Source organism: Miniopterus natalensis, chromosome 1 (genome assembly GCF_054644295.1).
Source record: "Miniopterus natalensis isolate mMinNat1 chromosome 1, mMinNat1.hap1, whole genome shotgun sequence".
NCBI classification, from domain to species: domain Eukaryota; kingdom Metazoa; phylum Chordata; class Mammalia; order Chiroptera; family Miniopteridae; genus Miniopterus; species Miniopterus natalensis.
Genome location: NC_142081.1, coordinates 2,801,082 through 2,913,083, shown reverse-complemented (window position 1 = coordinate 2,913,083; position 112,002 = coordinate 2,801,082). Strand labels below are relative to the sequence as shown.

At 51.9% G+C, this 112,002-nt stretch overlaps 4 protein-coding genes and 1 non-coding gene across 5 annotated transcripts; 3 read left to right on the top strand and 2 right to left on the bottom strand.

Annotated features, from left to right (window-relative positions):
• The first annotated feature begins 15,101 nt into the window (after nt 1-15,101).
• On the top strand, nt 15,102-15,175 carry TRNAI-AAU (transfer RNA isoleucine (anticodon AAU)). The gene has a single exon. It is a non-coding gene; the product is annotated as a tRNA-Ile (tRNA).
• A 4,314-nt stretch (nt 15,176-19,489) lies between these two features.
• Nucleotides 19,490-28,350, top strand: ZNF839 (zinc finger protein 839). The gene is made up of 8 exons (XM_016212237.2): nt 19,490-19,594; nt 20,381-21,265; nt 21,649-21,834; nt 24,122-24,214; nt 24,826-24,975; nt 26,182-26,322; nt 26,474-26,603; nt 27,317-28,350. The coding sequence occupies exons 2-8, from the start codon at nt 20,441-20,443 to the stop codon at nt 28,213-28,215; spliced, it is 2,424 nt and encodes an 807-aa protein (XP_016067723.2). The 5' UTR covers nt 19,490-19,594; nt 20,381-20,440; the 3' UTR covers nt 28,216-28,350.
• A 2,531-nt stretch (nt 28,351-30,881) lies between these two features.
• On the bottom strand, nt 30,882-41,357 carry CINP (cyclin dependent kinase 2 interacting protein). The gene is made up of 5 exons (XM_087818119.1): nt 41,315-41,357; nt 37,859-38,027; nt 35,981-36,110; nt 33,445-33,574; nt 30,882-32,687 (listed from the first exon to the last, which is right to left on the bottom strand). The coding sequence occupies exons 1-5, from the start codon at nt 41,319-41,321 to the stop codon at nt 32,485-32,487; spliced, it is 639 nt and encodes a 212-aa protein (XP_087674245.1). The 5' UTR covers nt 41,322-41,357; the 3' UTR covers nt 30,882-32,484.
• A 921-nt stretch (nt 41,358-42,278) lies between these two features.
• TECPR2 (tectonin beta-propeller repeat containing 2) lies at nt 42,279-107,014 on the top strand. The gene is made up of 21 exons (XM_016212231.2): nt 42,279-42,365; nt 43,555-43,709; nt 44,204-44,494; nt 53,003-53,131; nt 53,920-54,051; nt 57,076-57,233; nt 60,839-61,151; nt 61,982-62,114; nt 64,286-64,588; nt 66,017-67,014; nt 68,912-69,095; nt 70,851-71,024; nt 74,274-74,454; nt 75,820-75,961; nt 78,026-78,266; nt 79,141-79,230; nt 80,728-80,961; nt 85,570-85,718; nt 102,206-102,347; nt 102,831-102,980; nt 103,344-107,014. The coding sequence occupies exons 3-21, from the start codon at nt 44,276-44,278 to the stop codon at nt 103,493-103,495; spliced, it is 4,224 nt and encodes a 1,407-aa protein (XP_016067717.2). The 5' UTR covers nt 42,279-42,365; nt 43,555-43,709; nt 44,204-44,275; the 3' UTR covers nt 103,496-107,014.
• Nucleotides 107,015-110,484: 3,470 nt separating this feature from the next.
• ANKRD9 (ankyrin repeat domain 9) lies at nt 110,485-111,572 on the bottom strand. The gene has a single exon (XM_087813740.1). The coding sequence runs from the start codon at nt 111,526-111,528 to the stop codon at nt 110,581-110,583; it is 948 nt and encodes a 315-aa protein (XP_087669866.1). The 5' UTR covers nt 111,529-111,572; the 3' UTR covers nt 110,485-110,580.
• Between the last annotated feature and the right edge of the window lie 430 nt (nt 111,573-112,002).

Below are 112,002 nucleotides of genomic sequence, written 5' to 3'. Positions count from 1 at the left end.
ATATTATGGACAGTTCAAAATTAAAATGGATAAGGCTACTCAGGATCTCAGGCAGCTACCCGAAGGAGGTGGCTGCGGGGGGCTGGGGAGGGAGGAGCATGGCATTGCTGTTAAATGGCTATAAAGTTTCACTTCTGCAAGATAAACAATTTCTAGAGATCTGCGGTACAACATAGTGCCTGTAGTCAACAATACCATATTGTGTACCCAAAAATAAGTTGAGTGTAGATCTCATGTTGAGTGTTCTTACCACAAAGAAAGGGGGGCCTGAGGAAACTTTTGGAGGTGATGGATGAGTGTTCGAGCTTGATTGCGGTGATGGTGTCACGGTGTATGCATGTGTCCAAACTCATCAGTTTGTATGTGTTAAATATATGCAATTTCATATGTCAATTGTACTTCAATAGAGCCTTTAAAACAACAAAATTAATAAGATGACTATAAATACACTTATTTCAAGTTATTTAAAAAAAAAATTTAATTTATTGATTTCAGAGAGACAGAGGAAGGGGGGAAGAGAGAGAAAGGCCAATCTTTTTCAAATGCAGTTCGATTTAGGCCACTGCCCCCCCCCCACTCTTACCCACTTGTTCACCTAAAACACTTCACAGGTTCCTAGTGCTCCCAGAATGAACACAAAACATAGCATGAGGTGCCAGACGTTTTACACCTGGCCCTGCCCGTCTCCTGCATGCACAGACAAAGGAACACACACTCATGCACGCATGTATACACACTGGTACTCTGGCGCTACCACTTGCCCTGTTGCACACAGATCAGCCCCTGCCATTACTGACTGTTTTATGTTTGCAACCAGCCCTTTCAAAAGGACCAGAGAAACAGAACTTCCTGTCTATCAACTGCCCTGAATGTCTGGGGAGGGGCCCTGGGAAAGGGTGGTGACGTTCATTTATTGAGCAGCTACTGTGTGCCAGACCTCTTCTAAGCACTTTGTGGGAATAAATGGATTTAATTCATTTGTTTCCTGTTAAATGGGGTGGCAGAAAGGGTGACTGACTCCCTCTTCCCGATTAGCACCAGAGAAGCCATTGAATGAGAGAGAGGCATGGGCACCAGGTGTAATGACAGAAGGAAGACCCTGTAGAGACTCGGGTGGGGGGAGGCGAGGGTGCTGAGTATATGCAGCACTGGAGGAGGTGGAGACAGACAGAAGACAAACTTTGTCACACCTGTTCTTGCCTCTCCTTTGCACAGCTCTGCATACTGTTCGCCCAGGCCCCCTTGGCAGAAATCAGCCATGGCACCACCAGTCAGGGCACAGGATGGGAGGTACCCAGGGAAGCCAGGATAGGTCAGTGCCCCAGGCACCCCCTCCTCCTACTCCTCGCCCCCAGACTGGGGGCTGCAGATGGGAGTCCCTTCCTCTCCTGTTGCTTCTCGCCAGAAGCTTAGGAGACCGTGGTCCGGGCAGGCGGCGGTCGACCAGAGCTCTCCACACTGAAGCCTGTTGATCCTGCAGGGCTCCCACCGCAGCCTGTGAAACACTCATACCCAGAAATCAAGGCACCTGGGGCAGGGTTGGTTCCTTCTGTTGCTGCAAGAGAAAATCGGCCCCGGCCTCTCCCAGCCTGAGTGGAAACACAAGTCTCAGACCAGCAAGCTGAGTATGAAATTCCGCGTAAATACTAGTAAATATACGCAGACACACCACCACACATTTTCCCAGGGGTACATTCGCACCCAGGTAAATGCACCCACGTGTGAAAAGATTCACGCCCTGCAGACGAGCACTGTTCTTCCTGTGGCAGGTCGTGAAGAGGCCTCTTTACCACAATCTGCAGGGTTTTCATGTATTAAGTGAGCACATGCTTCTGCATGCACTCACCACCAGGTCCGCGTACAACGCGCTCTGAGAGCACACACGGCGCGGTTCCCTGCGCCGCCGCCCTCCGGCCAGCAGGGGACGCCGCCCCGCCCCGCGCAGAGGGCCGCTCTCCGTCCGGAAGCCCCGCCCCTCCCGGAAGCCAGCCTCTGTGCATCCGGAAGATGGCGGCGCCCACGGGCGCGAGAGAGTCGTGTAGGGGTTGCGAGCGGCCCGTCGGCCGCGGGAGGCGCGGAGGTGGGCGAGCGCCTGGCGGCAGCGGGGCGAAGACCCTGAAGCTGCTAAAGCCAGAGGTGGAGGACTGCTGGCGGCCGACCTAGAGGGCCAGCCCCCCGCGGCGCCGAGAGGCCCTGGGCGGAGCGGCTCGCGCCTCCAGGCGGGAGGAAGAGCCGCACGGAGCTGAGGAAGGAGAAGCCACCGCTGAGGACGGCGCGCTGGCTGCAGAGGACAGTAGACCTCGCGCGGAGCCAGGGCGGCGGAGCCGGAGCAAGGAGCGGGCCCGGGCGGAGGGCGCCGAGGGGCGGGCGGGCCGTAAGGCCACCCCAGGCCCCGCCGCCTACCCCGGCCCCGGCCGCCCGGGGAGCGCCCGGCCCTCCACCACCCCGGACGCCGCCCGAAACGGGCGCTCGTGGAGGCTAACGCGGAGGGGGACCGGGAGATCCGCAGGCTGGAGCGCTGCCTGGGCCTGAACAAGCGCGGGAGGAAAGGAGACGCCAGCTCCGTGCCGCTCAGCTTCCCCCGCGACAGGCTCGATGACTCCGTCCTGGGAGCCCTGGGGTGCGGGGATCGGCGTGGCTGTGGGACAGCAGCAGCGAGGAGGAGGAGGACAGCCCGCCCGCCAAAGCGACGTGGGAAGTGACGCCAAGGACGCAAGCGGGGAGCAGGACGCCCACGAGGATGAGCAGGGGCCGGGGCCGGGGCCGGAGGCCGGAGCCGGAGGCCGGAGCGCAGAGCGAACAGGAGCAGGACGTGCATGAGGAAAAGTGGAGACAAGCGCAAGAAGAGGGGAGGGCGAGGGAGAAACGGGGGGAAAGAGAGTCCGTTTGCAGAGGTTGAAGAAAGGGACAATTTCCCAGAGGATGTTGCCGCAGCACAACAGGTATCGAGTGAACAGCCTCAGCTCTCTGGGACTCCCCTCGGCATAATTATGGGATGGGGTGGGCCACAGGAGCCACACTTGATGTATTTGTGCTTGAGCTGAGTGGTAAATCGGCTGTTCTGTCTACTTTCATTTTTTTAATTCCCGTAATAAAGAGTTAAGGGGGAAACCTCTCCAGAGGCTTTTCATCCCAGGGATGGAGATGTCCCCTTAGGACCACCAGTGGGAATGGCCATTTAGTCCCTCCAAAAACTGGTGCTACATTTGATGTTTTTGTGCCGCTGTGCCATACCCCCGGAAGTTAAAGCTGGGCAAAGTGTAGAACGTAGGGCTCTGTCGCCAGATCCTGGAGGGACACAGCCAGGTCAGAGAACTACAGAGGGGAAAACAGGATGGGAAAACATACTGCTATCAACGCAAATGGTGAGCCCACAGATGCCGAGAGGAGCGCTTATCCAGGCTGTTGTAGGCACTCAGCAAGTGCCTGATGTTTGTTGAGCCACCGTGGTCAGTGGTTACACCTCTGCCAGTTCCTGGGGATTTAACATCTACCAGTGCACATAGCACAAGGGAAAGTGGGATTTGTTCAGTGTAGATTTTTGTAATTTATTTCTGTTCTTTCTAGCAGAGTCTTGGTGTAAAGTAAATCCCCTTCATGTGCAGGGCCACATGGGGGGACAGTGGATGCCAGAAAAGAGGAAAAGAGAGAGAGGCTAAAGAAGCATGTCCAAGGCCTAATTAACAGGTAACCTGGAAACTCAGTTACGTTGTCACTTAAAGAAATTGTCTGTTTTCTAAAAATACAGAAACTATCCCAAGAATTAAAACATAGTGAGGGGGTGGGGCTGCGGCCACTGATTGACTCCTTTCTGTTCCCATCTTGATGTAGCCCAACCCAGACCTGGACGAGCAGGGTGCCCACCTTTTCTCTTTGATACATGGAGCCCTTCAGAGCTTGAAAGCAATGCAGGTGCCCACGTGGTTATTCTGAGAATTCCCAGAGGCAGAGGCAGCAGGACTGGCCCTCCTCCCTGCAGAGGCCCCAGATGGCCCTCCAGTCAGGAGCGTGGTCCTCCATCCCCTGGCTCATTCCCCCGTCTACCTGTGTGCAGCTCTGCAGCGTCACCCATGGCCAAGACAGAACCAGCCCAGCACCTCGGAGCTCTCCTGCTACCCCTTGTAGCAGTCACAACCCCCATTGCTTTTTAAAATTTTTTCTTATTAATGAAAACAGAACTCTGTCCCCACCCCACTCCTCTTCTTTATCCTGCTTAATATATCTGCATTACTGTTTAGATCTTTATTACATTGGGATGAGTCATATGACACAGTTGGTCATTTTTAAAACTCCAGGGTTTTTTTGTGGGCTTTTTTTGGTGTGCATGTGTGGGTTTTTTTGTTTGTTTGGTGTTTTTTTTTGGTTAATTCTCACCTGAGGATACTTTTTTCCATTGGTTTTTCAGAGAAAGTGGAAGGGATGGGGCGGGGGGCATCGATGTGAGAGAGACACATTAATTGCTTGCCCCGCTGAGCCCTGACGGGCCAGGGATCAAGCCTGCAACCCAGGTGTGTGCTTCCGACCAGAAGTCGAATCTGTGACCCCTCAGTCCTCGGGCCGATGCTCTAACCACTTAACCACACCATCCAGGGCTCCTTCAGTTTTTAAAATTAACTTTTAGGCTGATACATAAAATTAGCTCTTTTTAAGATTCTACAAACGAGAAACAGCTGTTTTCAAGGGAAAACCTTTTGTTAAGACAGTTTCCTCCTCATCACTAAGCACTACTAACAGTACCTCACCAGAGGGTGAGGTAGGAAGGATGTTTTCCTCTTTTGATTCCCTCTTCCCGCTTAGTGTTTGGCCTTCCTTCCCCCTCCAAGTGTTCTAGTGTTTTCCCAGTCTTGCCTATCTGGAAATAAAGTCATCTGTAGTAAAGCGTTAGACAGTTGATGGTATCCCACTTGGACTGTTTGCTTTTTTTTTTTTTTTTAAATCTATCTTTATTGACTTCAGAGAGGGGGAGAGAGAGAGAGAGAGAGAGAGAAACATCAATGAGGAGAGAGTCATCATTGATCAGCTGCCTCTTGCACTCCCCGATTGGGAATTGAGCCCGCAATACGGGCATGTGCCCTGACCAGGAATGGAACCTCGGTCCCCTGGATCCGAGGTTGATGCTCAACCACTGAGCTACGCCCCGCCGGGCCTATTTGCGTTCTTACTGAAAAGAATGGCTAAGTCTACAAACAGAAAAGAAGAGGAATGAATGAGTGGCTCTTGAGCGATGGGTGGCCACAGGGTGGATGAAGGATGGTAGGTTCCAGGCCCAGGACATCTGTACTTACCCAGGACTCAGACTGTGCAAGTGATGGCCTGACCTGGTAAGAAGAGGGTCTGTCTAGTAAACTCTGCCTCCACGTTCCTGTGCTGCACATAGTAATTCATCTCAACCATTCACATGTAGTAGGAACTTTCTCCTGTCACTTGTCAGACCAGCTTGAGATCGACTCCCTCTTTTTTTTTAAATTAAGTCTTAATCGCTTCTTTCTTTTTAAATACATCTTTATTGATTTCAGAGGGAGGGAGAGAGAGAGAAACATCAGTGATGAGTTACTGATCGGCTGCCTCCTGTATGCCCCCCACTGGGGATCGAGCCTTAAACCCAGGTGTGTGTCCTGACTGGGAATCAAACCGAGATCTCTTGGATCATAGGTTGATGCTTAATCACTGAACAATGCCGGCCAGGCCCAAACCCCTTTTTGTTTGATTAAGGCTGAAAGAGTATATTTGTTTCATGGCACTATTGAATACTTGGCACCAGATATTGTAGGAGGGGAGATTTAGGACACTATTTTTGGCACTTTATGTATTTCTACAAAATGTATAACAACTTAGGTATAATTAAAGTACAATTCAGGTACAGGCTCTTCAACAGAGTCCTCTTTCCTGTTGTCTTTATTTTCTTACCCCCTTTCTTTATGTACATGAACGTGTGACAATATGTAGTGCTTTGGAGGGAAAAGATAATAAGAAGGTTAGGGCGTTCTAGATTTCCCTTTTTTCAGGTTTTATTGGTGAGGATAATTTTTTGTTTTATAAAGTAACAGTCTTTGTTAAAGGAAATTTCAAAAGCAACTAATTCTTCATACAGTAATTTATGTTATTTACATTACAAGAGCAAAGCACCAGTTGTAACTTTAAAACAGAAATCATTCATTTTTCTGTTGCATGGGACCTGCTCTTTTAGGGCACAGCTGAGCCACAATACAGTACAGAGGTGTCACTGAGTGCACCCACTGTCCATTGTTCCTGTCTGAGTCGTGCTGGATGATTTTAGATAGTGCCTACTGACATTACTGGTTTTTAGAAAAATATGAGACATACAGTTGGCTGTTTCACCTTAGGTTGATATTTGCTTTCTAAGACATCACTGAAAAGGGAATCTCTCCTATTTTCTTATTCCCCATTTCTGCTTTTAACTTTGTAGAGTTGCTGGAGGCTTTCTTGATTATCCCTTTAACAGACATAATCATCATAACAATCCTTGGAGAAAGAAAATAGTCCAAGATAGTCTGAGTTTGTTTTCCTAAGCCCTCTTAAGAGCTCAGTTTTTCCTCCCCACTTTCCTTTGTATGTGCAAAATGAAGGTCGTGAAGAGGCTTCCTAAGTAGTCATGTTATAAAACCTAAGTCACATATATATATGTATATATTTAAAATATGTCTTGATTGATTTCAGAGACAGGAAGGGGGAGAGAGAGAAACATCAACAATGAGAGTCATTGTTGCCTCCTGTATGCTCCCTACTGGGGATCAAGCCCACAGCCTGGGCATGTGTGCCGGGCAGGATTTGAACTGTGACCTACTGGATTATAGTTTGACGCTCAAACTCTGGCCAGGCAAACCAGCAGGTTTGAGGCACAGGGCATTGTAGTCCTCAGGGAAAGAGCAGTGACTGGTGGCCCATGGGTTCCGGACTCTTTCCAGTTAGGAGCTGCTGGTGCAGGGCTCAGTCTCTAGGGACCCAGCATCCTCTCTCAGGTGGTGGTTTCTTTCTTTCTGTTTCCTCCAGCCACCTGAAGAGAACAGGGCCCCGAGGGAGCATTGCTTTCACAGCCCTCTGATTTAATGCAGCTCCTTTTCCTGCATTATCCTTAGGCCAGACACTGCTTCCATTTGGAGTCCCAGCCATTGCACAGGCTGAAGTCTGGTTTGAAGTTAAGTCAAATAGAAGTCTGGAGAGAGAGGCTGTCCCAGCAGGAGAAATGGGGGGAGGGAAAGTACAGGCAGGTCCTAAGGGCATGGTTCACATGTTCCTCCTTCCTCCAGGCACTGGACACGACCACCGCTTAGGTGCTGGACAAGAGTCAGAGGTGGCCATCTGGCAGAAGGCTCCAGTTTCCCCATGGGTGTCCCAGGTCCCCTGACTCTCAGCCTTATTTTCATCTTAGGCTAGAATTCAGATGACAGCCTCTCAGTGGTCCCTGGAGCTCGAGTTCAGCAGTTGCAGGCAGCACAGTGAGTGGTTGGTGTGTGTGCCCTTTTGCCTGGATTCTCAGACCTGTTTTCATCAACAGCACTTTTCCCTCAAGCTAAGTCCTGTGTGGAAGTCCTCACACAAAATAGGTGCAAGTGGAATTGTGATGCTGAAGTGGGAATGGGGGACCCACAGTTCATCCACACTCCTTCTCAGCCCTCCTAAGGGCCTAAGCATGCAGCTTCTGCTTACATACCTCCAGTGATGGGGAAGTCACTACCTATCAAGTGCCATACTTCTGGAGGCTCTGGCTGCTCTTGCTTGAAGGAAGGTCTCATGACCCGTGCAGAGAGCACCAATTGCAGGAAGGTCTCGCTGTTCTCACCTGGAGTTTAGTTGCCCAGAGCAGCTCCAATTTGTAAATTTCATCTTAAAAATTGTTAGAAACACTTGCCATCTGATATAGGCATATTGCAAATTTCTGCAGAAGGGAAATGGTGAATTATACCAGTCTTCTCAAAAATTAAAACTTGCTTTGGGTTTTTGTAATTTTTGTAAAACAAACTCCTAGAAGGGTGGGAAGCTAAATTTTTACTTAAAGACTTAGTTCACATTGGACTGAGCTTCTGAAGTGATCAACAGTAAGTGTAGGTGCGAGTGTCATCTCCTGTCCTCTCCATTGCCTGAAATGATGAATGGTCCTGGCACTGACCCACACAGACATAGACACTTAGAACTTATGGGTAAAGACAGACTAGGCTCTGTGGTGAAACAGCTGGATACCACGGAGCCCGTCCTCCTCGCCCTGGGTGGGAGATAACAGGGCAGGAGGAGTCGGCCTCCCTCTCGTGAGCTTCACCGAGCTGCCAGATTCATGCTTCATCAGCTGAGGAAAGGATTTTCTTCCTGAGTTCTGATTCCTTGAAGGGGTTTGCAGTGAGGGCTCGAGGAAACAGGCATTTTCGGAGCTGTTGATTTGTACCGCAGTTGCCTTTTAGTGACACATCCTTTTCAAAGAGAAAGGTGGATTTTTTAGTTCAGATTTTCCCTTCTCAAAGAGGGAGGCTTGTTCTGCTTCTATGCTCTGTATGAAAACCAAGTATTTTTGGCTCACCCCCACATGCTGTTGATAACAGGTGTTTTCCAGATGCCTGCTATTTGCAGAGCCCACCAGCACTTGGGACCTGGGTGCCCTGTAGACCCAGTCAATCCAGAACAGACTGCTTGGCAGGGTGGGAAGCAGAGCATCTCCTGCTGTGTCCCCAGTTCTCAGTGCAGCTCAGCTCCACACCAGCTGTGAGCAGGGATGATGAAACGTGTCCCTGCCCCAGCTGTCCATGTGCAGCGGGGCAGACACTGATGATACCTGGGGCAGGGCCCTGATACTGCATGTGCGGGAGGAGGGGGCCAGAGCGGAGGTCTGCAGGCCGGAAGGGGCAGTGCCGCCTCCCTGCAGCTGGTGCTCACCCTCTGACCCGAGGGCTGCTGTAGACACGCTCAGGCAGGTACACAGCAGCTGGGATGGCTGGTTCCCAACACTGGTCACTGTGAAGGTTGATTTTTTCCCCTTTGGGGCAGACTGTGTCTCTGTCAATTTGAACAGCCTTGAGTTTCCCTTGGTGGCTCGTCTCACCCGTTCCCACCACCCCCTTTCTCAGATCAAGAGAAAGGTCTAGGTGGCGGTGACGGCTTTGAGTGCCATCAATCTGGCTTTTCAGGAGCTGCTGGCCTCATTTCTCTTCCTTGTGGCCTAAGATGAAGCCCTCGCCAGGTGTCTGAGCAAGTGGCCTGAGAAGGAACAAAGGACAGTCCTACTAGTGAGCTCTCTGCCTTCCTCTGTGCTTGGTGGGAATGAGGAGCAGATGGAAACCGATGACTGTCCTCTCCGCAGACCCTTGTAGCCCTTGCTCACGCCTCTCAGTTCTTCCTCTCTTCTCTGTAGGACACTCCCAACTGCAGGGCTGACCTACTATGTGACGTCTTCAGAAAGGCCAATGATCTCCCAACCATCGGGACTACCTGCCAGGAGAGAAGGGGCCAGATGCCCACCAGCTCTGTGGCCCCGTCATCAGGATGGCTGTCAGCACCTCCGAGGGGAAGCTGCTAGAGCAGTGTGTGAAGCCCAACCTGAGACCTACTGAGACCGATGCCCCACCCAGTGTCCCCTGAGGCAGGCGCAGCATCCCCAGAGCCTATCCCTGGGCAGACCCCAGCAGGCCACGATGCCCCCAACATCCTGCACACCTGCCAGCCAGAGCTCATCCCTGAGCTGGGTGGGACTAGCAGACCGCGTGGTTGCGAGTATGGAGTATGGCTGTGGGTGACTGTCTACTGGACCAGCAGCTTCTGGGCCTAAAACCCACCGACGCCTCCTGACGACACCGGCCTTCTCTCTGTCTGCCTGTGGTGGTGTTGAGGAAGGGGTTCCCCTGCATTTCTCACCTTTGTTCTGTTAGTGAAGATACCGCCAGGCCCTCAAGGGTGACAGTCCCAGGTGTGGAACACCTGCAGCCTCCAGGACTGTTTGTTTAGAACAGACCCACTGTGGCCTGGGGATGCTCATAATGCAAGGACAAAACTGGGTCCCTAAAGCAGACACTGTTTGAGTGTGCCCCTGCAGAGCACTTGTTTGCAACTTGTTGACCTCCGTTAATGCATGCGTGTGCATGCGTGTACCAATAAGTGCACACTCACATGGCTGAGCCCCCATGGGTCTGGAAACTGCTCCCTCTCCCAGGAGCTATAGGATCCTAGGAGAAGCCCAGACCAGACAAACAACAAAGATTTTGAGGCCCTGGGTGGACCCTAGAGTCAGGCTCACTGTTAACCAAAAGGGTTGCCGAGCCACTCCTAGGCTCCCATGTACATCCCTTAACCCAGGGCCAAGGTGGCCTCAGGCCTTTGCCACTCTCCTGCTGGCTCTTGGGGCCACACGAGGACCTGCCTGCCCTGGCTCAATTTTTACAAACTGGATCTGCAGGGCCCCGGCGGTGGGGCAGAGAGAAGTCCTGCCTAGCCCCCTCCCAGCAAGTGTACATAGTGTGTAGAGGGGAGTGTGTGCGAGGTGAGATGCACGCCTGATTAGTAATGTGGCTGCAGTGCCACAATGTCCCCATCCCAGGAGAGATGTTGACTTATTATTCCTGAATAGCTCCTTACAATAGAAACCAAATTTCTTTTAATATATGAGATGTATGTACATACTCATGAAATACGTGAACTTTGAGGGTGATCTAGAGGGTGTCCCCTAAAAATGTACACACACTTGAACAGCTTATAACTCAGTTTTCACTCCTTTTCAGATTTAACAGATTTGAAATAATGAGTGAAGCCAGCCTGTGCTTTGGACAAAGAAAAATCCACTAGATTTTCTTATGAAGATACATAAAAAAAGTTTACGGCACAAAACCGGCAAAGTCAACGAATCAAGGGCAGTGTTGAAAGAGAAGGCACACGAGCACCGAACCAAACGATTCCCAACGTTTGCGATTCCTTCACATTATCGGCAGTTCCTGGACCAGAACTGACACGAAGCAAAGGAATTTCAGGAATCACTCCATTCGGCTTGGGGTGTGCCTTCTCTTTCAACAGCTGCCCTTGATTCCTCAACTGTTGCCAGTTTGGGGCTATATAAACTTTATCTTTTGTGTATCCCCATAAAGCATCTAGTGGGTAAGTTTTCTCTGTTCAAAGCTTAGTCTGGCTTCACCCATTACTTCAGATTCGTTAAACCTGAAAAGGAGTGAAAATAAATGAGTTAGCAACTGTAAAAGTGTGCACATTTATGTTCCATCAGAGTCACCTCTGTGAACCTTTTGGGGGACACCCTGTATGTATGCTTTATTGGGAGTCTCACCTGTGCATACAGTTTTTGGGGAAACCTTATCTTTGTTCCATCAGGAGTGTCATCTGTGTGTACCTTTTTGGGGATACCCTATATATTCCATCAGGCATCTCACCTATTGTGTACCTTTTTGGGACACCGTATATTCATGTCCCATTGGGAGTCATTCTTTGCTATCAGGAGTCTCACCTGCTGCTGTGTGTATTTGGCCAGGTTCCTGACACATTTTGTTTCCTGTTTACTAAAGGTGCTCCTCCTGGATGTACTTAACCTGGTGATTTTGATTTTATAAAGATTTTTTTCCTTTTGAGTTAATATACTGAGAAGGAAATGGGCATGGTAACGTGGTCAATTTTATAAGTGCTTTTGATGTGTATTAAATAGCCACTGATTCTGGACACAAGAATGGGATTGTAATAAAATGAGAGAATAGAATTGAGTCCTAGTTTTCCTCACCGCTCGTCGCTGGCAGTGTTGACGGGACGCCAGGCTCTCGGGGCCTCCTGTGTCAGGCCCCCAGTCTCCGGGCCCCTGGAATCTACAGCTCCCTTTGACTCGAGGTCAGAGAATGTGAAAACCAGGTTTTCCTGTTTACCGTGCAGCAGCTTTTTACCAGACCTGCGTTTAAGTTTGTGTAAGTTGAATCCCATTTTAATGTGGGATTTGTATCACAACAGGAGCTCAGCCTAAAGTGATCCTTTGGATTTTCCCAAGGCTACTCCACCAGGGAGAGCCAGAGCTGGAGTTTAGACCTTGGAGGCCTCAGACTAGATGCTTGAAGATGAGGGAGGGAGGGAGGCATGTAAATGTCCCCAGCTGACCCAGTCTTCTAATGGTTTTCTGTCCAGCTGCTGCCTCCTTATCCCCTTCCTTCCTCACTGAACCTCTTTTGCACAGGTGTCTCCTTGTGGCACGTCTCCCCTTCTTTCCCGAGGTTCTGCAGTCTGTCCTAGCCAACCACTCAGCAGGAGCTGCCATCAGCAATGCTTTGAGCCAAACTGAGCAGTGGCACCCGCCGGCTGCGTCCCCCGCGCCTTTGGCTTGGAGCTCTCAGCCTCTGTCTCATGGTTCTCTTCCCTCTGGGACAGCTCTCCAGTGCTCACGCTTGCCAGGCCCAGTCATTCACTCCTTCCTCGCACAAACATTCATTGAAAGCTTCCTGTGTGCTCACTCCTGGGCTCCACCTTCGAGGCATCTCCCTCCATGCCCCCTCTTCAGGGCTGACCCCACCCTGCTCCCCTAGCACTGACCACTCCTGAGCTTTGGGCCTGAAGTCAGCTGCTTTTAGACCCCTTGTCTGGACTGCAGGCTTCCTTGACTCTCCCCGGCTCCTCTGGGCTCCCTACTTAATCCAAGGAAACCAGCAGGGCCTGTGGTACAGGCTTGACCCCTTCTCTCTCCACATCCCACATTTTATAGGTCCCCTGAATCTGAGGAAGGGTCAGGGATCTGCCTGCCTCCATCTTAGCTGTTTTCATCCTGGGTCACACACAACCCCCTGACCCTGAAGGGTCTCGGCAGGGGCTTGTCGACTGGTCTGCCTTCCTCACAACTTCTCAGCCCCATGGCACCTCTCAGGCATTGTCCTCCCTCAGTCTCCACACTAGCTACATCCATCCCTTTGGGGTCTAGGTTCTCTATGTGGCTCACCTTAGGGTGCACCCAACCCTCTATCACCCCATCCTCTAGCTCCGGACAAGCTCATACACACCCACAGCATTTTTTAAAAATATGTCTTTTATTGATTTCAGAGAGAGGGAGGGAGAGAGAGAAACATCAATGATGAGAGTCATTGATCGGCTGCCTCCTGCACGCCCCCTACTGGGCATGTGTTCTCACTGGGAATTGAACAGTGACCTCCTGGTTCACAGGTGGATGCTCAACCACTGAGCTCACACCAGCTGGGCTCACACCCACAGCTTTATTTGCAATCTTCCCAGAAGGCCCCAAACACCTTTGGCCCAGCCTCTCCGTGGAACTTCCAGGTCTGTTTCCAGCTTGGATGTCCCGAGTGCACCTCCAACTCAAAATGCTCCACAGACAGTTCACCATCCCCCCCGCCCAAGCTGCTCTGTTCCTCCTCTCATCACATCTGGCCCCTCACACCCAAACCATGTTTGGATGCCCAGTTAAAGCTGAATTTCAGATAAACAACTAATACCAGTTTAGTATAAGTATGTCCCAAATATTATATAACACATAAGAAATTATTTACTAAATCTGGCAATCCTATCAGGACAGGGCCAGAGGGGAGACTTTGAACAAAGAAATGACTTTGTTTTAAAGTGTAAGATGATTTTTAAATTAGCTCATTCATCCATCTGATGCTTATTATTAAACACAGACTATTCTAGACAGTGTGCTAGGCTCTGGGCACTGGGTGTAAGCAAGTGGACAGGATGCCTGCCATCACTGGCATTCCCTCTGCCCTGAGGGCACTACCCCCTTTGGCCTACACTTACCCATGCTTGCCCTTCAGAACACGGTCAAGTATCAAGTGTCCCAGTCTCAGGAGCCTGCCCAGCCCTCCATGACCAGCAGGCCTTGCTTGCCCTCACCACCCCTGAGCCTCTCCTCGCTCACGCCACCTGCTAGACTGGGTGCTCCCAGGGGACAGCATTAGGCCTCTCTTACTCACAGCTGGTTCCCTGGGGTTAGGGCACTGTCAAGCTTAATGACTTTTTCACTGTGTGGCTCTTTGTCTGAACCTGGGTCTCCAGACTTCCTGGGGGTGGGGTGCACTACCTAACAGCCTTTCAACTAAATCTGTTCTGTTATTAGCAAGACTTGGCTTTTTTTGTACTTGCGACAGGGAACCCTGATGATACACTGGCTTGGGAGCAGTTTTTTGGAGCATTCAGACCAGGGGAGTGGACAGTGTGGAAAGCGGGTTGTTCCCTTCTCCTGGAGCACCTGCCACGGCAGCGCAAGTAGCCTCTCAGAGACGGTGGCTCCCGGGACATACAGGCTGGGGAAGCGAAACGTTTTGAGTTTTGTCTACCAACATTTATTTTTTTCTTTATTTTATTGCACACAGGCCCTATCCCTTCGGAGTAAATACTGCCAGTTGCCCACCCAGCAGCTAGTTCATGATTTATTCCCGTGCTAAACGAGAGAGCAAAATGAAGGCATTTTCCAGACAGTAAAAAAGGGGGAGGAGACATGAAGGAACCATTTAAAATGACATTTGCCATTATTTAGGAATAGGCTTATGATAGAAATATTACGTACAAAAAGGAAGATTAAAAATTGTATCTCTTAAGCAAGATTACATTGAAATATGTATACACACACACACACACATATAAATACAGGGTATCCCCAAAAATGTACACACTTTGAATAATTACATATTTCAATGGGCTAAATCTGAAAAGCAAGAACCATCATTTGAGCTGTCAGCTGTTAAAGTGTGTGTACATTTTTGGGGACATCCTTTACACGCCTGTACAGTGAAAAAAAGAAAAAGGCAGGAAGGATGCCAAGGCCCCAGCGACGGCTGGGAAAGTCGGTGGCTCTTTTGTCATTTTTCGGGTTTGCTGTTCTTTTCTAAGCTTCATTTAGCCACCAAAAGCTCTGGATACACGAAGTTCCAAGCTGCAGAGATCCTCGGAGGTAACAACGGCCTTGAGTTGCAATATTTGAAAACTTTTCTCGCGAGCTGAGGCTCCAAAGTGCAACGTGATTTGCCCCGTGGAAGGCTCCGCGGGCTCTGGGGCCGCCTCCGCTCTCCCGGGAAGCGCCGGGGTCTCGGGTGTTTCCTCGGCCGAGGGGCGGGGCGGCGGGCGCGGCGCAGGCGCAAGATCCTCATAGCAGCAGAGGCGCCGCTCTGCCCCCGGCCGGCCGGTTAGCTCAGTTGGTTAGAGCGTGGTGCTAATAACGCCAAGGTCGCGGGTTCGATCCCCGTACGGGCCAAGGTTGCTCTTTTTAAAAGTTTCCTATTATTAGTAATTTTTACGATTATCTAAAAATAAGATTTTGGGGAGCTGTAAGCCCCGGGCGACCAGGAGAGAGAGACGGAATCGTTCCGTACTCCACCCCAAGTGGTCGCGGGCGGCCGGTGGGGAGACACGGCGGGACCCCGCGCCCGCACGGCCCGGTGACTGGTTACCCACGAATTCGCGCAGCACCCCGCAGGCGCCCTTCGGGCCGACTTACGACGCTCTCGGAGGCTACCGCCAGGTGCTCCCCAATGCAGAGCTGCGGGGGGCCCTCGGTGGGGACCCCGGGGTCCTTAGAATTGAAGCCCAGGCTTGGGAGTCATTCCTGGAGTCGTTTCCTCCCGCAATGTGTATGGACAGAGCCTAAGGAGCCCGGGGCGCGCCCGCGCCGTCTACGTCGGAGCCGCAGTGAGGGAAAGACACAAATGCCAACCCGTCGGGCTGTGGAAGCCCCTGGTAAGCCCTCTCTTGCTACCCCCCCCCCCCACAATATTTTATTGATTGATTTTTAGCCTGTATGTGCCCGACTGGGGAATCGAACCTGCCATCTTAGCGTATGGGGGACGATGCTCCCGCCGACGGCTGCCCGGCCAGGGCCTCTTGCTACATTTTAGCTTTTCAGAGAAATCTCAGGCTTCCCTTCTCCCTCCTGGTCGTGCAGTTTGCAGCCAGGCGACAGCTGGATTAATGTCTCACTCACGGCTCGAGTCTGCAGGTGTGTTTAGTTTAACAAAAGCAGCCTTTTAAAGGTCAGTGTGTTTTCTGTCGGGGTCCAGCCAGGTCTCTAGCCGTCTCTGAAAAGCCTTCAGAGCCGGGGACTGAGTGTGAATCCGGGTGGGGGCTCCCCTCGCTGCCCCGCTCACGCACTCCCTCCCATGCCCCGCCCAGCGCTCAGCCCCCGAGCGTGCGCCGGGCACCGAGAGAGTCGCTGTCACCTCCACCCTCACGGGGCACGCAGTCCGGGCGAGTGGGCGGGGGGGGCCGCCCTGGGGACATTTTGGGGGCTGGAGGCACACTATTAAATATGCTCATTTGGAATCCCCTCCCAGATCTATTAGCTCAGAAGGTCTGGAGGGGGGACCAGGAACCTACAAGTCCTGCCACGACCCTCAGGTGACCGATGCACGCGCTGCTGATAACATTTGGGTGGTGTGACGACAGGCCTGGGGCTCTGGAACCCCGGCAACGGACGCGCGGGAGACCTTGGACAGCTCCCGCCGGAGGCGACCCCGGAAGGCTAACCAAGCCTTGCCGGCCGGTCCTCTCTTGTGACGCACAGGGGGCGGGGCCACCTAGGCTCCGCCCACCGACGCACACTCCGCGGTCGCCTTCCTGAGCCCCTTGGCCCCGCGGGCCCCCGTAGCCGCCCCTTTCCGCGGTGACGCACTTCCGGCGCGCCCGGCTCCGCGGCCGCGGTTCGAGTCCCCACCTCGGCCGGCATGGCGGGCGCGGAGCCGGAGGCCGGGGGCGGCGGCGGGGACGGCGCCCCGGCTCCCCGCGGCCCGAGCGGCGGCGCCGTGCGCGTGGCCCCGCTGGGCCCCGAGCAGCTGCGGCGGGTCCTGGAGCAGGTGGCCCGGGCGCAGCCGCCCGCCGAGCCGCCGCCGCCCTCGGTGCTGCAGGACGCGGTGCGGCGGCTGCGCGATGCGGCCCAGCAGGCCGCCCTGCGGCAGGGCCCCGGCGCCGAGCCCCCGCGCCTGCTGCCGCCCCAGGTGAGGCGCCGGGAGGGACGTGGGAGGCAGGCCGGGGGCCGAGTCCGCCCGCGGTGCGGCTGTCCCCGCGCCCAGCCCCCGGGGGCCGCCGGCGCCCCTCGCCACGCACCCCCTTGCTCACGGGGCGCTTGCTGTGCGCACCGCGGCCGCGAAGGACACAGGCAGGTTCTGGGAGTGACGGGGCGCTGCGGCCTGACGACCCCGAGCTGAGACCCGCGTGGGGTCAGAGGGACCGGCGTGGAGGCCTTTCCAGGCGGCAGGTGCTGCGACTCGGGCCGGAACCCGGGGCGCTCGGGCTCTGGGCGCAGGGACGGAACCCGGGGCGCTCGGGCGCTGGGCGCAGGGACGGAACCCGGGGCGCTCGGGCGCTGGGCGCAGGGCCGCCCCGGGAGCGGTGCCGGGGTTTGCGGCTGGGCGCCCCGCCCCGAGCCCGCCGTGCGCTTCACTCGGCGTCCGACAGGGCCCGTCCGGGGCGTTCTTCCCGGGCTACTAGGGAAGGGGGAGTGAACCGGTAGCGCCCGAAGCCCGGCCCCGCGCTCCGGGTTCGTGAATGACCCTCTGCCCCGCCTCCCGGCGCTGCCTTCGGCGCTTCTGCCGGGAGGGGAACCGCCGGCGAAAGCACTGGGCCTGGCCCTGCCGCAGCGAAATTCAGTCAACCCAGGAGTTTTCTTCACAGCTAATCTTTTTTTTTTTTTTTTTTTTTAAATATGTCTTTATTGATTTCAGAGAGAGGAAGGGAGAGCGAGCGAGAGAGAAACAGCAGTGATGAGAAAGTCATCATCGGACACCCCCAGCTGGGAACCGAGCCGCAGCCCGGGCACGTGCCCCGACCGGGAATCGAGCTGCGGTCTCCGGGATCCTCGGTCGACCTTCAGCCGCCGAGCCACACCCGGCCCGGCCATAGCTAATCTTTATGTGGATAATTTTGTATGGCCCATGAATGATGTTATAGATATCCGAATGGCCCTTGGCAGAAAAAGGTTCCCCATCCCAAGAACTAGGCAGAGAATAGAATCCACCCGCATTGCTTTGCCCCCCTCCCCCCCACGGGTGATTTTTGGCTGCTTAGAGTTGTACCCAGTCGGTGATCAAGACTGAGAGGTTTCTTGCCAAATGAGAAGACAAGTCTGATTCTGCCCAAACTCCTTAAAGGAGTGACCTTGGGTAACTCAACCTCTTTGATCTCCGGTTTCCTTGTTTGCCAGAGGGAACCTCTTTGATCTTCGGTTTCCTTGTTTGCCAGAGGGATGGCTCGTTGGATGAGTTTTCTGGCTCCTACTCAGCTGAGGAAATAAAAGCCTCCCGCATGAGCCAGGCACAGCAAGTCTGTGGTCACAGGGGTGATGGCTGCCGTTTGCAGAGACACTGCTCTGCGCCTGGCACTGTGCTGGGTACAGAGTATTTCTCAGCAGCCATACAAAAGTATTTATCAGCATTTTACAGAGGAGGAACAAGCCCAGAGAGGGTGAGTGACTGCTCAACATACCCGAGGTGTGGCTGCACTCCAGGGCCTGTTGAATGTGGCCACAGCTTTTTGGGTTTGGTGTGGGAACTTAGGAAAAAGTCCAAAAATGACATTTTCCATCAAATGAAAGCAAACTTAACTCGAGTTAGGTGGCACGATTGTGTTCTGTAGCTAATTGGGATGATATGAGTTCTACCTGAATTCACAATAACATAATTGTGCGGCCTATGCAGCTAATATTCTCTGAGCCCCCTGTGTCACAAAGGCCACAAAGGCAAACCAGATGTGGACCTTGCCCCCAAGGAGGTTATAATCTAACCCAGGAGGTAAAACAGGACTCAGATAATGCCTGATCACGGTCAGAAAGCTAAAGCTACAGACACAGGTGAAGATCTAAGTGCATTTAGAGAAAGAGAGGTTATTGCTGGCTCAGGGAATCAAGTGACTTTGGATGAGGTAGCATCTGAACTAGATTCGGAAGGGTGGGTGCCAGTTAGAAATGTAGCCCGGCCGGGCATGGCTCAGCAGTTGAGCATTGACCTGGGATCCAGGCAATCAGGGTTCGATTCCCGGTCAGGGCACATGCCCGGGTTGCGGGCTCCATCAATGACTCTCTCATCATTGATGTTTTTATCTCTCGCCCTCTCCTTTCCTTTCTCCGAAATCAATAAAGATATATTAAAAAAAAAAAAAAAAGAAATGTGGAAGAGGAGAGGCATTTTGGGAGTGGGGTGGATGTGCATTTAGAGAATGAGGTTCTCTAAGGGATGGTGGGGGTCAGAAAGCACAGACCCAGTGGACACACACTCCCATGGGTCAGATTTTGGCTCCCGCCCCTCCCCATCCTTCCTGTCCCTGCCCTATAGAAACACTTCTAGTTTCCTGTAACACACCATGCCCTGTTGTTTTTCCTTGCACCTAGGATACCTTTCCACCTGGCAGAAATTCTACTCAGCCCCCAGACCCCCTGCAGAGGTCACCTCTTCTGGGAAGCCCACCAATCCTGGGCTGTCCCTGCCCCCTCCCTCTGTCTCTCTTACTGCACCTGTTGCTCCCCCGGGGGCATTGCTTTCCTGTCCACATTCCTTAGGGAACCTAGTCTGCCTTTAGAATCAGCTGCAGAGCTTTTGAAAGTACAGATTTCGGGGCAGGAGATCCTGATTCAGCAGGTCTGCAGGTGACTGAGGCAGCACAGGGGAAACTACCCATCTCCTCAAGGGTGAGACAGGACTTGGCTTATGTTTATATGTTGGCACCCAGAGATATTTAGTAAAAGTTTGCAAATTGATGAACTTACAACAAAGTATCAAGTGTAATACCCACACAGTAAACTAGTGTCCATAGCAGATTAAAAATTTAGGCCATTTTTGCACTGTAGAAATCCTAAAACAAAAGGGTTTGGTTCACACATACTTTTAATATTATTTATGTATGCAAATGTTTCTGCACTAACCTATGGATATGATGTAAAATATATCATTGTGGTCTGGTCAGAAAGGTTCAGAAACATCACTATACATGATACAGATATGCAGGGTGTCCCCCAAAAATGTATACACACTAACAGCTGATAGCTCAATTTTGAAAATGAAATGTATTTGAATAAACACTACCTTTATAATTATTTAAAGTGTGAGTATACAGTTTATTGGGACACCCTTTATTACACAAACTTTTATATAAGAGATGCATTTTATATTTTTTTTAAAAGATTTTTTATTGATATTTAGAGAGGGAGTGAGAGAGAGAAACATCGATCTGAGACGGAAACATCAATCAGTTGCCTCTTGCACAACCCCACCAGGGATTGAGCCTGAAAGCTCAGCATGTGCCCTGGCTGGGAATTATACCAGCTGCCTTTCAGTGCACGGAACAACACCCAACCAACTCAGCCACGACGGCCAGGGTGCATTTTATAATGTAGAAAAAAATTTCAATACTGGATTTAAGATGAGATCAGAATTGCAGAAACATTGCTAAGCTAAGTACTTCTTTTCTCTTTAAGCCACTGAAAACCATCTGTGTCAAGGTAACATCTGGAGAAACGAAAGGTCAGGAAAGGCCAATGCCCCAACTGACCACCACCCAGTCCAGGACAGCCGGGCTGAGCCAGCCACCCGGGAGGCACTGCAGCGTGTTGGGGCTCAGCATCACCAGCCCTCAGCTGCTCGGGGCACAGCCCCATCTGGGCACCCAGCCACAGCCTCGTCTCCTGAGTAACCCCTCACAACCTCCTGTTCAGGTGCTCGTGCAGAGACCACTGCCCACCCTCCAGCAGGTTCGTGTGAAGAGAGTCCTGCCCCACCAGGCTCCAAATGTACCTGGCACCACGTTGGCCCCTCGGTCAGCCTCCGACCTGCCTGCAACGACGTCTGTTTCATCCAGTTCAGCAAATTTATTTAGTTCCAACTTGCATACAAAACACACTGAGAAACTGAAAAAGTCTTTAAAAGTGAAAACACGTTCCGGGCGGATATCTCGACCCCCCAAGTATAAAGCCAAGGATTATAAATTCATAAGAATGGGGGATTTGGCCGATGGTCACCCATCCGACTCAGACGACTACTCAGAACTGAGTGTGGGAGAAGACGAAGAGCAGCGGGAGAAGCAGGCGCTCTTTGACCTGCCCAGCTGCTCCCTGAGGCCCAAGACCTTCAAGTGTCAGATGTGTGACAAGTCATACATAGGAAAGGGGGGACTGGCCCGGCATTTCAAACTTAATCCAGGCCATAGCCAGCCGGAGCCTGAGATGCTGCCGTCTGAGAAAGCCAAGGGGGGCGTGACCCAGGGCCTGGCGGAGGGCAGGCCCAGCGGCCTCACATCCCTGGGGCTGTCCATGCCAGCTCTCCTGAGTGAGGAAGGGGCCCGGTCAGCACAGGGTGGCCTGCAGGTAACGTGTCCATCTGGTGGTGGGGTCCTTGTTGCTGCCTATCACCCTTAAAATATCCTTTATGGTGTTTGAGGGGGGTTCAGACAGAGGCTCAAGCAGCACCCAAGTCGTCGTGTTGGGGGACCTGAGGCCCCACCTTGTCGGCCCCACGGCCAGGTAAGCAAGGCGTGTCTTCTGTCTGGCATGGCATGGTTTAGGAAGCGCTTTCGCCAGGAACGCAGGGCCAGTCCTGCAGATCTGTTCATAAGATTGCACTTGGCTGACATGACAGTGGTCTTGGGAGAGGTCGGGTTGGGGGCAGTGGCCCACAGGGTGATTCCTGGGGTGGCAGTGACACACTGGGCATGTTCTCTCCTGGTTTTTCCCCTTCCGACACCACCTAGAACAGTCAGTCTTTGGAAGTTGAAGAGGCATTGGTGTCCAAACCAGCAGATGGAAGCTATTCGGCCCTTTCGGGATCAGAGAGACACCTGGGACCTAAAAGGAGCGACTCCAGGGTCCCTGCAGAGCCCAGTGCAGCTGTCCCGGAGCGGAGCAGAGCAGCCGGGAACAGAGCCAGGCTCAAGGAGGTACGCCGATCTTAGACCCGGTTCTTGACCCCTGTCTGGTGTACGTACCAATGCAGTATTAGGCTTCTGAATTCAGAAGTAAAATACCCAGGTAACTATATGGTTCACTTGGGATGTACTTGGATGAAGTGTGCGACAAGTTCAAGGATAGTGTTACCTGAAGTAATTTAGGTTTACCCACTTGAAATGACCAGAGTGTCTTAACTGTAGCAAGAGCTGCTTGCCTTCAAACGTTTTGGAAAAATTATAACCTACGTTTTCATGGAAGCCATTGAGAAAACAACAGAAATCGTTTTTGTTTTGTAAAAAGTCTCAGGATATAAAAGTGTGCTTCAGGTTTCAAGCCCAGGAATCTCCAGTCCAGCCCCATGAAAGTAGGTATAGTGAATTTAGTTGAATTGACTTTGAAAAGTGGGACTTACCCTAGTTGCCTTTGGCCAGGATGTATTTATGTGTTTATTTGCCTGGTAACTTCTCAAACGAGAAGTGAGAGCCAACAAGAGAGCGAGAGATCAGTTATGGAGCTGCGGCCCCCACAGGAGTGGCCGTCAGGGCCCAGGTCCTGGGAACTCCCACACACCTGGGGCAGAAGTTCCGAAGGAGGGGGTTTCCGGGGAAGCTCCATGAGGTTACAGTTCTAGTGGGAAAGGTAAACCCTGGTGAATAAGCTTTTTTGGGTGGGGGCAGGGAGCTTGTTAATTAATCCAGGATGACTGGTTTTTAGGAGTAGGAGGGAGGTAGACCTTGGCTTGACTCACTTACTAGCACTGAATTAGCCACCATCTATGGGGTTAGGCTCCCTCTGTGGCAGCTCAGCCGCTAAACTGAGCCTCGTGCTGAGTGCCAGCTGTACTTCATTTCACTGGCTCTGTGATGATTAACATCTCAACTTAATAGTTGAGGAACCTGAAACTCAGGCCAACAACTTTCCCAAAGGTCATCCTGCAGGTGGCAGAGCCAGAGTCTGAATCCAGGTGTTCGATGTCTACGTGCAGTCGAGCATCTGAGACCAGTGAGGCCATCTGCTCAGTGTAGTGGGGACTCTAACACAAAGACCCCATCAGCTGGTTTACAGTCCCACACTCGGCATCCAGAGAGCTGGGGAGTGCTCTGAGCAGGATCACTCTGATTCAGAGTAGAGCCCCTCAGAAATGGGCATTAGTTTGCATACTAACTGTCCCCCACACATCAGGCCCTGTCCTGGGTGTGGAGGGGACAGTGTGCACAAGGTAGACCACCCCCCACTCTGGGGAAAGATGACAGCCAAGCCAGTGACAGCTGCCAGGCAGGCATGCGTGTGAGGCGGAGACTGAGGAGGTGCCCTGTCTGCTCTGGGCCAGGGTGTGGCAAGGTGACAACCACATTCCGACCTCCCACACCTTGAGGGGTGTTGGAAACCAGCTGGTCATTTTCCTCTAAGGGCTTTTGCATGTCATAATTAAACACCCCGTCTTGCAAATGAAAGGTCCCCCTTTTCTGACTGACTGCTGTTCTCTGAACCCCCTTCCAGCCCTTGCAGCTCCTCACTGATCATTCCTCCAACCTCCCTGAGCCCCATGAGGCTTTCTGTCTCCAGGACTCCCTGCTCCCCCTTCACCTTATTGCTGCCCTGGGTGATCTCACCCATCTCCTGGTTCCTCACCTTCCCTTCCCTCGGCTGACTCCCACATCCGTACTTCCTGTGCAGACCTCTCTGGAGCTTCAGCTCTGATTTCCAACATCCCACAGCTGGCTTCCTGTCCACCCTTCCTGGCCAAGGGTCTGCCCCGAGCTCAGCTGGGTACCCAGAGCATCCATGGCACCCCTTCCCCTTCACACACTCCTCCCTGTGTCCAGCAGTCACTAAGCCCTGAGGACTGCGCCCTCCCTGGATCTCTCCCCAAGACACACCCAGCTCTGCTGTCACATGTCATCTGTCACCTGTCCTTTAGCGCTGGTGTCCTGACTGGGTTGCCTCTGGACTTGTTTGCATTTTGGTCCCTGGCGTTGGCTGGTGAGCCCTGGAGCCTTGGGGAGAAGGGAGAGCGCTTCCCATCGCTGTGCCCTTATCCGGAACCCGGTGTCCACTCTGTGCTCAGGGCTGTCACAGGGACTCAAGCTCAAGTCCAGGACTTGTTAATGGTGAATCAAGTGAGATATTTAATGAAGCAGAACATTTATAGTGTAGAGTTGCTTCATCACTGAGATTTGGGGGAACTTTCTCTTTTATGTTTTTTGTTGCGCCAGCTTGTTGGCTGTGGGAGAGTCTCATGGGCTTTCAAAGAGGTGAAACGCTTTCTCCTGGTAGATTCTCCACCAGTGTAGCCGGGAGGACCTTGTGGAGCTGGCTCTGCCTCAGCTGGCCCAGGCGGTGACCGTGTATGAGTTTCTTCTGGTGAAGGTGAGTCTTCTTTGTGTTTTAAACCATCTAGGGCACAATTAGGAGTCATTTAGAAAAGCATCCTCCATGTATAGTTTAGGAGTGAGGCCTTCTGGAGTCTTTTCCCTTGGGGACAGAGTTGTAACCTTGTGTGGGAGGCACAGAAGGGTAGCAGCAAACCTGGGCGGGCCCACAGCCATGGCATCCACCCTCGCCGGCCTCCCCCACCCTGGCTCTGCACCCTGGTGAGCCCACTGTGATGCTGCAGCCTGGGCCACCAGCACCCACACTGCATACTTCCAGGAGGCGCCTGCACCCACACTGCACACTTCCAGCACACGCCAACACCCCTTCCCTGGGAGAGGAGGCCCAGCCCTCCTGCTCCAGGCCTGGGAACACACTTGTCCTCAGAGCTTTCTGCCATCCCCTCCTCTCCCCAGGCCCATCCTGGTGTCACCCATGAGCAGTGTTGGGCACACCGTAGGCTCTCACCCAGGAGTGAAGGAAATGCCTGCCATTGACAGGCCTAGGCTGAGGGCCAAGGAACTTGTATCCTTCCCTCCTTTAAATTTCCTTCTGTATTTTTCGTCTCACTGCCTCGGTTTAAACGTTTCTGTCATCTTTATCCTAAGGTTGAAAGCGGTCACCTAGCCAAGCCTGTGTTCCCAGCTGTGTACAAGGAGTTTGAAGAGTTGCATAAAATGGTTAAGAAAATGTGTCAGGATTACCTCCAGAGCCCTGGCCTGTGTTCTCAGGAGCCCCTGGAAATAAACGATGACAAGGTAACAGGCCACAGGGGAGGCGTTCCCACAGAGCCCGCGGAAGGAGGGGTGTCGTTCAGGAGAACGTGTTTCTGTAGTGACATCGTCGTTGTCAACGGCTCTCTAGCTCTTTCCCATCAAGTGCAGGCTTTTCTCTTCATATGAAGGTGCTGAGAGCTTTCTTCAGGAAACTCAGAAATGCAGATAAGCTCAAATAAAATCGACATCACCATAATCCCCCCTCACTGATGAGCACGGTTAATGCTTTGGCTAGTAGGGTTTTCTTCATTATGTAGGTTTGTGGGGATGGGTTATGCAGAGACCAACAGTTATTGTTTGTGGTGGTTTCTACAAATTTCTCATTTCCATGCCATTGTCATCAAATTGCCTTTAGCTGTATTGGGTCCTTGCCAGAAATGTTTTGAAAAAGACATGGTTTGACTTACTTTGGATAAAATCCTTTGCTGGGCATAGCATGCACCATGTGGTCAGATCATCCAGGGGCCTCTTGCTGAGTCCAGCAAGAGACTCCGCCGCGTCCCCACTGTCCATTGCCTCTAAGTCCTGGCACAGTTTGCAAGGGGACAGCCAGGTCGGCAGATGCTAAACTTGCCAACCCCTGTTCTCTCCTCTGACCTTGATCTGCCCTTGCTGCCCTGCCCTGCCCCTCATGCTCTCGGTGTTCTCTCCGTAGTGTCCCTGCATGAATGCCGGTAGCTGTTGGTTATGACCTTTACAGCTGCTGCTTCGCATGTGGGATCTAATGTAATCCTCACAAAATCCCTCCAAGTGGCTGGAGTCCCAGATGGGTGGTTGTCAAGGTCACCCAGGCTGTGAGCAGAGAAGCTGGGATCCAGCTCAGGCTCCTAGCCTCCCAACCCCAGGTCCTGTCCACCGACCGGGAAAGGAGATGTGGTTCCAGAACAGGCAGGATTATTTTTCTGAAGGTAACAGTGAGAATTCAAAAAAGGAGGGATAACAGGCAAAGAGGCGACCTTGGTGTCAGACTAACATTGTTGAGCTTGTAGTGACACTAGAGAGAGTGCTTTAATTTTTTTAAAACCCTTGTCAGTGTCTTCTGACCTGCTGGCACAGCACACCTGGCCCTGGCAATGACCCATTTCTCTGCCAACTCTTCATTTTTCTCAGTGTTCAGGCAGCACCTCGCTGTGCAGAGGGACTTTACAGGTTCAGACGCAGGCCTCTTATTCTCACACCTCCTCTCAGGTTGCTGGGTCCTTAGGAATCACAGAAGAATTCTTGAGGAAAAAAGAAACACGCACAGAGTGCATTCCACACACGTGCACCTGCCAAGAGATAGACAGGGAGGAGCCAGCGGCAGCCAGCCTGAGGAAGAGGCAGAGCGAGGTGGGCCAGCACGGGGGAGCATGGGGGGCGTGGGGGCCACTGTCTGTCTGGTGTGATTGTTGCGGTTTGACTTCAACTCTGGACGCCACTCCTGGAGGAGGAGGTGCCGGCCTGCCTTCTAGTCTTAGCTGATTGTGTCATCACTCCCTAGCCTGCGGAGGAGGGGCTGGCCTCAGTGAAAAGGACCAGAAGGGCCGCTCTGCCCAAGGAGCTCCCCGAGTCTTCTGCCTGCACTCAAGGCCAACAGAAGCCGCCCGGGTGTGCGCCTGCGGCCAGCGAGGGTAAGATGCTCATGGTTGTCGCGCCCCGTGGCTCTGAGGCCTTCTTTCAGGATCAGTGCCCCTGGGGCCACGTTTAAGAGAGCCCTCTGGTTTCTCAAGTTTTATCCCAACTTCCCCCGAACCTTGAGGCCTTTGAGGTTTTCTTGTGTCCTGTATTGAACTGAAGCACCGCCTCGTGGTGGTAGGTGGTGAGACAGGTGGGCTGAGAGCAGGGCGGGGCCCCAGGACAGCCGAGTCTGTGGCTGGGCTCTCCTGAGGCATTAAGTGCCAGTGAGATTTAACATTTAAAACAACACATATCCTGGCTTTTATCCCTATTCCAGCCAGAACCTGTCAGTTAGGCTCTTTGAGCAAAGGGCAGGTTGAGAACATGGTAAACCTTCTAAAAGCTCATCAGGGCCGCCTGGCGCCCTTCCTGGTGCAAAGCCTGCTTTAAAGGGGCAGTCTCCATTTTCTAACTTACTTCTGCTCTGGGGAGCAGATTTATTCATGACAACAGTGCAAACTCTGACCTGAGTGGATTCCAGCTCACTCGCCTCTGGCCTGGGCTTCCTCTTGTAGCTTCATCCAAACCAGGCCAGGTAGCAAGGAGAGTTTGTGTTTTCCCTTTTCTTGCACTAAAGTTAATTTGGACAGCTTGTTTTGGGGAGTGGGTGCAGTGAGCAGGCTATAATGCAGCACCTGTGTGACTACCTGTCTTCCATGCTGTTTAGGTTTCATCCCTCGAGTAAATGGGGACACCTGCCCCTGCCCTGAGAACGGCCACACACCACCAGGTTCTGAGGGCGACAGAAGCACAGCCCAGGCCGGCCAGCAGCTGAGAGCACTTGCAGACTTAGCAGCCAGGAGCCAGTGTGCAGACCCTGCCCTCTTGTATCAGGATGTCCGTGGGCTGGGGCTTTACACTCAACCCGGACAGCCTGGGATGCTGACCCAGGAGCAGGCAGCAGTGTTCCCCACAGAGAACGCTCAGGGACACTCTTTAGACCTGACCACTGGGGACAGCCCAGGGAGCCAGGGACTTTGCAGCGGCTTGGTGTCCACAGGAGGAGTGGCATCCCTGCTGCCTGGTGGTTTTGGAGACACTGAGGTAGGAAAGCTCCCCCAGGTGCCTGGCTCTCATGGGAGCAGCCAGCAATTCAGCCCCAGTGAGGCCCTGCTTCCTGGGGCTACAGCCCCTCTGCTGGAGAAAGTCTTTTCCCTAGACGCTGAGCCGACGCCCTGTGCCGGCAGCACTGTGTCAGAGTCAGGGCCTCTGCTTGGCCTGGACGGATTGCTGTCTGCTGAAGGAGGTCTAAGGAGCCACTTGGTGGGCTTGGACCAGTCTGCCTGCGGGACTGGGACTCACAATGAGCAGAGAGAGCTGGAGGGTGTCATTGCTGTGGGTGAAACCATGGCTTTTGAAATCACCAGTGGCTGCCACAGGCTGCTGTCTCAGGGACAGGAGCAGGTATTTATTCAGACTCCTGAGGGGCTTACTGTGCCCCACCCAGGTGCCATGGTGTCTGGGGAGGACAATGTCCTACTGACTGAGGCGGAGGGGCTTGCCTTGCAGATGGGCCCAGCAGGAGGGGTTCCTCTAGAAACTGCCCGGGCAGAGCCCCCTCAGTGAGATGGAGTCAGAACCTCAGTCCTAGATTTATTTATTTTATTCAGAGGTTCTATTTCAAGTAATGCATATTTTTCTAATGTGAATACTGACACAGATGAATGTTTTACTGTATTTATAAAGATTGATGTCTTTCCACCCCACGGCCTACCGTCTTCTCTGTCTTCTCATTGCAGTGGTGGCCACAGGCTACCTGGTAATGAATCCCTCCCTCCCATATGTGTGCCTCTCAGAAGTGGCTGAGACTGCAGTGACTATCCCCTTTCTCCTCGGCGACATGCTGCTCTTTCACCAGACTTGGTCCATCCTCGCTTCTTCTGGGTTCAGTACAGTAGTCCACAAGCTAAGCCGTCCTGGGCAGCACTTCACTGGGAAGTAGGAAAGCAAGTTGCCTCTACTTGCCTTTTCCAAAGGAGGAAAGGGAGGCATAAAAGCTCCAGTCCTTCAGTGCCCCCGCCGGGCAGCCACACAACAGCCAGGTCAGAGCGACCGGCCGGGCCAAGGCCTGTGAAACACACACTTATTTTCCATTGACAGGACGTTACTCTGTTGAATATCTATCCCAGCACGTCTGAATTTCGTCATTGTGTATGTGCTGCTACAAATGGGTAGTGAGCTTAGCGATGGAATAAAAAGTACCCACACTGCACTGTACCCGGTTAAAAGCAAGGAGGCTGGGTGCCAGGCAGGACCAACAGCAGCCCCTAGGGCCTGTGCTCAGGGGGCCTGTGCCTTACCTGCCAGGGCAGCGTTCGCAAGGCCCCGATACTGAGACAGATTCGTAGGACCTCCTTGTCATCACAGCACCACACTGACAGACGTGACTTCATTATACAGAAAACAAGGGGAAATTTCCCTCTCTAATTGAGAATGTTCCCTTGTCTACCTCGTAATCTGAGAGACTGAAATCAGAAGTGGGAGTGGAGAGGCTTCAGAGCAGACACAGGGACACACACCACCCGAGTGACTCGGTAGGGTGGCCTGTAGTAAGGACCTGTTTTCAGCACTCACCATGGCACCCAGTCCGTGGTCAGCAGCTGCTCCCAGTCAGGCTCCCGAGGCACCAGGTCGGCCCACGTCCAACTCCCTACCTCCGCCAGGTCGTGGGGGTGGGGACAGCTGAACAGGAAGAGGGGGGCTGTGGGAGAGTTGGTCTTTAATGTCCTCTGAGGTCCACATGTTAAGACAAATTTTTATTTTCATCTAGGGGGATAGCATGCCCATAGTTTAAAACGTCAAGTGCTACCAAAGGGCCTGGATGAGCAGTGCTGGCCCGCCCTCCACCCTCGATTCCCCTCAGTGGAGGCAACGCCTTCCCCGACCTCCATGTGCCTGAGCCACGGCTGTCTTGCTTTCTTGATTTGTTGTATTAGATGTTATCCAGGGACAAACCACTGAGACATGGGGACCAGGCACCTTCCCCTCGCACTGCCGTCTCTGTCTCTCGTCAGTGTGAAGTTGGTCTCTGCGTTTTGCACTAAAATACAAATATCGTTCAGTGTGAGCCCGTGCACGGCGCTGACGTTTCCCATAAGCTGCCGTTTACCCTGGAGATAACTGCCTTGGCTTTTCTTCATTTCCTTAGTTTTCTTTTTTGCTATTTCGTTTTTATTTTTAACAAAATCATACATGCATATAGTTTAAAGTGACAGTTTTTTAAGATTTATTTACTTGTATTTTATTTTAAATCCTCATCTGAGGAGATTTTCCATTGCTTTTCAGAGAGAGTGGAAAGGGGAGAGAGGAGAGGAGAGGTTGCCTCCTGTAGGGCCAGGGATCGAGCCTGCAACCTAGGCACCTGCATTCGGCTGGAATCCAACCCGGGACCCATCAGTCCCCTGGGCCAATGCTCTAACCACTGAGCAAAACCGGCTAGGGCAAGACTTATTTATTTTATTACTTTTATTAGTATTTATTTTATGTTGAATATACTCCTGGGACATAAGCTTTTGTTTCTTCAGTTTTTTCTGGGATATCTTTTTCTTCTATGCAACCTCCTCTTCTGGCTTAGGAACAATCTGCTCTTTTTCCGTAGGATCATCTCAATGTCGCAGGGAGAACTCATGTGTGGGTTAATCCGCCCATGAGCTCTGTAAGTTCTATGTCGCATCTTGGGAGCTTTGTTCACCTGGATGTGCTCAATGACCAGAGAGTCTACATCTAAACCCTTAAGTTCAGCATTGCTCTCTGCATTTTTAAGCATGTGCAGCAAAAATTCAGCACTCTTTTTGGGCCACCGACCCTGTGTCCAGCCCCACTGTTAGGCCTGGGCACACCTACCATCTCCACCATTGTAACGACGGACTCGCACACATTGCTTCTGTAAAGTGACATCCTTCAGATACTTGGTAGCTTTTTGAATATGTATACCCTTGATGGCCTGGGCAGTTTCACGAGTGTTCTTAAAGTGAACACGAAGATTTGAACCTCTTGACTTGCATGATTTTGTGGGGTTTTCTGGGTCAAGTGAATAGTGAACCATTTTCACAGGTAACCTCTGGCCACTTTCGGGAAGAGCAAGACTTATTTTTTTAAAAAGGAAAGGAGCCCTCCTTTATTATTTATGACAAGATGTTCACAGCTGAGGTCTGTGGCACATTGTGATTACTTTCATGCTTTCGTATAAGCTTTTGTGTTTCCTGGAGAGAGAGAGATATATATATATATATATATGTTTTCAGTATATATACATATACACACACACACACGTTTTTTAGTTTTAGTTAAAGGTACTTATCATGAATTCATCCCCAACCCTTTCCCAGTCCCGTCTGTTTTGTTGGTACTTTTATGTTCCTTTACTGTCTATTGGGCAAGATTTCTGGAGGCAAAGGAGAGGGCTGATTATGCCACTGTGGTTAGAAGTCAGATGCCGGTTCTCTCGTGATGTCATTACTCCTTTCAGGTAGAAAACAGTCTGCAGATTATTTCTACAAGTGTGCAGTGACTTTGGAACTCAGCAGATTTGACAACTGGAGATCTCTTCCGTTAATTTGACCCCTCTCTGTTTTGTGACAGATCTCTGGGTGAGTGCCACTGGATAATTTATTCCTCACTTAGTTCTTTTACTTGTTTGTCCTTCGCATTATTGATCCTTCCCATTAATTCCAGGCAACTTGGGTGTCCAGGCGATGAGGCATCAAGAAACATCAAGTGTCCTAGAAAGGACTCGAAATTTCTCCATGTCGCCTCAAAGAGCATTCTCTAGGTGGCCCCCAAACATGAAACTGACTGCAGGCCGACCATGCCTCAGGGGCCCTGCCCATCGCCCTGGGCTCAGGACAGCAGCCTGCTTCCTGAGCGAGCAGGGGGTGCGTGGCAGGGCGTCATTCCTGCCAACCGCCAACCCTGCAGTTTCCAGCCTGTTTTCAGCCTGCAAGATGTCCCATGGGCTGCTTTTATATGGTTAGATCTTAACAAATACTGCAAAGGCAGAGGCCAGAGAAATTCTAAAAATTGTTGCCTTTAAATGCTTGATAGGTCAGTTTGCACAGTGAGAGAGCCTGACTTTTCCTCAAAATAACCTGTCATATACGAAGCCTATTATTTTTGGCATATTTCCTTTCCTTCCCTGAGAAGCACTTGTTCCTGGGATGCTAGAAGTTTGGTTTCATGAGGTTGCGTCCCATATCCCATTGCACTAAGTTTCTTAGACTTGTTTCTGTGGAGCACTGGCAGAATTGATCCCCCCGGCAATGTTTGCTTGCATATACTGTCAAACTATAGGACTGATGCTAGAAGAATGACATGGAAGAAACCTCACTTGGCCAGTTGCACCCTTGGTACGCAAACAGGCAATTTTTTTGTGGGGAGTTTTTATTTCTATGAGGCTATCTTTGTCCAGTAAACTCTTTGGTATTTTAAACAGTAACTGTAATTACAAAACTAATATAGTTTCAACAATACAAATAAGTATAAAGTAAAAATACTAAGCCAGGAATTACCTGGTTTACAGAAACAGGATTGCATGATCGTTCTGTTGAACTCATTTATTTCATGCCAGGTCCTAATGGGTGACCGGTTCACACTGGGTACAGGTGACACTGAGAGGCAGATGGCACGCAGCAGCAACACAAGTGTCTGGAGAGGCCGCAGACAGCTGGTGAGATGGTCCAGTCTGGACGGCCCCAAGGTCAGCAGGTGGCCATGCCAGAGCCTGGGGCATGACGCTAGGGTGCGGCCCTGGGTCCCCCATGCAAGACTGTCCACCAAGGGTGCTGTAGAGGCCAGCGGAGCAGCCAAGGCCTGGAGAAGCGCGAGGCCGTGTGGGAGTCACAGCGCTCGGTGCCCCGTCTCGAGCAGCATGCTCTCCAGCAGCAGCTTGCTGTCACTCTGCACGTAGGGCTGGTGCAGCCACAGGGACAAGTAGGTCAGGATGAGGTCGTGGTCCGCAGTGTGTGCCAGCTCTGCCACGATGGTGCGCTTCAGGAGCAGCTCTGCCCGGTACATGTCCAAGAGCTGGCGGGAAGCCTCGTCTGTAACAGATGCGAGTCTCCCTTTACCGGCAGTAACACCCAGAGGCCCCCTTGCCTGGGAGAGACGGCCACTCAGAAGCTCTGCTAAACACCAGAGTCGGCTACGGCACTGAGACCAAGGGTGAGGCGGGCACACACCCTGGCGGGGGCCACTGGCACTCGGTAAGTAGGTGAAATGGACGAGTAACTCTAACCTTTCTCAACTGCTGAGAACCTCAGTGATCACACAGCAGGTTAACCTCAAACTGCCGGCGTTTCAATACACATCCCATTAGCCCACCTTGCCCTTGTCTCACTCAAAAGTGAGGTCTCAATTGATACTGAATAGCTCAGCCCTTCTTTTGAAATGAAGCTAAAAATAACCTTATCTCAGAGCTTATTAAGGTAATGGATTCCATTACCCACGCAGTCTTCCATGAGGTTCACTGAAGTCTTATTTCTTTTATTAAAGAGCAAAAAAAATCTTTGTTCTAAAAAAACAAAACCACCAACCAAAAGACTTCTTCATTCTACCCACTGGTTTAAGGGGCCAATAATGACAACCTGCTTCATGAGCCTCTAATTACATTTTTAATATTCTTTGCTGATCGGGTGGTTTAAGCCAAGGGTAAATGCTCTAAGATGCCCCGTTTCCCTCCCTCCGAATGGATCCTCTTGTATCAGATTTCAAAGCCTGTTGACGTCTCAGCATACGAGTTCTAGAGGGTACCCCAGGCCTCCTAACCTACCCTTGACAGCCCATGCAGACAGGACTTACAAAAGTGGGCTGTGGGCCACGTGTGAAACAGGGGTGGCCGCTTGCTCTCTTGCCCGTAATGGTAATTTTCCAGCTCACAAACGCCCTTGGTAGTTGAAGACAGCTTTTCCATTTTCACCTGTATTTTGGTCTGAAAAGATATTAATTTGGAATATGAGACTAAGATTTGAAATCTACTCCAGTCTCCGATTCAACAACTCTAAGATTTCAAAGCTACGCAATGTAAGTCTGTTGAGACCAAAAATCCAGTCATTGAACACCGTTACCTCCGTGTACAGCAGATTTCCAGGCAGACGGAGGCAGGTGGCTGCTGTGAGTCATTAACCAGTTACTTCAGTGATAAGCCCGGGTCTCCAGCCCCGGAGAAGACAAAGCCCCTGCATCCCCCCCACTGAGATTTCCCAAGAGCACTCATCCACTAGCACTGAGACCGGGAGGAATCAATCCCAAGACTGGCCCCGGTTTTGTGGAAGGAAAGACGGGAGAGTCGTTAAATGAGCTCATTACTGACTCTATTAATTGCCTCTGAGTTTACGGAAACCTCTTTGAGGCTCAGTTTCTTTGTTTATAAAACGGTAATAAGGAAAGGCAGCCCCACGCCCTTCACTCAAGAAGGAGCCAAGGAGAACCTGATGCTGACGTGCTGCGGAGCAGCCAGGCTCCGCACAACGCTGGGCACCCTCTGCAGGGCCATTGCGGTAGACGCGACACCATCCCCGCTGTCCGGACGGGCACAGGCCAACCCAGTGGGTCGAGTGCCTGCTTCCCGGGGGGGTTAGGAGGTCTAAGTTCATTGGGAAGCATCGAGCTGGAGCTATATTAGGGGTTTGTTAAATAAGACAAATGGGTGTTAGGACATAAAAAAGAAGGAAATCTTGCCTGAGCCAGTTTGCTGAGTGGTTAGAGCGTTGGTCTGCAGACCAAAGGGTCCTGGGTTCAGTTCTGGCCAAGGGCACATACCGTGGTTACAGGCTCGATCCCTGGCCCGTTGGGGCGCAAGCAGAAGGCAACCAATGATGTGTCTCTCTCACACAGGTGTTTCTCTCTCTCTCCCTCCCCCCCCACTTTCACTCTCTCTCTCTGAAAAGCAATGGAAAAAAATATCCTCGGGTGAAAAAAAAAAGAAGGAAATCTTACCCTTTGCGACGGCGTGGACAGGCCTGGACAGGCCTGGAGAGCATTATGCTGTGAAATAAGGCTATCAGAGAAGGGCAAGTACCATGTGATTTCACGCATGCAGAATCTAACGAACAACATAAACGAGTGGGGACAGACTCACATACAGAGAACAGACTGATGACTGTTCGAGGGGAGGGGGTTGGAGAGCTGGGTGAAAAAGGTGAGGGCATCGAGCGAAAAACAAACCAAAGTCACAGACAACAGTGTGGTGACCACCAATGGGGGGGCGGGGAACAGGGTGAAGGGGGATAAATGGAGATGGAAGGAGACTTGACTTGGGGTAATGAACACACACTACAACGTACAGATGATGTGTTGCGGAACTGTACCCCTGAAACCTATATAATTTTTTTTTTTTAGAGAGAGAGAGACATCACGCACCACTGACTCACTCCAGTGTTTCTGGATCCATTCCCCATCTTCCAAGTGATGTGACACTGGAAAGGGTTAGTGCTGCTTTCTGAACAACTCTTTCAAACCTAGTTAAACCTATGAATCCTGCCTTTTAACAGGCGGAATCCTAAGTCTAAGCGAGTGGTATCCTGAGGAAATGTAATCATATCTGACATGTTCTGTTTAAAAAGTAGGGAAGCAAGTCATGCATCAGAAACATTTCCATTAGGAGAGGTCACAAACGACGTGATGCTCACAATGGGTGACACTTATCCAAGTCCAAACCTGCGCAAACCCCTATCCTGTGCCCACAAAGCGATGATGGGTCTTGTCCACGTTTGGTGGCCAGTATGGTGGATACTGACCTTAGGTCATCAGTTCATTAAATAGCCATTATGAGCGGTTCTTCTGAGCTAGACGGGCCCACAGGCCAGCCAGCCCACAGCCTATTTCTGTACACGCCACAGGCTAAGAACGGGTTTTACATTTTTAAATGGTTCCAAAAAAAATCAAAAGAAGGATACTTTGTGATGCATGAAAATTATATGAGATTCAAACTTCAGGGACCATAAGTAAAGTTTTGCGGGAACACAGCCACAGCCATTCACCTCCACACTGCCTCTGGCTGCTTTGGAGACACCGGGAAGAACTGGGTGGTGACAAGAGAGGCTGGGGGCTCACAAGCCTTAAAATATTCACTGTGGAGCCCTGCAAGGGGGTGAAATTGCCCCGGACAGCACATAGGACCAAAAGAACAAGGTCTAGGACAGCATCTTGGGGACATCAAGGCTATGGGACAGGTAGAGGGAGAGAGACCCACAGAGGAGGCTGAGGAGGGAAAAAACAACTCTGGGCAGGGAAGACCACCCGTGGTGCCGGGTGCTGCCGGGAGCCAGGCAAACCCCAAATGCGCCCCTGGGAGTCAGGGACGGTGAGCACAGGTGGCTGGGCCTTCAGGTCTTACCAAACCATCCACGGTGGCCTGCAGCTCCTCGCACAGCTCCTCCAGCTCCCTGCTATAATCTGGAGGCCTCTGTTCAGCATTTTCATCGCAAGCCGGGCTGCCGCTCTCCAACTCTATCTTCTCACGACTCCTGAACCAAGGGAAGAGTGGGAACAAAATACATCCCATAAGTTCTTGGCTGGTTGGGACAAACTCAAGAAAACGCAATATCCAGTCATGTCGTGAGACATCTTGCAAAGGTGCCAATTCGCGTCGTTAAACACGTGCTGACTCACTGACATATACGATGAATGCATCCGTCAGCCACTCAGCTTTGCACTAGAATGAGCCAGTTACATTCAGCCTGTGGCCTCCTCGGTGGAGGGTGTGGTGCTGGGCAACGAGGGTGACAAACACTCAGAGCTCATGAGCTGGGATGCATTGTGTAGACTGAAGGCCGTGACCCATGGGGCAGGAAATTGGTCTAGTGGAGTCACAGTCAACACCGAAGGAGGAAATCCCACTTTCAAACAGAACAGGGAATGTCGGAGCATTTCACGGGACTGACTGTGAGGGTCCCAGGTCCCACCAGGAAAAGGCAGCGGAGGCCCAAAGCCCATGAGGTGTTTGAGGAAAGCAGCCCCAGTGGACCGGCCAGGAAGAGAGTCTCTAGACTCTGGCCTGTCAGCATAGGTGAGCTGGAGGATATATATATATAATTATAACTTGGAGAAATTTAACACACATATGGGATCTAACCTGGAGATAGCTTCAGATCCCACAGGTGAAGGGCTCAGTCCCCAAGAGTGACCGTCCCAGGGGTTCAAGCTGTCATCTGTACTTCTGACTATAAATCAGAGGATCCCACAACCCATCCTCGAGTTCCATTAATTTGTTAGAGTAGCCCACAGAATTCAGAAAAACTGTCTACTTATCAGATTACTGGTTTATGACAAAAGACATTAAAGAATGTGAAAGAACAGTCAGATGGAGAGGTACATGGGGTGAGGTCCAGAAGGGTCCAAACAGGAGCTTCTGTCCCCGTGGAGTTGGGGGACCCTCTTCCAGCACATCAAGGTATCCTTGTTCGCCAACTCGGAGGCTCTCCAAACCCCACCCTTTGGGTGTTCGTGGAGGCTCCGTTAGGTCGGCAGGATGGATCGAACCATTGGCTGCTGGTGATTCACTCAACCTCCAGCCCCTCACCTCCCGCAAGGGCGCTGCTGGAGGGGTGGTGCTGAGAGTTTCAACCCTCTCGTGGCTGGGTTGGTTCCCCTGGCAAGCAGCCCCCGTCCCTGGGGGCTTTCCAAACGTCACAGTGCTAATAATACAAACACAGGCCTGGCTGAAAGGGGCTCACAGTGAGTAGGAAGACACTCCTTTCGCTTTCACCACTCTGGAGCTATTTCAGGAACTGAACTATTTGAGTACAAAAGACCAAATGGTATAACAAAAGGTTCTCCCCTTGCTCTCACCAATTAGGAAATTCTAAGGGTTTCGGGAGCTGTGTCAGGAACAGGGACAAAGACCAAATAGACATTTCTTATTATAAATCACAACAGCACAAGATAAAATGCAGCCTTATGAAGATCAAGTCCCACTTCCCTCCCACCCTGACGCTCATTCTTCCTGGAAGAGACCAGTGTCTGAACTGAGCCTGTGTCCTTCCAACCATTTCTATAGTTTCATATACAGGTGTAACCATGAACAGTATATAGTTTTGTATTTAAATGGACATAGTTCATACTTGCATATATCATTTCACCACTTGCTCTTTTACTTAATATAATGTAATACCCATGTCCATAGAGACCACACTTCTCCCCCTCTAAACAACTCTCAGAAAACATATGCCCAATCTAAGGGTGCAGAGCTTGGAGGAGCTCTGGCTGTACTTACAGTAAACTGATTTTCATGTTGGCAATGTTATTTGCAGTAGCAAAACCTGCATCATTGAGGGTTTCCCACTTCAGGATTAAATTATGCCAATCGGCTGCATTGTCCTTAATTTTTCTCGCACTGACAGATAAGACAGGTTTTCTGGGCACTGCACTTCCAAGAGTCTTTGCTGATAGGCAGTAAAAGAAACATAATTATTAGGAAAATCATGACCACAGTTAGAGGGCAAATGTCCTTATAACTCTCAATAGTAAAACTATCTGAAATGCTACACTGACTGGACAAGTGAGTGATGTGGAAACTAAGAAGCATGGATGACTGGGAAAGTTCCCAGAACAAGAAAAACAATTGCTTTTACATTTTAAGACTCACCAGAGGTAGCTGGATCCTTTCCCAGCTTAATAGCTCCACAGAGTTTTATCTTAAGCACTTTGACCACTTTCAATGAATCTATTTATTATTACTATTTTTTGGTATTGATTCTTTTAGAGAGAGGAAGGAGAGACGTTGATTGGTTGCCTCCCACATGCACCCTCTTTGGGGATTGAACCTGTAACCTGGGTAAGTGCCCTGAATGGGAATCAAATCTGCCACCGTTTGGTTTATGTGGCTCCAAACGAGCCACACTGGCCAGGGCACTCTGACCACTTTCAAAGGCTAAGAATAAGGCGGAGTTGTGACTTTCTGCTAAAACCCTCCCACGGCCCAAGTGCTCTCATCACCTGGCCTCAGGCACTCTGACACCTTACAAACGGTCAGAGCTTTGTTGAGCTTTGTTGTTCACAAATGCTTCGTGGTTCCCCAGACACCAGCAAGGGTGGGCCCAGAGATGCAGAGGTGACCGCCATGCTCAGGAAGCAGGAGGAAGTCCAAAGTCCTTCAGGGCCTGGTTTCCTCTCCACCTCAACACTTATCTCAACTCCCACCTGGAAGCCCCTTCATCTACAGCTAAAATGAACTACAGGCAGCTCCTGAAAAGTGGAGTCACCTGCAGGCCGTTGCACGTGCAGTTCTACTAGAAAGTTCTTTCCTTTTCTGGGCTAGTGCTGCCCATGCTCCAAGACTCACCCAGATCCCAGCTTCGGTGGGAAGCAACCCCCATACCGCCAAAAGCCAACTCAGGCTGTTTGGGCTCTTCCAGCCCTCCTGTGCCCTCTCACCTTCCCTACTTAGAACCCTTCAAAGGCTTCCTGTGGTCCATACGATAAAGTCCAAATTCTCTGAGAGGCCCCTTAAGGAGTCCAGTACACACATGGCAGTACAGTTTGAAGTCTAGCCTCTGAAGACCACACTGACTGGATTAGAATCCCAACTCTGCCCTTGCCAGCTGTGCAATCGTGGGCAAGTTAATTAACCTCTCAGAGCCTCAATGTTCTCATCTGTAAAATGAGGATAAGACATATCTACTTCAAAGAGTTGATGGGAAGATTAGATGATATATGTAAAGCTGTGAGGGCCTGGTACATGGCAAGTATCCAACATAGGGTCTGTTATCCAATGTGTGTTTTTTCCATCACCATCAAGCAATAAACTCAATTCTGACACTATTACCTGAAGAGAGCATCAGATCCCAGAGGTTAAAGGTTTGGCCCCACAACACTGTGCACCCGCCCACACCCCATGCCCTTCCACATCAGATGCCAAGGGCAAGACCAGGTTGTTACCTGTACTTCTGATCGATGGCTATAGATTGGAGGTTCCAAAGACCCCCTTCCCTTGGGTTTAATTTTCTAGAGAGGCTCAAAGAACTTAGGAAAATATTTTATTTACTAGATCACTGGTTTATTATTAAAGGATATAACCCAGGTGGAAGAGATGCACGGGCAAGGCATGTGGGAAGGGTCTTCTCCATTTTCTCTGAGCATTCCACTCTCCCCCAGTCTCCACCTGTCCACCAACCTAAGAGTTCTCCAAACCTTTTTCGGTCCCTTCATTACATAGGCATGACTGATCAGATAATAGGCCACTGATTCAACCTCCAGCACCTCTCCACTTTCCTAAAGGTGGGGGTTAGTTCCAACCCTCTAATCACAAGGTTGGTTCCCTGACAACCAGCCCCCATCCTTAGGCAACTTAGGGCCATTCCAAAAGTCACCTCATTGACATAACCAGACACCTGGACCACTCTCATCACTTAGGAAATCCCACGTGTTAGATACCCCCTGAGAAGGTGTCATTTAGGCTAAGACGTGAATGACAGGTCAACAGCATGAGCCCTAATATGAGAATAAGCCTGGCAAGTTTGAATAAAGATATGATCAGTGTGGCTAGACTGGAAAGAGAGAGAGAGGGTGTAGAAGGTGGGAGGCAACAAGGCCACTAGAAGCTTACAGGCCAAGATAAGTTCGGATTTATTCCAAGTCAATGGAAAGTGAGCAATAAGCTTTGGGCAGGAAAGTGACATGATCTAAGACTCTAGAAAGTCACCCCCACAAAGAAGTTTTCCTGGATCGGGTTGGGTTAGGACTCACTGGGCTAGATACCTGGGACAGCCTGTACTTCCGCTACCATGACACTCACCAGTGCCGCGTATTTGCCTGTTTAATGTCCATATTTCCTGCCAGACTATAAATTCCAGCAGAATAGGATGATGTTGGTCTTGTTCCCTCTCATGACCTCAGCACATAGTCGGTGTTGACTAAAATGTGTCAAATGGAGAAACAGCCCTTACCACCTGTACTGTAGTCTCCTAAGGGTTTCTCTCCCCCAGCAGGGCTCCTTGAGGGCGAGGACCACCCCAGCACACACTCAGGAACCGAGACCAGTTCCCACTTCAAGCAAGTCACCGGCTGCCCGGCCGGTGTGGCTCAGCGGTGAGCGTGCACCCATGAACCCCGAGGTCCAGGGGCTCGATTCCCGGCCAGGGCACAGCCCGGGGTTTCGGGCTCACCCCCAGCAGGGGGCGCGCAGGAGGCCGCCCATCAACGTCTCTCTCTTCGACGTTCCTCTCTCCCTCTCCCTCTCTCTCAAAACAATAAAAAAACACACACCATGTTTTAAAGGAAGTCACAGGCCAGCAGGAAAGCCTGACCAGGGAGAGTCGGAGGACAAGGCGGAGCGCGGGGAAGGCCGGCGGGCGGCGACCCCCGGACGCGCGGAGCCCGGCGCCCCTGCTGCCGACCCGAGCGCCCGCCGCGGGGCCGCCACCGGGCGCAGGGGGGCGCTCGTTCCATCGCAGCCCTCGGTTCCGGCCCCCGCCCGCCCTTCCGGGGTCCCGGGAAAGGGCGGCGCCGACGCTCGTTTCCAGCGACGAGCGCGACGAGCCGCACCTGCTGGCCCTGCGCTGCGCCTAGAAAACGGAGGCCCGGCCCAGCTCGCGGGCTCCCGGGCCGACTGCGGGGCCCGCGGACGGGGCTGGCGCAGCGCCCGGTCTCCCGTCAGCCCGCGGCTCCGGCCTCGGTCCAGCCCGAGACGCTTCCCCCGCCCCGCCCCGGGCGCCGTGACGGCCCCACGCACCTTCCATGCGGCCCGCGGATATCCCAGGAAGGAGAGCCGAGGCCCCGCCCCGTCCCGGAAGTGCGTCACCACGCCCCGCCCCGCCCCTGCGCCGCCGCTCTAGCCGCTGGAGGAGCCGGCGTCGCTCCGCCGGGCGGGCTCGGCGGCCCAGGGAACGGGCTCCCGGCAGCCCCCGCGCCCCGCCCCGCCCCGCCCCCGCCCCCGCCCCCTCCCGCCGGCGGGCCGAGCAGTCCGGAGGGGCCGCCGCGGGAGGTGAGTCCGGCGCCCCTTCCTCCGCCTCCCCGCCGCCCTCCGCGCGCCTCGCGGGGTGGCCGAGGCTGAATGTCCCCACGCGCCGCGCGCGCCCGGCGGCAGCTGTTACCACCGCGCCTCGGCTGTGAGGACGCGCCCCGGGCCCGCGCCCCGCCTCCCTCTGCGCCGGGGTCTCGCGGCGGAGGCGGCGTCCTGGGGGTCCCGACCCCTCAGCCCCGGGCCTCGGTCCACGCCCCGGACCCTGGCACGTCCCCGGTGGTGCCCCCCAAGCGCCCCTCCCGTGCGCCCGCGGGCGGCCACGCCGCGCCGGCCGGCTGAGGCCCCGGGGCAGAGCGGGGCGTGCAGGTGGGAGGACCGGGCCCCCGAGCCCCAGCCTCTCCGCCCGCGAGCTGGACGGGGCGGTCGGCCCGCCGGTCCCGGGGGAGGGCTCTCAGGGACGGGGCGGGACCGGGAGGGCGGCGGCGCCCCCAGGCTCCCCCTCCGCTCCCCTCCCCCCCTCCGTCCCGCCCCGATTCCGGGCTCCCGGTCTCTCGGTGGAGGGGCGCAGCCCGGGCGCTCGCCGCCCTCCGCGGGGGGTCGGTTGCACTGGGAGTCCCGTCTCCGCAGCCAAGGTCTTGCAGGCTTTCAGGAGACGAGGCCCGGGAGACCCGCACCCAGAGCCCAGCCTGCGGCCCCGCGTCCGCGGCGGCCCCTCCCGCTCCCGCTCCCCCGGCTGCGCGGCGCCTCCGGACGCCTCCGGCCTCGCGCTGGCCCGGGTGGCGCTGCTCGTCTACCCCGTGCTCGTTCCTTCAGCTGGGAGGTATTTGGGGTCCCCTCATGCCCCCCGCCGCCCCAGGCTCTAGGGACGCTGTGGCGACCAGACAGACCCAGTGCCCGCCCGCAGCAGGCGCAGCAGGCGCGGGCTGGGGGAGGCTCCCCAAGTCCTCTTGCTTGGACGGGGTGGGGGTGGGATAGGATGGTCCCCTTCTCTGGGGTGAGTAGGCGGTAGCTTTTGTTAGGTTAAGTTGTTCTGTAGCCACGTTGTTTTCCTGTCTTGTCTTTTTCTTTTCTTTTTTAAATATGTTTTTATTGATTTCAGAGAGAGAGGAAGGAGAGGGAGGGGTGAGTGAGGCAGACCGGGCTCTACTCCCGCAGGGCTCCCAGACCAGTGGTGCTGGAGGGGGCCAGGCAGAGCCGCCAAGGAAAGGGGGTGTGATACAGGGTGCTCTGTGGGCGCAGGGAGCCCCCTTACGGGGTGATCAGGTAAGGCCCCCAGGAGGAGGGGACATTCTAGCAGGGGCTCCATGTTGAGAAGAAGCAAAAGGTGAGTGATCGTGGGAGAAAGAGCACCCCAGGCAGGAGAAGCAGCCAGTGTGAGGCCTCTGGGTGAGCTTCACGAGAAGAGGGCTTGGAAGTCAGTCAACCAACTGTTTAGAAATAGAAAGCCCAGGGTTGAAACAGATGGTACGTCCGGCATCCCAAGAAGTTTCTTGAAAATCCCCATGGACCTAAAAGGCTTAAATGTCTTCCAGGTCTGATCAGGTGCGGAGCATCCACCCATAGCTGTTGCTTTTCTGTCACAGCTGTGACTGTGACCTTGGAATGGGCCCCAGACTCAGGGGGCACAGACCTAGATTCAGATCTCAGCATCGTGGTCTTGGGTAGGTCTTGTGAACCTCTGGCCTTTAGGTGAAGGTCATTTGAAGTTGGGGACCATGCCACCACCTAGCCTACAGGGTGGGGTATGGATTAAACGAGTGACCGAGCACTTCATAAATTACACTGCACTGAGCAAGGACTGAGGATTGAGGGAGACTTTGAATCCAAAGTGCCAGGAGGTGTGGGTCTCAGAGAGGCCCTGTGCAGCTGAGGCTCTGAGTGCTGAGGGGCCACGGGGACCATCTAACACAGCTTGTTGCTGCACCTGGGGCCGGTTCACCCTTCTCCTAGCGCAGAGAGTCTTTCCTGTTTCTCTCTCCCACGTTCCGTCCTTCCTGGCGGCTTCACAGTTCAGGATGTTTCCAGCAGAGCCTTTCCCACACTCTGATCCACACCACGCTCTCCCTCTTCTCATGGAGACCCACAGATTCACACCTAATCCCACATGCTTCTGAATATGTTCAGTTTCTTCTGCCTCCCTGGCTGGATCATAAGCTATTTGGGAGTAAGAACTGTTTTTAATATTCTTTCCACCCCTCCATAGTATTTATCACAATATAAATTACAAAGGTCAGTACATAATTAAGTGCATTTTAAACAATATATTTTTGTTGATTTCAGGGAGAGGGGGAGAGAGAGAGAAACATCAAGGATGAGAGTCATTGATTGGCTGCCTCCTGCGTGCCCCTTGCTGGGGATCGAACCCACAGCCCAGGCATGTGCCCTGACCTAGAATCAAACCATGACCTTCTGGTTCAGGCTGATGCTCAACCACTGAGCCATGCCAGCGGGGCAGTTAAGTGCATTTTGAATTAAAGTGCTCAAAAAATAAAAATAAAAAAAATGATCTGAATGACAGCTGGCTTACTTTCTCTGTTTAGTTAAGCTCCAGCTATAATTTTTACCCGCCTGAAAAGTCCTGTTCTCACTATTAAACATGACTTCTTGTTGGTCATTAACTAGACAGTGAAGGAATTATAAGAGTACCTTGTTCTCTAGCCCCCAGGTTTCCCTAGATGCCAGATCAACACTCCTTTTCCTTCCTGAAGATCACCTGCGGGAACCTTGGCGATGGCATCCCCGTCAGAGCCTGTCACGTTCAGGGAGTTCTGCCCTTTGTACTATCTCCTCAATGCCATTCCCACGAAGATCCAGAAGGGTTTCCGCTCCGTGGCGGTCTACCTGACGGCCCTGGACACCAGCGGGGACTACATCGCCGTGGGCAGCAGCACCGGCATGCTCTACCTGTACTGCCGCCACCTCAGCCGCATGAAGAAATACAACTTCGAGGTGAGTCCGCTGCCCTCTACACCTCGTCGTGCCTGAGCCCTGGCTGGTGTTGAATGTGCTCGTGAATTCCAGCGTGGGGCGGTTTACTCCTAGTTTACTAGAAAGTGGCCTTATGTTCTCACCCAGACAATACTTTAAAACCATCTTTTTTTTTTTTTAAATATATATATTGATTTCAGAGAGAGGAAAGGAGAGGGAGAGAGAGAGAGAAACATCAATGATGAGAGTCATTGATCGGCTGCCTCCTGCACGCCCCTGACTGGGAATTGAGCCTGCAACCGAAGCATGTGCCCTTGACCAGAATCGAACCTGCGACCCTTCAGTCCATGGGCTGACACTCTAACCACTGAGCCAAACCAGCCAGGGCTATATTAATATTTTTGTATAAAAATTAAAACGACTGCTATTAATTTTCTTTGATTAATAGCTTATGGATTTGACTGATCAAATTCCTCAAACATTTAAGACCATTACATAGTTAATCTTTACAATTGTAGTTATGAAATAATTTATCTTAAGTCTCTCAAATACTTAAAACAAGGAAGACTTATGAATCTGACAGCGAATGCCTAATAGGATAAACCAAAGAAATTTATGCCCAGACACATCATGATCAAACTACTAAAAAGTGAAGACAGAGGAAAATCTTAAAAGTAGGGAAAGTGGCTGGAATGAGTGCAGATTTCCCATCAGAAACCCTGGAGGCTGGAAGATAGTGGCACAGCATCCCAAAGTCCGAGAGAAAAGAACTGTCAATGAGGATTTCTTTGCTCAGTGAAAGTATCTGTCAGGAAAGAAGGTGAAATAAAAATATTCTCAGATGGAAGAAAACTAAGGGATCTGTTGCCAGCAGACTTGCTCTCAAATCATTGCTGCAGGAAGTGACTAGAAGGAACCTTGGAGCATCAGTAGTGAAGGAAGAATAGTAAATATCTGGATATACACAGGCGATTTCTCTCCTCTTGAGCTCTTTAAAATATATTTGACAGGTAGCAAAAATTAAAAACACATTGCCTGGTCAAGTTTTTAATATGTCTAGATGTTGTAACATGTAAGACAACTTTAGCAGAAGAGGGGAGGGAGAGTCAGGGACCTCTGTGGTGGTAAGGTTTCTATAGTTGACTCGAAAGGCAATGTTGTAATCCCTGGAGCAACCACTAAGAGCCTGTACATCATGGTACAGCAAAAATGACTGTAGACATAACAAGTGGAACTTAAAAATGTACACACAACTCACAGGAACGCAAGAGAGGAGAAACAGAAGCAGGAAAAACGGAAAACAAATGCAGTGATGGACGTAAATCAGAATGTACCATTCATTATGTTAAATGGAAATGATCTCACATCTCAACTGAGAGATAGAAATTACTGGAATGGAGAAAAATCATGTTGTCTATAAGAAATTCAGTTTAAAATAAACGGTATAGGAAGATAAAAAGTAAAACAATTGAATAAGATATACCGTGTAAGCATTAATCACAAGAAATTTGGAGTGGTTATATTACTAAATTAGAGTGGTCTAATCAAAGAAATAACCAGGGATAAAGAGAGTCGTTAGTAATGGTGAATGGGTGAGATAACCAAGAAGACGTAGCAGTCCCAAATGTGTATGCCCTTAACAACAGAGCTCCACAGCACACTAAGTAGAAACTGATAACTGAAAGAAGAAATAGAGAAATCCACAGTCATAGTTGGAGACTCTCAGGAACAGTAGTGGACAGAAAATCACCGAGAGCATAGACTGAGCAACACAGTCCATCAGCATGATCTGACTGACATTTTCAGAACACTCCGCCCGACACCAGCTGAGCACACATTCTTTACAAGTGGGCATGGGGCATTCGTTAAGACAGGACACACCTCACACAATTTAAATTACAGCAGGCTTTCCAGGTGCCTGTGTTTCACCTTGTTACATGCTTTCACTTTTTAGTTGGAATATGATTTACATAAAGTGCACTGATCTCAGGTGTACAACCTGATGAATTTATGTGTGTATACATGCGAGTCATCACCCAGATCAAGATACAGAGCATTTCCAGCAGCCTCCCTGGTGCCACCTCCCAATCTGTACTCCCCCCAAGGTTCCTGCTGTTCTGACTTCTAGTACAGTAGAGTTGTGCCGACTCCTTGGGTTTTAATTCACTACTGGGTGACCTTTGGCTGTAAGGGCTAGTGTCTTAGGGGTTTTTGGTGGTAGTGGTTCCGGGAAGTGTATTTAGAGGGGACTGGAATGCAGAGCAGGACGTGGAACAGTGTGGATAAGACCAGAGAGTGGGCAGGGCCTCCCACATGAGGCTGAGGGCTGGAACTGGCCCCTCAGTTCAGGACCCTTCTGGGGGTGATGTGGGGAAGGGACTGGGGGCCACGTGTGCACTAGTGGAAGTTACAACCCAGTTTTATGAAATGTGTCTTATTGATCAACATTTTAGTGTCCTTTTTAAAATATAACTATATTTTAAAATATAACTATACTTTTTAAATTTAGCCATTAAACTAAAAAAACCTTAAGAACACCAGAGTTTAGTGCTCCCCAGAATGAAATTATACATTACAGCTGACTGCTGGCTTTGTAGTTTTACCGAGAATTATTTTTCTGTTTATCATGTGAGCCCTGAATGAATGTGATATGTTAGGACACCCTCTACAGGGACCACAGACTTTGGGGCAACCTAGTACAGATGACTGGACCCACGGCCCAGGGGGGCACTCCTGAAAAAAATCCCATGTATATGTTTTTAGCTGGGACCCAAATCCACGCTTGGCAGCCCTGAATATCAAAAGCATTTTTTTGAACACTCATTGAGTGTAGAATACAAACTTATAATTGTGGAAAATCACAAGGAAAGTAGGAAATAATAATTCTGTTTTGGAAAGAACATAGAATTTGGAATTAAAATGTTAGGTTTAAGAAAAAAAACTTCTTATTGATTTTTTTTAGAGAGAGAGAGAAAAAGAAGCATCAATTCATTGCTCCACCCATTTATGCATTCATCAGGTGACTCCCTGTGTGCCTCACCTGGGGATTGAACCTGCAACCTGATGCTCTAACCAACTGACCTACTCGCTCAGAGCTAGAATGTTAGGGTCTGAAAACAAAGCTAAATGTCTGTATGTAAAACACACAGGAAAAGATCTAGAGGAACACCCCCAAACTATTCTCATGGTTACCTAACGAGGTGGGGGTTGAGAATGGTGTGAGGTGGGGCAGGGGTATGAAGGGGAAGTATTGGGGTTTTTTTCACTTTAATACTGTGGAATTGTTAGAATTTTTTGGTAATAAGAACATATTCATGTATTGTAAGACAACACTGTCAGTCATCACCCTAGGATCTCTAGGGTGATCCTAGAGATGAATTAAATATTTGTGTTGTTATTACCAGTTTCATCTTCAGAGCCAGCTGGGTCTTAGAATCATTTGGTACCATCCCATTGTTTTCCAGGTAAACAGTAAGCCGCCTGCTCCAGGCCACATAGCTGGCTGCTTGACCATCGCGCTCACTTCCTGTGGGGGAGGGCAGGGCCTTCACAAAAGTCTGGATGTGGATGACAATAGAGACCATATTTGGGGTCTCTGGGATTTCCAAGGGAAAACTGAGAGACATGTTAGGTGGTGTAATTCAGGGAAAATCTAAGATTTTATGGGAAGGTAAATAAAAATAAAGGTTAGTTTACCCTCTGAGAAATCTGGGCACAGCTTTGAAAGAGCATGTTTTAAATGAAGTACGTTTCTGAAGAAGATGCAGAACTTTTATGTGATAAGTAGAGGCAGGCATGTGATTTCTAGAATAATGCTTTTGGAAACCTTTCCCTACAAAAGTCAGTAGGAGAGAGCAGATCGTGACACAAGAAATTCTTCCTAGTGAGTGCCAAAAGCATGGAGAAATGTTCTGAGGAGCTAATAATAAGTACACGATGTTATAAACTTGTTAAATACATGGGTATGACATACGTAAGAATAGATCAGGAAGATAATGACCTGAGTTTCTAACTTTCTGTTTTGAAATTAAATGTATGATCACTTATTAGCATACTGGTCCTCATTTCTGCCCCTTTGCCACACTTGCTGTCCCACTGTGCGCATCCTGTAAGCATGTGTCCAGTGCTCACTGTGTGTCAAGCCCATCGGAGGTGTTGAAGATGTAGTAGAGCGGCACTGGCCCAAGTCCCTGCTGCATGGAGCTGAGAGTCCGACGGGGAGAGCCAGACCCTCACAGACAGGTGGGGAGCCATGGCAAGGGGAGGGTGAACCTGAGACGGTGAGGGCCAGCAGGGGCCGTCCACTTTCAAACAGCAACTGCAGGGAAGGGCTGATGAGAAGTGACGGCTGAACAAAGACCCGAAGAGGGTGGTCAGCACCCACGCTGACGTTCCTGCTGGAAAGCTCAGGCTTGAGAATGTTGCATGTGTTTACCTGACTTACCCCCAGTGTGTTTTCTTAAAAGTGATGCAGAAGTGGGAGTTTTTGTCTCACCACATTTCCTAATGCCTCCCTTACCTTTCCCTGTGGAAGGGCCCCTGAGGTCAGTCAATTAGCATCCTGAGATTTGAATTCCAGTGTGTCTGTGGCAGATCTGAATTACAGCACAGGGCTTCTCTGGTGCCCTCTCAGCGTGGATCGTGGATTGTGGATTGTGGATCGCTTTTGTGGATCGCTTCAGTGTATGCGTTGCTGGGAGGTTAGCTTTCAAATGTGTTTACAGTGACCCACAGTAAAAATTATACTTTGTGAGATGTCCATTTTCCCTAAATTTACCTAAGTTCCATATAATTCCAACAAGTTGTTCTTAAAATGTTAATTGACAGGGTGATTTCATGTGTATGAAATTGTAATGAGTCAAAGAGTGAAGACACTAGTGGAAAAGAACAGTATGGGAGAGGTTGCTCTCCTGGGTCATGGGACCTGTCAGGCTTCAGTGATTAAGGCCGAGTGGTATTAGCACAGGTGGATAAACAGGTCCTGGGCCAGAACAGGGGGGCCGAAGATCCACAGAGGTGTGAACACGGGAGGACTGCAGAGGCGTCTGTCCCCAAGTGATGTGGGACAGTGGACATGAATATGGGGAGAAATGAAACTGGGTCCCTTCTTCACTTCATGGTTATTGTGTCCCTTGACTGCTGAGACTTCTGGAGGCCGTCTGGCTGTTTGCCTTCTACCTCGGTCACTGGTGATAGAGTCCCCAGCCCCCGGGACTTCCTTCAGGCCCACCGGACAGTCCATTCCAGTGCGCGCTGTGACATTAAGGACATTAGACCAGAAAAGCAGAGGTCTTTGTGTAACTTTCAATCATTAAAAGTTGTATAAATATTCAAACTTTAAACTGTAGTTCTTTATTAGTAAAAGAAGGAAAATAGTGAAGCAATTCTTATAAGTTTGATGACTTCATATCTTACTTCAGTCTCCTTAAATATTTCACAATATGCAAGTCTGTTGGTTATTTGACGTGTCAGCAGTTTCTACTGAGGGCTGACCTTGCGCATCAGGAGGCTCCTAAAGAAGCTTGTCAGCCTCCCAGGTCCACGTCCTGTGCAGGGAACGCTCCCCCCTTGCGCTCTGTCCCCCGCTGTACTTTTGTCCCCAGCACGCTTTTGTCTTGTGCAAAGAGGGAAGGCTGCCTGCCCGGAGCCTAAAAAGGTGGGCTGCACGCTGTCCTAATGGTGACATGTTTGTCCCGGAAACCATTCCCGGCTCCTTTCAAATTACTGTTTCTCTTAAAGTTTTTTCATTATTGAATTTCTGTTTGAGGAAGTTAAGTTGCACAATGAGGCAACAAGGAGTGCCCCTGAGGAAGTCAGAAATGAGGGAAACAGAAGAGCTGAACGCACAGTAAATGAGGTCTGAGATGGACAGTCTCCCGACAGAAGAGCGGCTCCCAGACCAGAATAAGACTGAACTGTCCCCTTATCGAAAGCAAAGGGATGTGACAGGAAGTGGGGGGGTCTGCTGCGGAACAGGGCAGATCCCCTGTGCAGCTCGCTGGGTGAGGGGCCTGCTGGCGAGCTGGCTCTCAGCGCCAGGGGTCTCATCAGGAGGGGCCCTGGGCTTGTCAGGCAGCATGTGGACTAAACCTGCTGTCCGAGCTCATCGCCCTGGAGGAGGGTGCATGGTTCCCACCTACCTGGGCCTTCTGGCCGGATATTCCTTGGTCTACTGGGCTGCACTGTTGCTGTTGAGAAGTGTGTTTTAATAATTATTCATATTTGCTTATTTACCTTTTTCTTACATGTTCCTATCTTCTCCTTGTCTTTGAGGTTTTCCTGTCTCACTACAAGCTTTCTATGTGTGAGTTATTTTTATGAATCCTTCAGGCTTGTGCTCCTGAGGATTCAGGTCTTTCTCTATCAGACTTGGGTCATTTTTAGCCCCTCTCTCTGGAGATGCTGCTTTCTCTTTTCCTCGCTCCTCTTGCCTCTGGCATCCTGATTAGATACAGGTTGGACCTTCATGCTCTATCCTCTGTGACCCTTACCGTCCCTTTCATATTTTATCTTTTCATTGTACAGATCTGTCATCTGGCTCAATGTTCCCTTTCAGCTGTGACTGACCTGCGATTTAATCTGCCCACCAAGGTTTTAATTTTTTTATTTTTTGTTTCTCTCTCCTCCTGGTAGTAGTTGGCTCTTACATTTTAGTTTTCTTTTATATTTCTTTAAACATTTTAAGCATAGTTCTTTTGTGTTCAGGACCGCTCCATTCTCAGTGGGATACTCGGGTGAGGGTGAGGGGGTGTCCAGGTCTCACTGCTTTTTCCAGCTGATTCTTCTTCGTGGGGCCTGTTTCCCTGTGTCGTTTCCCATCATGAGCCGTGTGGCTGATCCTAGCATGTGCGGTGCGAGGGGCCTGGGTCGGACACAGGTGGGGTTTGTGTTCACTCTGCCAGGCGCCATGGTGTGCTATTCACATGGATGCACTGTGATTAAACTGCCTGGCACGGAGCTGCTTTTGACTGGAAAGGAAGAAAGTGCAGACTCCGGTGCTGAGAAGGGCTGGCTCGTGACTGCGGGCCCTCAGGGAAGATTCTGTATTCCCTCCCATCAGTGCCTGAGGTGAGAGGGCTCCTTGTCAGCTCCCTTTGCCAGCCCTTCCTCCGAGGGCTGGGTTCTCAGGGGCTCTGGCACTTGCGAGGGTGTCAGTTCCATCTCTCCACCTCACCTGGCCTGAAGCCTTGTCCTTGTTACCTGCTTGGCTTGGAACAGTGAGGCCCCCGGAGCTGGCCAGGTGGTCCCAGGGAAGCCTGCAGTTTCAGGGCTGGTTTCTGGTCTGGTTCTGCAATATTCTCTTTGTTTTGGCTCCGCTAGACATTTTTTATTTTTTAGATTAGCTGTGCATTTAGAAGCTGTGCAGTTCTCACTGCTGCTGTCCCCACTCTAACCTGGTCTTAAGGGGGCCTCCTAGCTTCACCAGGTTACTGCCTTCACTCGCTCAGTTTGCCGCTTCTCGGGTGGGCACATACTGCCTCCAGCCAGAGGATCGCAAAGGCTCCCCGCTGGCCTCCTGCCCGGCCCTCTCCCCCTCTGCACCCTGCTCTGAATTACCTCTGACTGCGCACTGGCAAAATTGGGACTCTTTGAAGGCTCCTCCTTTCCTTGCTACAGTTTCAGATCCCAGTCTCTTGCCCTGTGTCATGACCTGGCACCAGAGTCATTCATAGCCCCTGAGGCTCCCCTGAAGGTGCTGAAGTGTCAGAGGAAAGCGAGCTTAGTCATCAGCATCCCCACGGCTGTGGGCGGCTTCGCTTGTTGTCACGGCTGGGCTTCAAGGGGTGACCACGACCTATTTGTTTGTTACCATGCAGCTGACTCAGTACCCGAGCACATGGTCTGCTTGCCTGTTGGACAGGTTGATTAGCACCTAAATGACCACAGCAGGGATCACAGTGGCTTATTGGGGTCTTGCTCTACGTCAGCAAGGTCAAAACGGTTGTGTCACTTTTCTAAATGAGTGGTTTGAAAATAAAAAAATGATCACTTAGGTTGCTGGAAGCCTGCATAGGCACAGAGCTTGTACACATGCTCTTCAGGGAACCCATCTGTGAGGCTCAGTTAATGTTACTTACTGATTATTTCTCTAAGAACCAGAACGCACCAGGAGTCATTGTAAAGCACTTGCCGCTGTGCTGTCTCGCTGACCCTGCGGCCAGCCTGTGTCAGGGCCGTGGACCCACCGCAGTGACCTAGAGACTGGTCCACGCTGAGGAGAGAGCAGCTGGGTCTGGGCGGCTCCTCTCATTCTGACTCCTGACTCCTGTCTGCTTCCTGGGCGAAGACCTCTTGTCCAGCATTGATCGGCATTTCTTTCATCAGAAATACAGTTTTTAACGCCATTTCAAAGATTAAAAGCATAAAAAGAGAAAGGAGGGTTTAACAGGGTCCGCTATCTTGCTGAATTGTGTGTACTTTCTCCCAGGAATGTGAACAGGCTGCAGCCGGTGGTGTCTCCTCTCCACGGGAATGTCCTCCCTCTGAAAGCCGCCTGCTCACAGGTTTTGTTTTTGGATGTTTCTTTAGGGAAAAACAGAACCGATCACAGTGGTGAAGTTGCTGAGCTGCTTCGATGACCTGGTGGCTGCAGGCACCGCCTCTGGGAGGGTCGCAGTTTTCCAACTGGTGTCTTCATTGCCTGGGAGAAATAAACAGGTCAGCACTAACCGTTTAGCATTTCTGGACTTCTTGGCAAATTCCTCGGGTTTTTTTGTTGTTTCTTTTTTAATATATTTCTGTTGATTTCAGAGAGAGGAAGGGAGAGAAATAGAAACATCAATGATGAGAGAGTCATCATTGATCAGCTGCCTCCAGTGCACCCCTAGCTGGGGATTGGGCCTGCCTCCCAGGCATGTGCCCTGACCCAGAATCGAGCCTTGATCTCCTGGATCCTAGGTCGATGCTCAACCTCTGAGCCACACCCAGCTGGGCCCTCATCGGTTTTAAAATGAGAAATCCTCATCTGCCTAGAAAATGTGTGCTCAGAAAAGCTTAGCACTGTGTTTTTTATAATCAGGCAGCATTTTTTACCTGGGAGGACACTTGACAAAAAGCCCATGTGAGTAATTTATTTATTTATTTATTTATTTAAATATATCTTTATTGACTTCAGAGAGAGGAAAGGAGAGGGGGAGAGAGAGAAACATCATTGATGAGTCATTGATCGAGCCCGAAACCCGGGCATGTGCCCTGACCGGGAATCGAACCCAATCGCCTGGAGCCTAGGTCGATGCTCAACCTCTGAGCCACGCCCGGCTGGGCACGTGTGGGTGATTTAAATTCACTCAGTAATCTCCAGCTGCTCTCTGGGTTTTGAAGGTAAATAGGCAGGTGGAGCCCAGCTCCTCGGTAAACAGGAGGGTCCAGCCCACCCCGAACCCAGAGCTCCCCCTTGCTGTGCTTACTCTCTTCCTCTCCTATTCACTGTTCCCATTTATCCACAGCTGCGGAGATTTGACGTCACTGGTGTTCACAAGAACAGCATCACCGCTCTGGCTTGGAGCCCCAACGGCATGAAACTGTTCTCTGGAGACGACAAGGGGAAGATTGTCTATTCGTCTCTGGATCTGGACCAGGTGAAACTCTTTTCGGAGATACTCGTGGCCTTAACGCTTGGAGAAGTGACTGATGTTGGTGGTTGTGTCCTGTTGGTCGGCTCGTGCTCTCCATCGTTCTCGTGCTGTAGCCTGTTGTGATTTGTGACGTCTTTCAAGGATTTTTCTAATGTTTCATAAGCTCCTACTTCTGTGATCAGAGTGTCAGCCGTTTTGCTGGAGCGGTCACTCCTTTCATTCTCTTGTCTCTTCTGCTTAGAAAATGAGCCACTGTCATTCTAATTCCCTGAAGGATTTGTGGGAGTGAGGTGACACTCTTCCTAATCATAACTGTGGGCGTGTCACTGCTCTTAGTGGTGGGCACTTGCCCCTTGCCCAGCCCTGCTGCTGGGAGATGGCCTCGCGTGGGAGAGGGTGCCGGCGGGGAGATTTGGTGGCAGCACCGGTCCAGCCTCACCTTCATGTTTATTATTTAATTTAATCCCGGAGTGCCCTGAGCTGCATTCTCACCCCAGGAAATGGAGGAAACCGCTCCAAGAGACGCAGTCCCAGTCCAGGGTCACAGGCTAATACCAGGTGGGGCTCCACTGCACAGCCTGCCCTCCCCCTGCACACTGGCCTCGTGCCTGCCTGCGCCCAGCTAGACTGTATTCCTCGGTGGCCCAGCCCTGCTGTTTCGTTATTTGTGGCCTTCATTCTTAGTGCATGGCAGGAATTCAGCAGCTGCTGGCTGAGTAGCTCTTGGCCCTGGGACCCAGGACTGACTTGTTGTCGATGCTCTTCAGCAGTAGCTCAGACTGTCTGGTCTCAGGACCCCTTCTCCTAAAAAGAGGACCCTGACGTGCTGTTTTCTGTATGAGTTCTATCCACTGAGTGCACTGCGTTAGAAGTCAAAGCTGAGAAAGTAAAAAGTACTTATTAAATATATTTTGAAATAATAATAAACCTATTATATGTTAACAAATAACATTTTTGCGAAAATAACTATTTTCAAAACAGATGGAAAGAGTGGCATTGCTTTACATTTTTGCAAATCTCTTTCATGTCTGGCTTAGTGGAAGACAGCTGGATTCTGCATTCAGTCTGTCCCAGATACATTGTTTCTGTTGGAGGATACAAAGAAACTCTGGCCTGGCACAGACGTGTACATGGTCACTTAGAACATATTGAGCCTCTGAGTAAGGCAGAGCTTCTAAATGTTGACCGCTTAATTATATAATACTGAAGAGAGCAGCTTTGTTAGTGTCGCCATCATTCTGATCAGAAACGTCTTTAGCTGTTGGGAAGCCCTCAGGTTCACAAAGTGGATACATGGTTTCAAATTCTAATCTTTATTTGAAAACTTGAATTTTATCAGCCACAAATACTGTCACTTATCTTTGAAGAACAGGCTCACTTTGTTCTTTCTTGCCTGTCAAATACCCCAGTTGGGATGATTACAGCATTCCAGGTAGACAAGGTGTGTGTGAAACGCAGCTGCTCCAGCTGACAGCGCTAACCATCGCACCCATGCCTGTCACCTTGAGAGGACAGGGTACTCCAGGCCATAGCGAACAGAACGCAGGGAGACGTGAGCCCAAGGGCCAAGATTGAATGAAGCTGTCATTTTTCTGCATCAAAAACATTCTTAAGTGATGAAACACTCATTTTTACTGCAAGTGTGTTGTGGTGAGGGCCCAGTGACAACAAGTGGAGTTGACTCCCCTGCTCAGTTTGGCCTCCTCGGGCCTCCTGTGGCTCCACCCAACATGGTTTTTATACCATCAGTACAGTGTCCATTCTGAACAGGGCTGATAAACCTAGTACATATGAGAATGATTTTTACCTCGCAGACCCCTTGAAAAGGGTCCTGGGGACCCTCAGGGACTGCAGGCTACACTTTGAGAACCGCCACTCTGCAGGAAGATGTGTGACGGTGCTAAGGGTCCCCTGTGTCCTTTCCTGCTGCCACTCCCCAGCCCGGCCTGCGGGGGCAAGGTACAGAACACGACTCATGCAGAAATCAGTGTCCTTCGCAGCCTGACCATTTCTTTCCCAGCTTTATTGAGGTTCTCATCATTTCTTTAAAAGACACAGGTACTCTTTGTGAGATTTGCAAAAAAAAAAAAAAGAGAGAGACAAACATGGAAGGATGCATGTTTGTGCAAAATTCAATACAGTAAATTTCATTGCATTGTAAGGTAAGTCAGAAACTCAAAAGCTGCTGTTTGCATAACTGCAGATGTGGGCAGGAAACCTGCTTAATATTCTTGGTGTTTGAGGGGTAAGGGTTTCTGTGTCTTCTGCGTGGTGGCAGTTACATGGCTGCGTGTACTGTGTCTCTAAAAGGGTGTCCTGTACTCTGTGTAAACTTCACCAGTAAGTCTGCCGGCTGCTCCCTCTTCCTGCAGACAGGCCTGTGGTAGCACATCTGTATTTCTGCCCTGGAGAAACTGGTCAGGAGAGGAGTGACCGGTGCACGCAGATCTCTGACATCAAGGAGTAGAGTATCAGCAGCAAAGTGCCTTCTAGGATTTACTTTTTGGTCCTTAATATACTTAATACCATCTTTAAAAAAAATTTCTAACCTCCTTTTTTTCTGACTCAGTTGGCAAAGATAAAATGTCCCCAAAATGGCTTTGAACTCTTTGTGGGGAGGGATAGGATATGAACTCACCTGGTCAATGTCACAATAATTTTATAGAGTCCCATGTGCTCCATTATAATAGAGTAAATGACACACCTGGTGTGGCACTGTCTGCTTAGATCTTGACGAATTCTTCTTTGAATGATCTATTGAGACATCTTAAAAGAAATTATACAGAATTTTTAATGTTTCTTGTCAAGTATGAGGTAGCCTGAGGTAGATGTTAATGTTGACTATTTCCTCTTCGGTCAGGACTTTTTCAAATTCACTGCAGTGTGTTGACACCGAATCTTGAGTTAAAGCATGAATTTTAAGGTGAACTTGACCTAAATAAAAGTCACAGGGTGCTTCCTAGCTACAGAGGAGGCCGGGTAGCTAGCCCCACCGTGCATTGGCCGTGACTGGACTGCCTCCCACAGGGCGTCTGCAGCTCCCAGCTGGTGTTGGAGGAGCCGTCCTCCATCGTGCAGCTGGACTACAGCCAGAAGGTGCTGCTCGTGTCGACCCTGCAGAGAAGCCTGCTCTTCCACACCGAGGAGCAGTCCGTCAGGCAGGTCGGAGCACAGCCGAGGAAGAGGTAAGTTCCAGGTCCCAGCCTGGCGGTTACAGGGGGGCTTGAAAATTTCCTAGGTTCCCAGTTACCAGGAGTGAGCCCACAGTGGCTAAGCCTAGGGTCCTGGTGGGTCCCCAGCCTGCCCAGGACGCCTCGTCCCTGTGCGGTGCAGCCACTTTGGGGTCTGGAGGACGGGGAGGTCAGTTCTAGGCTGAGAGACTGTCCCTCCTTTGACCTGATGCCTGAAAGAAAAACAGTGACAAGAAGGGTCAGGCCACATCCACCTGCCTGCCGGCCATGCAGGAAAAGGCGGCAGCAGCACGCGGGAGACCAGGGCCCTTGGTAGGACTGTGCAGCATGCATGCGGGGCAGGGAAGTGAGGGGTGGACAGGGGCAGTGACGGGGGGGCAGAGCTGGAGGAGTGCCCAGGAAAGGAGCTCTGGCCAGCCGGGCTGGAGGAAGGAGAGGGTCAGGAGCATGGAGAGCGGACAGCAGGCTGGCTTGGAAACTCGGAGGCTGGCGGTGCTGTCAGGAGAAGGGCAGCTGAGGTCAGTTGAGTGGTGCCAGCATTATTCTGTGTGCTGTCCCTCCCAGCCAAACAGTAGACGTTTATTCTCTGTTCTGTGGGGCAGTCCCGAGCTGTGAAAAGACCCAACTGTGCTCCCCTCGGCTTCTCTCTTCCCTGCTGAACGGTCCTCCGTTCCATCGACAGTTCAGCCTGTTGACAGCAGAACCTCCTGTCACCCCAGGAAAGGCAGTGGGATTTGCGGCTTGGGCTTAGTGTCCTGAGTTCCCTGGGCCAGTGTCCCGCCTCTGCCTGGCGTTCTGGCCAGCTTGCAGGCCCACCGCTCACTGCGCTGTGTCTCAGGAGGAAGGTGGCCTGTAAAGATTGACAGACCAGTTCCCTTTCACCATGCCGCACGCCTGGGGCCTTTCTCTGTTCACTTGCCCCCCTCAGACTTTGATCCTCTGGGTTCGGGCTCTGTCCACGCTCAACACCTCAGGTCTACGGCACTGTAAATTATTATGTAAAATTAGAAAACACTATTTTATGGGTAGAACCTGTTCGCCAAAAAGTACTCAAATGTGGCTCATAAAGGGAATCAAAGCGTTTTTAACTCGTCATCAGTGATTTTTCTAGAAATCATCTCCACCAAAATGAAGACACTGGGTTAATTTACTTAGGATTTCAGAATCCTGCAGTGCCCAGACATTAACACTAGTGTTCTTGTGTCTGGTTCCAAGCGACCCCAGCAGGCGCTGCAGTCACAGCAGGCGGATGGAGGTAGGCGAGTTGGGCTTCAGGACCGTTTGCACCTGGCTCTGGTCACCCCAACTTCTCCACCTCCTCCTGACCAGCCACCCACCCGCATCCTGCTCAACGTGTCCCTTCCCCTAGAATGCCACTCCCCTCTTCTCCACCTTGGAACTGTCCACTTGGTGTCCAGGTCCAGACTTCCTATGCCTTGGCCGTGTGTCCCCTTTGCTGCACTCCTGTGAGCAGCTCTCTGAGCTCGGGTGTGGCCCCTGCTGGATGCTGTCGGAGTTGTGCATGGGCACGGCTGCCACTGTGCGTTGTGAGACAGCCAGGATCTCAGCTTACTGATTTCATATGCTGCCCACAGCACCGAATGGTGTCTTACATAATGCAGGAACTCACGGCATGTTTGTTAAGGCGGATGCTTTAGTTACCTGAGGCCAACAAGTGAAAAGAAAGTGACAGGAGATCTGTAAGGGGACCTATAAATAGAAGGAAGCAGATCAGCACACTGGTCACCATAGAAGTGGGTTTGACAGGAAAGGCCGGAGGGAGGGGTCTCCGCTGTCCTGCTGGAGTTCCTTTGGGTCCCTCTATCAGCGAACCTCCCCAGAACAATCCACCAAAGGCAGCGATGAAACGCGATGCCAATTACAGCGTTATCTGTGGATGTTCTGTCAACCTGACAATCTTCAGCTCAGAGTGAACTTGATACCCGATGTCCTTCTTGGACCCTGTCCAGAGGGATGTAGTTGCCCAGGTGCCGTGGGGACCTGGTGAGACACTGGGTACAGAGAAACGCCCACATACCTTTATCTGCCGGGCTGTGTGGGTGGTTCCTGGGGGCTGCCGTGTGCAGTGGCCGTGGAGGGAGACACAGGATGAACACTCGGGGACGTGGGTGGGGTTAGAGGCAGCTCCAGCTGTGAGCACCGCAGCCTCGTGCACAGCATTCGAGCCGTGTGGGGACTTGAAGCCCACTTCAGCCTTGGAGATGGGGGTGGTTATCCCTGGTTTACAGGTCGGAAAACTGAGGTCTAAGGGTTACACACCACCTAGCTATCAGATGTCCATGGAAAGCCGGTACACTTTCTGCTGTTCAAAATCGGAGAGAGATTTTGGAGAGAGAATCAGCAGGACTTAGGGTTGAGCTGAACCTCTTAACACATGAGCTTGGCAGACGTCTTAGGTTTGCAAAGATGTGGCACAGTGGGAACGCAGAGACTGTGGTAGGAGTGTCCTGGGGGATTGTCACGTTGGGAAGAGTTTGAAGGAATCTCCAAACGTGACTTTGCTCTCACTCAGCAACCCAGCAGTTCCACTTCTACAGCCTCGACAGACTGGCACCTGTGTACTGGGAAGTTAGGTGCAAAAGTGCGCATAGCACTGCTGTTCAGAATGGAAAAGTAGAAATAATTCAGTTCCCATCCACAGGAGAGCGAGTAGTTGTGGGATACTGTGTAGCAACAAAAATGAATGTGGCACCACTTTCTTATCAACAAGGAGACACTTTAGAAACATTCCTGTATAATGTTACATTCAAAGCAGATTTCAAAAGTACACAAAGAGCGTCACATGGTTTTTTATACAAATGAAAACATATAGCCCTGAGTTAGGAATACATGGGTTTGTGGCTAGACTATCAGTGAAGGCAAGGGAGCGATAAACACTAAATTCAGTCTAGCAGTCACACCGGGAAAGGGGCAGGCGGGAACCTTAGGGGCACGAGAGCATCGGTGATGTCGCAGACGGTGTATTTCCACAGTGGAGGGATGGGAGCCCAGCTATACGTTCCATCACCAGGCTTCATAATTTATAGATATAGATTGCATATATTCTTTTGTTTGTGTTAGATATTTCATAATTTCAGAAGGGAAATCTGGTCCCTCTTGACAGTTTAGAGAAATTCTGACAGGACTGCCTGGATCCCAGACATCAAGCTCATTCATGGGAAATTAGAGTGAGCACAGTAGTCAGAAGGAGCAGAATTTCAGAGGGGGGAGGCAGGCAGACCGGGATGTGTCAGCCTCAGCTTTCTCTTCTCTAGGATGGAGTCGTAATATTTGCCTCACAAGGTCGTGAGGATTAAACACGAGTGCAGATAAAGCAGCCGCAGTGATTGCGCAGGAAGTGGTGGCCTGGAAACCAGGATGTGTGCTCAGAGTGCACCCTCTTGGGTGTTGTGAGCAGTGAAACAGAGACCTTGTCCCCTGGGCACAGAGATGACTGTGGTTCAGGTAATGAGAAACATGGAAAGGGTTCTCAAAAATCAGTCTTGTTTAGGCTTAGCCAGAAATTACTGTTATAGTTAATAACAGTCATCATTTAAATCAACCCATGTCTGTTTTTTCTTTCTTTCTTTTAATTCCAGCACTGGGAAATTTGGCGCTTGTTTTATACCGGGACTTTGTAAGCAAAGCGATCTAACCCTGTATGCGTCGCGGCCAGGGCTCCGGCTGTGGAAGGCTGACGTCCACGGGACTGTTCAAGCAACGTTCATCTTAAAAGATGTCTTTGCTGGAGGAGTCAAGCCTTTTGAACTGTACCCGCGTCTGGAATCCTCGGACAGGGGAAGTGGCAGCTTACCTGAGAAGCACCTGGGACTTGTTTCCTGTTTCTTCCAGGAGGGCTGGGTGTTGAGTTGGAATGAATATAGTGTTTACCTTCTAGACACCATCAACCAGGTAAGTGGAGTGATTGCACCCATCTAGTAACTAGAGGCTTATCTAGGGCTGCCTTCAGGGTGATGGAGGGAACAGCATAGGTCTTGATGCCTTACCAGTCAAGGAAGGTTTGGTTATTTTTATAGATTTGAAAAAATATTTGGTTTGCTAATCAAAGTCCTTCCCCTGCAAGAAAGTGGGGGGTTGCATTTAAGCACAAATTTAAGATTGTTCTTTGTCATCCCCTGGGTCATGTTTCTTCTGACTGCCACATGCCTGTGAGTGTGTAAACATGTGAGCTTGACAGAAACAGTACAGAGTTAACTTCCGAGGCCCCCCCAGGGCGACGCAGAGCAGGATAGGGGCCTCCAGCTTCCTTCCCACCCTGTTCTCTTACCCTTGTTCCCTTGCCCAAATGAGGAGATGTTATTTTGACATTTCTGTTTAAATCAGGGTGATGATAGATTATTACTATTAGAGTCAGATGTAGGAACTTAAACACTTTCATTTTAGTTTCTCCTGTCTTAAGAGCAGAGCTGGGTGAGGCTGACAGGCAGGTCTTGCCAGGGCAGAGGAGCTCCGTGACATAGGGAGTGGGGAGCAGGTGAGGACATGGTCCTGACAGTGGCCGAGGTGGGGAGATTGTTCCCCAGTCACGTGATTACTGGTGAGGAGCACGACTCCAGGTCACATCTTTGTCAGGTATTACCTGACTGTGGATTGTACCCTAAGAACATCCATGCAGTTCTCATAACAGTGCGGTTACTGTCTGACTTATTTGGGTTCCTACACATGCTGTGTGCCCGGATCTACAATTATTGGTTTTGTGATTTTGTCTTTTGTTTGAACAGGCCACCATTGCTGGTTTGGAAGGATTGGGAGATATCGTGTCTGTTTCCTGCACAGAAAATGAAATATTTCTCTTAAAGGGAGATAGGAACATTATAAGAATTTCGAGCAGGCCGGAGGGACCAGCATCCATAGGTTTGTATTTGTAGTACAGGTACTGTGTGTGCAGGTGCAGTTTTCATTTTTTGACACTGATTACTTGGCTAGTTAAGTGATTGCAGCTTTATCTAAACAAGAAAGGCAGCTGGAGGGTTTCTTACGAGTCTTAAAATACTTTTCCTGCAATACTTTTCTTGAAGGTTACCTACTTTTCAGCCTACATCAGACAGGGTCTCCCCTTAGTAGAACTGCTCCCATGGGTCTGAAAGGTGGGAGGTCGGATGAGGGGGAGCGATGACTCAGTGCCCACTTCACTGACTTCTGATATTCTGGATGGTGTGTGGGATTAACGCTCTGAAAGACCTAGATTTGCATAAGGTTTTACAGAATTGAAACCTGTCACCTAGGACATATCTTTTACCTTTTTTGGAAAAAAATATGTTTTTATTGATTTTAGAGAGGCAGGGAGAGGGAGAGAAATCTAGATACATCGATGAGAGACATCGATCGACAGCCTCCTGCACTCTCGCTACTGGGGATCGAGCCCACAACCCAGGGCATGTGCCCTGACCAGGAATCGAACCATGATCTCCTGGTTCGTAGGTCAATGCTCAACCAGTGAGCCACACTGGCCAGACCATATCATTTATCTTAACACAGTTCTTCTTTATAGAATTGGTTGTTATTGTAATTCGTGTAAGCCCGAATTCTCATGAGCGTAGAATCTTACTATGGATTCTCATGCATCCGTCCACGGTACTTAATGTTTGGGGATGCCCATTGAACTTGTTCCTGGCCGAACCAGAGCAGCTGTGCGGGCCCCCCACTCTCCACCCCGCCTCTCTCTCACTAGTGCTCACCATGTTCAGACACTGTGCTAAGGCCTTAACATTCCTGGTGTTATAAAACCCTCAGAACAACCCTCATGGAAGGTCCTCAGTCTCTAGCTGAGGAAGCTGAGGCTCAGCAAGGTGCGGTGAGGGTCCCAAAGACACCACCTACAATGCGCAAGTGGCACCCCCAGGGGCATCTGGCTCAGAGCCCCCGAATTGGAGGGGCCTCTGAGGTCACAGAGCAGGTTCACAGGTGTTCTGTTTGACTCATAGAGCAGACCTGTGGGAAGTGTGAGACCCATCTCTCTGCCGACACCGCCTTCCTCACCCATCCTCCCTGGGTTTGGAGTAGCCTTGTCCCTTCCTTGCTCTGTATCTCACTGTCTGCTAGGTGGCCACTGTCCACACGCGGCTGCTTAGTACTTGAAATGTGGCGAGTGCACTGAGGAGCTGAATTCTAAATTTTGTTTTATTTTAATCTGAATTTAAACAACTACGGGTCTAATGGCTTCTACACTGGACAGCGCAGCTCTAGACTGAAATCTGCCATTAGCTCATGCAATTTTGCACTGGCCACTTCCCTACCCTGGCCTCACTCAGCAGAGTCTGCCCTTCAGCCCTCAGTGTGTGCCCCGGAGCCACAGTCTGATCCTGACGACCTGGGAGAGCAGGAATTCCGTCCACCCGGTGGATGGCTGTGTCTCGGTTCCTAGAATGTGGAGAGTGCACTGAGTCTGGTGCTCAGTAGATGAAAGTGGCCCACAGTCCTGTGTTGAGGGGACTGTGGCTGCAGCCATTCTGGCCCTGGTGACCTTCTGGGGTCCTGTTGAGGGAAGGCCGAGTCCTTGAGGTAGGAAACTTGCTGGCCCTTAGTCACGGGACAGAGCTTGGGATGGCACATTCTATGCCCTCTTCTCTCTGCCTTCTGCTGGGATCGGGCGCTGTTTTAATGAACATCTGTCTTGAATTCATTCTAATGGAATTACCTTTCCTCCGTGAATTTTGAGAAATTTAATTACAGTCCTGCATCTATTTTTCACAGCCCTCTGTGTAATATTAAAGTATATTTAGGGCACAGGATGAGCGTGGGATAGCACGAGGCCCTTTTTCAGACCAGCCTGTCTTTATAAATTATTTGTGAACCAGAGTGAGAGGCTCTGTACTTAGTGGTGTTCCCTTCCTGTAGAGTTATTTACAAGCTGTGGAGACTTAGTTTAGTGGCTTTGATATGTGAGCTTCCCGGAGAACAGAAACCGTTGATTGCTAGTTTCTCTGCGTTCAGCAGGCCGGTGTGCAGGACAGGTTAACATCCTGTAAAAGCACTTCAGCTTCCTCTCAGATAAACAGGAGAAAAATGGAACTTTTCTTTCTCAGTGCGAGACGGTCTGGAGACACCGGGATGCACAGAGCACGTCCACCTGCCGCCTGCAGAGAGGCCGTCGGGGGCCATGGTCCCAGAGGCGAGGCTCAGAGGCGCGTCGGTCGCCAGCGAGCCGAGGAGCAGGAGCAGCTCACTCAACTCCACCGACAGCGGCTCCGGGCCCCAGGGAGCCCTGGAGCTGGGCAAGGGCGGCCAGCCCGCCTCTCAGAGGTTCAGTGTCATCAGCTCGGAAGACTTCGACCAGGAGCTCATTGTGAAGCCCCTGAAAGTAAGGAAGAAGAGGCGGAAGAGGGCAGGTACGTCTGCAGCCGGGCGCACGCCGGCGCCTCCACCCCGGCCTGAGGCTCTGCTCACTGACCGGCGCCGGCCCCTCGGGCAACAGCACAGGGTCTTCCAAAAATACTGCGTTTCTTCTGAAAGGAGTCATGGTGAAATACTCTAAACATTACACACATGTGCAAGCATCTCCTCGAGGTTTAAATGGCGTACACCTGTGTGCTAAGCACTCTGCCTTTTACATGCTCGGTGGTTAAGCACAGTTTTGGTTCATTCACATCCATTTACTAGACGGAGGTTAGGAACCTACGGAAGGTCCTAAACAAAGCCTCCGGTGTCTAGATGGGTCATTCATGTGACTGTGGGTATGTTTGCTGCCAGGTACGGGATTTAATGTGGAATAGCTTTAACTTGTTACTCCTCTTAGCTAAAGACAACTGCAGCATTGGAGGAAAATTTTTATCAGATTCCTAAGCATTTTAATAACTTTTAAACATTGGTCTGTGATTTGTTTCTTCTTATTTTTTAATCTTCACCCGAGGATATTTTTTCCATTGCTTTTCAGAGGGAGTGGAAGGGAGAGGGAGGGTTGGCGGGAGGGAGAGATGTGAGTGAGAGAGACACATCGGCTGGTTACCTCTCACACACGCCCTGACCAGGGCCGGGGGTCGAGCCTGCCACCGAGGTGTGTGCCCTTGGCCGGATTCGAACCCGCCGGGATCCTTCAGTCCACAGGACAATGCTCTAACCACTGAACAAAACCAACTAGAATGGGATATACCTTTTTTTTTTTTTTTGAAATTGACTTTTACAGAGAGGGAAGGGAAAGAGAGAGAAACATCAGTAGGTTGCCTTCCGACCAGGGATCGAATCTACAGCCCAGGCACGTGCCCTGACTGGGAATGGAGCCCACCTCTTGATGCATAGGACGGTGCGCCAACCAGCTGATCCACCTGGCCAGGGCTCATTCGTTTCTTTTATTTTTCTTAGTCAACATTTCTTGAGTGAGGCCTCAGAGCCCAGTGCATATAGGATGTTTATATACACTTAAAACATCCCTGCACTGGCATAATTTGTACTTAAGAGGTTTATTGTTTACAAGTTTAAAATGTATTTTTCATTTATTTAAAATGTATTTTTTCTTCATTTAAAATGTATTTTTTTTTATGCCAGAATTTAGTTTGGTTTTTAAATTGATTTATTGATTTTAGAGAGAGAGGAAGGGGGAGAGAGAAGAAGAGATACATCAATTTGTTGTTCCACTTATTTACTCATTCATTGGTTGAATCTTGCATGTGCCTGGACCAGGCTGGAACCCACAACCTTGGTGTATCTGGGATGACACACTAATCAACTGAGCTGCCCGGCCAGGCCTTAAAATTTTGGTTTTTAATTCATGTCTTTATGTAGAACCATGCCTCATTTAAAACATTCTTATTTTAAATTAGAAGGTGGAAGCAGGAACACCTGGCACGATTCCCTTGAGTCGACTCCCTGCTGTGAGTTTCCTGGTGACAGTCCCCAGTCCTTGAACACAGACCTGCAATCCGTGACCTCGAGTTTGGGAAGTATCGTGGATCAGTTGAGCACAGAGTCTCCCGACTGGGAAAGCAACCTCAGTGGTGAGGTGGAAGGTGTCCTGCAGGAAAATAACGACCCGGAGGCATTTAGTGTGCTGGAGGTGCCTGAGCCCGCCCCTGACTCACTCAATGGAGAAGACAGCAGTAGAACGGAAACCTCACGATGGGACCGGGCCAGCGAGATGGAGCTATATGGTGGGGTGTTGAATTTACCGTTGCAGCCGAGGGAAGGCATGGAAGGTGGCGATGTCACAGAGACCAAGTGGGAGCCTTGTCCTGCAGATGATGGATCCACTAGCCGACAGTCACCTTGCCAAGAACAGGACAGCTCTACTGAGGCCCAGGAGGTGGGGGGCTTGGAGCCTGAGGACCCTCAGAGCACACTGGCTGAAGCCCCTCTCCTGGACTTGCTCCCAGTGCCTTCCAGCCTCAGCTGGGCCCCCAGTGCTGAGAGCTGGCTGCTAGAGGCCAAAGATGACAAAGGCGGCACTGAGGAGACCAGTGGAGAGCAGGGCCTCCTGACACACATGGAGGCCCCTGGCCACCTCGGCTCAGATCCCTGCCACACCGTCCCAGACGATGACACAGGCCAGGAAGCAGTGGTTACTTCTGAATGTGACTTGGGGAGTGTGGGCGGAAGGCTGATTCCCCCGGGCTCTGCGTTGGCAGCCAGCACCCATGAGCCTCGCCCTGAGCATTCCTTACGGGATCCGGTGCTGACGTCCAGCGACGAGGAGGACATCTATGCCCAGGGGCTGCCCTCTTCCTCCTCAGAGACGAGTGTGGCGGAGCTCGGAGGCAGCCGCTCCCTGCAAGACCTGAGCCAGCTGGCCGCCGATGACACTGGGCTGCTGAAGTCAGATCAGGTGGGTGGGCTTCTCTCTTTAGGGAAACCATTGGCAACCTGGCTGTTTTCCTTCTTATGGTAAGAAATTGTATTTCTGCTGCAAAACCTGCAGGCCATTGTTTGAAGTCTGGGTTGGGGGATTTCTGTTTCAAGGCCCATGGATGGCCTGGATTGTGTGGACATGCATTCCTGCTCAGGAACTGAGTGTGCAGCAAAAGCAGCGTCCACCAGCACAGGCACTTAGTGTGGGTCACCCTGGGGAAGGGCTCAGTTGGCCGGGGCCATTCCAGAACACCAGTGGGCAGAGGACCGGCCCTCACTGGGGAGGAGGCTTGGAGCAGGTGCGAGGCCGGGACTGTCCTCACCTCGTCTTCTTCAGAGAGACATGCCCACGGATGGCAGCAGGAACCTGGCCCTTTCCTGACGGCCAGCTCCTCAGCCTGCGGTATTGGTCCCAAGGCCCTCACTGGGGTCCAGCGGCCTGTGGGCCTTCCAGCCCCATGAACAAGAAGGCAATTATTAACTGCCGTTGGTCGTTTTATATAAAAAGTACTTTTTAATCAGTGCTTGCTTTACTTAGCAGGTAATTACTATTGGAGGTATTTGGTTTGAAAAGGAACCGTGTGCTGTGACTTTCCCTGCTAAGTAGACATGAGGTGCAGGTTATGAGTGTGAACTGCAGCCACGTGTGCTTGCCCCACATGTCTTGCTGGCCTCTCAGTGCCAATAATGGGTGACACGTGGGCAGCTCTTGCATGTGCTGGGCACCATGCCAAGTACTTCACAAGTTTAATTCTTCTCTAAAAACAAAGCAAGCCAGGAAATAGGTCCCATTGTCCCCACTTGACAGAGAAGGAAACTGAGACTCGGGACAGTTGAATGGCTTACACATAGCGAGTGAAGGGCAAAGCTGGCCCCAGACCCCTCGGCCTCTGTGCTGTCCTGTCTCGGAAGTGGAACGTATGGCTTACCTGTTTTGAGACCAAGTGCCTTCGTCAGTGTCTCGTGTGTTCATCTCTTCTGAGTGCCTTGGCTGCCGGGCTGTTCAGTGCTGGGGATGCTGCAGTGCACATGACAGCCAGTTGTGGATGGTGGTGAGCAAAGCACAGGACTGTGACTGCATTGCCAGGCAGGCGAGGTCTGTGGGGTGGGTGCTGGGGGTTCTAGGCCAGAACTTTAGAAAAGCCTTTCCCCAGGGGAAAGGGAGCCTGGTACTCCAAGGACCTCTCCCCCACCTTCGTGACCCCACCTTCATGCCCCCCCGTCCCCGTGCCTCTCCACGTAGCTAGAAAGCCAAAAAATGTTGTGGGGTTTTAGGTGACGGATAAGGCTCGTCCTGGTGAGCATGGCCAGATTGGGAAGGGTGGAGCACTGTTCTCTGAAGCAGTTAACTTACACATGTCAGTAATTGTGCAAATACGTTGATTTATGTTGCAGAAATACAAAGACTTTATTTAGCTTTGATTTTCAAGAGTCCTAGCAAGTAAACCTTAGTCTACAAAATTCCACCAGGCAGTGTCCGCGCCAGATTTCCATGAGCCATATGCTCTGTGTGCACGATGATTGGAACAGGGTTTCAAAGTGTGGTTTAAAAAAACACAACAAAGACAGTGGCAGAGCTGCTTCTCCTGCCATGTCGGTAGTAATTTGATGTACAGAACATGTCTCCGTGTGAGGTGAGCGATACCTGTGGAACAGAGCCAGGTCCTTTTCATGTCAGCATTACATTAGCAAGGACGTCGTAACATGACAGTGTTATCCAGGGTGCTGTGGGGCCTGTAGAGGGGGCGCTTCCATTCGCCACACCCCAGAGATAGTGAGGGCAGGTCTCTGCATGGCTTCTCAAAGATTCTCGCAGCTCAGTACAGCAGACACAGCTGTGTCATCTGCCACAGAACTCACCGGGCTCTCCTTAGTTTGCAGAAAGCTGGATGGGCTACTCCGGCCCCGGCTATGGCATTCTCAGCCTGGTGGTCTCCGAGAAGTACATCTGGTGCCTGGATTACAAAGGTGGCCTGTTCTGCAGTGCGTTGCCGGGCGCCGGGCTGCGCTGGCAGAAGTTTGAAGATGCCGTCCAGCAGGTGGCAGTCTCACCCTCAGGTTTGCCCTTGCCCTGCTTCCTGCCCCAGGGTCACAGCCCTAGCTCCAGGTCCCTGCAGCCCACTCAGCAGGCTTAGCTTTTCCTGCAGGTGTGAGGGCTTTTCTCCAAACAACATGAATTGTTTCATTTTATGTCAGTGTAAATAGATGTTCAGTTTTTGACTTTTTGGGTTTTTATTAATTGCAGTGGAAACACATGAAAGTCTTTTTTGTAGGCTGTACTAATAGTTTGAATTTTGAGCATTTTGGGGGAGATGTTAACATACTTCTTATAAAAATAAAATGCATTTCTGCTTCTTAGTGTTGCTTTAGAGCAGCTGAACTAAGGGAGATGGGCCCATGCATATGTTGAGTATGTTCAGACCATTGGGATTCCTTTTTAGAAATTATTTTTAAATGAGCTGTATATATATATATATATATATATATATATATATATATATATATATATTCTTTGGGTGAGTAATCTAATGCCTGACCTTAAAAAGAAAAGGCATTCATTCTCTGATGTCACTGTCAGGCCACTTTTACCAAACAGGAGGAGGCGTTTCCTGAGTGAGGTGCTGCTGGGATGAGACACCTGCTCGTCTGTTTTGTCCTGGTGTTCCCCACTTCTCCTGATTGGGGGGCAGGCAGGCAGAACAGTGTTTCTGTGTATCTGCCTACAGTACCTGGTTTATCGCCAGGACCTTAGAAGGGAAGTCAGACAGAACTGCGTCTGTGACCTTGGACTGTCCTCTGTGGCTTTGCAGCCGATTTCCCTGAACTCTCCCTGGCTTTGTCACTATTTAAAGCACTAGTGTCAGGGTGGCGCTGTTTTATCTCTTTCCTTGTTTGGAAAATAGTTTTCCTTAGAGACTGACTGAGATAATAATAACCTGCTCCATTAGCTGGCATCACATAGTTTTATTTCTCTTTCTGTCATTTACTTTTGGGTTCATCTCCTCGGCCAGTTAGAAACTTTGCTTCTTCCCTGATTATATTAATTACCTTGTGTTTCCAAATCGTTCGGCCCCTCGTTGCTCTAAGAACTCTGTCTCCACCAGGTTGATGTCCTTGGCTGAGATGGGCTCAGGGGCATGTGTGCAGTGAGCACCAGAGACTCAGGGCGCCCTGCGGGCGTGGCCGTCTGTCCTGATTCCGCTCTCCTTGGTTCGACCCTGTAGTCCAGCCAGGCTGTGCTCTTGGTCATTCCGGGGCGGCTTCTTACACTTTGGTGCTGGCCTGTGCCACACCCTCCGTCTACAGAGTGCCCCCTGCCCTCCCTCCCGCCAACCCTCCCCTCTTCTTGCTATTTATCAGAATCACTTTCTAAGTGAAGGAAGCACAGCCCGGTTCAGGTGCTTCCTCTCCTTGCATCTTGTCCATTTAGCTGGTGCAGCAACTCCTGCGTTTGAGGACACTCACTGTGCCTCACGATGCTAACTTGGGACTCATCTCGGCAAGCCTAAGGATGTTGGCCATGCCTTGTCCCATGTGACGAGTGCCTGTGGGGCGCCCAACTCTGTGCTGGGCTGTTTATCTGGTCTCACCTTGTTTCACAATGAGGAAATCAGGCTTGGAGGCGTTAAGTGACATGACACCCAAAGCCACATAGCTGGCAGGTGGTGGCCAGAGGTTCAAACTTGGACGCACTGAGGGCTCCTTCCCCAGTGAGAGTTGAAGCAAAAGGGATGTTTTAGAAATCTCTCTCCCCGCAGCACTCAGAACGGAATTTTTTCTATATAATTCTCACTAGAATTTCTATTTGCATAGGAGCCCTTCTGTGGAAGATTGAACAGAAGTCTAACCGGGCTTTTGCTTGCGGCAAAGTGACCATCAAGGGCAAGCGGCACTGGTATGAGGCGCTGCCCCAGGCCGTGTTTGTGGCGCTGAGCGAGGACACCGCCTGGGTCATCAGGACTAATGGAGACCTGTACCTGCAGACAGGTAACGGTGGGCGGCGCTCAGGTGTGATTGCTTCTTGCTGCATCTTGCTTCGTTAGAATGACCGGATGACTAAGAGGCTAAACAGCAATTTAAATTAACACACTTCCAGAAAAAGAGTATTGCCGTTCGAATATATTAGCAGTTTCCTGCTATTGATTCACATTCAACCCAGAACAAAGAATTTAGGGCAAGAATGAGCAGGATCACCTGCCATTGTGGCCCAGTGGTTGAGCATCGACCAGTGATCCAGGAGATCCCAGTTCAATTCCCAGTCAAGGCACATGTCTGGGTTGCAGGCTCAATCCCCAGTGTGTGTGTGTGTGGGGGGGGTGTGCATGAGGTAGCCAATCAGTGACTCACTCATCATTGTTGTTTCTAGCTTTCCCTCTCCCTTCCTTTCTCTGAAATCAATAAAACATATTTTTTTTAAAAAGGAAAGAAAGAACAAGATTGCTTAGTGAGGTACAGAAACAGTCTTATTCACAGCTAACCACTGCGTGTCTCTTACCTGCAGCAGCAGGCCTGAGAGGAAAGAAGAGCACAGAGGAGACTCGGGAACTCTTTCCCTGTGGCTGTGGCTGTGGCTGTGGCTGTGGCTGTGGCTGATTTCCCAGCCAGGTCACAGCCGGATTCTCTGCACGTATTTACATGTGGGTCAGGAAGAACCAATGAGAAATAATTTGCTCTAAATAGCAGTTCAAGGAAACTGCCCTGAGGGGAACCTTTAGCTGCTGCAAGAGGCACAGTGGGACTTGTTTATTAAAGTAAACTAAGGAGAGTCAGTGCCTGTGTGCTGTCAGCAAAGTGGGATATGAGTTTCCCAAAGCATCAGATTCACCAGGCTCTGGGAAGGATTAGGGGACAGGAGCTCTTTCTTGATTGTCAAGAGACCATATTGGATTTACGTAAAGATCAGTCTTCTGAGCACTTAGTATTGCTGGTCCCGAGAGAATGTTGTAATCTGTTATGAACTGTCAGGGCTGACTCCCTGGGATTCAGAGCCCTGGCGCACCTGCCTCACCCTCAGCAGGCATCCCCGAAGCTCCTGCCTGAGCCTTGGGGGCAGCTCATCAGCTCCTGGGTCGTGGGCCAGCCCTGGTCTCTCTGGCCTAATTCTGTGTCTCCCCTGAAGTGGAAATAGCTCTGGGGCATTTCAGTTTTGTTCCTGGTGGGAAAAAGGTGCTCCTGCCTGGGGGTGAGGAGTGGGTGACCTCCTAACCAGCAATGCCTTGGGAGCCCCAGGGCAGCGGTTTCAAACGAGCCCTGTTCCACCCAGACCTGCTGGGTTAGAGTCTTGGTTGCCCAAGGGTTTGTCGTGCAAGAAGTCCTACCGGTGATTCCCACCTAGTTGGTGCAAGGAAGTGCACCCCAAGGCCTGCGACTCGGCAGGATGTGTGTATAACCAGTGGGGAGTACATTTAAGGCCACAGAATATGGGGTTTTAGGTAATAGCTGTTCTGCCAGCTCCCCTGGAGTGGCCTCCTAGCTTGTTGGACAGAGGCTGCCAGGAGGCAGGACAAGAGCCTGGATGGGAAGTCACGGGTCCTGAGGGCTGGTCCTGCCACAGCCTTGAATGTGATGGACCATGCTATTCACCTAGGAAATTCGGGGTTTTCAGTTTAGCAGTGGAATACCTCCCATTGCTACACACACACACCAGGTAAAAGCAGGGAGAGGGGCTGCTTTGATAGAACTGCTCTGAGAGGGTGGTTGGAGGCTTCAGATGCCTACCAGCCCAGTGGCAGCTGTGGCCCTCTGCTCACCCTGAGGCTCCGAGGGGTACAGCTGCCCCTCAGGGAAGGGCATCTCAGTGCTGGCTGCTCTTGGTCTGGGCCCTGTTTTTCAGGGTCTGGCTGCTCTCTTGCTCTGTGTGTTTCGGTCCCAAGTCTGTGCCTGATGCTTTGAAAAGCCAGAATTCAAAATGTAGAATTTGGAGTAAGGAATGGTTTATTGATGAAGAAGGCACCAACCTAGAAGACGGAGTCTGGTGCCTCAAATCTGCTTAAGAAAGTGGAGCCCAGGCTTCTTTTATGTCGTGGGAAGGGGAAATGGGAGGGGCAGGAAGTGATGGACCACCCGAGATACCTGGGCGCCAGCAGGGGTCCGAGGAAGATTGTGCTATTTGATATGAGTCTGATCATGCGGTTCCTGCAAACCTTTGATAAACGATCTTTATTTTTGTACATGCTTCCCTTATCTCCTAGGCAGAGGCACTTTCTGGTAAGGGGCAATTTTTGTAAAACTCAAGCCGCAGGCAGAATTCCTCTAGTGATCAGATGTCTACATGCAAGAAGCTATTAGCCTGAAGGCTTGGAACAGCGGACGTGAGGAAGGTGGAGGCGGGCCGGGCATTTCACTCTGGTGCACGGCTTTCGGCCTCTCTCGGGATGTCTGAGATCCCAGATTCTGAATTGTTATTCTTTGGGTTTTCAGGGGGTTCTGAAAAGGCTTCACCTCGATGTTATGTTTCAGCACAATTAACCATTGTATGTTGACTAGACTTCCCTCCCCTTTTTTTATTGAATTTATTGTGGTGACATTGGTTAATAACATTGTATAGGTTTCAGGGGTATGATTCTGTAACATGCTACCTGTATGGTATATTGTGTGTTCACCACCCAGAGTCAGGTCTTCCATCACCATTTATCCCCCTTTACCCATTTCCCCCCCACTCCCCTTCCCTCTGGTAATTGACGAGACATTTTATTCGTTTATTTATTTATTTTTAATTCTCTCCTGAGGATGTGTTTTGTTGATTTGAGAGAGAGAGAGAAACCCGTACACAGTTGCCTCCAGTACACACCCTGACCCGGTTAGAGCCTGCAGCCTTTCGGTAAATGGGACAGTGCTCCAACCAGCTGAGCCACGCTGACCAGGGGCTGACTAGACCTTTTAAAAAAGCCCTTACTATGCCCTGGTAGGTTTGGCTCGGTGGTTGGAGTGTTGGTCCATGGACCAAGAGGTCAGTTTGATTTCCCTTCAGGGGCCTGTACCTGGGTTGCGGGTTCAATCCCCAGCCCTGGTTGGGGTGTGTGTGGGAGACAACTGATCTATGCGTCTCTCTCACCCCCTCCCACCCTCCCACCCTCTCTAAAAAGCAATGGGGAAAATATCCTCAGGTGAGAATTAACTTAAAAAAACAACACTTATTACAATAGAAAAATACCAAAAAAGAAAGAAATAAACAATAAAAGCGAGGTGTGAAATCCTGATCCCATCTTTGGGGGCTTCTGTCCATCTCTCTGGCAGGTCTCAGTGTGGATCGTCCCTGTGCCAGAGCCATAAAGGTTGACTGCCCGTACCCGCTGTCCCAGGTAACAGCCCGAAACAGCGTGGTGTGGGCGCTGACGGAGCAGAGAGCCCTCCTGTACCGGGAGGGGGTGAGCAGCTTCTGCCCTGAAGGGGAACAGTGGAAGTGCGACATCGTCAGGTACCGCAGCATCCTGCGTCCCACCTCTGTCCTTTGCCAGCGGGCCTCCCCTGAGGCACCCAGAGGAGCCTTTCCTGGCAAAGCTGCTTCCCTGCAGGTTTCCATGGTAGCGGTGGTCTCCGCAGGTGTCACAGCCAGTTCGAGCAGCCCGACCTTGGAGGTGCTCTCTGCCCACCTTTTCTGGTGGCTAGACATTGGGCCCGAGCTCAGCTTTTTAGAATGCTGCCTCTCATGTAACCGTGAGCCTCACAGCCACACGTCTCTCCAAACAGTCTCTATTCAGAACTGCCCAGTGTTGGGTGGTTTCTGTTTAGAGTCTCGGATGGTTTAGAACCAAGTAGTTTTCTCTATTACCATCCTGGTCCACTGAACTTGGCCTCCGAATTTTAACCTATTTGGTTATATTATACCATTCAAAATTCTAATTACAGAATTACTGTCAAATCAGTTTGCTAATGTGAAATTATTTATAGTCCTTAGAAAAATCAGATTTGGATATTGGTTTGTATTTAGCAATCCAGGAAACTTGAGCAAGTATTCATTGTAGCCAGAACTGCTGGGCTGGGGATGCAAAGAGACTGGGCCACGGCTCTACCCTCATGGAGCTCCAGTGTGGGGGAGCCCTCTAAACTGACCGATCCAGTTAGTGCAGAGGGTCCTGAACCAGGGGGCAAGTGCAGCACTGAGGGCGCAGGGCACTGTGCAGAGTGGACCCACAGCTGGCCTGGAGGCTGGTAAGGATGGCACCAGTGGGAGGAAGGGCACTGCCCAAAGAGAGAGTAGTGTCTGCCCAGCTGCAGCTGCCTGGCACAGCCTGGCACTGGTGAAGGAGGGAGCAGTAAGGTGGGGGCCCTCGGGGGCCTGAATTCCTTGTGCCAGCTCACTTTTTTCTCAGGTTATTTTCTCCCAAGAGCTTTCCCTGTCATCTTTCAAAAGCTATGACACATTTGAACAATTTATGTTGTAGTAATTTAACTAAAAACTCAAACTTCCTGCCCGGCCCCGTGTGGCTTAGCAGTTGAGCCTCGACCTAGGATCCAGGAGATCCCGGTTCGACTCCCGGTCAGGGCACATGCCCGGGTTGCGGGCTCGATCCCCAGTCGGGGGCGTGCAGGAGGCAGCCGATCAATGACTCTCTCATCATTGATGTTTCAACTCTCTCTCCCTCTCCCTTCCTCTCTCTGAAATCAATAAAGATATATTTTTTAAAAAACCAAAAAACTCAAGCTTCCTTCCTTGGACCTTGTGGGTGGGGTGTCTCTTCTCCCAGGCAGACCATCCCTCAGGACACACCCGCTGCCGGCAGTCCTAGACCTGCTGGGGCTTTGACCGGGTGCTGACTCCCATGTCCTCTCCCTATTTCAGTGAACGACAGGCTTTAGAACCCGTCTGTGTAACACTTGGGGACCAGCAGACCCTGTGGGCCCTGGACATTCGCGGAAACCTGTGGTTCAGGACTGGTGTCGTTCCCAAGAAGCCCCAAGGCGATGATGACCACTGGTGGCAAGTAGGTGTTCCTCTCCAGGGCTGAGTGCCGGGGGTCTCACCAGGGCGGGGGTTCTGCTCCCCCTTTCTTAGCCCCTCTCTTTTTCTTAAAAAGATTGGGAGGTTGGATTAAATTAACAGTTCACTTTTACTGTCTGATGAGTTGGACTTGGCTGTATCCCAGCACATTAGAAGCATCAAGGACTCCCCATCTTAGGAAGTGACTCGTAAAGCTCTCTGCTTCAGTGCGCAGACTCTGTTTATTTAGGTGTTGTTTAGAAGTCTATTATATGTTAAACCCTTGAAGACCTGGCTAATAATGGTGTTTAATTCTGAACAAACATGCTACGAAGACAGACCAGACCATAGGTTTGGAGAACCCACAATTAAAATTCATCTGTCTCTGCTTGTTCAGAAGGCCTCTAAGTAAGTGGCCTTTCAACAAAGAAAGAATTCTCCCACATGCTCCCAGGAAAAAAAGGGCTTTAGAAGATAGGGGGGTTGTCATCAAGCCACCTCTTCGTGACTTGGTACCAGCCAGAGTGGCTGGAATATGTTTTCAAAGGAGCGTCTACTGTCCCTCTTTGGGACCTGTGTTCCGACGAAGGCAGGTGAGGCTGCACTGTCCCCAGCAGCTGTGAAATACGCAGTGTCTTTAGCGTTGTCTCCATTGGTTCAGGTTTCCTTGTTGCCTCAGACTTGCCTGGTTGCTCGTAGGTTCCCTGGTGAGAATGTGGAAAAGGCAGGTGTGTTTGCTCTTTGATGAATATGTGCATGGGTACCTATGTCTCTAATTTAATGTGCCAGGTGCCACTCAGTTATACAAATGACTTTAAAATGTCTTCTCTATACTGGTCACCATCTTACATGGTTTTATACACACACGCTCACCTGTATATGTGTACTAAATTCTGTTTTTAAGTGGCCTGAAGAAAACTAGGTAGCATTTTATCATAATGTTCAAAACATTAGAGAAGTTTAATCGACAGAGGCATCTTTGAAGTATTTGAAAGCAGTTGTTTTAATTACTATAATATTGACTCTTTGTAGCACAAGAGCAGCCAGCATTATGTTTGGCTGCTAAACCTTTATTTAAATTTGCATCTGCTTATCTGCAAATCTAGGGTGCTGGGACTGAGTCTGTCTCAGACTTTGGTATGGCCTTGGCCATGTACCCACACCAGGTACGGGCCCAGCATTCTGGGGGCTCCGGTGTGAGAACCGGGGCTCTGCACGGGGCCTAGGGTTCGGATGTGCTGAAACCTCACTTCAGCTTCAGCCAGGGCAGCAGCTCACAGGCGCAGAGGGCAGTGTTTGCGAACAGCACTGATTGTTACAGGAAATCCCTTTTCATTTTTGTATTTTGTAAATTGAGGTTCCCATAACAAATGGTGTCCCTTTCACTCAGCACTTCCTTGTGTGAGACTGGGTATGTGCCCACACAAGGCGGTCCTGGGAAGAGGGCAGTGACGTCCCCTGTGGTCAAGCCCAGCAGGGCAGCTGTACGTCTGAGTCAGAGGAGTAAGGTTCTGACCTGCCTTTAGAAAGAGTGGGAGAAGTGTCCTTGGGGAGGTGCCCAGGAGAAGCGTCTTTCAGTAATCTTAGAGAAGGGCGTGACCCAGTATTTGAGCCAGGGTGACACTTACAGCCCAGGACGGCCCAATTAGGCAGCTGGCCTGGCATAGTTGTTAACAGTCCTGGTTTAGGTCATAAATTATTACTCATAGTACCTTTTGTTATCCATGGGAAATATCTAAACTTAAAAGCAAAATAACTTTTTCTCACTGATTAGAACAAAAGATTCAGGTGTGAGGAGGTAATGTTCAGTCATGTGCTTGTAATAGATCCACATAATACAAAAATGCATAAAAGAAAAGGTAAACATTTTCCACTTCTAAGTCCGACCCTCAGGGGTGGTGACAGCAGTCTGGTGTGTCCTGCTAGACTTTCCCAGCCCTCACGCTATTGTGCACATGCACGTGTGTTTGGGTGTTCAGTGGACATGGGCCAGAACCTACCTCTTAGGCAGGGAGCCCTGGAAGGCGCTGCACCCGCCCTGACAGCCGTGTCTGCGTGTCCCCTGCAGGTGAGCATCACAGACTACGTGGTGTTTGATCAGTGCAGCCTATTCCAGACCATCATGCACGCCACGCACTCGGTGGCTACAGCGGCCCAAGTGCCCGTGGAAAAGGTGGCAGATAAGCTACGCATGGCGTTTTGGTCTCAGCAGCTTCAGTGCCAGCCGAGCCTTCTGGGAGTCAACAACAGTGGCGTCTGGATCTCCTCGGGCAAGAATGAGCTCCACGTCGCCAAGGGCAGCCTCATCGGTGGGTGGATTCCTTAGGCTTCCTCGTTGGCTTGGTGGGCAGCTCCACGTCAGAGGAAGGTGCCAGCATTTAAAGCAGGGGTGGGGAACCTTTTTTCTGACAAGGACCATTTGGATATTTATATCATTTGTAGGCCATACAAAATATCAACTTAAAAATTAGCTATGGAAAAGGCCCCTAAATTTATTGAATTTCGAGTCCTTCCTGTGGTTACCTTAGGAAGGCCAGACCAATCGGATGTTCCACACCCCTGATTTAAAGGAAAGCTTGAAGCTCTCACCCTGAGAAGGCAACGTAGCACCAGTGGTGGGAGTGTTTGTGGTGGAGCACTCATGCTCCCTATCCCATGCTCGATGTCTGTTTCCTTTCTTCCTCTGTCATTGCTACTACTTGGATCCCAGTGTCTGGTGGTGTGAGATCAGTTTCCACTGGGAGCCTGTTATGATATAAAGCAAATGGAGCTGAGTTTTACATTAATTTTATATTTAAATGAAAAAATATGCCCAAACCTGAAGAGCCTAGGGAGAGAGAATAGTCCATTTCCTGGAGGGAAGTTGTCATGCTGTTGAAAATGCAAGGCTCTGGCCAGATCTGTAAATGTAGATGTAAGTCCACACGCACGGATTGGGCTGCCTTTCTGTAAACGAACCCCTGCTTTGTGAATTTTCTCCAGGGCCTCCCTACCCTGGGCAAGATGGTGGCCCTGCTTGTCGGTATCCACAGAGAAACCAGGGGCCGACTCTCGCAGTGCTGGCATGGACCTCCCAGTTCCAGGACAGGCTAGAACCATCCGTGAGCTTCTGAGGCCTGTGGGCTAGAATAACGCTCTGGAGTGATTCTTTTTCTTTAACCCCCTTCCCTGTCTCCTTCCTAGGCACTTACTGGAACAGTGTTGTTCCCCGGGGGACAGCTTCTGCAACAAAATGGGCCTTTGTGTTGGCCTCCACTGCTCCCACAAAGGAAGGTTGGTGCAGAACGTGTGCACACTTGGCTGGGGCTCAGTTAAAAGCGTGGTCCGCCTGTGGCCTCGCTGAGATGGGGCGTGGCTGTGTGGACCTCAGACAAGGTGGGGTGGGGTGCAGATGAGTAGCTCTTGTGAGCCGGGGGCCCCTGAAGCTGGACTCACTTGATCAGGAAAGAGCATCTAGGGGAGTGGAGCTGACGGAGTCTAAAAGCAGAGCTTCCTAAGGATGGGAATGTACGGTGTAGCTGCTAGGACGGCAGCGGTAACTTCCAGTCACGTGTCACAGGCCCCCTGGGGGGGGGAGCACCCGGCTTCTTGGGCCTTCCCGTTTCCTCTTGTGAATTCTCTTACCTCCCAGCAGCCTCTTCCCGCCTGGTGTACAGTCTCTGGCTAGCCAAAGTCCCACAGCCATGACCCATGAGGGCCGTTCTTCCTCTCCGGTCAGAACCCAGCACCTTCTAGAGCATGGGGCTGGGCAGCAGGAGTGACAGCCAGGGGCCTGGGCAGTCCAGTGACCCCTGTGGGAAGGAGCCAAAGCTGCCTCCCGGGAGTGTACTGAGTAGCTAATGAGAGGACGCTGGACGCCGTGCAGTCTGTGGTTGGGGGCCGTCTGTTAGTTTAGGAGTCAGCAGCACTAGGAGGCGGTTAACATGCTCAGAACAATAAAACACTTTCCCACCTGGTCGTCTCACCACAGCTCTGAAATCAGTAAGCTCTGAAAGCCATAGGTTAGTTCCCAAGTTTGGCACAAACTCATTTGGCAACAAAACCTGACCTGGTTTGTCGAGAGCTGCCGCCAGGCTCTGTCCCATTGGTTGTGACTGCGCACGTTGGCTGCAGTGTCACTGCAGTCCTCGGGGTGCTGCCTGGCCCCTGGGGCTGGGACTTGAATATAGGGTTCACCCATCGCCATGAGTTTTCAAATTCCAAAGACAGTTTGAATTCCAAAGCATACTGGTGCAAGTTTTAAATATACTTCAGATAATATATTGTCACCAAGGTTTTAACTTCTCTGAGGGTTATCTTAAGTGAATCTATTGAAACTAAGGACTCTAAAAATGGAGGGATGGGAAGAGGCGGCTTTCCAGCTCCTGAGCCTTCTCCAGCAGCCTCCCGCCATGCAGGCCTACCCCCCAGCCCAGGGCAGCAGAGCAGGCAAGCCCCGTGGTTCTGTGCTGCTTAGGTCTGCTGACCCCACGCCCCCCAGAGTGCTGATGAGACACACCAAGCTAGAGACCTCCCAGCCCATCACACATCCCAGGGCAGGGCCTCCAGGCCAGCACTGCAGCCTTCATAGAATCCCATAAGCCCTGCTTGCTTTCTTATCTTTAAAATATCTTGGGCTTGTTTCTTCCTCAGTCCCAGGGGCCTCTAACTTAATGCACATAGAGCTTCCGTCACACGGCGAGTGAGCGTGGGAGCCACCAGGTGTCAGCCGCTTAGAGGCAAAGGCTGCCTGCTGCTTTTGTCACTAATACACATGACTCTTCCCCACAGGAAGCTCCCTGTGGTTGTGCCAGGGCAGCAAGGACCTGTACAGCATCAGCACCCAGCACACACAGCCCCGCCCGTCCACGGTGCAGCTGCCTCCCGACACCGAGTTGAGGGCCTACGCCGCCTGCCAGGATGCTCTGTGGGCGCTGGACAGCCTGGGCCAGGTGTTCATCAGGACGCTGTCCGCGAGCTGCCCCACCGGCATGCACTGGACGCGGCTGGACCTTTCCCAGCTAGGTATGCCGCGCCCGCGTGATGGCTGGCAAAGGTTCCCGGGCCCTCGTTCAGCTTGCTTGTCAGTTGCTGATTGCAGGAGGTTGATCAGCCACTCTTACAGATTAAAGGGGCTTCTTAATTTTGTAGCAGCTTTACTTCCCACTTTGGTTTTTGGGGTTTTCAGAACCTGGAAGAACACAGACTCGGAGGCAGTTGCCCACAAAGAACCACTTCAAGTAATCCCGTTGGTGCCACTGCCTCTGCCAGTCTGTCTGAACATGGCATGCTGCTCTGTTCCCGAAGAATGGGTGTGTCTTATGCCAGGATGAGTGACCCGTTTACCTGTCTCCTCCCAGCACAGAATGGCTGCTCAGCTGGCGTGGGTTGGTCCTCAGTCAGACTGGAGAGATGCTGTGCATCTCCCAGCTGCTCGTCTCCGAATCTTCCCCTGGGGTTTCAGAGCAGGCCAAGTGCTTGGTACTGATTATAAATAATTCATTTGTGTTCCAAGAAATAAGAGAATAGAACAAGCCCACATCAGGTTATTTGGGGAAATTCTTGACTGAACAGCAGCTTGGGTGTGGCTGTGTGAAGGTGGAGAGTGTGCCGGGGCTCCAAAGGGTCCACACGGTCTCCCAGGCTGGTAAACTGACAGCCAGCATTGTTTGTACAAGCATTCAGTGTATGAGAATTCAGCCACACGTTCTCACACACACAAAACAGGAGGGGGAGAGAAAGCAGGGGGGAGCGCAGCAGATGCCCTGTCTGCCTTCCTCCCAGCAGCTCCAGCTGCATCTCCAGCTTCCGGGGCTGTTCACCACCCATAAAGTTGGTCTTGGCTCACGTGGCTCCTACAGGCAGAGATGCCTTCGTTCTGTCGTCAGCAAGGCCCCCAAACATACAGCTTAGCTGAAGAAGAGTGCTGGTTCTCAGCTGGAGAAGTGCACTCTCTCCAGAGCGAGGCAGTGTCCATGGTCATTTTGACTACTTATGCTTTGGCCTCCACACTGTCTTTTGAACCTAACCCAGCACCAGCACTGCTCACTTTCCTGCTTTTAAGAGTGTTTGCCAGCTGTTGTTACTGACAGTGACTGACCAGACAAGGCTGAGGCTGGTCATGGCCCTCCTGCCTGCCCCAGGTGCCTTTTGTGTTTTCAGAGAGCCCACCGGCCTGAGCCTGTCTCCACAGCCCCAGCCAGACCAGTGTGGGAGATGCCACAGGTTCCTTGTGGAGGTACAAAGGCCAGGCTTGGTTTGTATCCCCCCGCTACTGAGAGCTTGGGTACAGATTGAGTGGGTGTTGTGCCCGGCTCCACCCACTGGAATTAGCTCTGCTTCCAGGCTCCAGCCACAGCCCTGCCTCCCTTCATGCTCAGCCCGGGCCTCCTGGCACCGGCTGGCAGGCTGGAGCAGGGTTGGTCTCTGAGGTGCCCTTGCCCTTCCCTGGAGTGGGGGCCATTCTTTCTGGGGAGAAACAGTTTTGGTGAGATGGTGTCTCCATTTGAGAGTGGGGGGACCCCAGGGCAACGCCATCCTGAGTCAGGATGTGCTCGGCCGCCTGAAAGCACAGGCAGGAGCTGCTTGCTGCGGACACGGTACTGGAGAAAGGAGCTGATCCACCCTGCCTCTGCCCGCAGATTCATCATAAGCAAACCAGTGTTAGGATCCAGCCAAGCCTGGGATGGGTCACACAGACAGCAGGTGGCAGGTGGCCAGGCCGAGGAGTGGGACTCATAGCAGAGGCAGTGCTGGCTGTGCCTAGAGCTAGGCCCTGGCAAGCTGCTGGCTTCCCATAAACCCAGTTCCTCACCTTTCTACGGGGAGCAGCAGTGCCCACCCTGAGAGATGGTGCAAGTAGGCATCCTGTGTAAACGTGAGCTGTCGCGGGCAGGTGTGACGCCCTCATGGGGTCACTTGCAGCCAGTATTAGCTACACAGGGACTCAGGCTGGTGAGGGTGCCCACTGGGTTTGATGGTGTGTGTAACAGAGGCAGTTACGGGAGCACTGCCCATCTTTGTCTTCATCCTGCTGAGCTCTAGGTTCTACCGATTTACCTGGGTGACTGGCTGATACTGAAATGATGAATAAAGACTCCTTTCCCCATTTTCTGAACTTGGGGGGAATGCAACAAGTCCAGAGTTGTAGGTTTTGTGTCAGGGCCGGGAGGTGGACAGGTGGGGTGGGAGGGGTGTTGGCCTTTCCCTGTGCCTGGGTGGGGGCAGGGCAAGGCAGGCCGGGTGACCAGGTGTTCTGTTACTGGATTCCAGGTAGGGCCTGTGCAGCCTGTGGGACAAACAGGTGAGTCAGGGTTTTTAAATTAGGGGGTATGGCTGTGAGTTGAGGTGTGTGCCCCTGCCCAGAACCCTACTGTGCATGCCACGGCAGGCTGTGCTCACAGCCCACTGGCCAGGTGGGGCCCCACTTAACTCTTGGGCTGGGCGCCTGGAGTGTGTGGGAGGGCAGGAGTGTCTGCCACCTGTCTCGATAGTCTCCCTTATGGACCCACAGGCAGCCTGAGGTAGGAAACTGCAGGGGAGCCCTCAGGGGATGTTTTCTTCCTTGCTCTGCTCTCCAATCCAGAGTAAGCTGGTCTGTACACTGAGTTTATATTCCAGCACTTTGTAAACTTTGTTGTAAAAGAATGTCTCTTGGTGATGCGCACTCCGTCTTCTGCAGTGTCGCCCCCACCGTCAGAGGCTGCCGATGTGCTGTTTCCACATGATTCCCCCGAGCAGCCACCGCCTGCAGCCCTATGAGGGCGGCTGAGATTCTAGCATAACAGTACCTTTCAGTTAGCATCTGTTTCTCAGCTATTTCTGGGATTTACTGCTGAAGCTACTTTATTGTGGTTGGTATAAATCTTTTAATATGTAATTTAGAGCCCCATGGAGTCTGTCTGAACTCCTGGTAAGACTTTCTGTAAAAGGTGAAGGGAGGGAAGAGCACAGGTAGTTTCACTGTAAGAGAATCAGCGTCTTCAAGAAACGCACAAAGGAACACAGAGAACTTTCCATGCAGCGGGAGCTGACGCTTTTAGTTTGTTTCATGCTGAAGGCACATGACGGGATTGCCACAGCAGGATCTGTGCTGTGGGTGCGGACACACGGGCCACCATCCAATGCCAGTGACAGCTGTGGGGTGGCCAAGAACAGGCCACCAGCAAGTGCCAGCACCACCTTTTCCCCAGTTTCAAAGTCCAGATGACACAACCTCCCTTAGTCATCAGAAGACAAGCCACTCAGCCTGAAAATGGGCAAAGGGCCTGAATGGACTTCTCAAGGGAAAATACACAAGTGCCCCGTCAGCACCTTCGGAGAGTGTCAACACCTTGGTTATCAGGAATGCACGTTAAAGCCGAGGGAGGGTGCTGTTCACACCCACCAGACTGGCTGGTGAGAGGCATCACCGAGGCTGGTCGGCATGTGGTCACCTGGGGACACAGGCAGGTTCTCTAAAAGAGGAACATCTGCCCTGTGGCCCAGCAGCTCCACCCCTGGGTGTTATTCAAAACAAACAGCACATATTCCCAAAAGTCTTCCACAAGAATGACCAGAGCAGCTTTACTCCTAGGAGCAAAAAGCGGAGGTGACCCCAATGCTTGGCAATGGGGGAACAGATGGGCTAACAAGGTGTTCAGTGCAGGGGATCATCCTCAGCCATGAAAGGAGCCACACCCTGAGTGCAACCTGGGACTGCTTTTGTGGGTGTCTAGCCCAGACAAGACTCACTTGTGGTGGTAGAGATCCAAGGAGCAGCTAGCTGCCTAGGGCAGAAGTCCAAGGAGAGGGGCCCGAGGGAACTTTGCAGGTGGTGCAGTGGTCCATAACTTGACAGGACGCGGTGACCCAGGTGTGTCCATTTGTCAGAGCTGACAACTGAACTGTGAGGCCCATGCTCCCTGGATGTGGCATCCCAGGGGCGGAGGTAGCTGGTATGGAGTCTGGCCAGGCTTCAGCCCTCAGTTACCCGTCGGCCTCCTGGCTTGGCCACATCCCCGCCGTGGGACCAGGGGCTCACATCTCCCTGTCTGGTCCCAATGGCCTCCCATGGACTGGATACTGGGGTGCTGTGGCCAGGTGCGAAGTGAGGCTGTGAAGACCTGGCTGCGAGCCATCCCCAGCAGCTGGTCAGTGGGGGCTGCTGTGGCTCTTCTGCAGAAAGACTGTCAATCACATGTGGTTTCTCTCTGAAGGCTCCTCCCGCTTCCCTTCCTCTCTAAATCAGCTAATCACCAAGGAGAAATGAAACAGAAAAGTGGGAATCAGGGGAGGCTTTATTAGTTCACCTTAATTCCACTTAGGATCAGGATTGCCTCTAAGGATGAGTCCCTCTCCCCTAATCCAGAATTTGCTGGTAACAGTCACACACCTGATGGAGCTAACAGTGGACCCATGTGGAGATACCAGACCCCATGCCTGGTGACCAGGGCACTATGCTGACGGCATCTGAACTGCCTCGCACTGGCACAGAAGCCTGCTGGGTGGCTCCTGGCAGGTGGCAGGGCAGCCAGAGGCCTTGGTCACACCCCTCCTCTCTCCCTTTGCAATATAAAGTTAACAGATTCAGTGAGAGGTTAGTCATTTTACAAAGGTAACTGATATTTATGCGTTTCCTTTCCTTGTCTACAGGAGCCGTAAGACTGACGAGCTTGGCATGTGGAAATCAGCACGTGTGGGCCTGTGACTCCAGGGGAGGCGTGTACTTCCGCGTGGGGACCCAGCCCCTGAACCCCAACCTGATGCTTCCGGCCTGGATAGCGATTGAGCCACCTGTCCAGGTAAGCTCAAGTTAGCTGATGCCAGCTTGCTCCTCTCTGAGACAAGCTGTTAGGGTGCTGCTGTCCGGGAAAGCACCTCGATGCATAGGTGGCCTCCCAGCGAGGGGGCAGACACATGTCCAGAAACAAGGGCCCCATGTGTTGGCTCTGAATGGAGTTCAGAGCCAACGCTGAACTTTTTCTTCCCCCAAATAAAAATACATTATTTATAACTTTACAAAGTGAGCAGTTTTTTTAAATCAATATCCAGAAGTGTAGAGAAGAAAGTAAAGGTCCCTTAAAATCTTGTCATGGAGATAATCTATCAGTATCCACATTTGAGTGTTTCCTGATTTAGCCAAGAAATTCCTTTTCCCACAGTCTCCCATGTCTCTGTTCACAGTGTGTCCTGAAGGTTTTCCTTTGCCCTTGCCTGTTCCATCGCTGAAGCAGAAGTAGGAGTCCGACTGCAGTGCACGATCTAGTTACCCTTAAACAGCTAAGGGGCCTGGTTGCTATGCTAAGCACATTTCTGTTGAAATTTGTAGTAAGGGGGCTTCTCGTCCCCGTTGTGTGACTTTGTTGGAAGAAACTTGAAGTTGCGATATGCAGGGGAAGCAGCGGGCTTGAATGAGACAGGAAGGAAACCAAGGGTTTGGGTAAAGGCCTGTGTTCATAACCACCTACATTTTGGGCATCATAACCCTCAGGGATGGGCGACAGGCTGAGAGGGGCATGAGGACCAGCAGTCCTGCCCCTTGAACTTGGGCCTATGCTGGGAGGCCCGGCAATGAACAGGCATTGGTCTGGAGTTCTTTCAGCCACTGGTGAGCTGTCCCGGCCACAGGGAGGCTCCGAGTGGCTCTAGCTCCCTCCCAGGGCTCGGGGGAGTGAGTGCAGTGCTGTGTGTGACGACACTGCTTGGACTAGAAAGCACAGCAAATACGAGGTTATAGTGTGAACTGTGCCATGTGCCGACGTACCCTCTGCACAACGTGCACATGCCTGGCACAGGACTGCTTTGTCACTGGCATTGTGAACACCGCGGGTGCCCAGTGAGAATGACAGTCTAGCTGACTGTGCTTGGTTTCATCACTGCTCTCAGCTTCTCTGGAGAAGGGACCCTCTTGTCACCTGACTCCTTAGGTACTCCTTTGTCAACACCTGCCATTTTTTTTCTAAGGTTTTTACCATTTCCTTAGAGTTATAATTCACCCTGTTACGGTATGCAGCTCTGTGGTTTTTAGTGTATTGACAGAGTTGTGCAACAGTCATTACCATCCAATTCCAGAACTTTCCATCACCCTGGAGAGAAACCCTGTACCATTAGTAGTCACTCCTTTTCCCCCCACAGCCCCCTTGCCCCCAGCCTCTGGCAGCCACTAATCTTCCCATACCTACCTGTTTGCCTGTTGTGTATCAATGGAATCATGCAGCATGTGGCCTTTGCTGCCGTCTCTCACTAAGCATCCTGTTTCCTAAGGCTGCAGTTAGTGAGATAGCGTGTATCAGTGCTTCCTCCCTCTTTATGACTGAACAGTATCCCAGTGTGTGGATGCATCTCATTTTGTGGATGCATCGCCAGCTGGGGGACATCGGGCATGTTCCACTTTTGGCTGCCGTGAATAATGCTGCTGTGAACACTCGTGTATGAACCTTTGTGTGGGCGGATGTCTTCAGTTCTGTTGGGTATGTAACTTTAAGTGGAATCGCAGGGCCGCATGGTAAAGGAATGTTTAACTTTCTAAGGGGCTGCCAAACTGTTTCCACAATGGCCGCACTGTTTACATTCCCCAGCAACGTGCGAGGGATCCAGTTTCCTCACCCAGCGTTTCCTTACCCAGTTTTTATTCCGTCTCCTAGCAGGTGTGAAGTGGCATCTCATTGTGGTTTCATTTTTCTTTTTTGCAGGATAAAGTTTATTGAAACAAGAAAGGTTAATTTGTGTATTGTGTAGGTTGCTGGGTGCTTTGATTTATATTAGAACAGTGTTGTAGAGAGGAAAGCTGACTGATCCAAATTGGCACTTTTTATTATAAATCAATTGCTTTTGTAATTGAGACACAATTGACATATAACACATTAGTTTCAGGAGTACAACACAATAATAATTAGATATTTGTATTTATTGCCAACTGATCACCACAGTAAGTCTGGTTAACATCCAGCATGATATATAGTTCTAAATTTTTTTTCTTGTGATGAGAACTTTTAAGATCCACTCTCTTAGCAACTTTTAAATGTGTAATACAGTATTGTTAACTGTAGTCACTGTGCTCTACTTTATAACCCCATGTCATTGTGCCTTTGAGTTGATTTCCCTAACAATTGATGATATTGAGTTTCTTTTCATATGCTTATTGGTCATTTGTGTAGCTTCTTCGGAGAACTATGTACTCATTCACTTTGCTCGTGTTTAAATTGGGTTATTCATCTTTTATTGTTGAGTTGCCAGTCTTTATGTATTCTGGATACTAGACCCTTATCAGATAGATGATTTACAGATATTTCCTCCTATTATCTCTCATGGTCTTTTCACATTCTTTATGATGTCCTTTGCACAAAAGTTCTTTACTTTGATGAAGTCTGATTTATCTGTTTTTATTTAGTTGTAGTGCTTTTGGTGTGCTAAGAACCATTGCCTAATCCTAGGTCGAGGAGATTTATACTTATGTTTTCTTCTAGAAGTTGTGTAGTTTTAACTCTCACATTCAGATGTTTGATTTATTTTGACTTAATTTTTGTATATGGTGTGAGGAAGGGGTCCAAATTCACTCTTATACCTGTGGATATCCAATTTCACCAGCACCATTTATGGAAAAGACTTCTTTTCCCATTAAGTTGTCTTGACATCCTTGTCAAAATCAATTGATCGTGAATGTAAGGATTTATTTCTGGACTCAGCTCTGTTCCAGTGATTGGTAGGTATGTCTGTCCTTATGCCAGTACCACACTGTCCTGATTATATAGCTTTGTCATACATTTTGAAATCAGGAAGTGATCTTTCTTTTCCAAGATTGTTTTGATTACTCTGTCCCCTTTTTTATCTGTGTGAATTTTAGAATCAGTCTGTCAATTTCTAAAAAAAAATGTCAGCTGAGATTTGTATAGCAATTGTGTTGCATCTATAGATCAAAACAGTATTACATCTTCCAACCCATGAACATCGGATGTCTTTGCAAGTTTTTTATTCTTTTGGATGCTATTGTACGTGGAATTGTTTCTTAATTCCATTTTCAGATTGTTCATTGCTAGTGTAAGTTTATGTATATTGATCTTGTATCTGGAAATCTTGGTAAACTTGTTTATTAGTTCTAATAACTTTTCCTGTAGATCTTTTAAGATTTTCTATATACAGGGTCATGTCATATACAAATAGAGATAATTTTACTTTTTCCTTCCTATCTGGATGCCTTTTATTTCGTTGTCGTGCCAATTTCCCTGGCTGGAACCTCCTGTACAATTTTGAATGGCACTGGCAAGAGTGGACATTTCCTGACTTATTCCTGGTCTTAGGAGAAAGCATCCTGTCTTTCACCATTAAGTACGCTGTTAGCTGTGACTTCTTTTATAGGTGCCATTTTACAAATTGAGGAAGTTCTCCTCCATCCCTAGTTTGTTGAATGTTTTTATCATGAAAGAGTGTTGGATTTTTGTCAAGTGCTTTTTCTACATCTAATGAGATGATCATGTGAGTTTTTCCTTTATTAATATGACACATGAACTTGATTGGCTGTGTATGTTGGACCACCTTTTATTTCTGGGATAATCCTACTGGTCATCATCACAATGTTGAGCAACATACACCGTGTATGTTGCTGGGTTTCATTTGCTGGCATTTTGTTGAAGATTTTTGTGTCCATTTTCTTTTCTTGTTGTGTGTGTCTGGTTTTGGGATCAGGGCAGTGCTGGCCTTTAAGTGAGCTAAGAAGTGTTTTTTCTCTTATATTTGTTGGATGAGTTTCTGAAGGGTGGGTATTACTCTCTAAGCATTGGTTAGAATTTATCACTGAAGACCTGGGTTTTTCTTTGTGGGATGGTTTTTAATTACTGATTCAGTCTCTTGGTGTAGGTCTGTCCAGAATTTTCTGGTGGTTTTCTTGATTCAATATAAATAGTTTATGTCTTTCTAGGAATTTATTCATTTCATCTGTGTTGTCTAATTTATTGGCATCCAGTTGTTCATAGTTTCGCTTGTAATCCTCCTTATTTCTGTAAGGTTGGTAGTTATGTCCCTCTGTCCTTTCTGATTTTAGTAATTTGAGTCCCCTCTCTTTTTTTCTTAGCTAATCTAACTAAAGGTTTGTCAATTTTGTTGATCTTTTCCAAAACTAACTTTTGGCTTTGCTGATCTTTCTCTTTTTCTCTACTCTAGTTCATCTATTTCTATTTCAGTCTTTTTCTTTCATACTGTGCACAGTGCTTTGCTTGCTGGTGATTGCTAGTGATCGCTCCTAGCAGTGTTTGTCACAATGACCATGCCCTGTAGATGACCTAGAGCAACCTTGGACTGGAAGGGCTGCTGGGTGGACAAGTCCGGTGGTGGTGAAGGGTGCTGCTGGGTGGGGTGGGAGTGACCAGGCAGTGAGCGAGGACAGCAGGGGCCCAGCCAGCCAGCCTGTCTCTGTTCTTGCTCCTCTGCGGCCACCAGGCCCCTGCTGCCCGAGGTTCAGCCCTTAAGGCTGTTTGGGAGACGCTAAAACCGCAAACTCCTCTTCCTTCCTCCATTTAGACTCTAGAATAACCTCTTGGAAGCAGGGCTAAAATTGGGCAAGGACGCTGTACGTGTAGTGCTCACAGCCTTGCCCAGTGAAGTGGCCACAGCGAACAAGCTCCCCTGAGAGGCCTGGAGGTTGTGCTCTGAGTCAGTGCAGCTGCTAAATGCCTGTTAAACAGGAACTGCATCAAGCAGTGTGCTGAGCAGAGTCCATTTCTCGCGCGTGTAGCTTTCAGCACACTGTAGAAGAATTCGAGTTGCCATGGACTGTGTACATACAAAATGCTTTTCATAGTAGTTCCTGGGGGAAGTCGGGTTTTGCATTTGCACTGGCCTTTCCACAGCACTTTCCCAGCACTGCTCTGTCCACCGTCCTGTTTCACCCCAGGGGTAGCCGTCAGGAGTGGCTCTCCCCCCAACAGGAAGCATGCTACTTGCTGAGTGACTGTCGGGCGCCACAACCCTAGTGAGTGACCCAGCCTAGACTGGGACCCAGGCCCACCATCCTAGCACGGTGAGTGGGGTCCTTCTCCTGGGCAGCCGAGGCTGACCGCTTAGTTGCTGAGATCTGAAGTAACCACAGGCACTGAGCACTTAGTGCACCGCCCCCCCATCCGGCCTCACAACACCCAGTATGCGATTATTCCTGCCCCGCTCAAGAGAACTCTGCTCGGGGAGGATCAGAAAGTTGCCAAGGCCTTGTGGCTAGAAGGTGGCAGGGTGGACTCCATGTGTGTATCACCCAAGCTGCGGGCTAAGGACCAAGCCTGGGCCACAACACTGACTGCGTCTCCGTGGCTCGCACAGGAGCCGTGACCTCACACATGCTTTTTTAGGACAAAGCTGCCCAAACCTTGAAATTGCAGAGTCCTGCAAAGATGGGTCCAGCAGTGGGAGGGGAGGCGGCCCCATGGAAAGGCATGAGGAGGCCAGACTACGAGGCTGATCAGGTGTTTGGACGTGAGTGGGGTCACATGTTGCGGTCACGATCCACCTCCCTCTCCATCCTATTGATTCATCGCGCCTGAGCTTTCTGGCCGGCGTGCAGGATGTTCGCACTGGGACAGATGGAGGTGGCGATGGAAGCTAAAGGGCAGGACGAGTGAGCCACAGGAATCGGATTAGCCGCAGTCTCTGCTTCTTCCGAGTCTCCTCTAAAACCTCCCTCCGGGAGTAGTTTCGGGTGAAGTTTTAACAAAACACTAAAAACAAATGACTCAGTTGTCAGACTTGCTAACGTGTAGAAGGATTTGGAGAAAATATTTGGAGTTGTGTTTAGCATCTTTATTTGGAGTTTGCTGCATCAGTTGGAACATTTCTGTCTACGTTAAAATTAGCTCCGAAGCTAATAGCACAGTTGATGTGATTTCCCGGCGCTCTTGGCATTTGGTGTGGGGTGCAGGATGATGGTCGACAGGCGGTCTGGCAGGTGATCCAGCTCCCTTACGCCAGCAGGGCCCTGCCTCTTGGTTCACATGGAAACTTTGCCTTTATGTTCCCCTCCGCCCCCTGGTCCCCTCTGGGCCCTGACCCCTTCCACCCCCTGGTTCCCTCTACCCTGTGGGCCCTAGTGGCCCTGTCTCACGGGTGGGACGCTCCCTCCAACTCACCCATGTGGACTGGCTCTGTCGGCTTCTCTGGGGCCCTTTACTCTGCCAGGATTCCAGCTCCGGGAAAAGACAAGCCTGGGAAACCAAGACAAACATGGCTGCAAATGGCCAAACTAACCTTTAAAAACGTTTGAAATTCTGCTGCTTTGGTCATATTTAGCTACGTGAACAGCAGGATAAAACAAGCAAGGAAGCGTGGTGTCTGTGTACCCTCGAGACTGCCCTGCTCCCGGATGCTGCCCGTGGGGATGGCTTGGACTTGCCGCGCCTTCACTGTCAGGGTCTTTAGAACGTTCAGCCCTGACGGCAGGAAGGCTTTCGCCGGAGAAGCGTCAGTGTTAGAGGGGACCCCTCGCCGCCCAGGCTGCACCTCCACTGAATGAAATATCATCGCCTGGCCAGGCGTGGCTCAGCGGGTGAGCATCGACCTAGGATCCAGGCAATCGGGGTTCAATTCCCAGTCAGGGCACATGCCCGGTTGCAGGCTCAATCCCCGGTCAGGGGCATGCAGGAGGCAGCCAATCAGTGACTCTCTCATCACTGATGTTTCTCTCTCTCTCCTTTCCTCTCTGAAATCAATAAAGACATATTTAAAAAAAAAAAAAAGAATAAAACATCATCTCCAGACACCAGAACAGAGCACAGTCAAAGGAATTTTACTCTTTGTTCCGATCTGAGGCAGTGCTACATAACCCCCAGTGCCACTCTTACTGCCCCTGCCCTCTGGTGGCATTCCCGAGCTGGCAGAGGTCACCACGTCAGGGCACAGAGGCAGTGGGAGGAGAGCCCACTCCCCTGGGGTATTTCCCCCTGGAACTAAAGCGGTAGGCCTCGGGGACGATGAAAGCAGCTCTGACCTCATTTGGGATGCTGTGGGTTAGAGCCCTCTCTCAGTCCTCATGAACAGCACTGGGCAGCAGGGCAGCCCCTCCTCTGGACAGGACCTTCCCTGACAAGGCACATCCTTCCCGTGGCAAAGGAGTCTCTCTGTTCTGGGACTGGGAGCAGGGAGCTTTGGACCCAGAGCAGTATACAGAATGGCCCTGGGAGTCCCCAGTTTTTAACAAGAGAAGAAATGCTGCTGGCTGCATGGCAAGTGCCTAGGAGGCCTCTGCTCCGTGAGGGGACATGCAGTCACCCAGTGGAAACTGCTATGATCAACGCATGGCCTTGCGGGAGAGCTCAAATTCCCATTGTGCTCATAGTAGTTGTTGAGTGAAAACACCAGTTATAAAACATGTCTGATGAGTCCGTTTTTCTGTAAAAAAAGTACATTGTAAAGTCTGGAAAGATACACAGCAAAATACTAACATGCGGCTGTTTTTTTCTTCCTTAGTTGACCTCTTTTTTCTCAGCATCCTGCTGTTAACATATTAGTTACAGGAAGTACACTGCTCTGAATAACGTATTCATAAGAACCTGTCCTAGGAAGTGATCAGAAATGTTCTCAAGCTGTTTGATGTCACTGTATAAACAGGAGCACGAGGAGTCCACTTAGCGAGTTATTACAGCAGCTTTATAAATAATTGAGGATGCACTTGAAAATCGTGTTCTGGCGAGTGGACAGGGAGGACTGTTCCTAGTGGAGTGGGGTTCCAGTGGCTCTGGAGCTGGCCTTGACCACTTCCCAGAAACAGCCCAGGCTTCCCGTGCAGTCAACAGTGTGACCTGTTTTTCCCCCCCTGCCCCGAGCTGTGCCAGGATGAGGGGTGTCGTGCACACCCGGTAAATGGCATCTCTTACTGTGCTCACCGTGTGCTCGGACTGCGTGGTGTGGTTCTAATTTTGTGAAAAACAGAAACCAAAAACGAGGAAATCCCACTAAATGCCTAGAAGAATCTACAACAAAGTTAGTATTTTTGGTCAGGAGATTACGAGCGATTATAAAACTCATTTCTGTTTTCCATGTTTACCTATAGCGGGCAGCAAGTTTTGCTATAGAGAGAAAAGCAGGTATACTTGACTTTGTTGGGTTGCGGGCAGCAAGTTTTGCTATAGAGAGAAAAGCAGGTATACTTGACTTTGTTGGGTTGCTTGTGACCGTGGCTTAATTTCTGGGAGCTCCTGTTGCTGTTTGCAGTCATCAGATCCTCTCTCGTCCCTGAGCACGTTGTTCAGCTCTGCTCCCCCATGTCTCCGTGTCCCCAGTTGCTGTTCTCGCTCCTGTGTGCCCTCCATGGCAGAGGCTTTCCCCAGGTGGTGGGGGGCTTGGGTACGGGAGCCTGAGGGCCTGGCGGGGCGCAGGGCCCGGGTGTCTGGCACCCCCGGGCTGAGGTGGCCTGGCTGGGAAGTGAATGCCTGCGGTCAGCTGCTCCTGCCCCCGGCCCTGCTGGGCCTCCCTCACCCTCTGTCCTCCAGCTCCCACAGCTGTGTGGCCGTTCTCGCACCCATTCTCCCTTTGTGAGACTTGAACCTCTTTTTAACTCTCTCCCTCTCGGCGTAGTGCTGTTTCCAGAGGGAGTGAAAGCCTGGCGTGTGTGTTGGTTCTGGAATCATCTCCCAGGCAGCCTGGCAGCTTCAGAGCTCACAAGAGATTGGGGCCCACCGAATGTTGAGAGCCATGTGCATGTCATCCCCACTCCACACTCCTGGTCATAGACCTCAGAGGATGTCCACTTCTTCTGTCCACCTTCCTCCAGTCCTCAGGCAGCCCTGGCCAGTATGACTCAGTGGTTCTGTGCACCAAGTGGTGGCTGGTTCGATCCCCGGTCAAGGGCACATGCCCGGGTTGTGGGCTCGATCCCCAGTAGAGGGCGTGCAGGAGGCAGCTGATCAGTGTTATGCTTTCACATCGATGTTTCTGTCTCTCTCCCTTCTTCTCTCTCTGCAAATCAATAAACTACTCTTTAAAAAAAAAAAAAGGCAGAAGCCCAGTACCCCCCAAAACTGCCAGCAGCAGGGAAGGTCTACATGCAGTCCTGGGGACCTCCCTGTCAGGAGGGCCTCCCCAGACCTGCATGTACAGCAGCTGGTCATCAGGGCCTTAGCACTGGGTCATTCATCTGAGCAGCTGCTGTGTGACGAGCCTTCGGAGACACCCAGGGGCCAGCACTGCAGGGATCAAGTTTCTGCTGTCACAATCTTGTGGGAGCCCTGGTGCTAACCACAGCATAGTCATCGTGTTGGAACCTGTGACAGTGTCTCGAGTGCTGGACAGAAAAGCCATCACAGTCCATGTCACAGCCTCTTCTCAGGAAGAACAGAATGTGAGTGCCACCTAGGAAACCCTAGCAGATGCTGAGTGTCTGAAGTCGCCTCAGGCCAGAGGCAGAGGCCTCGGAAGTCACTGGAGCCAGGGCAGGAGTCCCCAGTGGAGAGGACCTCTGCTCTGCAGCCAGCCACCTAGGAGAGGAAAGGAACCCAGAGAACCCAGCTGCTGGGCCTCACTCAGCCAGGTCAGCATTTTCAAACACTGGCAGAACTCATTCTGCAGTTGAAGTGTGTATGTGAGCCAGATGTGCAACAAATGCTAGCAGAGCTGCTCCCCGGAAACTGACGGGTGCCTTCTGCAGGGTTCCGGGCAGCACAGAGCCAGGGCTTACTCCCTGGACTGTCTGCACGGCCCTGAGGGCTCTGCACAGCAGGCTGGGCAGCCAGAACCCGTGCCCCAGTATCAGAGCAGGGAAACTCAGCCAAGCTGCCTGGAAGGTCACCTGTATCACCGCTGGCTGGGGACACACAGCCCAGGGGAGGGGATCTGCCCCAGGTCACAAGCTGAGTCAGAAAAGGTGTCCAGGCCTCCCGACTCCTCGGCCCCCTCACCGTGAGCATCACTGGTACTTTAAATACAGGCCTGTTGCCATTGGAATCTGGTTTCAAGCTTATCGGGGAGAGGATCTGCCACAGGAGAAAACGTAGACCAAGGAAGTCGGAAAGCACAGCCACCTGGGGGCCGAGTGACAGGGCGGGCAAAGCCCCACCCAGCACTGGGCGGCCCGTGGTGGTGAGACCTGGCCCCTCACACTTCCGAGGGTCTCTCCAGTGTGCTTCCTGCTGCTCCCTCGCAGGCTCTCAGCTGAGCCACTCGTGTCCCTGAAACGTTCCTGCTAAATTTTATCCAGGTTCACATAAGGTCCACACCGAAATAACCTGTCTAGATGCTGCGTGTGTGTATACAGGTCTGTGTGTGCACGTGTGTGTGCAGGTGTGCGTTCGTTCCTTAGGATAAAGGCTCAGCTGCTGCAAGTTTGGGGAAGTCTGGTCTGAGCCCCCAACACCTCAGCCTAGGCTCGACTCAGGCAGGCCCCTCACCTCCCAGCGTCAGTTTTGTCCTTTTGGGCACCTAACACGTGAGGAAGTCATGCTTAGCTGGTCTCCGGGCCCCGCCCAGCCTTGTTGGACAAGCCCTTGAAACTAAAAGCAGGGTTTCTCTTAGGAAGAGGCTTTGTTTTTTCTGGAGCCTGGACTTAGTTATTGTTTGGAGTTACCGGGGCCTGCTGTCCCCTGTGCCAATTTCACAGACGTTTCATGAGTGGGGATCTGTGAAACCCCACCACACTTAGGAGCTCCGTGGGGTGTGCAGGAGGAGCATGACGGGTTCCTTCGCCTGGCTAGAGGGTCAGGCGTGGGCGCACCTGGGGGCCAGCGGGAGGAGCCTGAGTGCAGGCCGCTTGGCTGGGAGATGGGGCGGCGGTCCCTCAGGAGGCTGATGGGGCAGCAGTGTGTCACCTGGGCCTTGCAGGGCAGGGAGGGTTTTGACAGCGGACTCACGAGGAGGAGTCCAGCAGGGAGGGTGAAACAGCCTGTTTGTTTAGAGCCGACACCCAGTGCTGGAGCACCTGGCCAACCATGAGGCCAGAAAGGGGGTGGCACCCGCTGTGGAGGGTGGGGTGCCACAGGGCCAGGGTTACCCTGCAGGCAGGGGGGCAGTGGCCAATGTCACTTGCCCATTACAGATTATCCTGCAGCCCAGGCAACATGGTGTGGTGTGGGGACACCAGCTAGGAGGCCCCGAACAGTCCTGGCCGCCCACAGCCAGGGCTGAGGCCAGACATGCCTTCACACGTGAGTGTGCCGTGCGAGGCACCATCCTGTTCTCATGGAGCTGCTGTCTCATCAGATCAGATCATGACCCAAGTGAGTCCCTGGGAGAGGGTGATGGCTCCCACAGGAGAGGTGTGGCAACCGGAGGCCGGAGCCATCGGCCAATGTTACCAGAATCACTACTCCTGGGAGTGTGGGGCTGGCACCGGGATTCTTCGGGGGATGTATTTGGTAACAAAACTGGAGTCCAACACTCAGAAACAAGCTTGTCTTATCCAGGGAACACAGGTTGAGTCGCATTTTAATCTCACGTCATCTAAGCCAAGCATTGTTTTCACTGAACCTGACTGCTGAGTCCCTAAACCCGAGGACAGTCACTGAGTCACTGAGCCCAGGGCAGGCGCCCACATACACGCAGCAGGACCTGGGGAACAGCATTGTAGAAGCAGCTGTCACGTGAAGGCCACTCCTCAGCTTGGACTTGTGTCCAGTCAGGATCCAATGTGTGAACTAAGTTCTGTCTGGAGAGGCAGAGGAATGATTTGCCCTGGACCACCTGTGGCCTGCAGTGCACGCAGTGTGGTCTCATTCGTTCATAATGATTAGTGGGCCGTTGTCTTTGGAGAACATGAGATGGCCACTCGGGTTTTTTTCTCCCATGAGGTCTTGTTTAAGGGAAACTTTACAGATGAGAGCACCCCATTGATTTGTAAATATGAAAGCATGTTGACGGCTGTAATTAAACCACTGGGCATGTCCACAAATGGGTGTGGCTCCTGCCCCATCACCCACCTGTAACTTTATTTATTTTTTATTTTTTAAATATATCTTTATTGATTTCAGAGAGAGGAAAGGAGAGGGAGAGAGAAACGTCAATGATGAGTCATTGATCGGCTGCCTAGCCCGCACCCTGGGCATGTGCCCTGACCGGGAATCGAACCCTGATCGCCTGGATCCTAGGTCGACGCTCAACTGCTGAGCCACGCCCAGCCAGGTCCACCTGTAACTTTAAAGGGCACATAATAAGCAGGGGCAGGTCGGCTTGTGCACGCGGGCACACACACACTCTTACAGGCACACACAGACTCTTACAGTCGCACACATACACTTTTTTGCACACACACAGTCAGACGCACACTCTTACAGGTGCACACACATACAGGCACACACAGGCCTCGGAATCACACCCAGACTATACATGATTTTTTACCATTTCCAAATGGTTTTTGAATCTTAAATTCCTTACTTTATTCTATAAGTTGCACCCTTCATTCATTTTTAAAATTTTTATGAAGTTTTTAGTATGAATTAGCGAAAAGTTTAGGCTGCCAACTTTTTTTTAAATTTAAATTTTTATTGAGATAATTGCCAATCCACTTGTAAGAAATAGTACAGCCTCACGCACCCTTTACCGAGTCCCCTTGTGGTGATGTCTTGCCAAGCAGCAGGACACCGTCACAAGCGAGGCATGCCAGCATTTTCTTTGTTAAAAAATTGTGCTGACAACCAGTGACTCTCTCATCATTGATGTTTCTGTCTCTCTCCCCCCCTCTCCCTTCCTCTCTCTGAAATCAATAAAGATATATATATCTTTTAAATTGTGCTAAAATACACATAAAATTAGCAATGGTGGCACTTAGTCTGTTCACAGCGCTGTGCAGTCTTTGTCACCATGTAGTTCTAGGACATTCTCATCGCCCCAGAAGGAAGCTGTGTGCCCAGGTCACTCTCCAGCTCCCTCCAGCCCCTGGCAACCACTGACCTGCTTCCTCTCTGGGCTTTCCTCCTGGATACTCACATAAATGGAATCACAGGACATGAGGCCTCCAGAGATTGGCTTCTCTCACACCTGTCCTGTTTTCGAGACTCATGTTGTGTCAGGGTCAGTCCTGAGTGAGATCCCACCCCAGGCGGAGCTCGTCCCCTTGTGCTTCGCAAACTCTGCGTGTTCAGTCGTTGAGGTGATTATGCCTCGACTCCCTGAAGGCTCAGGTGATGGTTAGCTCTTTTTAGCAATAAAGTGTTTTTTCGTAAGGTGTGAACATTGTTATGTTTTTTTAGACATAATGCTGTTGCACACTTGATAGACTACCGTGAAATAACTTTTATATGCACAGGGAAACCATAAAATCCATGCGACTCTCTCCTGCCATACTTGCTCTGCGGCAGAGGTCTGGCCGGACGCACCGTCTCCAAGTCGGCCTGCACACTGAGGCGCCGTGTGGCATTTTGTGTGTCCCTATGCCTGGAGACGGGCATCTGGGCTGTCTCCGCCTTTTGGCTCTTGCGAAGGTGCTGCTGCTGTGACATTTGTGCGGCTGTAGTCTGAACGGCCGCGAGCTCCAGCACTCCTGGTGTCTCCTAGGACGGGGTTGCTGGGTCACTTGGTAACTATCTTCAATGGTTGCTGTTTTCCAGCTGCAGCATCTCATCCCCATCAGCAGTATAGAGGGCTCCTGTCTCCACATCCTCTCCATTACTTGTCACTTTCCCGGTTTTCTTTTTCCAGATGTCCTCGTGGGTGCGAAGCGGTGTTGCATGTGGCTTTGGTTTCCATTTCCTAAGGGCCAATAAATGGCAGTGAGCACCTTTTCACGTGCATGTTGGCCTTTGCTTATCTTTGGAGAAATGTCTCTTTAAAAAAAAATTTTTTTATTATTGATTTTTAGAGAGAGATGAAGGGGGAGAGAGACAGAGAGAGAGAAACATGGATCGGCTGCTGCCTCCTGCACACCCCCTACCAGGGGTCGAACCCTGACCTGGTGTTGAACCGGCAACATTTTTGGTGCACAGGGCAATGCTCAACCAACTGAGCCACACCAGCCAGGGCTGGAAAAATGTCTCTTCAGGTCCTTTGCTCTTTAAAAAATTTGATTGTTGCCCAGCCAGCATGGCTCAGCCCTTGAGCATCGACTTAGGATCCAGGAGATTGCGGTTCGATTCCCGGTCAGGGCACATGCCCGGGTTGTGGGCTTGATCCCCAGTCGGGGGCGTGCAGGAGGCAGCTGACCAACAACACTCTCATCATTGGTGTTTCTGTCTCTCCCTCCCTCTCCCTTCCTCTCTTTGAAATCGATAAAGGTAGATTTAAAAAAATTTTTTTGTTTTCCTTTTTGTTGTTGGATTTTAAAAGTTCTTTATTCAGGGTTCTGGACCCTTATTAGATACATGATTTGGAAATACTTTCTCCCACTCTGTGAGCTGTGTCTTCACTTTCTGTGTGGTGTCCTTTGAGGAACAAAAGTTACTAATTTTGATGAAGTCCAGTTTGTCTTTTTTTTGCCTATGCCTTTGGTGTTGTATGTAAGGAGCGCCGTTGTTGGATTTAGTTCTTCCACTTATTTTTGACCCATTACCAGTTAACTTTGTAGAAGGCGTGAGGTGATGGTCCACCCTCATGTTTTGCGGGTGGATGTCCAGTTGTTGAAAAGATTGTTCTCTTCTCACTGAACGGCCTTGGCACCCTTGTCAGAATCACCCGGCCACGTGGGTAATTTGTGGACTCTCAGTTCTGCCCAGTGACTTACATGTCTGTCCTTAGTCCAGGCGATACTGTTTGATCACTTAGCTTGAAGTCATCTTAAAGTCAGGAAGTGTGAGTGTTCCAAATCTGTGCTTTCTCAAGATTGCTCTGGCACTCGGGATCCCTGGCATTCCCACGTGAATTCTAGGATCAGCTTTCCATTTCTGCCACAGCCCAGCTAGGCTCATGGAGAGGTTGCCCTGAAACCTGCAGATGCTTGGTGTGATCTTGCCGCACCTGCTCTTGACAGTGGGGAACCCACTGACCCCTGAATCAGAACCACCTGGGTGCTTGTCTGCAAGGTCATTTATGGGCCCCAACCCCAAAATCTGATGTTTAAGGGCTGGCCCTGGCCCCAAATTTGCCACTTTAACAGTCCCCCCTCACGAGTCCCTGGGTTCCAAGGCTTGAGAACCATGAGCTGGTCTTACTCTGGAGGGACTTGGGTCCAACGTGAGCAAGTTTCCTAGTTTAAAAACGGCCTGTGTGTGTGCAGAGCAGCCTCCACAAACTGCTCACTGTTCACCCCCATTTTGGCCCTGCTTGACCACTGGAGGAAGGTCCCTGGGGCATGTCCAGGTGACATCTGTGAAGCCACATTTCCTGGGCCATGTTCAGGAGCTCTCGGACGGGTCGCAGAGGGTAGTGACATTTGTGAAACCCTTTGCTGCCTTATTACCCTCAGTCTTTTCCACATTACCTCCAGCTTAACCCCTTTCTGTGAGACCCAGGGGGGTGTGCCCAGCTGACCTCCACCCAGCCCTCTGGGAAGCCTTTTGCGTGGTGGGTCTTATTTCTTACATCTGCTCTCAGACACGTTTCCAGGCCTCTCTCTGCACACCCTCAGTCTCAGCACCTTGGACCGAGCACCCAGCAGACCTCTCGGAGCTCACTGAGGAGATGCTCCTCCCAGCACCCAGCAGACCTCCCACAGCTCACTGAGGAGATGCCCCTCCCAGCACCCAGCAGACCTCCCACAGCTCACTGAGGAGATGCCCCTCCCAGCACCCAGCAGACCTCCCACAGCTCACTGAGGAGATGCCCCTCCCAGCACCCAGCAGACCTCCCGCAGCTCACCGAGGAGATGCCCCTCGCACAGTGCTGCCCTGCCCTGCCCACTCCAGCTGCCTGGCCTCAGGCTGCCCCTCATGCCACTGTGCTCCCTCCTTTGCAGATGCTCTTTCCCCACCTGGCACCTCTTCCCTGCCCTCCTCTCCTGGTCATTCCTGTTCATCCTTCAGTCTCGGTATAGCTGTTGGATCTGGGCAGCTTCCCTGACCTCTGGGTCTGAACCCCAGTTGTGTGGTCTCCGTGCCTCATTCACCTGTGTGGCTCTTGCCTGTGGTGGTCTCGTGTTTCTTTATGTGACTAATGTCCCATCTCTCATCCAGGAGCCGAGAAAGTTGATTGCCAGCTCCTGGCACAGTGACTGGCATGTGGGAGATGCTCAAGTAACTATCTGTTGGTTGGATGGTGGAGGCATGAGTGGGTGTGTAGGTGGTGACGTGTGGACAGGCGATGGGCAGATGGCGGCGGCTGTGTGGTGGGCAGGTTGGCAAGCAGGAATCGGCGAAAGCTCCTAGAACCTCCCATTGCTGTGTCACTGACCTCAGTTCTCCAACCTCTCAACCTTGCTCTATCCAAAAATAACACACCCACCACTCCTTTCTTCCAGCCTCCTGGGGTCACCTTGGTCAGTGTTCATTCCAGCCCCAATGACCAGATGCTATGGGCGCTGGACAGCAGGTGCAACGTGCATGTCCGCGTTGGGATCACTGAGGAGATGCCGGTGGGGACCGACTGGGACCACGTGCCAGGTAGGGGTGTCAGGCATGTGGCACTGTCCCATGCTGGCAGGCCACGGGGGCCTCATCTGGTTCCTGCTGCTGTCCTGGGGCAGGTGACAGGCACGTGATTAAGTATCCTTTTTGAGGGACCAAGCCTGCATCCTGGAGCTCTCTGTGGCGTGGTCATTTCACCCCCCCCTTCCCCCCAAGTTGCTGCTGCACCCTGACCACAGGGTAGCCAGGGCTTAGAGACAGTACATTGTAGTTGCTTTTGCATGGCCTGGACCCTCTGACCTTCAGCCTCAGGCTCTTGGTGACTTTGTGAGCCCTGCTAACAGGGACCCTACCCCTCAGCTCCCCTCACAGCCCAGCCCAGCCCAGCCCAGCGCAGGGCACTTCACCACGGGGACGCTGTGGGCACAGTTTCCGGAGAAAGCAGGCACTTGGGAGGGGGTGGTCCATTGTGCCTGCAGCCGGGATCTGGGGACAGATGGAAGCCCTTTTTGCCCATAGGGTTGCAGGCCTGCCAGCTGGCACTCAGCACCAGGACCGTGTGGGCCCGCTGCCCTGACGGCGACATCGCCCGGCGCTACGGCATCACCGACAAAAACCCTGCGGGAGACTACTGGAAGAAAATTCCTGGGAGTGCAACATGCCTCACAGGCAGGTGCTGGGGCTGCAGGCTGCGCCAGCCTCCATGAGGTTACCAGGCTCCCAGGGACCCTGTCAGTGGGGCTGTCTCGGAGGCTGCTCCCATGGGACCCCTCTCCAAGCCTCAGGAGCCCATCCCTGGGTTACACTTGAGGGAGGGAACCTGGCACCTAGTGAGGGAACTTGGTCTCCTAGGAAGGGGACAGGGCACTGGGCCACCTGCTTTAAACCTGAGGAAACTGAGGCACAGATTGAGCGGGGGTCAGGGCCCCATGGTAGAAAGTGCCACATCTGGATGTGGACCACCTCCTGACTCCATCGGTGCACCCCCTGGGCGGGTGATTAACAAGATCGTGGCTGCTTTTGTCTCTGCAGTGACGGTGTCGGATGAGCTGTGGGCAGTGGGCCCCCCCGGCTACCTCCTCCAGCGGCTGACCAGGACTTTCAGCCACTCACACGGTACCCAGAGCAATCAGGCTGCCACCACCCACCCGGAGGACCTGGAGGACGAATGGGAGGTCATCTGAAGGAGCTGTGACAGCCGCTCAGGGGAGCCGAGCATGCGGGGACAGTGGGTTCTGAACCGCTCACTCTGGGACATGCCTGGTCAGCTCTTGTCCAGACCCGTCTGGCCTGCCATGCTGGACGCCCCACACTTGCTGTCACCTGTGTTTGTTTCCGTCTCGTTCCAGAACCCACAACCTCAGCCGAGTGACTGGCGCCTTCCTGGCACAGCAGCGCCCCAAATCCTGTGTGGTTGTCTCCACATGGGGACAGTGGCTGCTCCCAGGTGCACATGTTATAGCTTCTCGTGTACTGCGGTCACTGACCCACTGTGGGGATGCTGCAGAGAGCTGCCCATGGGCAGGACGAGTCAGCCGGGTCAGGGGACACTCCTGTGAGCCATCATAGGCAGCCACGCTAGTCACCGGAGGTCAGTGCTCTCCAACCACTGAATGTTCCCACGTGGCTTCCCCTCTGTCCCAGGGTCCTGCCACCTCCTCTAAGGGATGCAGGTTCTAGCACATTCCAAGCCAGATGCCCAGATGGGAAGCCAAGGCTGTGTTTGAGGGTGGGTGGTTGCTGGGCTGGGCCAGAATGGAGACCACGCCTGCACCTGCCACAGCATACCCAGGCCAGGGTGCTCACCACCTAGAAAACACCTTGCGGCCAGAACACTAAAGGCCAGTGGACAAAAACAGACCTGGCTGTGTGCGCACCCCAGGCAGGGATGGCCAGGAAGCCAGGCATGAGAAGGGCAGCTGTGCTGGCTACCTTAGTGTCTTTAGAGTGGTGTCCACCTCATGCTGCCAGTGGACGTTGTGAGACCGGATGCGTCCTCAGGATGAATCTAATTATTGCCTTTTTGTTTGTACATTACAAACCCACATAAGATACCTCATTTGAAATCAAATGTTACAAATTTAGAAGAGAAATGTATTTCCTGAAACCAGTGGCTGGCCCTTCATTCCCTCCCATGATTACCCTGAGTACAGTCCTCAGCTGCAGCTTCCGACAGGTGGGTGTCACCCGTGTGTTCTCAACGTGTGGGGCATCCTGGAACCTGGACTGGCTCCCGTGGCAGCCAGCACTATCAACTGGCATTTGGGTTGACCCCCCAGAAGGTAGAAGCTGGTGCCTGCTCTGGTCAGTTGCTGTGGCCACACCATACGTCAGTCCCTGGGGTCAGCCTGCAGTGCTGTCACCTCGCTGGCATCGGAGCTGTAGAACTAGGCCGCCCACCCTGAGCCCCACCTGGCCCTCCTGAACCATGGCTGCACTGCAGGACTCGGCCTCCTGCTGTTTGTAACCTGCCTGTGGCCCAGGGCCCGTCCTTTGAGGCCTGTTTTCTACTAAACTGTGTCCAGCCCCCAGGCCACAGGTGAAGAGCCATCAGGTGTGGCCTCAGACGGGACCAGCTGGCTGTGAAGAGGGTCTTCCAGGCCTAGATGAGGACAGGATGCTGGCCCAGACCCTACTCTACACTTCACTTCTATAGAATCTTCTCTTGAAGTTTGTTGGCAGCAGAGGCTGCCCAGTGGCTGCGGCTCCTGGGCTGTGAGTGTGACACTTTGCCCGCTCCTGGGATGGATGGCAGGGCAGTCCCGGACCCACGGACCTCAGTGCAGTTACACTCAAGTCTCGCTCAATGTGCTTAAACGCTTTCAGCTCCAGTGCTGTGCACGGTTTCCTCCTAGTCTCTCAGTTGTACTTTGAGACAGTGCAATAAACTAGACTTTCCAAGCCCGGTCACGTCTGATGTCTAAGCTATGACGAGGTGCCCTCAGCAGACATATGTGGAGGCTGGTGTCCTGCCTGTGCTGGGAAGACCCTGCCCACTAGCCTCACTGCCCGAGACTGTGGTGGACATGACCTCGTGACCCGCTCCATGTTTACATACGCGCTGGTCTACCCAGGGTGGCGGTCCTGTGGCAGTGGTCACCCCACAGGCAGATGGCCACCCTGGTGGCCCAAGGTGGAGTACAGGGCCATCTGCTCATGGAGGCCCATAGAGGCCAGGCACCGCTGACAGGCGTCGGAGGGGCTCGAGCCCCTGGGGCTAGATCTCCATCCAAGAAACAAAACCAAGTATCCGAAGTGCCCTGTGGAACCCACCATGCAGAGAAGGACCACGTCCATGACAGCAGGACCCTGTGCCAGGAGCGGCTGGATGAGACAGGTCTCACTTGTGGCAGGAAGCACCGAGCTGCCCAGAGACGTCCAGGAAGATGGAATCAAGGAGAGTGTTTGACGTTCCTGATGGAAGAGTAACCACCGCAGAGACACCGTCCTCTCCACACGGATGTGTGGGTTTCACTCAATGTCAGAATCCCCTCAGGGATTTGTATGGGGGGGCAGGGAGGAATTCCAAAAATAATGTTGGTCCCATAAACGCCCCTTGACAGTGCCGGACGTGCTCCTAGCACTCACTCAGCCTCTAGTCCTCACTAGGCCCTGGGGGATAATACCGTTTGTCCCAGAGAGACTCAGAGGTCACGGAACTTGCTCAAGGCAACGCGGGGATCTGGGATCAGAACCGAGCTCTGGAGCTCCAGGCCTGAGCAGCCTGATGCCCTGGCTGTCCCAGGAAGAGGGGTGGGGACAGAGGCCAGCGTGGCTGGGAGGCGGGGACATCAAGCAGCCAAGCAAGGTGGCATTGGAACTGAGGGGACAGAAGCGTGACCACAACCCACGTGCCACTGCTCAGTGATTTGCACAAAACAAAGCTGCACCGAATTGAAACGGTGCCTGATTCTAGATGGCGAGGGTTTTCAAACTCAGTGGTAGGAGAAGCCACAGAGGAAAACAGACGTGACTTCAAAGTGTAAAAATGTGCAAATTAAAACCCCCACATAGAACTGAAAGAGGAAATAATTGCAACAAATGGGACGTTGTACGTGCACCCCCAGCACAGTTCCCAGGAGGAAGGCGGAGGCGGCGCAGGGCCCGGAGCAGGGGCAGTGGATGGGGTGGCCCCTGGCAGCCCAGCAGCAGCCTCAAAACCTCCAACCCCAGGATTCCGCCCTGGGCGCCCGTCCTCGAGAGCAAACCGTGAATCGGCTGCAGCCTAGCACAGCACGGCCTGTCTGACTGTGACACTACAACACCCCGGGGCACGTCCCTCGGGGAGCAGGCCACCAGTGTCACCTGACTGCTGTATGGACGTTGGATTTTTGGGGTTTAGCAGCAAGTGTGGCTCTGGAGGAGGTCGGAGAAGGCGGAGGGGGTGACACAGGTGCACGCACCCCTCTGTTACCTGGGTGGGTTTGAAACTTGTCCTAATTCCAGGGGCACACAAGGCACAGAATCAACAAGCTCACCACACAAGCCGCTGGCCACAGTGGTTGCCTGGAGTACATACCTTTTTTGTATCTCTTGGATTTTGAGCCATGCAAATGTATTATTTATTCCCAAAGTAAATAAAATTTGCATTTTAAAACCTCAGTCCTCTGACTTTACCTCTTTGCAGTGTCAACACTAGCTGGTCGGCTGCCACAAAATCACCGCAGCCTTCGTAAGAATCGTGTTTGCAAGGTGTTTACAATAGAGGGAGGTGCTTATGCTACAGCGAGTGTAAAAGTACTAAGTTGTGTAAGTGACCCGATGTCAGGTATGTAAAAAATATGCATAGAAAAAATGTGTGTATATGTGCGCTTAGAAAAAACGGGAAGGAAGTACCCCAGAATGCTAGCCGCGTGTGTCTGGGGGTGGGATGTGGGCAGTCGGCCTCTCCATTGGGAGCCGCTCCGTGGGGCGAGCAGGGCAGTCCCGTTTCCAGGACAGGCCTCGCCACACCTGTCCCCGCTTCCCTGCACAGTCCCAGGGCCCTACCACGAGTGTACTATTTATAAGCTGAAATTCTTTTTAAAATCACCAAAGGTAGAAATCGCTTCACCTCTGTCTTGATTGGGGGGTGGGTAGACATGTGTAGACATTGTCTACACTCCTCACACTACACACTCCTCAGGCTACACACTCCCAAGTCTGCATTTGTTACATGTCAGTCGCACTCAATTTTAAAATGTAGCCAAAACCAGTGGCTGCGGGGCAGCTTCGTCACTGGTCACTCGCTTCTCCTGACACAGGTGCCGTGCAGCCTTCCCCTGGCTACGCTGCTCCCCCTTCCTGACTTCCAGGAAGCATCCTGTTCTGCGCAGGATTTGGGGTAACTAAGGAAAGTGTTCTCAATACAGTATTTGAAAGTTGAAAAGAAATCAAGGCAACCTGAAGGTGAGATTAGCCTGCAAAGGAGGTGCAGTGAGGCCAGGCACAGGGTCATGTCACCAGGGCCAAAGGAGGGGCCCTCGGGCCTTGCTCCCCCGCCCTCCTGGCCATCTCCCCAGGGCCACCCTACAGCACACAGTGTCCTGTGGTGTCCCTTTTTTGCTCTGGGCACAAGGTAACGATACCAGCAGGCTCCTAGGGTACAGATTCTGGCGCCTGAGCCCTAACAGGCTGGGGTTCTCTGGGTCCCTGGGTAGGCGTAGGGGGTGGCCTGTGTTGGCTGCAGTCGGGTTTTCCTTTGAAAGGTTGCAGGATTGAATGAGCAAACGAACCCACGTACTTTACCACAGAGAAGGGCCTTTGTGGTCAGAGAAGCCGTCAAGACGCCCTGCCAGTGGCCAAGAGCCGAGTGGCTGGCTGCCAAGGGACCCCTGGGCTGGCCAGGCCAACTCCGAGTCCCCAGTCCTTCATGCTCATCGCCAGGGTGATAATGGTGACAGGGCAGGGACACCGTGCTCGTTGCCCTTCCTGGGGCTGGAGGACCCAGGAGACTGATAAGCCCAGCGCTGAGGCCTGCCCTCCCTTTTGGGCCAGCAGCGGCCACCAGATACCCTTATCGGCCCTGCACCTCTCCTCTAGGTCCTCTGCGCTCACCCAGCCAGGCGTCAGTCCCAGTGAGACTCACTGGGAGTCGTGCCAGGAATCAGGCCTCACTCGGCTGTCAGGGCTGTGACGCTGGCCTGCCCTTTTCGGCCCCCTCTGCCTTCCTGGCAGCTCTGCGCAGTATGAACTCCCTTAGCCACCCCCACCCTGTCCCACCCACAGCGAGGATATTAGGGGCTAATGCCCTGCTGCCGCCACTGCCCTCCCACTCCTCCAAGGGGTCCTCAGATGGGCCCAGCGTCACCCAGCGAATGATGGTGCAGTCCCCTGCTCACCCCAAGCCAAACCACCCCACTTGGGCCCTGACTTTCCCCACTTGTGGTGCCCACAATTCCTCGTGCTGGGATCCTGCCCTGAACTCCAGGTGTGCAGGCCCAGGTCCCCCCACCAGGTGCCCCCAGCATCAATCAGGGCTCCAGGGTACCCCAATGCTTCCCCAGGCCTAGCCCCAGAGCCACCACTGCGACCTGCTGCTCTGGCCACTGGTCTCCACTTTGCGTCTCCTCTGAAGGAAATGTACCCTCCCCTACAATGGCATCCCTGGTATGGGGACCTGGCACCTCGTAGAGACCAAGAGCTCCTGATGCCCCAAGTTTTGAGCTGCAAGAAATGTAAGTATCCCCTGTCCTCGTGTGCCAAGGTTCAGAGAAGCTATTTAACTGGCCCAGGACACACAGCAGGAGGGGAGGAGCCCTCACTCCCACCTGGAATCTAGGATCAGCCACTAGACTGAGCACCCTCCCTCCCCTTCTTCCCACCAGGGCTGTGCACCCACCCACCCCTCACTTCCCAGGAACTGGGGTCACATGCTTTTCAGGGCAAGCAGAGAGCTTGGAGACAGTACAAAACCTTTTGAAAACACGGTGATACAGAAGCCCAGGCTAGGGGTTTGTCCCAGGTCACCCTGAGAGTTGATGGCAGGCCCAGGCCAGAACCAGGGCCCCCAAGCAAGACCTTCCTGCTAACCAGGCCCCGTCTGTACCCTCCCTCCTATGTTCCACCACCCAAAGCCTCTGGCCCCCAGGCATGCTCCCCTCAGGGACTTTGGGGGCAGGGTAGGTGGTAGGTACCCCCAGCCAGGCTGGTCACTGCACCACGCACACCTTAAACGTCTGCTCCTGGCAGGACATCGTGGCCTCCCAGCCCATGCCGTCACGGGTTGAATTTCATGGCCCAGCAGAATTCCTGAGTACAGCCTGGCTCTTCTCCCTGGTCCCAAGGCTCCCCGGGGCACGGACCCCACTTTTCAGCCAGGGTCCCTTTTCCCTGAAGGGTTGTGATGCATCTGCTAGCAAGCCTGCATCTTCAGAACCTTCCTGCAGAAACCAGCTCTGCTGGCTGGACAAGAGGGCTGCCCACTGGGTGATGCAGCCACCCCATCACCCACAGGCACCACCTAACACCCACTGGGGCTGGGCCAGGAGACACAGAGAGGCACATGCCCTGGGCGGACTGAGGGCAGGCCTAAGGCACCTCTAACCCCACCTGAGGAGGGGATGGAGCGGGGGCCAGCAGCCCCAGGGCTAAGTGCCTGCTCATCCTCGGGGAGAAATGGGTGGTAGGTACAAGGTCAGGCCTGGGGAGAACAGCTCTGGGGGGCCAGCCACAGTGACACCCAAGGAGGGGTGGGTACCAGTGTGGGATGGAGAGGGCCAGGAGGACCAGCCTGGGCCGTGCCTCCCCCTGTAGCACAGCAGCCTTCCTGCCCTCCTGGACCTCAGGATCCAGTCCCCCTGCCACAGGACTCACAAGGCCCTAAGTGGGGACTGCCCCAAGGGGCTCCCCAGGCATGCTCCTGGCCTCCATGCCTTTGCACATGCTGTCCGTCCTACTTGGACACGTCAGTCCACATTCCCTGGGCCTGCGTGGCTGCTTCTGCTGAGCTCGGTTGTCACTCCCTCTGGGATAACCTTCCAGGACATTATCCAGATGGATGGATGGCCCTCACCTTCCTGGGCTAGGCAGTAAGATGAGGTCAAAGCTTGGCTCTTGGGAGCCACCTGACCCCTCGCGCCAGCTCTGCACAGGGAGGTCGAGCACTGACCCCAGCCATACAGAGAAAACCTGCAGGTAGGAGCCCACCTGACCACCCTGCCCGGCCCCCCACGCGTGGGACAGATGAGGCAAATTCTAACGTACAGAGATCAATATATGTAAAGTGCTAGGTACAACCCTCTGAAAAATAGTATTCTCCAAATGTCCAGCGCCCCGTGCGCCCCGTGGGCTAGCCCTTGCCCGTGAGGTCCAGTGGTTGCAGGAAGGGCGGCAGCGGCAGCTCGTCCAGGGCCTCGGGGAAGCGGCAAGGCGAGATGGCGGTGACCAGCACCTGCATGGCGCGCACGAAGAGCGAGGGCGGCGCCAGGCCCGCCAGCCACTGGAACTTGTCTTCGCCCAGCAGCCGCTGCCAGCGCGGCCGGTCGCCCAGCAGCTCGCCGCGGGCCGGGCCGGCGGCGCCCGCGGGGGTGTACAGCACCAGCAGGTCCAGCAGCAGCAGGCGGCGCTGGCGCGGCTCCCCATGCGCCGCGGGCGCCCCGGCGGCGGGCGCGGCCCCCGAGTCGAGGCCCAGCTGGCGCAGCAGCAGCTCGAGCGGGGTGAAGCCGCCGCCGTCGCGCAGGCCGGGCGAGGCGCCGTGGCCGAGCAGCAGGAACAGGCACTCGGGGCGCGCCAGCTCGCAGGCCACGTGCAGCGACGTGCCGCCGCCCTCCACGCGGCTGCAGCCCCGGCGGTCCAGCAGGCGCGCGCGCTCCTCGGCCGGGAAGTCCCGCAGGGTGCGCAGGATCTGGCGCAGGATGGCCACGCGGTTGTAGCGCACCGCCAGCGCCACGTGCGGCCCGGGGGCCGCGCAGCAGCGGAAGCCGGCGCTGGGGGCCGCGAGCGCGCGCCTGGGGAACGTGGCCAGCAGGTGGTGCGCGTAGGCCTGGTGGTCGTGCACCAGCGCGTAGAGCAGCGCCTCGGACGGCGAGTAGGCGGCGGCGCGCCCGCGCTCGTCCCAGTGGAAGGCCTCGCTGGCGCGCATGTCCTCCAGCAGCCACACGGGCAGCAGGTCGCGCACCGCCTGGTAGAAGGCGAAGGAGGACTTCCGGCACTGCTTCTGCGCCCGCAGGCGCGCCGCGCTGGCGCCCTCGGGCCCGCCGTCCGCGCCGCCCCCGGGCCGCTGGGCATCCCACGGCATGCTGGCAGGGGGGCTCCCGGCCTCACGGCATGGGCTCCGCGGGCAACCACCTGCGGGCGAGGGGACACGGTGAGGTGTCTGGGCCCCGGTCCCCCTGCCGGGCTCAGCGTGGGAAGCCGCAGGGCCTACGAGGAGATTTCTGATCACCCTGACCCACCTCCCACACCCTTGATCTCGCTGCGCCTGAGCTCCCTCCCTGAAACCCCCTCGCTCTCTGGCATCTCTACTAGACATGCCCTTCCCTGCCTCTGCCCCACGGCCCCACCCACCATCAGGACCACAATGAAACCTCACCCCCCACCCACCCACCCCCCCTCCAGCCCAGGGACCCGACTGGAAGAGTTCCTGCTACATCCAACCCCACATAGAGAAAAGGCCAGAAAGGGGGTAGGAAAGCTGCGCCCACATCTCACGCTGAGCCAAATCCTTTCTGGAGGACAAATCCCCGTCCTCACCTTGACCCTGTCCTCTGAC

Excerpts from the sequence above, each read along its gene's own strand:
- ANKRD9 (XM_087813740.1), bottom strand. The coding sequence starts at position 111,528 with ATGCCGTGGGATGCCCAGCGGCCCGGGGGCGGCGCGGACGGCGGGCCC.
- TECPR2 (XM_016212231.2), top strand. The coding sequence starts at position 44,276 with ATGGCATCCCCGTCAGAGCCTGTCACGTTCAGGGAGTTCTGCCCTTTG. Across the intron at positions 64,589-66,016 it reads GAAGAGGCGGAAGAGGGCAG|AAGGTGGAAGCAGGAACACC; the intron begins GTACGTCTGCAG and ends ATTTTAAATTAG. Across the intron at positions 80,962-85,569 it reads GCTGGACCTTTCCCAGCTAG|GAGCCGTAAGACTGACGAGC; the intron begins GTATGCCGCGCC and ends CCTTGTCTACAG.
- ZNF839 (XM_016212237.2), top strand. The coding sequence starts at position 20,441 with ATGCCCCAACTGACCACCACCCAGTCCAGGACAGCCGGGCTGAGCCAG. Across the intron at positions 21,835-24,121 it reads ACAGAGCCAGGCTCAAGGAG|ATTCTCCACCAGTGTAGCCG; the intron begins GTACGCCGATCT and ends TTCTCCTGGTAG. Across the intron at positions 24,976-26,181 it reads TGGAAATAAACGATGACAAG|GTTGCTGGGTCCTTAGGAAT; the intron begins GTAACAGGCCAC and ends ACCTCCTCTCAG.
- CINP (XM_087818119.1), bottom strand. Across the intron at positions 36,111-37,858 it reads AACATGAAAATCAGTTTACT|GAGTCGTGAGAAGATAGAGT; the intron begins GTAAGTACAGCC and ends CCCTTGGTTCAG. Across the intron at positions 33,575-35,980 it reads AGGCCACCGTGGATGGTTTG|ACCAAAATACAGGTGAAAAT; the intron begins GTAAGACCTGAA and ends ATATCTTTTCAG.